At 46.6% G+C, this 144,179-nt stretch overlaps 1 protein-coding gene across 1 annotated transcript; it reads left to right on the top strand.

Annotated features, from left to right (window-relative positions):
• Positions 1-22,968: 22,968 nt before the first annotated feature.
• Positions 22,969-134,336, top strand: Znf831 (zinc finger protein 831). The gene is made up of 6 exons (XM_057781998.1): positions 22,969-23,169; positions 64,478-68,140; positions 70,075-70,214; positions 79,847-79,983; positions 128,505-128,656; positions 129,517-134,336. Exons 2-6 carry the CDS (start codon positions 64,514-64,516, stop codon positions 130,324-130,326), a joined length of 4,866 nt encoding a protein of 1,621 aa, XP_057637981.1. The 5' UTR covers positions 22,969-23,169; positions 64,478-64,513; the 3' UTR covers positions 130,327-134,336.
• Positions 134,337-144,179: the final 9,843 nt, after the last annotated feature.

Below are 144,179 nucleotides of genomic sequence, written 5' to 3'. Positions count from 1 at the left end.
AATTGACAGAGACATCTCCCTATCTGGAAAGCCACCAAAAGTTCTTCTGTAATATTGGAGGATCTATATTCAGCCTACGGGCCCATAATATTCAGCAGACTTCTCCATGAAGCAGGAAATTTCAAAGACAGTTCTGCCTGTATTGGCAGTTTCAGTCACTTTCTTCTATGTTCTGAAAAATGTCTCGCAGACTCTTTTAGGAAGCAGGGACCCCGAAGGGCCTTTCTCACCTTTAGGTAAGTTCAGCAGTTATTTCTCTGTGGCTCCTGCATATCCAGTTTATATAGCATAACATCAAGCATTCCAGGCAAGAACAGTTTTTTGCCCAAATGGCTAACCAACTCCATAAGGAGCTTCTTCAATGCCCATATTCCTCTTGAAGTAAAATGGTGCTACCAGAAGCAGATGTCTGTCATGAAAAGTCCTAAATTCTTAAACATTTTAAATGTCATATTCTGAATGTCTCTGAAAGATTTTGAGAAGACCTATCTAACTGAAATGTATCTCTGTACATCTAGAAAACCTAACTAACATGACTACAAGCTTGACTACTATAGATGATTATCTATTAACCTATATTTCTTAATCATACATTACATTTTTAAATGAACTGTACAAACATAATACTTTAATCAAGAGCAGAATACACATATAAAAAATTGACCTTAAATTTGTGTCAATAAACCAAGATCTATACTAATGCAAATCTCTATAGCATATCCCCTTTTAAATGTAAACAAACATTTAGAGATAATATTTGGGAATATTGGCATAGTTCTCTCCATACTGCCTCCTACTTTTTGTTGGGTGAAGTAATTTTTGGGGGGTGTTCACAGTGACCTTTTGGTGACCTTGGTTCATCAAACCACATTAGTCTGGAAGCAATCCACAGGTTCTCATCCTCTGTGAAAACAGTAGAAGCTCTCTTCCAAAGCAACATATCTTTAGGCCCAAATTTTGACATCAAGATACTTTTAAAGTATATATGTTGGTTTAGCTTAGCAGCCCATACAATTAAATGTCTCTCTGTATTTAGCTCTCCACAGTCAAAAAATTAAAAAAAAAAACAATAATATACATAATCCAGATACTCTGTGTATATTCCATCTTTACGTAGCTTATTTGCTTTTTACTCTATTAGTTTTTAATATTTATTTTATTATCTTTACTCCTTTAATCTATGACTGTCTGTAATTCTTTTTATAACAGTCAATATTCTTTTTCTTCTCTCTACCAAGCCTACCTACATTTTTTAAACACACTGTGTCTCATTTAGAGGTCCTTTTTATCTGAATCTGTCTTTATTGTGTATCTGTAATTATTTTCTGACCAGAAGTGCTTCTTAAAATTCTAAGCCCTTCTTATGAACTAAAGTGGTTCCATTGCTAGGGGAAATACAGCAGTGCCTGCTTGCTCTGCCCAGCTGGACATGGCGGGGAAGTCTGCTCACTGACTCTGCAAGCCATGCATATTGCCCCAGTTCCAGGTATACAGTGGGTCTAGGCCATGCCATTAAGCAGGTTGAAACACTCTGCTCACAAAACTCCATTTAAATGCTCTATAGCCAGACCTCCAGAAAGAGTCAGAGTTTGTGCTGGCAGCACAGCCCAGATAGCCTGTATTTCCAAACCATGGCTTTTTAACTGCTACCACTGAATCACAAAAACCTCTCTTAAAGGAGCCACAGTGTGACGCCAGCAAGCAAATCCCATTTGGGAAAATAAATGCAGCTAAACTTTGTTTTTTAGTGTCTAGAATTTCTTTCCAAACCCTCTCAGGTTTTAAGTGGATTTTAGTTAGGCACATTGGCACTAATTTGTTGTAACGAGGCTGCTTGTTTGTTTCTCAGCCACCTGGCAGCTCAGACCTGAAATAACCACACAGGAACTCTATTAATTAAATCACTGCTTGGCCTATTAGCTCTAGCTTCTTATTGGTTAGCTCTTACCTATTAATTTAAACCATTTCTAGTAATCTGTATATTTCCACATGACTGTGGCTTACCGGGTAAAGTTCTGGCGTCTGTCTCTGGTGGAGCTACATGGCTTCTCCCCACTCCACCTCCTTTCTCCCATCATTCAGTTTCGTTTCCCCCACCTATCTAAGATCTGCACTAACAGTTTCTTTATTCACCAATGATATTCACAACAGACAGAGGCGAATTCCACATCGGGGCTTTCTATGCTCTGTGTCTTGCTTCCTATTTTTTTCCATTCTGGGCATTACACCAGCCTCAGGAGATAACTGTAGGCAAAGACTGCTCATTTATTTCCCAGCCATCCAGACTGGGAAATAATTACACAGAAATAATATTAATTACAACACTGCTTGGCCAATCACTTAGATGTATTGCTAGCTAGCTCTTATATTTTAAATGAACCCAGTTTTATTATTTTATGTTTTACTATGAGGCTCTTAGTTTACTGGTAAGATTCCTGGGCATCTGCCTCCTTTAGCGGCTACATGGCATTTCCCCGGCTCTGCCTACCTTCTCCTCTGTCTCTGCCTAGAATTTTTGCCTCACTCTAGTCTGTCCTGCTACAGAACCAGATCAGCTTTATTCATTGACAAAACACATTCACAGCATACAGAGAAAAATCCCACATCAGACAACCCAGAGTTTCCCTATCTTAGAGTTCCTATTAAAGGGGCCATCGCAAGACCCCTTTGCAGTAGCATGTAGACTAAACATAGGGTAGAAATATTTAGGGGACATCTTAAGAACTCTGACCTTCACATTCACCCCTCCTCAGTAAATGATGGGCAGGACCTAGCTCTGTCCCGTGCCCCTGGAGCCTGGGTGATATTTGGCTTCAGCTTCACACTGAGCTCTTGAGTAGATATTGAAAGTATACTCCACTATGGTAGACAGCTAGCTCGTCCCTTGGTTCCCATCTCTGAAGTCCGACCCTCTGGACTTACAGGTGAGATGTTGAATTGAGCAGTATGCTGTTCTTTCCCACCAGGTTCCAGCCTCCTAGAGGGTAACATAGTGCAGGCTGTTCATTGTTCCCAATGTCTCTTCTGACTACCATAACCACTAATCCCCAGATTAGCTGGACCTCTGATCATACAGAACAGAAATAAAACTTCCAGGGGCAGGAAAGGCTACACCACAAAGAGCACCTGCTTCTATTGCAGAGGACCTGAGTTGAGTTCCCATAACCTACATGGTGACTCACAACCATCTATAAATGCAGTACCAGGGAACTCAACACCTTCTTCTGGCCTCTGAGGGCTCTGCACACACAGACCACACATTCACAGGTGCAGGTAAACATATACGTAAAATAAAAATAAATATTTAAAAGACATTCCCTACCTTTCTTGTAGCCAGTTACAACCAGATGTCTAGATTCTGAGCAAAGAGCTACATGTTGGGGAAAGGCTGCTAGTTCATTTTCCAGCTGCCCTGACTCAAAATAATCACACAGAAATCTGTATTAATTGCAATGCAGTTTGGTCAATAGCTTAAGCATATTTCTGGCTAACTCTAATACCTTAAATTGACCCATTTCTATTATTCTGTGTATTGTCATGTGGCTGTGACTTACTGGCAAGGTTCTGGTGGGCACCGGTGGAGGCATCTGTCTCCTGTGGGCAGCTACATGGCTTCTCCCTGTTAAGCCATAGGCCAAAAGCAGCTTCTTTATTGACCATAAAAGCAACACATACACAGAAAGACTTCCCACACCAGCTACACACATACATGATTATGCCATTTCTTTCTCTAGCCTTTAAGGAGTCATAAAGACAACATTGCCACATTGAGCGTATGAGGCATATGAGGACCACATCAGCTGAATATGTGGATCAAGTGGACCCACTCAGTCCACGTGAGTCATGATGTCATCTCAGTCCACGTGAGCTGTGGTGATGTCATCTCAGTCCACGTGAGCCGTGGTGATGTTATCTCAGTCCACGTGAGCCATGGTGATGCCAGCTCAGTCCACGTGAGCCGTGGTGATGTTATCTCAGTCCACGTGAGCCATGGTGATGCCAGCTCAGTCCACGTGAGCCATGGTGATGCCAGCTCAGTCCATGTGAGCCGTGGTGATATGCCAGCTCAGTCCATGTGAGCTGGACCATTTGATAAGAAGGGAACAGACCAATGAGAAGCAGTCCAGGTCTGCGATCAGACTGCTGTGAGGTGTGTGTGTGAGAGTGTGAGTTCATGTGTGTGTTCATGTGTGGTATGTGAGAGAGTATGTGTGTGTGTGGTAATGTGTGTATGTGAGCGAGTATGTGTGTTTGTGTGTGTGTGTGAGAGTGTGTGGTAATGTGTGTATGTGTGAGAGTATGTATGTTGTGTGTGTGTGTGAGTGTGTGGTAATGTGTGTATGTGAGTGAGTATGTGTGTTTGTGTGTGTGTGTGAGAGAGAGAGAGAGTGTGTGGTAATGTGTGTATGTGAGCGAGTATGTGTGTTTGTGTGTGTGTGTAAGAGAGTGTGTGGTGATGTGTGTATGTGAGCGAGTATGTGTGTTTGTGTGTGTGTGTAAGAGAGTGTGTGGTGATGTGTGTATGTGTGAGAGTATGTGTGTTGTGTGTGTGTGAGTTTGAGTGCTGGTGCATACGTTTGGCGGTCAGAAGACAACCTCACCTTCTGCCTAGCTTGAGGCAGGGTTTCTTGTTATTTGACGCTGCATACCCCATACTAGTTGGTCCTGAAGCTTCCAGAGACTCCGTTGCCTCCCATCTCTGTCCAGGAACACTGTGATTACGGATGCATCTGGCTTCATGTGGGGCCTGGGCATCTGGGTCGGGTCCTGAGAGGTACACAGCAAGCACTGGCCCATTGAGTCGTCTCCCCAGTCCCTATATTGTACTTTTATACAGAAGAAGAAGGAAAAGAAGGAGTGGGGGATAGAGGGAGGAGAGGAGGAGGAGGATGGCAAGAGGAGGGGCAGCGCTGGTAGCAACCCTAGCATCTTGACTAATTCACTGTTAGGTTGTGTGTCTATTACAAACATCCAAACTGTTCCCAGACAGCAGTCCCCAGACGGCTCCAGGCCACTCACTCTATTATGCCTTCAGTACCCTCCCAGTGTGCCTTTGAGCGCGTTTCGGAGCGCATCATCAAAGTGCTGCCTGCAGACAACATGCCCCGTGTTTCTCACTGGGTCCACATAGACACCCGTCACTGCTAGAGTCCGGTGGAAAACTCAGCATGTTTGACGTGTCTTGATGTTTGTAGGTCCCCCAAAGTGACCAGCCTCAAATGCCAGCTTTTTCAGCTTCTCTCAGTGGTTCAGGCTTCCATGGATATGAAGAGTGGCAGAAATCAATGGGGAGGAAGGCTGGGGAAGTCAGGGCAGTCTGTCGTCTCCAACCATGTTTGAGCAGCACGTGGGGTCAGAAGACGGCACTAAGTAGAGGGTGTGGTGGGGCTCACTTGTGTGGTTCTAAGTTAGTGTCTGTGGGAGCTTGAATGGGAACGGCCCTACAGGCTCATGTATTTGAATGCTTGGTCCCTAGTTGGTTGGCCTGTTTGGGAAGGGTTAGAAGGTGTGGCCTTATTGGAGGACTTATGTCACTGGGGAGGGCTTTGAGGTCTCAAAACCTCATGTCTGGCCCGGGTTCTCTCTGTCTTCAACTTCTGATAAGATGCGAGCTCTCAGCAATACTCCAGCACCAAGCCAGCCTGCCCGCTGCCATGCTCCTGTCATGATGACTGTGAATTAGCCCTCTGAAACTATAAACAAGTCCCCAATGACATGCTTCCTTTCATAGGTTGTCTTGGTCGTGGTGTCTCTTCATAGCAATAGAAAAATAATTAGGACATCTTTCTCTGGCCTTGCAATCAGACCCCTAGTCCTCCATTTTAATGCCTGTGTCACTTTTGCCTCAGGGTCAAGATCCCTGTTCCCCTCCCTGGCCATCCAGGGAGAGCTCTGAAGGCCCTTTGAATGTCACTCCCAGGCGACCTGCTCTCAGGAACATTACTTTCCATCTCCAGCCGTCAGGTACCAAATGTCATCAATTACTTGATTATTTAATTACAGGATTAATGCTGAGTCCCACTGATGGCTTAAGGACACACTAAATGTATTATTTTGAAATTATTATACTAAATATATTAATACCGATTTGGCGACATTTTGGAAAGACTAATTAAATGATTGAGAACCAGGTTCTAGTGTTGCAGTGTTTGCTCAGCAAAAGCACATGTGGCAATTAGGTGTAACCAAACTATCTCATTACACAATTAGTTCTTTAATTCTGTCCGCAGGCATTGGAGCTTCTGGCTGGGATGAAGTTGTAGCTTCCAGAGCAAACTCAGACTGCAGGCCAGGCCTCCTCCAGTCTGCTGGCCTTAGCTTGTCCACCCTCTGCTCGTCAGAACTGCACTGCCTTTGTGCTTGCTTCTCCCCTCCCCTCCTGCTCCGACTGCTCTCCCTCTTCTCCTTCCTCCTCTCCTGCTTCCACTCCTCCCCCTCTTCTCCCTCCTCTCCTGCTCCCATTCCTCCCTCTCTTCTCCCTCCTCCTCTCCTGCTCCCACTCCTCCCCCTCTTCTTCCTCCTCCTCTCCTGCTCCCACTCCTCCCTCTCTTCTCCCTCCTCTCCTGCTCCCACTCCTCCCCCTCTTCTCCCTCCTCCTCTCCTGCTTCCATTCATCCTTCTTCTCCCTCCTCTCCCGCTCTCATTCCTCCCTCTCTTTTTCCTCCTCCTCTCCTGCTTCCACTCCTCCCTCTTCTCCCTCCTCCTCCATTGCATCCTACCTGCTCCTCTTCATATATTTTTGGTTCTTCTCCCAAGCACATGGTGGACGACACTCCCCTCCCTCATCCTCTTAAAACTGGGTATCCCTAGTAACTAAGGCATCGTGGGCAGAAGGGACATGTGCCATTTCTGGGCAGAAGCTTCACCACCCCATGGAATCTACCCCATCGTTTCTCCTTTGCCATGACAACTGGAGATTTCCCAGACAGGAGCGCCTCATCCCCTTGGTCTTGACACCAGGATGTTGAAGTCTGTTTGTGATAGGGAGTACATGGTTTAAGTGAACCTCTTTTATTTTAAGAGATGGAGAACTGTGGGTTGTTTTATGTCACCACGTGATCTAATATGATCTGATAAATGCAGTCAGGTATACCTTTCTTCTATCTGCCTCCCCTGAGCCACACCTGACTATGTTTTTACTTTTCTTCCTTCATGGCACTTTTTGCCATCTGAAATGATTTAATTTGACCATTGTGTGTGCATTTCATTTGTTCAAAGATGATCATGGTTTTCCCTATTTGTCCTTCCCAGTGAGGCTGGCTCTCGTAGTCCCTGGCTTGTTATTAACATCATGATGTAGTGGCTGGGGAGATAGCATGATTGTCGGCTCTGACTTTGATCCCCAGAATCTGTGCAGAATAAATAAATAAATAAATAAATGAATAAATACATAAATACATAAATACATAAAGGTAGGCTTGGTGGCTCACATTTGTAATCCCTGTGCTGGGATGGAGGAGAAAGGTGGACACCTGGGCCTCACTGACCAGCCAGCCGAGCCTACTTGGCAAACTCCAAGGTAGTGAGAAACCCTGTCTAAAATCAAACAAAACCAAACAGAGCTGAATTGTAGTTGAGGAATGACATGAGGTTGACCTCTGCCCTCCTTGTGTGCATTGCCTTCCAGCACAGGAACAGGCACACACAGACCATAGCATAGTTAAATTGTAGTGTGTGTGTGTGTGAACATCCAAGTGCCCACACACAGTCCTGAAGCTTCATTCTGCACTTGACATGAGCCATTCACACGCCACACATACCAGAGAACAGCATTGGAACATGGTATGCGCATGCAGAGTCTGACCGCAGGGCACTCCTCTCATCTCTATGAGCATCTTGGTTGTGGGAGCACAGAAGTGGATATGTTTGGGCAGCTTAGGAGCCACAAAGCAGAAGCACAGACAAAAATTTATTTCAGAGCCCAGGAGCCATTATTCTTAATCTTGTTTATTTGTTTATGATATTGAGTGCCTTCATCTATTACCCTCCATCTTATTTTTTGGGACAGAGTCTCTCCCTGGGTCTGGAACTCAGGGTTTAGGCTAGGACATTTGGCCAATGAAGTCCCATGACCCTTGTGTCTTCCAGCACCTTCCCTTCCCACCAGATTATTTTCTTACGTGGGTCCTGGGGATCTGAACCAGGCCCTCATGCTGTATGTACTGAGCCACCTCGCCTGTCCCTCTCTGAAGTCGTTGAAGGATACTTTGAAGGATTGTTGCCTCAGATGTACTGGCAGATGGAAGCAGATAAGAGAGCATGGGCAACCCTGCTAGGATGGGTCTGAGCTGAGAGTCACTGCCAGTTGAGTTCAGTTTAGAGCGATCTGAGGACTGATGATCAATGATTCTGCATGTATCTGGGTTTTTATGTCTGCCCAATGGTAATAAGCGATAAAAAGTTGTCTAATTAAGTCTCAAAGAGCTCTTTCAATAAGTAAAATTAAAAACTTCCCAGTGATAAGGAAGCATGTGGCACGGTTAATTGGCAGCATATTCTTTCAGAGCAAACAAAGCCTGATGAGGCTGTGCAGTTGCAGGACAGAGGCAATGCGGCATTCCCTCGAGGCTTGCCCCACCACCAAGGCGAATGCTGAGTCATCCCATGCAAGTGCAGCTAGGTTGAAAGAAGGCCTGTGGAAGACTGGAAAGTTGGCTTCATTGACTCCGAGCTTCCTGAGGCTTCAGACTCAGTGCAGTGGAGGAGGATGTGACTGGGCTCCTGGGTCATGGCTGTTGGGAGACCCTGCCCTGGCTGGGAGACCCGTCACAGACTACACTCATGTGGGTGCCTCCACCAGAGATCCCACCTGTCCTTTCCTCCCCTCTCTTCCTCTTGTCTCTCCTCTGCTTTCCCCTTTGCTCCTTTCTCTTCTCTTCTTCCATTGCCCTCCCTTTCCCTGTCTTCAATTCCCTTTTTCCTTCCTTCCTTCCATCTTTTCTTTCTTCTATGAGACAGAGCCTTACATATCCCAAGTTAGTCTCAAACTTCATATGTATCCAAGCACATCCTTGAATTTACATTCCTCCTGCTCCCACCTCCCAAGTGATGGGATTACAAGTATGTCTCCTTATGGTGGAGCCCAGGGCTTCACGCATAGGTTGTAAGCATGCTATCAACTGGACTATACCCCAACCCTACAGCTTTTATTTTTTATATTCATGAATTATCTGAAGCATATTCATTGAATAGCTTTTTTTTGTGAAGCTTCTTATTTCTAATAGGACCACTGAGAATTCTAAAGAGTCTAGAGAGATTCCACGACCATTCACCCAGCTTCCCCAAAGTCAACAGTATGTTTTTTTAAGACAGGGTATCATTATGTAGCCTTAGCAGGCCTGGAACTCTATGTAGACCAGGATAACCTTGACCTCAAAGAGATCTACCCGCCTCTGCCTCCTAAGTGTTGGGACCAAAGGATTGCACCCATGCCTGATTAATGGCAAAGCTTTATGATACTGAAGTACACTATGAAAAGTAGGAAAAGGATCCACACAAAGAACTGTTCCTAAAGGCTGCAGTCAGCGTTCAGGTGTTCATGTTCTCACGTGTCTGCTTGTGTCTGGTTCTATGCCATATTGCCACCCATTCAGGGTCGTGTGATGCTGGGTTCTATCCATCACCAGAGCTGTCCTTTTGGGTGAAGATGGTCCTGGCCTGCAACCCCTTGCTTATACCTGACTCGCCTTGCTTCTCAGTCTTCTTAGCTGTGTCATTCTGAGGACACGATTACACTGGACAGTCTATGAGAGTGCTTTTCTCTACTCATAATTTATCTATTAATTTATTAAATTAATTAATTTATCTAACATTATGTGTTGCTCTGAAGGTATCAGATCCCCTGGTAGTGGAGTTACATGCAGTTGTGAGCTGCATGTGGGTGTTTGAAATTAAATTCAAGTCCTCTAGAAGAACAACCAGTGCTCATAACCACTGAGCCACCTCTCCAGCCCTCCACTCATTCTTGAGATTTCATCATTTGCTTGGGTATGTCCTGGGTGTTCCTTTTGTTTTGAACAGTTTCCCAATCAAAGTCCAGCATAACCCAACTTAATCCCTTACCTGTTGAAAGTAAGTTTATAATTAAAAAAAAAAAAAAAACCTCTAAATGGTTTACAGTGTGTTTAAAAATATACGTAGACTTGGGAGGGAAAAAAAGAGGATAGAGAAAGTCCTTTAAAACAGAAATAGGTTAGCCAGTTGTGGTGGCACATGCTTTTAAACCCAGCACTTGGGGGGCAGAAGAAGTCAAGTCTCTGTGAATTTGAGGCCAGCCTGGTCTACAGAGTGAGATCCAGGACAGCCTAAGATACACAGAGAAGCTCTATCTCAAAAAAACAAAACCAAAAATAAATAAATAAATTAAATTAAATAAAAGAAATAGAGTAAAAACAAAAGAAGCCATGTAAAGATGGAAAATACAGAGTCTGGATACTGTATGTTATTGTATTGTCTTTAAATGGTTTGACTGCTGAGGAAGGAGCAACAGCTGCTAAAAGACATTTGATTATAAATGCTGCTGGATTAATCCAACCTATGTATTTTGAAGATGCCTTCACTTCAAAATTTAAGTCAAACGGTATGTTACTTCTGGGAAGAGGTTTTGCTTTTGTTTTCACGGGAAATGAGAGGCTATGGATTTACTCTTGGTTAAGAAAAATAAGGTTTGGTATAGGAAGACCCCCTGAAAAATCTCCAATAGGAGCAGATAGCCCAGATGATCCAATATTTCAGAACATTTCTGTTGCAGTTTCCTCTGAGTTCTTCATCCAGAATGGCCTCAAGACTGCTGACTGAGATGTTGATCCAACCTCAAAAAATACTCCTATCAGGACTTGACCATAATCCTAAATTTTCTTTGTGTCCCCATAAGATTATTAGTGCCCCCAACCAGCAGGAAGTATCCTAGAAAACAATGCCCACATTCCCAAAACATGGATTATGGATGTTTGTTTTTGTTTAGAGTGGTGGTTACAAGTTGTTATGGATAATGGTCAGGAAAAAAGCTAAACAAAGGAGATTCGATTCAGAGTTTCTGCTTTGAAAAGAAAAAAAGGAAAGTGCTGTGGGATAATGCTCTTATACCCTGTAAAGATTTGTCACTTGTGCTGGTTTAATAACACACTGATTGGCCAGTAGCCAGCAGGAGGTATAGGTGAGGTGGCTAGACCAAGAGAATTCTGGGAAGAAGAAAGGCTCAGTGTGCAGTTGCCACACTGACACAGAGGAAGGAAGATGAGAATGCCTCACTGATAAGAGGTGCAAGTCACGTGGCTAAATATAGATAAGAATTATGGGTTAATTTAAGTTAGTTAATAAAGTTAGTTAATAATAAGCCTGAGCTAATAGATCAAACAGTTTATAATTAATATAAGTCTCTGTGTGTTTCTTTGGGACTGAACGACTATGGGACCAGGTGGGACAGAATCTTCTGTCTACAATATTTGAGTTGTTTTAGGTCTTGACTATTGAAATCAAAGCACTCATAAATGTTCAGATGCAACTTTCCTTGTATTCTGTTTATGATTTTGGACACACACATACAAACACGTACACACACAGAGCACTCTCTTGCAGGAGAAAGTAAGACTTGTAAGAGTCAGTTCTTTCCACTGCCGCTGGGGCCCAGGGATCAAGCTCATCATTAGGGTTGTCTTCCACCCACTGAACCATCTCACTGGCTCTAAACAGTTTTGAATGTGAAACACAGATTCATTTTGCTGAGCTGTCTGGTAAGGTATATCTGCTGGCTAGTTTTATGTCAACTTGATATAAGCTAGAATCATCTCAGACGAGAAATCTTTCATTATCAAAATTCCTCCAGCCAGGTGTAAGGGCACATTTTTAATCCCAGAACTCAGGAGGCAGAGGCAGGTGGATCTGAGTTTGAGGCCACCCTGGTCTACAGAGTGAGTTTCAGGACACCTAGGGTTACACAGAGTAACCCTGTCTCGAAAAACCAAAAACCAAATAAACAAAAAACCAAACAACAACAACAACAACAAAAGCCTCCATAAGGTTGGGCTGTAAGCCAACCTGGAGGGCATTTTCTAATTAGTGATTAGGGAAGGCCCAGCCCTCTGGGCTTGGGGCCACCCCTGGGCTGGCATCTGGGGTTTTGTAAGAAAGTGGACTGCACCCTCCATGGTCTCTGCAATAGCTCCTGCTTCCAGGCTACCCACTGAGGTCCCGCCGGCACTGGTTTTGATGGTGAACTGTGAAAGTGTGAGTGAAACAAACCCTTTCCTCCTCAAGGTGATTTTGGTCACAGCATTTCATCAAAGCAATGGAAACCCTGAGACAAACTGATACCGGGAGTGGGACAGGGCCACCATACGCCATGTTATTTTGGAGAGGATTGTGGGAGGACTTTGGAATTTGGGGCTCGAAAAGCCACTGAGTGTTGAAAGCTTGGTGATCCATTCTGTAGGAGCTTGGATAATAAGAATTTTGAGAGCAATGCAGACAATGGAGGCCTGGTTCGTGAAGTCTCAGAGGGAAGCAAAGACCACTGGGTCATTTGTGTGAAGAATGTGTGGTATCTGGTCAACTGGGACTGAAGAATTGGCTGTGGTTAACAAGCGACCAGGACCACTGAAGTGAAACCATTGCTTTGATGGGATAATGGATGCTGGTCAGCTGGAGCTGAAGGATCAGCTGTGGTCAAGAAGAGACCAGCATCACTGAGGTGAAGTCTCATGGGAAATGTTTCCTCAGGAACAGCACACAGAAGCTGTGTTCCAGTAGTGGCCGAGGTTGTACCTCCTGTTGGCAGCCACACTTGGTAGTATGAATCACCTAGATGGTACTTATTCTGAAGGCAGGAAAGGGTTGCAGCGATCAGCTGAGGCTTGGCATTGAGTGACAGGGCTGGAGTCCCTGAAGAGAACTCAGGAGAGGCTATTGGTGAAGGTACAGCCCAATTGCTGCAGAGATCCCAGCATTTTGGAGATGCTTGTACCATAGAATGAGCACCAGGAACAGCAGCATCTGTAGAGTAGAACCTGGCAGAGCCTGGGAGACAAGCTGTGTGTGCTGCAGAGGGCAGAGCCAGAGAAGTGCCCCAAAACATTTGGAGGAGACCGGGAGGTTGCGAGTGGATCCCAGATATTGGACATTGTATTGTTTACATTGTTGGAGTTTTGCTTTGATCTGATTGTGACTGTGTTCTGGTTCTTCTCTCTTAAATTAAGAGTATTTGACAGTCAGGTAGTGGTGGCGTATGCCTTCAGTTTTAGCACTCAGGAGGCAGAGGCAGGTGGATCTCTATGAGTTGGAGGCCAGCCTGGTCTACAGAATGAGTTCCAGAACAGTCAGAGCTACATACAGAGAAACTCTGTCTCAAAAACCAAACCAAAACAAAACAAAACAAAAAAACAAAAAAAACAAAAACAAAAAAAAAACAAACCAAACCAACCAAACAACCCCCCCACAAAAAAAAAGAAAGAAAGTCTTTAATTAAATGTTGGTATTTTACAGGACCCTACAGTTGAAAGACTTTTAGCTTTTAAAAGAGATTTTGGATTCTTTAAAGAGACCGGACATTTTAAAGAGATTGATCTTTAATGTATTTGAATTTGTAAAAATTGTGGGACCTTTAAAATTATGTTTAATATTGTGGTATTAATAGGCATCTTGGAGATAAATGAGAAATGAAAAGTTCTAACTTACTAGAACTAAAGGTTCTAAAAGTGAGATGTTTATGTGTCAAGATAACAAAGGGTTAGTTTTGCTGGTTAGTTTTTTTTTTTTTTTTCAACTTGACACAAGCTAGAGTCATCAGAGAGGAAGGAGCCTCAGCTGAGGAAATGCCTCTTAAGATCTAGCTGTAAGACTTTTTTTTTTCTCAATTAGTGATTGATGGGGGAGGGCCCAACTCATTGTGGGTGGTGTCATCCCTGGGCTGTTTGGTGGTCCTGGGTTCTATGAGAAAGCAGGCTGAGAAATTCATGGGAAGCAAATCAGTAAGCAGCCCCCTCTATGGTCTCTGTACAAGGTCCTGCCTAGGTCCTGCCCTGTTTGAGTTTCTGTTATGATTTCCTTCAGCGATGAACAGCATTGTTGAAGTGTAAGCCAAATAAACCCTTTCTCCCCAACTCGTTTTTTGGTTATGGTGTTTCGTTGCAGCAATAGAAACCCTAACTAAGCCAAGTTGGTACTAGTGCAGTAGAGTGTTGCTGTGACAGACCTGACCTTGTTTTGGGGAGGATTGTGAACAGCTTTGGAACTTTGGGCTAGAAGAGCCATTGAGTGTTATGAGGTCTGTGGGGTTTTCTGAGAATTTAGAGAGCAGTGCAGAGGATGGAGGCCTGATTTGTGAAGATTTAGAAGGAAGTTTCGAGATTCTATAGGGACCATTTGTTATTTTGATTTGGAATTCTGTAGTCTAGTCAGCTCATACTGAAGAATCAGCTGTGGTCAACATGAACTACTGAATTGAAACAAGTGAAACCTTACTTTGCTGAGTACTCGATGCCAGTCGGCTGGAGCTAAGAAATTAGCAGTGATTAAGAAGAGACCAGTAATGCCAGGTGGTGGTGGCATACGCCTTTAATCCCGGCACTTGGGAGGCAGAGGATCTCTATGAGTTCAAGGCCAGCCTGGTCTACAAGAGCTAGTTCCAGTACAGGTTCCAAATCTACAGAGAAACCCTGTTTTGAAAAAAAAAAATGAGAGAGAGAGAGAGAGAGAGAGAGAGAGAGAGAGAGAGAGAGAGAGAGAGAGAAGAGAGAGAGAGCAGCCCAGCATTACTGAAGTGAAATCTTCTGGGAAGTGTTTCCTGAGAGCACAGAGAAGCTATGTTCCATGGGTGGCTGCAGTTCTAATTCATGCTGGCAACTGAACTTGGTAATGTATAGGAGTTGCCCAGGTACTGGTTTTGAAGGCATAAAGGGGTCATGGAGAGAAGCTGAGGCTTGGCACTGAGAGAGGCCAGGAGAGGCCATTAGTGAAGATGCAGCCCCAGTGACAGTTGAAGCCCAAGACTGAAGGGGCCATGCAAAGAAGCTGAAGTTTAGCACCATGAGGAGAGCCTATGAGAGCCTATTGGTGAGAGCTCGGCCCAGTTGCAGCGTGTGACCCCAGCAGTTTGGAGATGTTGGTACCATGGATGACCGCCACCAACAGCAGCAGTGGAGTGAAGACAGCTGGAGCCCAGAAGACAAGCTGTGTGTGCTGCAGAGGGTGGAGCTGGAGAAGTGACCCAAGCCCCTTGGAGGAGTCCAGAAGATAGTGAGCAAATCTCAGATTGTTGAACATTGAGTTCTTTATGCTGCTGTAGTTTGGTTCTGCTTGGTTCATATTGTGACAGTGTCCTGGTTCTTCCCTGTTGAAGAAAGTATTTAATTTAATTTTTGATTTTTAAAGAAATCCACAGATGAAAGCCTTGATCTTTTAAAACATATTGGATATTTTAAAGATAGAAATTTTAATGTGTTTGAATTTGAAAAGACCGTGGAACTTTTAGGATTATGATTTTAATGTGAGATCTTGGGAATAAGAAAAGAAGGGCTATGGCTTAATAGTGATATGTTTGTGTTCATTTCCACACCCTTTATTCTGTGCTATTGAGCTTCGTGTCTGTCAGTCAGCACCACGCTGACTTGGTTGCTGTTGCAATAAAGCAAGTCTTAAAATTAGGTGGAGATCCTTCCAATTCTTTTAACACCATTTTTAAAAATACATTTTGGGTCTTTTGACTGTCCATGTGAGCTTTAGTGTAACAACACACACATGCACACACACACACACACACACACACACACAAAAGAAAATAAAACTCTGATGGTTAATGCTTGGGGACACACTCCAGTTTTATATGTCAGATCTGTACCGTCAAAGCTACATTAAGCATGCGCATCACTATTACAGTTCTGAGACGTCATCTTTGAGCCATGTGTGATAACCACAGGAACTGCTAGGGTAGCCAGGATCCCACCTCCCAGCCCCTTGTTAGAAAACCTGTGGGAACTGGTTTCTCTGGGGAAGTTCTCTTTGTGTGGCTCTGTGTGTGTCTTGTGCTCACTTGGTATAGCTGTTGGTTCTATGTAGGCAAGGGAGGATGGCTCCTGGTGATGGAACCCAGAGGGAGAGCTCTGCTCAGCCAAGGGCATCCATGAGGCCAAGTGAGCTCTGAAGGGTCTCTCAGCAAAACCCAGCATCAGATGGAAGAGGTGATAGCTGGAAATGAGAATCTGGTGAGAACCATTAAGAATCAGGGCTTAGAGGATCCAGTCCATGCTGAAAGCAGCCCCCTCCTATGGAAAGTACAGAGGACATCTAGGGTGGCAAACTGGTGCTTGCCAGATCCTGGCAGAAGCTTTGGTGCTGTCCTGGGTCCTGAGTAATCTCCAAAGTCCCTGATGTATACAGAAGTTTCTGTCCTGGTTCCCACAACCATCCAGTCCCAACAAAACATATAGAAGCTTATATTAATTACAAACTAATTAGTCTATTAGCTCAGACTTATTATTAACTAGCTCTTACAACTTAAATTAACCCATAATTCTTATTTATGTTAGCCACTTGGCTTGATACCTTTTCTCAGTGACTTGTTTCCTCTGTGACTGGGTGGCAACTACACACTGAGCCTTTCCTCTTCCCAGAATTCTCCTAGTGTGGACACACAACCAATACTTCCTGCCTGGCTACTGGCCAATCCGTGTGTTATTAAACCAATACAAATGACAAATCTGTACAGGGTACAAGAGCATTATCCCACAGCATTTCCCTTTTTTTCTTTTCAAAACAAGAATTCTGAATCGAATCTCCTTTGTTCAGCTTTTTTCCTGAACATTATCCATAACAACTTGTAACCAACACTCTAAACAAAGACAAACATCCATAACCCACTTTTTGGGAATGTGGGCATTGTTTTCTAGGATACTTCCTGCTGATTGGGGACACTGATAATCTTATGGCGACACAAAGAAAATTTAGGATTATGGTCAAGTTCTGATAGGAGTATTCTTTGAGGTTGGATCACTTCAGACAGCAGTTTTGAGGTGGTTCTGGATGTAGAACTCAGAGGAAACTGCAACAGAGGTGCTCTGAAATGTTGGATCACCTGGGTCATCTGTCCTTACTGGAGATTGTTCAGGGGGTCTTCTTATATCAAACCTTATTTTTCTTAACCAAGAATGAATCCATAGCCTCTCATTTCCTGAGGAAACAAAAGCAAAACTTCTTTCCCAAAGTAACATACCTTTTGACTTAAACTTTGAAGTCAAGGCATTTTCTTTTTTTCTTTTTTTTCATTTTTTTATTAATTTATTTATTAAAGATTTCTGTCTCTTCCCCGCCACCGCCTCCCATATACCTCCCCGTCCCCCAATCAACTCCCCCTCTCTCATCAGCCCTAAGAGCAGTCAGGGTTCCCTGCCCTGTGGGGAGTCCAAGGACCTCCCACCTCCTTCCAGGTCTATTAAGGTGAACATCCAAACAGCCTAGGCTCCCACAAAGCCAGTATGTGCAGTAGGATCAAAACCCAGTGCCATTGTTCTTGGCTTCTCAGCAGTCCTCAATGTCCGCTATGTTCAGTGAGTCCGGTATTATCCCATAAGGCATTTTCAAAATATATAAATTCCATTAATCCAGCAGCATTTATAATCAAATGTCTTTTAGCAGCTGTTGCTCCTTCCTCAGCCATCAAACAATTCAAAGACAATACAATAACATACAGTATCCAGACTCTCTGTATTTTCCATCTTTATATGGCTTCTTTTGTTTTTACTCTATTTCCTTTACTTTTATTTTTAAATTTTGGTTATTTTTGAGAGATTATTTCTCAGTGTATCTCTGGCTATCCTAGATCTTATTCTGTAGGCTAGACTGGCCTCTGGCTCACAGAGATCTGCCTGCTTCTACCTCCCAAGTGCTGGTCTTAAAGGCATGTACCACCACACCCAACTATATTTCTTTTTTAAAAGACTTTATTCTTTTTCCTTTCACTCTCAAGCCAATGTATATTTTAAAACACGCTGTAAACCATTTAGAGATTTTTTTCCCCTCTGAATCTATCTTTATTGTCTATCTCTGTCTTTTTTTTTTTAAACTACATGACTCTTTAAGCGACATGACTAGGATTAAAGTTGCAGCTTAGGTAGCTGGATCCGCCCCACTCCTTGACTTCCTGAGAGTCTAGCTTCATGATAGAGGTACTGGCGGGAGCCACTTTTTTTTTTAACTACAACTCTGTGGAGTTTTTAGATTCATGCCACTATCAAGAAGCCTGATGCTGGCCACTCATAAACAGCATTAAATGTTTTGTGGCAGGGTCTCTCAAAAGGGTTGCAAGGTTTTTGCCACTAACGCTGAGTCAGGAAGCCTCTCTTAAGGGAGTTGTGCCTTTGCTTTCTTCTAGAAACAGAGTCCACTAAGAAAGTTGTGCTTAATTCTGTTCTTTTATGTCTAGAATCCCTTCTCGAGCTCCCTCAGGTTTTATGTGGATGCAGTTGCCCCATGTTGGCACTATATAAAGCACAATTAATAGAAACTCAGAGAAAGAGAAATTGGGTTCAACCTGAAGATCTGAAAATCAAAACAGCCAGCCACCAGTTCTTACTTCAACCTCAGTCCAAAAATGGTGATCCTGCCTCCAGGAATTTCAGAATGAGACTGTGAGTGAGAGCTGTCTCTCCCAGTTTTCTAATCCTCTCTAGGGCTGGGATTAAAGACATGTACCACTTGGTTTCTATGGCAACTGGTGTGGCTACTGGGATTAAAGGTGTGTGTTACCATTTCCTGGCCTGTAAGGCTGGCCAGTGGAGCTGTTTTATTCTCTGATCCTCAGGCAAGCTTTATTTATTAAAATGCAATTGAAATGACACCACTGCCTGAGAACTGGCTGTGTCCTTGTCCTTCCCCATAACCACCCCCCCACACACACACACACACTCCTTAGCTTAGGATCCACAGAGAGCTAGGGGTAAGATGATCTTAGGGTGCACAGAACCTGGCACTAAGGAGTGGGACATCACATAATGGAAAAGTTATTCTGTTCAATGATTTTGACCAAAAGCAGTGGAATGAGGCCAACACCTGGTCCTTCCTCATGCCCTTCCACACAGGCAGGAAGGTTCCCGGATGCTGAGGGATAATGCACTTATACACTGTAAAAATTTATCACTCATCTTGGTTTAATGAAATGCTGGTTGGCCAATAACCAGGCAGGAAGTAGAAGTGGGCAACCAGACTAGAAGAATTCTGGGAAGAGAAAAGGCAGAGATGCAGTCACCAGCCAGACCCAGAGGAAGCAAGATGAGAATGCCTCACTAAGAAAAGATACCAAGCCACATGGCTAAACATAGACAAGAATTGTGGGTTAATTTAAGTTGTAAGATTTAGTTAATAATAAGCCTGAGCTAATAAGTCAAACAGTTTATAATTAATATAAGCCTCTGTATGTTTTGTTGGAACTGAACAGCTACAGTACCAGGTAGGACAGAAACCTCTGTCTACACCAGGGTCAGAGCATGAGAGTGGGACCCTCAAAGCCAGACTTTAGCAAGACTGTTCTGTTGTCATGGTTTTTAAGATCCATTTATGTGTTTGTTCACGTTTGTACACGTAAGTGCACATGTTGCCTGCGTGGGAAGATCAGAGGTCAACATCTGATGTTTTTGGGCACTGTCCACTTCCTTTGGGTCAGGGTCTCTCATTGGCCTGTCACTCAGGGATTGAGCCGGACTGCTGTCTATTGAAGCAGGGATCTGTTTGATCTTTCTGTCTTCTCACCCAGGCTGGAGTTACAGCCATACATAGCTTTCTGTTTTTATGTGGGGATCCAACTTGGATGTTCTTGCTTCCTGGACAGGCAGTTTGCTACCTAAATACCCCTGAGCTTTCATAGTTTCCATAGTAATTCAGCAGCCCATGTTCCCTTCCTTAGGTATTATGTGGTACAGGGTGGAGGTTGCAATTGTCAGCCAACCAATAATTGATTTGGATCTCTTTTGGATTCCTCTTTAATTTTGTTCACACCAGCCCCCCTTTGAATTATGCTCCTAGGGTATAGCAGAGCACAAGTCCAGAAGACCAAGAGCTTAACCACCACTTTCCCAGTGTTCCATACGGGCGCACACATGTGCTGGAGGAAGGGGCATGGCAGTCACGTTTCCAGCCTTGTTCGGGCCCCAACAGCATCTGAAGGCTAAATAGCTCTGTTCTGAGCCACCTTGGGAACTTGGCTGCCTACTCTTCCTCCATAGTCACTTTTTGGGGGATCCCTCATGCGGTCTCTCTTCCTTGTGCCCAAGTGGGCTTTTCTGTGCCTCACTGGCATGAGCCTACCTAACTCTACAGGGTGTAGACGACTTGCTTTTTCTCTACTCAAAAAGAAAACCCTTTCTTGGGCCTGGACCCTGAGTTGGCGTTCCTGTGGAAGTGGGAGGCCAGAGTGTGGCATAGTCTTCTCTAAGGGCGTGCAGTCTCCAGAGCATCAATCTGTGCCGTGGCCTCCCGTGATTGGCTGGTAATAACTGCCATGTGCCAAGCACCCCTGCAATTCCTGCTAATGCTCCACTTAGAAGAAAATCCATCCAGGCCTAGCACATTTAAGTGTTGTCGGCATGGCCACTCGCCTCCTTCAGAGTGGAGGTCAACAAGTAATTTTCAGCTTTGTTTAAAGCCTTTTTAATGGAGTCTAGAAAATGCTCTAATTATGAGCGATTATCTGCTGAAGTGCTCCCAAGCTTTTTAAAGCTTTTCTTCGCTTCTCTGTACCATTCCACTCTAGTCACAGAGTTCAAGTTGTTGGAGGGATTTATGAAAGATGAGGCAGTTTTTTTCTTTCCCTTTCTTTCTTTCCTTTTTTTAAGTCACATAATTTGGACTGTTTACAAGGAAAGGTTAGCGCTCTCCCCTTTGGGCATGAAATAGAGATTTTATTTTCCACCCATTTCCATCCTGTCCCCCACATGAGTGAAAACTGTCAGAATGACCTGGAAGTTTCTTTCTTAGCTAAAGTGTGGCTTTCTTCCGAGATGCCTGAGGTTCCTCACCTGCACCGCACAAAGGGACCAACTCAGCCCTGGTGTTATTGGGGACTGGATGCTCTTTGTGGGGCTGTCGTATGCCCCGAAGGACATTCAGCAGCAGGCCTAGTTTGTACTCTTGGCCCTTTGCTCTAAGAAACAAAAGGTTTCTGTGTCCCCTGAGGAACAAAATTACCCACAATTGCTAACAGTTGACTCAAACCACTCTGTGCTAAGGAGAGGCATCCATGTGATGGGAGTGGCCCTGAGGGTTGAGGGAGTTACCTCTTACCTTACATGGTTAGGTTTTGTCAACTCAACACAAACTGGAGTCGCCCAGGGAGAGAGGACTTCAACTAAGGAATTGCCTCTATCAGATTGTTCTGTAAGCAAGACCATGGGACATTTTCTTGATTGATAATTGATGTGTGATGTGGGAGGTCCCAGACCACTGTGGATTGGGTCATCCCTGGGCTGCTGGTCCTGGGTTCTATAAGAAATCAGGCTGAGCAAGCCATAGGGAACAAGCCATTAAGCAGCACTCCTCCATGGCCTCTGCTTCAGTTCCTGCCTCCAGGTTCCTGTCTTGAGTTCCTGCCCTGATGTCCCTTGATGGTGGGCTATAATTGTAAAGAGAAATCATCCTTCCTCACATTGCTTTTGGGCATGGCATTTATCACAGCAATAGGAAGCAACTAACTAGAGTTCCTTGTGTGTGCTGATGACCTTCAGCCATCCTCCAGCTCATGGGAGGCTGTGTCCTGTCCCCTTTTGTCCTGCTGTACCGACATCCCCATCTTCTTTCTTCTGTCATTGTCACCACAGTATGGCCCCTTCAGTCACCCAGAGTCGCCTCTCCAGGATCTGTGCTCCAGGGTTCTGATCTTCCCATCCCTGGAGACAGTCTCTGAAATCCCATCTCCCAGCTTTGGTACAGTCTATGGCTGGGAGACCCTGGCAGGTGGTATTACAGAGACCCGAGAACACGCTTCTTCCTCCCATGGGCTCTGAACTGTAGAAACGAAGCCAGGACCCACCTGGAAAGGAGGTCCTAGCAGCTACTCACAGTTGTGAGAAATCAGAGTCATCCACATTTTGCTCTTGTTCATGACAGAGCCATGGTCTCAAGTTCATTGATAACTGTGGCCAATCAGAGAAAGTCCTGAACTGGTGGACCCTGACCTGTTCATTTGCACTAAGAGCTCTCTCATCTGGAGTCTTACACATTCTAGAAATACCTAAGCAAAGTGAAGCAAGCCTTGATTGCAGAACTTTTCAGACCCTTTCCCTGCCAAGAACTGTGATTATTCCTGGGCACAACTTTGAGGCTTCTTAAAGTAGTTTGAACTAGGAAGTGGTTTCCTTTTCGAGCAGAATCCCCTACCACTGTTCTCAGGATGTCCTTTGGGAAAAAAAGTCACCGAGCAACGGCAGTGTTCTCACCTGACTTCTTGCTGACTTGTTCTAAGGTAGCTTCAAAACCAAGAAAGACGCCGCACCTTCCAGTATAAAAGTCAAAGACACTTTTCAGTCGTATGGCTTCGAGTGGGACCCTGGAGGAGAGAGTGTGGTTTAAGTGAATGGATCCCAAGGCTTGGTGAAGGACCTTGCACCCTGGCTCCTGTCTACACACACAGTGGTGGTGGCGGTCATGGGTGCGGAATGGTGGAGGAGAAGTGGTCAGGGGAGGTCTGAGGGGTCAGCAACCACCCTGACCTTCCTCTTGGGAAACCCTGGAGCAGAGGAGAAGGGGAAAGTGTGGAGTGAAGGAAAGCAGAAGTTTCCTTTTGTGCCCAACGGGTTTGTTTTTTTATCTGTTTGCAAATGTTCAGTGTAATGGTTTGAAACCCAGCCGTGAGCTGCAGCCGCCCACACAAAGCTGCCGTGGTGCAGAGCTCCGGCAGGCAAGCCATCTCCCCTGTGTCGGCCATTACCCCGAACCCACACCAGGGCAGCCTCCTCACCACCCCCCAGTGTCCTTCTGCCACCCCCCACTGCCTCGGCACCCCCGACTCCCACCACCTTCCACACACACCATCCTTCTTTTTTTAAATCTCCAGCTCTCGGTTTTCTCTAGAGGAGGCACAGAGAGAAAGCAGAGATGGGACGAACAGGGAGAATGCTCCTGCCTCTTCGGAGCCACCAGCTTTCAGAAGAGCGCGGCAGCCCCCCCTGCCTGTGGACTGACCACTGAAAGGTGAGAGAAGACTTTGTGCTTTCTTTGTGCACCTGGAGGTCTGGGGCGCAAGGCCAGGTGCGGGGCTCCGATTCTTACGCCTGGGTTCTCGCCTCCGAGCGACTGTGAGGCGAGCATGATGGGTGCCTCCTTCCAACACACACAGTTGTTTCCGACACAATCCCCCACTCAGGGGCACACAGGAGCTCGGAACCCAGGGGTTCCCTCCTCCACCTCCAGCACAGCCTCCAAACCCTGAGGTGTGGAGCAATGTGTGAGCCTGCCTTCACCTTGACCTGTTGGTTTCCGACTGAGGCTGCTGGCCCTTCCTCCCTCGAGTGAGCAGTGACCCACACTTTGGGGGCCATATGGAATGGTCCTCCATCCAAGGGGCTTTGGGAAACCTCTTTTCCCTAGTGGCCCCGAGCCCGGTAATCAGAAGCAATCAGACCCAGCTGTCCAGCTAATCTGTATGAAAGAGGCTTCCTTCCTTGCAGAAATCAACAAAGTTTAAAATAGATGGGACTGTAATCGGAAGCGAAGCTATAGAGTTCTATGTGATGTAACAGGCAGGGGCATCCGCATGGAAAATATTAAGTACAAATGACACGGTTTCGGACCCTGGGAGCCAGGAAAAGCAATTATTTCCTTGCTTATTAAGCATGTTTGTGGGTCAGAGGGTAGCTGAGTGGGACCATCACTTCCGGAAGTGAAACCTCCCAGTGCAAAGAAGAGAAGGACAACAAAGATGGAGAGGAAGAGGAGAGAGGGATGGGGAAAGAGGGAGGAGAGAGACAGACAGAGACAGAGACACAGAGAGAAAAACGCACATGTAGAACAGAAGCTGGGAGAAAGGCTCCGAATTCTGTGCAGTCAGAGATGAGTCAGTCGGCAAAGCTCTATTTTTAGTGTTCAGACTCTGCTGGTACAGTTTGCCCGGCATTAATTAATGTCACAGGCGTGTTCCGCACTTGGTTCTGAAGGGCCTTGGCATGCCGTTCAGACTAGAGGTGTTGATCTTAAGCACAGACTCTCCACAAGGCCTTTCGGGCTGGTCTCTGACAAAAACGTGTCCAGTATGTCCTGCCCTCTGCCCTTGGCCTCTCCGGGTGTATCCGTTCGTCTCTTGGCTCCAGCCCTTAGCTGTCTGGCCATTGGCCAAAGGAGAACTACAATTGTTATGCCTTGTTTTTCCAAAAGGAAAGGTTGTACAAGCTGAAATTAGTGCGTGTTGCGGGGAGATGTTGGGTCAGGGCTTGGCATAAGAAAGGGAGGCCCTGGGGCATTTCTGCCACCACTAGGAAGAAGGATGCTGACTTTGATAAAATCAGTTTTATTACCACTCCCAAAGCTTGCTTCTGTTTCAAGAGGTACATCTGTTCTTATAAAGACCCATATTTGAGCAGGAGAGGCTACTGGCATGGAGCCATGCTTCGTGAGATGATGCAGGCAATGGACAAGTTGAGCATAAGGCAGAGGGAGAATTGGAAGGCCAAGAGGTAGCCAGTGTCTGTGATAGGTGGTGTGTTAGCATCACCACAGCCAACTAAAACACAGAGTCCCTCTCCCATAGTCCTGTCTGAGGAGATCACCCATATGCTCTCCTCAGTGATCCAGAACACTTTCCTTCAACCCAAGAGTGAGCCTGAACCATCCACGGAGGCCAGCACACAGGTTTCATTAGTGAATAAACACTCTCTGGTTGGCCAATCCAAGGCCGGGCCACTGATGAACTCTTCAGAGTGGAATGGGAGAAGTCCCCATGTGCCTGGTAGCATGTGAGAGGCCCCACTGTTGAGTGAAGAAATCTGGAGTGTGAAGAAATTCTGATAATCCTGGACAGTTTTATTTCCTGGCTCTGGAGAAGAGTCGCCTTCCCTCAATCTCGGAAGCCTTTGAGAATAATGGCCAGACCTGAGGGTATGTGCCATCAGGCCGCTGGCTTTGGTCTTGAGTCCTGACGTCTACTCTAGCCTGGCATTCACATGGCGGCATCAAGGACCCTGAACTGTCTCACCCCAGATTCACGGGCCCGAGTATGTTCTATCCCCCTAGACAACACCAGGATCTCTGATCACTTTCCCACAGTCCCCTTCTGAAGCACCTTCAACCTAGGAGAAGTTTCCAGATGGAAGCTGTAGGCCAGGAATACTGTCCATGAGGGCAGAGACAGAAGATGGGTCTCTATTGGTCATGAAAAAGTCCCTAGTCCTTTCTAGGCTGGCCATACTTGTAACTACAGATCTGTGGTTACATCTTGCCAGTCCGAACAGGAAAGTGACTTGCAGACCCCTGGCCTCTCTCTGTTGAAGGTGTGACTGCAGCAATATCATGCTATTAGCAACTCTGCTGAGAGCCTGGTGGCTGCTTCAATGCTCTATCTGCCTTTGCTGCTTAGGGTTTAACCATCCACAGGGAAGCAGACCCCACTGGCTCCCATTCAGTGGAAACCTAAGTTCCCAGAAGGAAGGTCTCATCAAGGCTGGTGGTGTCAGGGAAAGGTGGTGCTTTGTGTTGCGTCATCCTTGCAACTTGCCTGAAGGATGGGGTTTTCCCAACACCTCTTTATGGGGACCATGTAAAGCTTCTGTTTTAAATTTGGGATTTTATATGGTACTACGCTCCATAACATACCCACTGGTCTTACCATACAGGTTCTCTTCTCTATAAATCTCGAAGGAAAACGGTCACTCTTGGGTGAGGTACAGGTTTACCAATAGTGTCCCTGCTCCCCGGTGTGCAAAGCCCGGCCCGGCAAAGCCTCCAGGCACAGAGCTGACGCCCTAGTCACCACACATGGCTCTTGCAAGCTTGATGTGTGTTCTCTTCTTTTTCCCCTCTGTCTCGGGTCTCAGGTAGCCTAAGATGGATGGCCTGGAACTTTCTTCCAGGCTCCATTTTCCAATGCTGGGGTGACAGGTGTGTCACGCAGTGTTGCAGATCACACGCTCAGGGCCCCTGTGCACATTCGATAAGCAGTCTTTCTCCCGAGCCACACATGGCCCCTAACTCCCTTCCTGGTGGGTCTCAAGTAACTAATGGAGCTGGACTTGAACTCAGGTACTGATTTCTGTCCCACACCACACAGTGCCCAGCTTAAAGACTGTAATCAAGTAAATCTAGTATTGCTTCAAACTCTCTGAAGGGCCGATGGAGGGATCTGTAGGTTGGACTCCTGCTCCAGCTCCTGGACTGAAGCAGCCTAGCTCACGTGCCCCCCCAACCAAGCTCCAACCCCCGCCATGGCTCGCCCTCTTCCTCTGTGACCTGCCACGGGCCTCACATCCTGTGAGGAGGCCCTAGAAACGGGCTCTGTTGATGAAAACACGCGTGCTCTTCACCACAGGAAGCGTGGCCTCACGTTCGCAGTAATAACTGCCAGGTTCCTCACACAGAATGGAGGGGAGCACCCTTTAGTTCTGTACCTAGGTTAGGAAGTGCACGTTCTTTCCCCTTCCCCTCAGCAATTCTCAATGTGCCTCCCATGAAGCCTCCTGCCCCCCTTCCTATCCCAGAGTAGGAAGCAGGACATTTAGGAAATGGGGACCATGTACCCTTGATCTCTGGGAGAGCAGCGAGAAAACAGGATATTAGTAATAACTGGAGCCCTGGGGCCTGGGCCCCAGGTATGCTGTTTTTATAAAATCTAGGTCACCCGGCTAACTTTTGAATTTCAGTTAAGCAGTGACAATTGTCTTGCTAGAGGATTGTATAGAAGTTGCTCTTTCTAAGACATTACTCACCATCCCCTTGAAATAGAAATTTAACCAAGAGTCCTGTACTTTTGGGTCCATGGCAACAGGGCCCTGAGGCCTAGGGGACCCGTTTCTTCGCCTAGTGCAACTCTTGGCCCTCTGATACAAACAAGAGCTCTCTACACCTTAGCAGTACTTCCCTCTGGAACACCTTGTGTTAGGAGTTTTTATGCGCAGCTGTCTCAGTGTCCATTTCCCAGAGGAGAAACTGAGGCAGGGAGGCTGGTGTGAACCACTGATCTGCAGCTCCCAGCCAGTCTCCCTGGCAGTGGGTGGGTTAAGTGGCTCCAACTTCAGAGAGGCGGTAATAACAGGTTAGCTTGGGAAAGCTCTGTGTGGAGATGGGGAGGGCTGTGTCAACACATGCAAATTATATGCAAATACTCTTGGCCCTCCTGGCAGGCTTACCTAGGTGGGAGACCCAAGAGCACAGTCTCAGTTGTCCATGGAGTTCTAGTACTGGCAAGCCTTAGCAAGCTGATAGCCACCGGGTCCCTGGGAGGCCTGAGTTCCCTGCGCACGTGGGCCGGGGTAAATGCACACACGTGCTCCCGTGTTCTCTAGGCGTGGATGCGGATGTGAGGGGGCTGGTGTGGAGGTGGATGCTTGAGGTTGTGGGGCGTGGTGATGTGTGCGTGACCTGCCACCTTGATTTGTGTGTTCCCAGCAAGCCACGTGGCTCCTGTCTCCTGGGATGACCTCCCCCAGAGCTCTGGTTTGCTTTATGGAGAGAAGAAAGCAGTCTTTCCTGGAGTTCCTCTATTGAGATACCCTTGGAGACCAATCCTAACACGACAACACTGCCATTGGCATCGGCAGGGACTGATGCCACACCTGGCCCTGGGGTGCGCGCCTTGTGCTTAGTTCTACAGGCCCCGGGGTTTGTGCTGCCCTAACCGTATACCCAATAGCTGGCATTTGATACTTAGATACAGTGACAGTGGGGAAGGTACAGCCAATTGCTCACAGTTAATGGCATGGTAAGCCAAGATTCAGCTGCTCTGTAGTTTGGCCATGCATCTTAGCATGGAGGAGCAGGAGAGGGTGGCATGCTGCATCCTGGCATGGACTTACCACAGAAAGAAGGTTCCGTGGTAGTTTGTATTAGTCATGACAAAGGTTTTTTGGGGATTTGTACTTTTAGAGTTAGTAGGTTGGTCTTCAATGTTCATTCTCAGTGACATTATATGTTGAAAGATACTCTCCTGGACAGGAGGACACCCAGGAGAGGACCCTCCCTGGATTTTCCATCTGGCAGTATGAGGGAAAGGTATCCATCACCCAAGGTCAGCCTTACTTTTCTGTAAGTTAGAAAACGGGTCATGAAGCCTGGACCCGTAATTGTCCTTACTGATCCCTTGCTGGCTGGTTTAGGGTAAGTTAGTTCACTGCTGTGGGCTTCCTGTCTCCACTTGTGGCACAGTGTGTCTGGTGAGGTATTTCTGTCCCATGTAGCATGGAGGTCTCACAGGCATCTCATTAGCTGGTCACACCTCTCTCTCTACACTAGAGAGAGAAAAAGGAGTGTTTCTCACCTTTGAAGATCTCAGAGGTCTATGAAGAAAGCTGAGCCCACTGCAACACAAGACAGGCAAAGATTCACCCAAGAAACTCATAGAGATGGTGTTGGCAGTGTTCAGGATATGGAAAGATCATTTCTAGTTAGGGAGAGACTCCTTAAGGCCTTGCTTGAGGAGGTAACCCCTGGGATCCACCATGTAGTTTAGGATAGACTTTGGGCATGTGAATTCAGGACAGGACGGTCGTTCCAGGTGAAAGGGGCAGCATCTAACAACTGTGGAGGAGAATTCAGAAGAGGAGAAACTGTAGCTGGCATTAAAGTTGCCAGTGAACTAACTTATCATCTACTTATCCATCTACCCATTCACTTACCCACCCACCCATCCACTCATCATCCAGCTGTCCATCATTTGCATATCCATTGATCACTCGTTCATCCATCCAGTCCCCTATCCATCCGTGACTCTCCAACATGCGTCTCCCCACCAACACATCCATCTCTGGCCGTGAGTGTGGAACAGTAAGAGAATATGTTGCCCTGTGGAAACCAGAGACAATAAGTACATTCAGTAATAATCACTGTGCTAATGTGTGCATGAGAATCTGAAATAGTTGTAGTAGCATCCAGGACAATAGTTCTCAACCTATGGGTCACGGCCCCTTTGGGGTCACGTATCAGATACCCTGCGTATCAGATACTTAATTAAAATTCATAAGAGTAGCAAAATTAAAGTTATGAAGTATCAATAAAATAATTTTATGGTTGGGGTCACCACACCATGAGAAATTATATTAAAGCGTCACAGCCCTTGGAAGACTGAGAACCACTGAGGCAGGGCTCCCCTGAGGATGTGAAAGGTCAGTGGGAAGTAAGGAGGGATGGAAAGAACATCCCAGGCCACGAGTGCAGCTCTCCAGGGATACAGGCAGGAACTCAAGAACCTGGAGGCCAATGTGTGGCTTTGATATAGGTGACAAGAAATGGGAATGGGAGGTAAGCAGAGGCAGCAAGTGTGGGACCGTCTGGACCAGGGAACATCACTATCTCATGGGATGGAGGTGTAACTTCATTTGCACAGGCTTTCTCCTTGCCTCTGAGGGGAGAGGCATGTTCCCTGAACACCTTGACTGAAATCTCCCTTGGCTTCTTGCTCTCAGCCCGGAGTCCTCAGAGACTCGCCAGACAGTGTCTTGGACAAACTCTGTTCCTAAGCTCTGTGCCCCACTCGGCTCCCAGCACCGGAGCTCCAGAGAACATGTGTATTGGCTCTAGCCATCTACCTCTGAGTTCCTTCTAATTAAGCCAAATCTCAAGGAACTTCACCCCAAGAGAACAGGAAGTCCACAAAATATTAAACATGCTTAAGACCTGGTCCCTAGCTTTCACAAAGGTCAGAGAGTGATTTCTGTCTGGCCCTTCTTGCTGGGCTGGGTGTATTCTCACAGAGTGGTTCCCTGAGGAGCAAGAGGCTTGGCAGAAGCTGTGATTGCTTCATGCAGCATGGACTCTAAGACATCCAAGGTGAAATGCTTACTTGTGCCACTCTATCTGGCCTGTCTAGGTCTCTCACAGCCAAGATTTCTGATCATGAGGCCAGAAGATTGAGTTTGCTTCTCCCTAGGGCTACCAGCATGTCTTAGAAAGTGCCCGGCCATGAGGTGTATGTTCCCCTGATCTCTAGAAGGTCAAGGACAGGGCAGAAGAGGACTTTGGTCACTGTGGTCTTGGAGAGCAAATGACTTCCATGTTCCTTGTGTCGTAGTGAACAAACTCTTTCTTAGATAAAGTCCCAGGCAATCTTCACTTCCATGTGGCATAGCTTCCCTGGGCAGTTGCTTACCAATTGCCCACTTGGAATTAACTAAAGCAAGCAAGTTTGGTTTTCCTCCACATTTTCAAGGAGTGCATGGTTTTGTGGAGAAGCTTGACCTAAGGTTTCAAAGCGTTGAGAATGTGCCAGGGACAATGAGACCCTAGAGGCAGGCGTGACTCCCCGTGCCTTTTGACTGTGTCAGGCCTTATAGAGAGGAACATTTGGGGCCTGGATCTGTTTTTCTCACTTCACGGGGAGGAAACAGATGCATCCAGAAGCTGGCCCTTCTCCAAAGATACCTGATATACATTTCCACACACGGCAGTGAACTCTATAGAATACACATGTAACCCCACAGGAAATGGAGCTCCAGTCTCCGAGTTGGTCTCTGAACAACAGACTTGAAGGTACAAACAGAGACTTGATGACTCTAGTTATTCCCGGTGTCTCTTGTGAAGAAACAGGTCCATGTCTCTCCAGAACATCTGCTTTCATCACCCTGTCCGCCATCCCAAGAAAACTCCAACTTCTATGTTTTCCTCCTTCTGTCCTGACCCAGAAGTTTCTCTCAATCATCCCCTCTCCCCACTCCATGCCGAGTCCTTACTACTTGGCAGATCATTCACCCTGGAGACTCTGTGTCACTTGTCCCCTGCATGCCCTCTGGCTTCTCCCAACACTGTCCTCACTAGCCTCTGGTTGGCTTTTGTGACTCGTAAGCAATGGGCCATTTCAAGGTCTTTGCGTTTGCCATCTTCTCTGCCCGTGTCCTCAGATACCCATGGTTGGGCCTCCTTTCGTACGAACCTATTTCGTAGGTTCACTGTAATGACCTCACTGTGCCAGCTGTTCCATTTCACTCAATTCCCCTTTCCCTTGTATTAAGTAAACAAGGAGTTTACTTAATTTGATATATTTTCTTATATGGACATCTCTACGGGACAGTCAGTCTATGTAAAGAGGCACCCAACCCATCTTCTTCCCAACTGGTCCTCCAGCTTCCAGGAAGCCTAGGAATAATTTGGCTTTCTACCTGTATTCGTTGAGCAAATGCCTGACGGTTGAATGTGGCTTGCCTGGCACCTGGGAGAGTCTGTGTATTCTTCCCTTCTGGATTTTTGGGGTTAGAAGCTACCTGTTTAGGTTTTTGTCATCTGTTGTTCTCTCTAATTATCCTGATTATCCACCACTCAAAAGATGGCAGGAGAGTTGAGCAAAGATGACAGGAGAGTTGAGCAAAGACAAAAGTGTCCTTGGCAGGAGGGAAGAATTGGAACAAATTGGGAAAAGTCAGGGCTCCTTTTGGCCACAAGGAAGTGGATAATGCTGGACACAAAACACACTGATGTTTTTATCTGCACACACCTGTGTGTATGTCTGTGTTTGCACGTGCGCTCAGAACACACTGGTCTGAACAGGAATGATGGTGGTGTGGGCAACGGTTGAGGGTCTGGTGAAAGGCGGGGCTTCTGCCATGTGCTCACTAGCTGGTCAACTTTCTTCTCTGCTTCGTGACCTTTAAGATAAGAAGGTGACAAATTGGTTTTAGCTCAGATGCTAACTCTGACTGGGAAGTGATGGGAGAATCATGTTGCTCAGCAACACCTGCCTTAAGTGTCTGAGAAAGGAGGGATGCTGGGCTGGACTTGACCTTGCTTGATTAGATGATCTCCAAGGAACCGTTGGCGCTCAGATCTCCAAGGCACTGCTGGTGCTCAACTCTAGACTCCCCGCATGTTCTGGGAACAAGAGTTGAGTTGGAGACTCTGAGAGCAGGGAGGGGTCTCTTTCTCCAGGACTTGGCTTTGGAGGACATAGGAGGAAGACCCTTGGGGACAGTAGGAGGTGACCGTCCCTTGGATGATGAAGGCATGAATTTCACCATTTCTCTGAATTTTCAGCACTGAAAAGTGAATCCCTAGAAAAACTGTATGCATTGGATAATTTGGGGGATAAACACACACACACACACCAATGAAACATTTACACCATTAAGATGACTGGTGACTAGAACATCTGCCACCTTCTATAGTTTCCTCTCTCATTGAGACATTGGTCGTAGGAAAGCATTCCTTGGTTCCACTCCTTTAGAAGGTCCCTGTGGGCCCCGCAAGGGCTCTTAGCTGCAGTGGACAGCTTGTGTAGATCTCTAGAAGGCATTTGTCATAGCTGGCATTGAACATCAAATCACCTACAAGACAAGCCTCTGGGCATGCCCGTGGGTGATTAACAGGATTAGGGTAATTGCACGGGAAGATGGGCGCGTGAACTGGGATCTGGGGTCGGCAAAGCGAGCTGAGGACAAGAGCACATTGTTCTCTGCTGCCCAACTGTGAATGCAATGGGAACCAATCAGCTGCTTCCAGCTGCTGCCAGTGTGACTTCCCCACCATGAGGGACTGGATCCTTGAGCTCTGGGTTGAAATCAACTCCCCTCCCAGTTGCTTTGGTCAGGCCATCTTGCAGGGAAACAGGAGAAGTAACTGATAACTAATTAGCTAATAGAACATCCGTCCCTCTGACAGCTACTGCCACCATCTCCTGCTCATCGTCATTTAACTCCGGCCTGTGGGACAGGATGCGGAACTTGTGGTCTTCATGCCTGGCTTGTTTCCCTTAGTGCAGTGTCGTCAATGTCTCCGTCCTGCTGCGAAGGCCAGGGTGCCTTCTGTTTTTTAAAGTGCTTTTAATGAAGAATAAAAATATATAAAAATAAAAACAAAGTCCTAGTGGGAACCAGCTGGTGAGCCCTGTGCTTAGGGAAGAGATGAAGTCACACCAGCGCCCCCCTCTCCCCCTTGGGTGATGTGCTTCTGAGCTTTTACTTAGGAGTCAAATTGAGTGAGTGCCTTTTGATCTGAGTTCTGACTCTTTGCAACAAAAGGATTTGGAGGGACTTAGAGTGAGAACACAACCAGAGGACAGTGGGAAATAAGCCACAGGGAGAGCTCAAGAGGCCACAAATCAAAGCCCCAAGGAGGGTCAAGGCCTCCCAGAGCGGCCTTTGGATTCGGGGACCTGTTGTCAATAGGTTTCACAAGGACAAAAGGCTTCTTGTCTTGTAGAGATGGCTGGCTGCGGCCAACACACAAATCTGTGTTTTAATCTGTTTATTGGAACGTTTAAACAAACTGCTTTTATAAATACACTCAACAGGCAGTGATTTAACCAGCTTCCCCACCCCACCATGGTGGCATGTCAGGGTCTCAACCAGCCATATTGGTCCCCATCTGGACTGATGAACCCATCTCTTAAAAATAAAAAGGAAACAACTCCTTCCTCAGGGAACTTTGCAAACATGAGGAGAAGAGGGAGCAAGATTTGGTTGTTTGTTTGATTTCACTGAAATTTCAAGATTTTTTTTTCTTTCTTTCTTTCTGGCCTCAAAAATTTAATTTACCAAACAGTGGGTGATGCCAGCAAAATCACTTCCGGTGCCGAAAAAACAATTTCGTTTTTACACTCTGTAATTCGAAGTGGGAGAGAGCCAAGTGCTCAAGCGCCACATCACAGCTTCCTGAACAGGGACGCAGTCTTAGGGACATAAATGCTCTGCTTTCCCCTGATTTTTCGGCTGCCACTCAGCCACCTTCATTACACGTAGCGCCGCGTGAGCTCAGCCCGCAGCGATAGTTTGGGCAATTACCTGCGAAAGAACATTGGTGTGCCAGCCCTAGGAGGTGCGCCATTGTACCTTTCCCCCAGAGCACCAGGCACAGCCTCCCTCTTGATGGAGTCAGCTCTGCCAACGTGAGGGGAACGGTTCCAAAATGAGCCCTAGGGCATTTATTTCCCAAACAGCCTTGGCTGGCCAGGGATAGGATGGGGCCGCGGGTCAGAGGAGGTGAGCAGGTACATTGTGGAGTAAAGTTGACTGTTTGGGGGCGTCAGAAGGATCTTATCTTTTGAGAATTGGCCCATTCTGAGCCCACTGGGTCTGTGTGATGGCAGTGTGGAGTGTCCACCTCTCTGTTATCTGTCACCACTGTCCCTACAGAGTTTTGGGCCAAAGAGACCAACCCCAGTGCAACCTACCTGATTATTGGATGTATGGGGGTTCTCATATGTACAGTCTGGTCTAGCATTCCCCCAAGGTTGCTCTGTAAAGCTCTCTGGGTACTAGGTGAATTTTTCTTTTTTGTTTTTGTTTTTATAATTTCTCTTTTTAACTTTAGAAGAGACATCTATTAATAATGATAATTATTATTAATAATAAACACATTACTAAATGACTATTAAATATGTATTATTAAATATAAAATTATTGTAGCCTTTGAACTTTTCATTTGGAATTATTTTAGATTTGTAGACAGTTTGCAAACTTACCACAAGTGTCCTTTTTCTCTTGGACACTGTGACCCTCATGTGCCATTGGCCATAGCTAGGAGACGCAAAGATTGAGGCCGAGCCATCTCCCATATACTACCAGTCTCCTGGATACTACCCTCCAGCTCTCTCTTCAAGCTGTGCTTGACAGTGCCTTTTATAGCACAACTCTTTTTTTTTAAATATGTATTTTATTTCATTTGAATTGGTGTTTTATTTGCTTTCTAATGTCTGTATTGAGGGCATCAGATCCCCTGAAAATGAAGTTACAGACAGTTGTGAGCTGTCAAGCAGGTGCTGGGAATCAGAGCTGGGTCCTTTGGAAGAACAACCGGTGCTCTTAAACACTGAGTCATCTCTTAGGCCCAAACAACACGACACTTTAAAAGAAGTGTACTACATAGGGCTGGGGAGAGATGGCTCGGTGGATTAAGAGATTCACTTCTAAGTGCAAAGGCCTGCGTTCAGATCCCCAGCACCCATGCAAACGCCAGGCATAGTGGCATGTGTCTGTGTCCCAGCGAGACAGGTCCCCAGAGCTTGTTGGCCAGTCAGATTAGCTGCTTCAGTGACCTCCAGGTCCAGTGAGAGACCCTGTCTCTGAAAACAAGGTTGAGAGCTATTGAGGAAGACACACAGTGTCAACTTTTGTCATCTGCGTGTGCAGGTGAGTGTGTGTGCTTCTACACACACACACACACACACGGCCGTGATTATGGAATATTTCAATGGATATTACTAAAATGCATTATTATGAAGTACAGCTTGGACAAATTAAATGATAAAAGCAAGTTGGCAGGAATAAAGGTTTCACGCACACAACTAAGAAGTCACAGAGAGTGAGCTTTCAGAATGGGACATTTATTTCTTTCACAGATCCACTAGGAGGTTGGGCTGCTTCCTTGTCATTCTGCAAGGTCAGAGCCCTGTCCTGGCTGAGCTGGGACTGGATTTGAGGCACCTTGTCCCTTTGATCTCTCTTCAGTGCTGCTTTGAGTGCTCCATGAGGATCCGTACCCCAGCTGGGGAGCCATGGGAGGAAGGGGGGAGGGAACAGAGAGAAACTTCCAGGCAGAATAAAGGTTCTGTTCCAATGATCCAGCTGACCCTTGACCCCCATTACCACGGGTAATCAAAAACTGGCTGCATGCATCACGCTTTAAATAAAAACACCATTTACCTGGCCAGAGGACGTGCAGACAGGTAATTGCATGGGGTGCTGGTCCAATTACACTCGGGAGAGGCACTTTTCCGTGTGTGCTGGCAGAACTACAGCCCTCGGCACGCTGCCGCACATCTGTGAGGGCTCCTCTGAAAAGAGACTCCACGGGCATGGCCTGTTTCTCTCAGGACACAAGGGTGGTGATTAGTCCCTGCTTTTGACACTGGAAGGAACCCCGCAGAGGCTGTCAGGGGGACTGGACCCCCAGAGGGCTCCAGTTCAATGTGAAGCCTTGGTATATGTGTTTACAAAGCAGGGTGTTGTTAAACCCCACAGAGAAGCCTAATATGGGGTGTGACAGCTCTTGCCTTTGTTTCCTGGCTGCATTTTTTTTTTTTTTTTTGAGCCTTTGAGGTCTCCTACTATGCAGAGTTTCCACCTGGCGTGTGATTTAAGTGTCTCCTAGTCGCATCAGGGAAAGGAGCTTTTCCCCAGTATCGTTCAGCAGCGGATGTCGCCTGAGATGGGGTACTAGGGACCCCAGAGCTAAATGGGTAACCCTCTGTGAGAGGTGGATGCTCAAATCTCTGAAGGCACGTGGGGTTAATAAGCCAGAGAAGGGGTGGGAACACAAACCCAGAGTCAGCTGCTGGCCATCCTGAAGACAATGAACAGCTGTTTCTCACAGCTGGGTGTGGAGTATCAGCTCTTCTCAAATTGTGTCCTGTGGTATAAACATCAGCACTGAAACAAGGGAGAATATTGCCCGACTCCACTCATCTGGTCAGCACATACTTTGAGAGTCATGAATTTGGTCCTTCAAAGAGCACAGAGAGATATGCATGGTGACAGGGCCCTGGCTCCTGCACAGAGCACAGGGGATGTGTCTTACGGTCACCACGGATTCTACTCACGGCAACACCAGAAGCCTTGCACGTCACTCTGGTTTGTGATTCCATCTTGAATACCCACGCTCAGCGTCTGTATGTGGGATTAGGGACGCCCTGCAATTGAACCCCGAGCTCCCAGAGACAACGTAGCTCATTGTTGCTCCCAACACAGCTACCTACAGGGATGATAGAGCCATAGCAAGGGAACAGCAATGCCAGGACCCTGACCGTGCCCTTCCACCTGTGAACCTTGAGCATGGGCTCCTGGGTTCCCCTCGCAGTCTGTGTCCTGTTCACTTGGCTGTATTAGAGTGTTTTACCTTTAAAGGCAGGCTATATGAACTGCAATTTGCCCAAAGAGTATGGAGCAATTTATCTTTCTTGTTGATTTCTTATTTGAGAAAATAAGAATCCTTCTTTCTTATTTGAGCTGGGGAAATGGCCTCAGAAAGCAGGTTAGCTCTGAAATGTTCTGGCTGGTTTTCTTTGATGACTACGGCCATCAAAGCTGCATGTTGTGGATAAGCCCTGTTGTGATCTTCGAAGAATTTCTTAGTGTTCTGATAGGATTCACATACCGCGCAGCTCACCCTTTCATTTTTATTGTTTTATCAGGGTTTTTTTTTTTTTTTTTTTGATGGCATCTCACGTGTTTCAAGTTGACTTCAAAGTCCCACTGTAGCCGAGAATGACCCTGATGTCATCTCCTGCCTCCCTCCTTGAGTGCTGGGGCTACAGATGCACAATACCTCATACAAGCATTTGCACCTTGTACACACACATACACACCAGGAACACACTCAAACACACTTGGACACACACATACGTTATAGTGAGTCCCAATAAATCAGAGGGGATGCTGACGCAAGAGACTGGTAGCTTCCTCACGTGCTGCAGAAGAGGCGCTGGAGGCCCTTGTGAGACATGGCTACAGCAAGGCCCTGTATTTGCTGGGTACTAAACCTGGCCCTGCGGCATCGTTCCTACCCCAACTTCACAATCCCGGGGCTTCTTATACCTGTGGTGACTTGCATGGCTCAAGCAAGAGGTCATGGGAATTTGCTCTGTCTGATCCTTCCAAAGTCCAGAGGAAACATCCCCCTCCTAATCTAGCTGAGAACCAGGCTGAAGCTTCCAACCACCTGGAAACAACTGGTGTCAAAATGGAGTGAATCTGTGGCCGTCGTTGAGTTTCCAAGTCATGATCAATCTGCCTGCAGGAGCCCACAGCCAGTAGGGCTTCTGGCCGGCCATGTCTTAGGACCTTTTCTTTTGACTGGACCCTTCTCTGCGTCTCAGATTGCACCTAGAGAAACTGCTGTTTGGAGGCCAGTAGAGCAAACACTGTTCTACCACTGCCATGGTCAGAGAGGAGGGAGGGAGAAACTCCTCTGGAGGGAGATCATTCTGGTGCAATATTCTAAGATAAAAATGATTGCAAACATAACCATACTGAGCAACTTCACAGCAGTTTATCTGAAAATGGCACTCCAGGGATGGCGGGATGCTCCCCGTTCCTGCTCCCTGCCACGGCCATCGACAACGGAAGTACTCACACTGAGCCTTGAGGATGCTCGTGTCGGGCCCATCTCCAGGAAGACCAACACCCTGGCTCTCGCTCAGCCCCAGAACAGACTCATCTACAGACTCGAATGTTGCACTGGCACTTTCAGGACCTCTTCGGTTTCCAGATCAATAGTTATGGTCCCCGGAGAGGAGGCGTTTGAAGTCTCTGCTTCCTGTTTTCTAAGTGTTGCCACTGCCGTGTTAAGTAAAGCACAGAAAACAATTTACTTCCTTTTTCTGAGGCAGCCCGAGCCTCATCTCCACTGGAGTGTCCTCCAGGCTTCTCAAGATGCTTTATTTGCTTTCTTCAGAGAAACATGGAGTTGACTCAGCCGCCAGCTTCTGGGGCACCGTCTTGTTCTCTTTCCTCCTCTTTGTTGAGGTGTGTGGGGTGTGGGTGCAGGGCGTCTTTCTGTGCTGAGACTGCTTGTGCATCAGGCACCAATCGAGAGTGACAAGATACCTCCCTGGCAGAGTAGCAACTTCCCCAGAAGATGAGGGGGGAGGGGGAAGAGAGCGAGCAAGCAAGTGAGCCAGCTTCTAGGCTCCCCTCACCTCCATGGACCTGTGGCTGTATCTCTCAGGACTGGCCTGGGCCACCCGGCTTTAGAGCAGAGATTCACTGGCTGAGAACTCACCATCCTTCGTAAAGGTACGTGGGTGTTAAAGGGCACCAACACATAGAAGCTGCTCGCGGTGTTTTTAAACAGCAATCTCCTTTGCCTCCGGTTTGCTTACCTCCACGGTTGCATCTCTCAACATGTTTACTGCAACTCATAATGGTTGTCAGAAGCCAGTCCCACAAAAAAGACAAATAAGGGGGCCAGAGAGATCTCTCTGCAGTTAAGAGCACTGTTACTCCTGCAGAAGACCTGTGTTGGATTCCCAGGACCAAGAGGGAGGATACTAGCCACCAGTGACTCCGGTTCCAAGTGATTCAATGCCTTCTTTATCCTCCTTGGAAATAGGCACATACATGGCACACATATGTACATACAGGCAAAATACTCATATGCATGAAGTAAAGTGATCTACAGTTTTAAAGATTAATAAACAAACACATTGTTTTATTAGCTGGTCTTTGCCAAAAGTGGTCTAATTAAACCAAAGATATGAATTGGTTAGAAACATATTAGCCCAAGAGTTTGTAAAGTACACCCATCTACACACACCTCACACCCCCACATCCACCCCTAAGTATCCAAGTATTTGATAGTAACAGTATTACAGGTATTCCCATCAGCCACCCAGCAGAATCATTTTTCAGTGAGTTTTCAAGGGTTAACAAACCATAAATTTATACACAGGCCTGGCTTTCCAGACTTCCAGATGGCTAAGAGTTGGAGGGAATCTCAGATAAGCCTGGGAAGCAGGTCTGAGGATAACAAACCTCTCCTCTCCTTAGAGAAAGTGCATCGTTTAAGGCCAAGATGCTAACTCTAGCTGCTGACCAAGCAAAGGACAGGATATGACTGAGAGAGGTGCAGTGAGCTCCCAGACAGGCCGAGTAAATGTTTGGACTGATTTAAAATAGTGCTGTGGTCCCTAGCCACCCTACCCATTATCCCTGCATAGAACAAGTTTGAGATCACAGGCGAATGCCAATCAGAGCGGGACCTTGAGTTCTGGAGCCATCTCAGGTTCTGCAAGGAGACTCCAAGACCAGGGTGTGAATTTGGTTTCCTTTGGCACTTGGCTGAGCAGCCAGGGGAGGGATGGCCACAAAGGAGGAGCCCCATGCTCACAGGGTTACCCAAAAGGGCCCCAGTGTCTGCTGCACAGCTGCCTGGGGGAAATGAGCTCACGGTGAGGGGCCAGGGGTCACCAGCCAGAAACACCTTTCCCCTGGCAGAGGCCACAAACATTGTGTACACAGATCCAGGCCTGGAAAAGGAAGGTGAGAAGGCCTTGGCTTGATGCAGGGGCAAGCCAAGGGGGAGTGAGCTTGGGTGGTCAGTCACAGATGCTTTTGAACAAAGGCCCGAGAGCCTATTGTGAGACAAGGCAAACACCCCAGAGAACAGAAGCCTGAGGTCCATAGGTAGGAAAGATGCAAGGACAGGGATTATCTCTGGGGTCTCAGGACTCTGTCACCCTGGAGCATGGCGGTGGCATACAGCTGGTCTTGGGACAGAAGTGTCTATATTTCTCTGCAGGTCTACAGTGCAGGCCAGGCTATGGGTGACTACCCCAAGCAGGGCCTTGAGTGTCTCCTTCACACCGGAAGACGTTTGTGATGGTCTCCAGCTCACAGTCACACTGAAGCACGTCCATGTGTGGCAGTAAGGCAGATTCCCTTCCAATATAAGGAAACTCAGAAGAAAGTGGAGTGAGCTAGAATTAAGAAAACTATTAGTGGGATATGAATTTTGCCAGTCGTTCTGGTTTGGGAGCTTCAGGCAGGAGCGTCACTGGAAGTTCCAGGCAGTCTGGTCTACAAACCAGCCTATGGTACAGAAAACAGTTGGTCAGAGCCAGCCAGTGAGACACACGACTGACGGTGCACAGTCAATACTCTGTGCTCATTCGACTACACAGCATGGGCTTTTAATTTTGACTCTATTTATTAACTTGCTTTTATTTTAACGAATTAGTCTTTTATGGAACTAATTGCAGACTTGTGAGAAATGAGCGGACTCCCTTCGTGTGCTTCATCCAGTTTCCCCGCTGGCCTTGGTAGAGACTGTCCTAGCGTGTCAAGGACCTGCTGATGGCCAACTGACTCTACTCTGCCGTTCCATCCTCTGCCCTTCTCCCCACCTCAGTAACCATTCTTCTGTCCTCTTGCCCCACAGTTTACCACTTTAGGAATATTTTATACCAGGGTTTTGGGATGACCCAGCAGGTAAAGGTACTTGCTGCCAAACTTGATAATATGATTTTGGTACCTGGGACCCCCATGAAAGAAGGAGATTTTCCTCTGGCCTCCACATTTATGATGTGGCCTGCTCATACCCACAGACCTGTACATATGCACACAAGATAAACAAGTGCACAGCAAATGAATGCATTTAACTTCCAATTCTACTTCATAAAAATTTTAAAAGAATATTTTATAAAGAAGATTGCATAGTGAGTAGCTTAATCCTCTGGAGATTCACCCAACTTATTATTTCATCCCCTTGTTTTTTATTTCTGCTTTAGATTTGTTTTGGTGTGTGCGCTCCTCGTGTGCAGGTGTTGGAACTGTGGGAAGTGCCGTGTTCATGCTTAGAACTTGCCAAGTAGATTAGCATAGTTGATCAGTGAGCCTCAGGGACATCTTGCCTTTGTCTCTCTGGTGATAGGGTTGTAAGTGCATATCACCATGCCCATCTTTCTTCAGCTGGGGTCTGGAATCCTCATGCTTGCCTGCCAGGTACTTAACCAACTGTGATACCTCCCAGTTTCCAGTCTGTGTCTTCTTATTGCTGAGTAAGATTCTGTGACACAGATATGCACAGTTAGCTTAGACATGTGTCTGAGGAAGATCAAATGGGCTACAGTCTCGGGCTATGCAGAATGGAACTGGGATGAACGTGTGTGGGTCAGGCTTTGGTGAGAGCCTGCTTTCTTCTCTTTGGGAAGCAGTAGTGTTGTGTAAGACAAGGTAGCTGACTGCATGTTTGTAACAACCACACAGTTTTCTAGAACGCTCATGAGCTGGCTGCCACGAGTACATCTTTAGAGACCTATCTGCTATGCCTTTCACTAATTTTCTACCTGGATTAATAATTGATTTTTTTCACAGTTAAGTTTTTTTGGCTCTTTACATATTCTAGACATGAGTCCTTTGGTAGCTCTGTTAATTGCAGCTATTTTCCCCATGTATGTGGCTCTGCTTTTCTTCTCCTTTTATAAGCAGAAGCATTTACAGAACAAAGAATTTTCATTTTGTTGAGGTCTAACCTAGCAAAGGTCTAACCTTGTCTCATAGTTCCTGCTTGTGTGAGTGACTCCCATCTTAGACCTGCAGGGTTTCCCCTGGTCCCTTTCCCTCCAGTCTTTAAAAGTTTCACAATGTGTGCTTGAGCTCACTTTCCAGTTTGAGTTCATTTTTGTCCAGCTAAGAAAGCTCAGACTGTAATTTCTCTTTCTGCTTTTGTGCACAAGAATTGATTCCCCATTCCAAAGAGCTGATACCTCAGTGCCATGCGTGGCAAAGCTAGGCTTTCTGCACCGGATTGCCTTGAACCTTCGTCAAAAATCACCTGGGTGTGGGGGCACACACCTTTAACCCTGTACCAGGGAGACAGAGGCAGGTGGATGGCTGTGACTTGAAGCCAGTCTTTTCTACACGCTGAGACTTTGCCTTAGCTGTTTCTACTTTGTGTTAGGATGACATGTCATTGACCAATGTATCTCTTCTCCTGAAAGCACAGCCTTGGTTGCCATGGCTCTGTAATGAGTTTTCAAACCATGTCAGTCAGTGTTTTCCTCTTTTATTGTCCTTTTAGATGTTAAGAAATTCTTACTTGAATTATATAATACCTGATCTACATCTTTATACCAATTAGGGGGATACCTGAAATTTTTACTAGGTTGAATCTTCTAATCCAGGGACCCAATAAGTCTTTTTATTATTTATATTTTCTTTGAGTTATTTTGTCAATGTTCTGTAAGATGCAATCTCTAAGGCCTTGGCATGCTTTGTTAGAGTTTAATGAGAGTAGTTTTGAGTATAAATGACATTGTAATTTGAATTTTGATGGAATTCACAGGTAGCATGGAAATATAATTAATGTTTGTATGTTGATCTTGTGCCTGTGGAACTTCTTATTCTGAGGGTTTTTGTTGTTGTTTAATTTTTTAGGAATTTATACCTAAACAGTTGTGCTAGCTTCCAATGGGTGCACTTTTATTTCTTCCTTTGCTGTCTGTGTGTCTTTCTGTTGCCTGTATTTTGTATTATTTTTTCCCCACTTTAGTTCACTGGCTAAAGCTTGGGAAGTATTGGTTCAGAGCAATGGACACCTCCTTCTCCCTTGGTAGTTCATCTTGCTGGCTAATGTTTGCTTTGTAGCGTTATGAATGGCACTTGTCACACTGGGATGAGGAGATCTTTTCTTTCAGTAATGGATCTTGGCTATAACTATGTGGCCTCCTCCTTTACTCTGTTAATGTGGTAGAGCACATTGAATATATCACAAACCCTTGGTCATGGTGTGTGTGTTTTTAATGTCTTAGTATTTGATTAATAATGCATTGTCAAGGGTTTGTGTCTAGACTTACGAAGGGTGTTGTTTTCTGCTTGACTCTCTTCATACTATAGATGGCAGGATGGTATCTGGGTACATAAAACACTCTCTTTTGTTCAGTTTTCAGATAGGGCTGGTATTAATTTCACTGTGAAATTAATTCTCTACACCAGCACCTAGAGACTTCTTATTTGTGAGTTTTGAAATTACAAATTCAATTTGATGATAGTTAGAGCGCTGTTCATAGTATTGATTTCAGATGAGGTGGATTGTGGCAGTTTATGCCTTTTGGAGAACTGGTTCATTTCATGCACATTATTGAGTGTGTGGGGGTTGAATGATTCCCTTGTGAGCCTTTTGAAGTCTGTGGGGTCTGTAGTGATAGCCCCTGGTTTATTTCTGATATTGATAGTTTGTGTCTTGTCTGATTTTTTTTCCTTTGTCTGTCTTTGAAGAAATTCTAAATCAATTTTATTAAACTTGTCTAAGAACAAGCTTTCTGTTTCATCGATTTTTTCCCTCTGTTATTTTTGCTTCAGTTTTATTGATTTCTTCCTCAACCATTATTATTTTCTTCCTTCTGCTTTAGGATTATTATTGTGTGTGTATGCGCGCGCGCTTGTGTGGTGTGTGTGTTTCGTGTGGTGTGGTGTGTGTGTGGTGCTAGATTGCAGAAGGAATGTGACACTTCCCCCTCAAGCCCTCTTTCTAATGTTAACATTCCACATTGCAAGCTTCCCCTCAGTGTTCTCTAAGGTGTGCTCCACTGCCTTTTGCTTTTTCTCAGCAATGTGCTTTTGACTGCCTCTGAGACAGCTTCTTTGGCCCATAGGTTGCATTTAGTTTCCAAGCATTTGGAGTTTTTCCAGTTTCCTTTCTCTTATTGATTTCTAGTGTTATTTGATATTGTTTAAGAACACACTTGGTCTTATTTTAATTCTTTAAATCTGCTTAGGCTGCTTCATGACTTAGAATGCAGCCTCTTTTTGGGTACCTGTTTAGATCTATTGAAGATGCAGAGGCCACACAGTAGATAGCACAGAAAACATTTAGTAGAAGAATAGCTAGCTCTTCAAGAGTCACTGTGAGACACAGTAGTATCCCCACAGATGATGAAGAGAGTACCAAGAAAGAAGAAATGTGGGGGTGAAACTGGACACTGGGGTAGCGGATCTGGATACCGGGGTAGTGGAGCTAGACATTGGGGCAGCAGAGCTCTTGGCTCCTGTCACCTGACCGTGACTTGTAGGGAGTTGCCAGGCACACAGTGAGTAACCTTCCAGCATGTAAGCTGGAGACAGTCCACTCCCAGCTAGAGACAGAGGTGTGTGCTGAGAGCCTGGGTGTGGGGCATACGGGTCTTCTGAGCTCACAGGTCACAGGTGAGAACAGGGCTGTGTTCCATGGATGTGCTAGTCAGAGACAGACTGCCCAGATGGCAGATGTTTCTGAGATGCTAGACCTCAGAAGGCTGCTGAGGCTGAGCTCCGGATTTGTGCTGTGGGTATTGTGGACAGGTTGCTTCTCGGACGAGACTGTCCTGGGGCTAAGGAAGTATGTTTAGAGGCCTGTGGCTAGGATAGTTCCATGGCCTACCCTGCGCCCACACCCAAGGCCCTCAACTTGGAATGTTCAGGAAACTTCTTCTCTTGAAGTACCCCTCCAACATGCCCCACTGGGTGGAACTGTGGTTTCCCAGACAGCGCACAGCAAAGGCTGTGTGGGGTGCTGAGTGACGATACGTTTGTAATTGACATAATTATAATAGGCGTGCAGCAGCATCTGCTCTTCTATATGGTGAACTTCCTTCCAACAGCACAGGTCTCTGCTTCTGCCTCACAAGAAGTGAGCATCTGTCTTGCTGAGGAAGCTCTTACCTATCTTCGGGGTGAGAAGACAGAGGTGCTGTCTGCTGCCAAGACCCTGCCCATCACTCTACTAACTCAGCGAGGGTCTCACTGAATATTTTCCTCACTGAAGACAAAGTTGTAAAGTTAAGCGCCAGCATCTCATGTATGAAACTCAAAAATTAGACGCAAAGCCAAGAAGTGCAGCCTAGTCAAACAGAGATAAAGATATTTGTGCATAGCATTCAAAGTCATCCCAGTGGCTTCCCAAGTGAGTAGCTGCCAGTGAGCTACAGTTTGGAGATTCGGCTTTGTTCTTCACTGGCCATTCCACAGCTTCCTCTCCATTGCTCTTTGCTTCTTGGAGCCTCTGCTAATCCTGAAGACTCTGAGGAGTCCCTCTTCTGATGCTGCAGACAGCCTTTGTGTAGTAGGGGCTGCGGGCCTGCTTTTTGTCCTGCCCGGCTCCTGCATGGTTAGCTTTATACCCGAAATAACAACACACGCATGGTATTCTTTTAAACACTGCTTGGCCCATTAGCTCTAGCCCTTACTGGCTAATTCTCATATCCCAATCAACCCATCTCTAATAATCTGTGTAGCATCAGTCTTACCAGGAAAGATTCAGCATGTCTGACCTGGCGGCTTGCTTCATCGCTTCTGGCCCTGAGAGGAGCTGCCCTGCATCTGAGCTCACTTTCTCTTCCTCCCAGCATTCTATTCTGTTTACTCCACCCACCTAAAGGCTGGCCAATCAAATGGGCCAAGCAGTTTCTTTATTAGCCAATGACCTTCCTCCATCACCTTTGTGAGGAGGGAGGAGCACAAAAGCTGTGACTCCCCACCTGGGCACTGGAGTCAGGCCCCTTGCTTTTGTGCTAGCAATTTTCTCATACAGAGGTACCAATATTTAGCAGGCTGATAATTCTTCAACTGCTAGGGACACCATGGCTTGGCAGTTGCTGTCACAAGTCTCCATGTGCCAGAGAGCTCACCTTGTGGGGATGTTACCATTCCCTGTAGTTGTCAAGCCAATTTTGCCTTTGACAACCAAGTGCTACCACATCCGGCCCTTGCTCTACTATTCTGAGATCACCTCTGCCTTGTGATGGCAGAATTACTCTTCCTAAGGACATCACCCACAGTTCTCCCTGTCCACACAGTTTTGGGAAGATGTGGGTGCTCCCCTGGACATCTCAGTGCTCCACCCAGGAGCACTTATGAATCTTCATGAGAAGTGTAGTTGACCTAGGCCTTTGAATTCCCTTATCCTTGTCATGGGAGGTAAGCCCTGATGCTCTAACTTCATGAGCTGGAGGCCACTGTCACATCCAGATCTCTGCCTCCCAGCCTTGGACACAGCAATTTAGGCACATTAAACCCAAGAATCTCAGGGACAATCATCTGTGTCAATGAACTCTTGGGATCACTGCTGGTGGTCCCTGCCCTCTCTCATGGAAACCCTCAGGCCCATTTGCATATGGTGCTTGGTGTTTGCTGGTAGGTGATACAAGCATGGGTTCCATGGTTGTCCACCTATTTCTTCCTGGGTTATACTGGGTGTTTGATCCCAGCCACCCTGCTCATGAGTCTTGGCGCATGAAGGATGGTCATGGTGAGTTCTAGGAAGGCTCAGCTATCTCTTACAAGGTTTCTGCCGCAGGTGAGGGTCTCACAGGGATCCTTAGCTGAGGACAGTAACTCTGCTAAGAGAGGGGGACACAGGAGGATTCAGAGCAGCTGACTCCATCCAGTTCTTTCTTGTGAGTCTGAGATGTCCCCATTCCAAGTTCCAGGATTCCCACTAACACTCCCCACCCCTGCCAATGCTCACATGAAAAGTTTGGCAAGACTTTGAACTCATCAACTTGCACCAGTAAATTCTGTTTGATTTTCAGCTATGTCAGCCCCACAGCTCCAAGAATCAAGAAATTCTTCAGGGCTGTCACGGAAGCTGTGTGACTTTCGGAGCATGACTTGAGCTAGAGTTAACGGAGCTGAGATTGTCATTTTCTCTGTGTAAGCACTCAGGGCCTCTTAGGAAAGTCCATTAATACCGCAGTCCTTACATGTGCCTCCACTGCCGTGTGCACGGCCATGCCACTCCAGCTCCCAGGCCACCTGCTCTGCTTGTCACTTTATCTCAATTGACCCCAGCTGACAGCTTGATTGATTTTGATGCCGTGGCATGCCAGGGGTTGCAAGACTCAAATTTCTCATTGGAAAGGAACTTAGCCATCATAAAGTCCATCCCAATATCCCATAGGAATCTGTCCTTGGGTCCGTGTATCCATGATCAAGTCTGGACATTCTGTAACTAATCAGAAGATTACAACCACCCTGGAAGTCATCTTGGGAAGTGTGACATAATGATGTGACAATCAGAGAACAGCTCTTAGTTGTCAAGGGGCTCTAGGCAGTACCCTGAAAGGGCACATGTGGGTGGTGGGCTTCTGACCTCTGGAGAAGCTGTGGTTTAGACTATCAGAGAGGGGTGCAGTTCCCCAATTTAAACAGATAGGGTTAGTCTGGGAGCTGGAGGAATGGTGATCAATGCATCTGGAAAGCAATCACAGCAAGTAGGTTTCACAACTACATCAGTGTTGTGGTTGTTGTAGGTATCATGTCAGGTACAGTTAGGTACAGCACTGTGTGGATTCAAAAACTATGGATAGAACATATTTGAAAAGGAGGTAACTCAGGAAAAAGAGGAAGTCCTTTGGGCACAGTGCCTAATAGTCAAGCACTAAGACATGACTTGGGATCCCCAGCTATAATTGGACATTTCCTGTCTCGACTGCCTGCTCCCAAATAACCAACACAGAGGCTTAATATTAACTACAAATGCTTGGCCAATAGCTCAGGCTTGTTACCAGCTAACTCTTACAGCAAGATTAATCCATATTTCTATTTATGTTCTATTTATGTTCTGCCACGTGGTGGTACCTTTATTAGCATGGCATGTTCATCTCCTGCTCCTTGTATCTGCCTAGTGACTCCTCTACTCTACCTTTCTTCCTACATCCTTAGTTTGGTTTCCCCACCTATACTTCCTGCCTGGCTACTGCAAATCATCATTTTATTGAACCAATTCAAGTGACAGATCTTTACAGTATACAAGAGGATTAATCCCACAGCACCCTTTGTATAAAGTCTGACACAGCAGCTTGTGCCTATAATTCCAGCCCTGGGGAAGCAGGGACAGACAGCTCTCTGGAGTTCACTGGCCAGCCAGCCTAGCAAATTGGTGAGCTCCAGGTCCAATGAAAGACCTGGCTTCAAAAAACAAGATGGAGAGTGACTTGGAGTGATGACAGCCAACTTCAGCCTATGGACTCCACATTTGCTCACATATGTATGTGCACATACACCAGGCATGCATGAAGAAAGTAAGAACTGGATCAGCAAAGACTTCTTCCTTCATGTCACCCTCAAACAAGACAGTGCAACATCCATTTACATAGTGACTACTTATGCTAAATACTGTAGGTCTTTTAGCTATGACCTAAAGGTAGCAATGGATGTGCATGGCTTTTATGCAAAGTGATACGTAGTCTACATGAGGGACCTGAGCATCCAATCCCTGTGCACACTGGGGATGACTTGGTCTGCATGTGTTAAACTTGCCACAGTGAGTGAGCATCACTGATTCTTTGTCAAAGTGTGGAAACCTCTATTTTTAATTTTTGTGCATGTGTGTGGTGCCTCATGCATGTGCATGCACATGTATATGTGTGAATGCATGTGCACATGCTATCATGTGGACGTGGAGGCCTGTGGTGGACATTAGGTGTCTATCTTTGGTTGCTCTCTGCTTTTATATTTTGAGACAATCTCTCACTGAACTGGAGTCTCATCACTTTTGGTAGACCAGTTGGCCAATGACCTTCAGGGATCTACTACTTATCCCAACCACCCTGATCCTTAAAGTTGGGGTTACAGGAACACCTTGCCATGCTCAATTTTAATATGTGATTTTGGGGAACTCAGCTCAGGTTTTCATGTTTGTACAGCATGCTTGACCCACTGAGTCAGGTCCACAGCCTGCCCCCTCTCTATGTCACTGTGTTTATTTTCTGCACATAGACTTAAAACTGTATCAAATCATATTCTGATGTCTTTACCATCAAATAGAATTCAAAAACTCAAAAGTAAATGTTTTACCCATACTTTTACTTCTTCTATTGTTTATTTCTGCAATTCTAAGGTGTTTCCCCCTTTCCTTTATTACTCATTCCCACTCCTTTTGAAGAGCTAGCCCAGTGGTTCTCAACCTTCCTAATGCTGTGTCTCTTTAACACAGTTCCTCATGTTGTGGTGACCCCTCAGCCATAAAATTATTTTTTTTGCTGCTTCATAACTGTAATTTTTCTACTGTTATGATATTCAGGATATCTGATATGCAATCCAACAGGTCAGTTGTAAGCCACAGGTTGAGAACCACTGCTTTAGCTCATTCCTTTATTTGAGGCCATCTTGATTTTTTCTTTGTGTGTGGAAGAATCACTGGATATAGGGATAGAGTTGGTTGTTTCTTCCTTTCACCCTGTGGAAAATGTCTCACAACTCCTGCTGGCCTCTGAAGTCTGAGGAATCACTCGCTGGCTAGCCCTGTCCCCTCCCCTGCTATCCATGGTAAAGGTGCTTCAGTTTGGTCAAATTTCTTCATCTTTAGTGGCAGAAGTTTGATGCTGGCATTCTTTGGGTTAGGGTTAGAGTAGGGCTAGGGTTTGGATTATGGGCTAGTTGTTATTTTTAGGCTTAGGTTTAGATTTGGGCTAATGTTTGTATAAAATGTTAGGTTAGTGTTCACTTTACTTTTTGTAGATATAGATTTAGGCCTTTGCTGTATTGGAGTTTCCATTATTCTTTCTTGAAAACTTTTTTTTTAATTTTTGTATTTTGAGAGATGATCTTGCCCTATAGCCCAGGCTAACGTTGAACCTGCAATCTTCCTGCCTCAACCTCCTACATGCTAGGATTACTGGAATTCACTAACAAGCCATTCGTCATTTTATAAGTGCATCTTTTTATGTGTGTGATGTTTATGTGTCTGCACATGTTTATATGCATGACTACAGATGCTCACATGCCAAGGAGTGCCTGTGGAGGTCAGAGGGCAACCTTGTTTAAGGTGGTGTCTGTTCTGTTCTTTGTTGCACTGGCCAGACAAACAGGCTCTCAACCTTGCAGCAATTCTCTTGTCTCTGCTCCCACCTTGTCATGAAGGTGCTAAGATGGCAGATGTGTGGCCACACCCAGCTTCACACGAGTTCTTTGGTGTCAAAATCAGGTCCTGATTGCATGGCAAGGACGTTCATCCACTCAGCCCCTTCAGACATCTTCGTATTTTGTAAGTCCCACTTTCCTTTTCCTGTTTTTCCAGAATTCTGATGTCACAAATGTCAGATCTTTTTAGTCTCCCGGGCTCCTGGCCCTCCTGTCTCTACTTCCTTATGTGTTTCTTTATGTTGTCCAAAGAGCTTTGCCTTGATTATCTTGTTTCCAGATCTCTAGTTCTTCTTATTACTTGGTCTCTTTTGTTTGCTGCTGAGCTCTAAAACTTTTGGTTATAGTGTTTTTTTTTTTCTGTTTTTCTAAAGATGACTGTTTTAAAAATCTTTGATTTCTTTGCCTGTCTTCCCATTTCCATGTGCTCAGGATTTATTCCCAAGTGTTCCTCAAAGAAGTGCAGTTAGACCAGATAATCGATGGTCAGATAGCTAATGTCACTGAAACAGTGCAGTTAGACCAGATAACCAATGACTGGATAGCTGATGTCACTGAAGCAATGCAGTTAGACCAGATAATCGATGGCCAGATAGCTGATGTCTCTCATCTTTGGCATTGTCTCTCTAGCTCTCTGTTCCCATTCACTTTGAGGTACTCCTGGGTCTTGATATGACTTGTGATCTGGGGGAGGGGGTAAATTCTATTGTTAAGAGCCTGAGCCCATTGAGCCCTCTGCTACAGCTGGTGTGACTGTCGCTTTCCATTATTGGCTTGATCAGGTCATGAAACACCTGAGCTCTTAGGAGAGGTCCTCTGGGCACACCTGTGGGTGCATTTCTAGAGCAGACATGGGAAACTCTGTCCTGTGAGCTGTAGGCCCAGACAGAAGTGAAAAGGAGGGAGTGTACAATACAGCTTCTGTATTGGTGGAGATGTAGGATCTCAGCCACACAGTCCCAGTGTCCTAACTCCCACTCCCTCATGCCCCCCCCCCCCACCGTGATGGACAATACTGTGGATCTCAGCCATAGAGTCGCAGTGCCATGACTCCCTTGTGCTCCCCCTGCCATGATGGATAGTACTGTATTTCACCTAGCCACATCAAACCTTTCTCTCAATATGTTGCTTTCAGTGGGGACCTTAGTCACAGCAATAAGGACAATGATAACTCCTGTCTTCCTTTGACCTGCAGGGGGAAGGGGTGGCAGAGATGCAGGCTCCTTGATCAGCTTCTCTATCCTCCTGCTGTGCCTTCATCCCTGCCTCCCTGTCTGAGACAGAAAGCCCTGTCTCGTCCCTGTCCCGTGCGACCTGCCCTCACAGTGCGAACACAGTGCAGTTACTCCCCAGTGGAGTTACCCTTGACAGTGGAAAGGAGTGGGCTCCTGAAGCACACGACAGTGTGGGCGAGTCCTCAGAGCATCGTGTCAGACAGCAGAGGCTGGGCTGAGCAAGCTCTGTCACCCGCGCCTCCATTTGCATGATAGTCTAGAAAAGGCACACTTTAGGCCTAGAAACAGATCTTTGGTCAGGGTTTGAGGGTTGGTCCATCATGGCAGGTAAGGCAGGGCAGCAGGAGAGAGCCACGGCTTGCTCACCTCTAGCTGAATCAAGAACAGAGAGAGATGAATGCTAATGTTCATCCAGCTTCCTCCTCTTTTCACCTGTGCTCAATCTGGACTGGCACTTTCTGCGTTCAGGGTATGTGTTTCCTCCGCAGTTAGTTCCCTGGAAAAACCCTCAGAGGTGCACCCAGAGATGCATCTCCCCTAGGCAGTTCTGAATCCAGCCAAACTGACAGCCACCCGTGCAGCTAAGAGCACTCTATGCTGGGAGTGTCCAGCCCCAGCCTTAACTGTGAATGCAGCCCCAGACCAAACCTTTAACATCATTCTAAGTGAGACTTGTTTGTTGTTTTAACTTGATTGCCCAGTTTCCAAGCATAGCCTCTGTAGGTGACAACATGGCCCAGAGTGGCCAAATATTTTTCTTCATCCAATCAAGGTGACAGTGGAATTAACCACAAGGGGTTAAGGCTTCTGGAACTCTGACTCACGCAGGCTTCAGGGACTTGTTCCTATCTCCCTTTGAACTCAGCATGTTATATGTTTGCTGGTTTCCTGGCAAATTATTGTAATTATATGAAACAATAACCATCCCCAATACAGCGCTCTGAATTACATTAGCTCCCAACTCTGCTTATAGCCCACGGCAACCGGGAGCAGCATCTTTTTATCTGACATGTTCTAGGCTTCAGGGACGTGTGGACAGCCTCCAGCTGGCCATGGGGTCTGGGAGGAAGGAGAGCAGCCTGGGTGGCAGCTTTGGTCTCAGCACCCTCTCCCAGCAAGTAGAAAAGCTTAAGACCTGCGTTTCCCACTTACCACTCAGAAAAAAACATCCAGGTCTGAGACCTGCCCGCTCCTTTGTCATTGAACACAGCACAGTCTCAAGCTTCTCTCACTTCAGGCCATTTTGTACATGGATTGGTTCTTCCTTCTTTCCTTCCTTTCCTCCCTCCCTCCCTCCCTCCCTCCTATCTTCCTTCTTCCTCTCTCTCTCTCTCTCTGTATCTTTTTTTCCTTTTCCTCCAAAGCCCCAGAGAATAGACTTGCCCAGAAAGAATTGCAAAATATATCATCTAGCATCTACAAATGTAGTTCCTTTAACTTAGAGGGCTAAGCCTTAGGTCCAAGAATGTGGTTCAGTGGAAGAGTACTTGCTTAGCATGTGTGAGGGCCTGAAATCCCCAGGACATGATATATTACATGCCTCAAACATGTGCAGCATGCTCCTGGCTTGGGGTCATTGCATTGCTGTCATCTGCATTTGGTTTCGGTCTTCCGTTTGTGTCTTCCCCCGAGGACTCATGTGTGTTCCTTTGTCAGATTTCCAGCAGGGTTATTTAGCTTTCTCAGTGAGACTCACCCAGTCCATTCCATGTAAAACTGCCGCCTTCAAGTCCTTCCTTCCCCGCTCACATTTCTATGTGAGACCTCATTCACCCCTTTCCCATGATGTCTTATTTTCCAACACGTTATATAATTACTTTTAAAAAGCAATGTCTTGCTGCTTCACTAAACACAAGTCCCGCAGTAGGAGGTTCTTTCATTTAGCAGTGTCCTGTAGTGTCAAGCCCCTCATCCTTAGCGCACCCTCTGCCCAGCAGAAACGGGATCCGCGACTGCCAATGCACAGGGCGGCGCTTTGCTCTCAGCCAGCATTCAGAGAACACCGCCGCAGAATGGACAGGTTTTTTGCAGGTGGAGGCTGCATTGGAAGAGTTGCCTGGTTTTTGTAAGTCACAGGCCTATTCGGTGTCCTTCTGAGTGTCACTATATTGCCACTACATCAACTCACTGATCTGAGAAGGCAGGAGTCCTAAGTGGTGCCAACTGATGAGCCACGGCGCGGCAGGCTCGGTGTGCCATAGGACCTAAGCCGTCTCCGTGCCACCAGCTCTACTGGCCCGTTTGGTGTCATGTGGCCTTGCTGTCCCTCTCTCTTGCTTTCTTCAATTCTAGCAAAATGTTTGGACCGAAATGGTGTCCAAAAGTATCTAAATAGGACTGGAGAGATGCTCAGTGGTTAAGAGCACTGGCTGCTCTTCCAAAGGACCAGGATTGAATTCCCAGCACCCACATGGCAGTTTGCACCTGTCTGTAACCCTAGTTCCAGGGGATCTGATTCCCTCAGATAGACAGACATGCAGGTAAAGCCACAATCTGTATTAAATAGATAAATATTTTTTTAAAAAAAATTTATCCAAGCATTGGGCAGGGAGATGCTTGCCATACTAGCAGGAGGGCCTGAGTTTGATCTCCACCCACATGTAAAAGCCAGGTGTGGTTACATGTGCTAGTAACCCCAGTGCTTGGGAGAGACATGTGTGTCTCTGGGGCACTCTAGTCAAACAACCTAGTCTGATGGATATGTTTCAGGAGAGACCTCAGCTGGTTCAGATAAAATGGGCAGCACCTGAGGAGCTATTTCCAAGCTTGACTTCCGGCCTCCATGTGTGTGTCCTTACACTTGCACACACATGAGCACACACATGAGCACACACACACACCACCACCACCACCCAAAAAGGAAAAAAGGATACAAGTGATTGAGTTGGATGGAGACAAAAAACCAAGGCAGGGAGCTCTCCTGATGTTAGTGCTATCAGCAGAGCATCCAAGGCCCTTGAGGAAGCAGGTGGGAAATCGCAGGCTGCCACACTGGCCTTGAGTTCCCACAGGCTGAAGGAACTCTGGCCAGGTTCATGCTGTGCAGAGACCTTGGGTAGCCAAAAAAGATGCACACTGTTATCTGCATGGTCCAGCTGGGGGCTCTCAGACCTGAGGTGCCTTCTAACATCCATTAGTTCGAGACCTGTTCTACCTGTTCTAGCAATGCATCCTGGGAAAGTGGATGTCAGCTGGTAGTAAGGCCAAGAACCCTTGGTCTGAATGACCCTTAATGCTCTTCAGGAGGCTGTCCTCTTGCAAATCATCTGGATATTTCTGTCTAGCAAACAGCCCCAAACATATCAGAGTAGATTGCCCATTTCTATTTGACCTGTGAATCTGTGGGGAAGGCCAGAGAGGCTTCCCCAGAGAGCTTTATTTTGTGTCACGGGACTTGTGGGTATGTCTGCTATGATTTCATGTGGCCACTTACCACCCAGTGCACTGGCCTGGGCCGGTTCTTCTGACTAAGGCAGGGCAGAATGCTTTCAGCATCTTCAGTCCCAGGCACAGCATCATGGCGTTCGTGGCCCACGTAGCACTGAGGAGTGGTAAAGAAGCCACCGTGTGTCTATGCCAGGAACAGCCAACCTATGAGGTGGGGATGGAGAAGTGGAGGTTGAGGCTGTTTGGGGCTGGCTACGAATAGTATATTTTTAATACTTTGCTTCCACCTGTTGAGTTTCTCCAGGATCCTTAAAACATTTTTTCATTGTATTTATTTGTTTGAGTGTGTGTTTGAGAGGGGCAGTCTCTTGTGTCAAGCTCAGAGGACGGTCATGTCTCTTTTTCTATCAAATAGATCCTTGGAATCAAAATCAGGTCATCAGGCTTGGTTGACAACAGGCGCCTTAATCCACTGAGCTGTCTCTTTGTCAATTCAACAGATGCAGTGAAGGCTTGTGTTTGATGCACACTGTGGCCTGAATACTTACGTACACTGGAGCAGCATTCAATGCGTGGGGTGGAAGTGGGGACCCCACTTAGGGAGCCTGGGACGACATCTCCTCCTTTCCTTTGGCTCAGTGCTCACTGGCTGCTAACTCGGGCAGTGCCCGGTGGAAGTGGCCGTCCCCTTTTTGTGTGTAACCCATGGATGAACTCCAGGGAGCTCAGTTTGCACTGTTGTTGTGCAGAGTTTGGGAGTTCAGGGGACTCAGAGCTAAGAACTGTGTGGCTCCTTGCAAACAAAGGAGTACCAGCCTCGAGGTGGCCGTGGTAAAACCGAGTGTCCTGGCAACCGCTAAGTGCAAGACAGGACCTCTGGGAGGCACCAATTTAACTCTCACTGGTCCCTAAGCCTCCAGAGACTTTCTGAGCTATGCAAGTCCATAGGGGCTGTACCAGTTACTTGTCTCTTTGAAGCAACAAAATGTCTGTCAAAAGAAACTTCAGGAAAGAAAGTTGTTTTGGCTCAACTTCCCTGTACTTGAGGGTATACAGTCCATCCCGGCAGAAAAGTCACAACGGCGAGAGCGTGAGACATTTGGTCACATGACATCCACAGCCCGGAAGCAACAAGAGAAGAACGCTGGTGCTCAAGTCTTTTGATTCAGTCTGGCACCCCATCCCTGGAGAATAGAGCCTCTCACCTTCAGGGGTGGGTCTTCCCACCGCAATCTGCCCAGTGTAGATACTCTCCTACAGAGGTGCCCAGAGGTTCATCTTCTAGGAAATTCTGGATCTTGTCAAGTTGATGAGCAATCTGAATGAACACAGGCCAAAGCTGGAATCTGAGCTTAGATTTTCTTTCTCAACTGAGCCCAGGACCCAGACCCTGTCTGCCTGCGGCAAAGCCTGCTGGACATCAGGGTTTCTCCTCCAAACATCTGCAACCCATTGTCCATCTTCACATGAGCCACGCCATTTGCACATGAGAACGAGGGAGTTGCTTTGTGCTTGGACTCACTCTCTTTCTGCGCATTGTGCCTTTGTAAACTCTCTCTTGGCCTGCCCAGTTATCTTAATTTGTTTAAGCAAAACATAATTTCATCACCAAACAGAATTAATTTAGGTGAAGCTGTAGTCTGACTCACAAGCAATTGAGCCTGACAGGTCCTGGGCATCCTTGGTTCTCATGTTCAGGGAATGGCATACAGAACCAGGAAGCCCCACCGTTAGACAGATTCTTCTAGGTTCTTCTTGACCATGAGAAAAGTTTCAAAGGTCCTTTTTCTGTGGGAAAATTCACACATACACGTAATTTAAGTTCCAAATTCACTGTGGGCCCTGGAAGGTCAAACACATGCAGAGGGAGAGTAAGAGAGAGGGGAGAAAGAGAGAGAGAGAGAGAGAGAGAGAAGGGATGGAGAAGAGACTTGCTCGCATACATGGCTCAGAGCATGGTGGGGGCGCTGTTTGTACAGAGTGGGCCTCCTTCAGGGCTGTGGACTTTTAGACGGCAGCAGAGCTGTGGAGGAAGGGTGTTGTCACCTCGGAGCCATGATCAGGATGGGAGGGGCCTCCTGGAAGAAGTGTAGCCAGCGGCCATCAGAGTGAATCCCTTTTAATCTGCAGCGTCTCCCACGGAGCAAACCAGCTCAGTGCCAGACATACAAAACCATTGCTACTACTGTGGGTGCTCAGAGAAGAGAAGAACTGAGGGTGTCACAGGTTAGGGTTCAAATTAGAGAAGAAGTCACAACCACATCCAGCAGCTCCTGACACACACTTAGAGCAGTCTAGCTGGCTGTTTATTTTAGTGGCCCCTCTACTGACAAAGTCCTGCAGTGTGCATGCTGTTGCAGTAAGGATGGATGCCAGTTCATGCCTTGCTTTCCTAAACATTGCCTGGATTTAAAAAAGACTTAGATGATAACATTTTGAGACCAGTTTTAGGCCAATTAAAAAGTGACTGGGGAAACGGCTGAGGCTGGGGAAAGGCTCCATCAGTGATATACTTATCGCAAAGGCCAGGGAGCTTGACTTTTGAATCCCTAGAACCTACATCTAAAACCGGGTGTGATGGTACATGTTGGAAAATGAGATCCCACTTCACAAAAGCAAAAACAATTGAAAACTGAGAAGGGAAGCCTAGGGAGTTCGGAGCTGCTGTGCTGAAGTCTGTCCTTCATGCAGTTCCTCCTGCTACTAGTGTCCTGTGTTAGTGCGGTACGTATGTGACAGCTGGTAAGGCCAGGCTATGTGGCAGAGGTCCATGCTTACCTGAGAGCCCACTCTTCCCATGGTGTATATGGCTTTGTTTGTGTTTGCACATGTGGAGGCCAGGGGTTGATGTCAGGTGTATTTCTTGGTTTACTGCCCACCTTAAATTTTGAGGCAAAATCTCTCACCAAACCTACGTCTCACTGATTTGGTGACAGCCTGTCCAGTGAGCTCCAGGGATCCTCCGGTCTCCACCCCCAGCCCTGGTGTTGGGATTACAGGTGGGCTCTGCCATGCCTTATTTTTAAGTGGTTTCTGGGAATCCAAACTCTTTACGCTTTACGCTTGCAACAGCAAATGCCTTATCCACGGGGCCACCTCCACACTCTGGGTTTTGAGAGTGGTCGGCCTGGTACCCCTTGACAGTATCACACAGATGGTTTCACTGCTGCAAATGTCCTTTAGGCCATGTCTGTTCATTCTTTCCTCCCCTCCAACTGTGGCAAGCACAGATCCTATTTCCTACAGTTCTGTTTGTCCTAGAGTGTCTGCAGCAGGAAGCGGCCTGTTGAGCGTGGCTTCTTTCACTTAGCAGCACACACCGTTGCTTGTGTCTCTTCGTAGCCCGATGGCTCATTTCTTCTTATGGATGAATAATGCTCTATTGTCTGGCTGTGACAATGTCTGTTTATTCTTTCCCACACTGAAGGACATCTCAGGTGCTCCCCACTTTTCACAGTGATGAATAACCAACGTTAATTATCTGGGTGCCAGTTTTTGTGTGAATATCAAGTTTCCAGCCCATTGTGGAAGGATGAGTTTTTGTCCCTGAAAGTCATGGTAGATGCTATGTAACATAAAAGGGGTGCATCCTGTTCACGCTCTTGGGTGTGCCATTCCTTCTTACAAGGGGTCTTCTGGCAAAAGTGGGCTTTAAGCAGGAAGGAAAAGATATCAAAGCCGAGTGTGCTGACCCAGTGGCCGAGCCGGTGACTGGGGCACACATATGGGCTGGAATTAGCTAGTGTTGTTTCAGAAGCTACTACCTCTGCATCCAGTCCCTTCCAACATGCTTCCATCAGTGGGTTTCTCTGCTGCCTCTCTTGCATCTCACCTTGACTATGGATTCTGCAAATCCATCTGGGGTTTCATTGAGTTTCCTCTCTGCCCTGGCCCACTGAGGGGGCTGCTTTTGCTACTGAAGGCTTTGGAAATCCTCATTCCTTTCTTCTACATGCCTTCTCTTGGAACACCTCTCCTCCATAAAGCCAAGTGTTTCTACTGGAGAACATGATCCTCGGTGGGCAGGACAAGGGTGTGAGTCCTGTTTTCTGTGTGACAGCCCTCAACATGACAACGGGGTGAACACTTGACCCTGGGCCAGTTGGGATGACAAGGGACTCTGGATCCTGCTCCTGCTTCCTCTCAGTCACTGTCAGTCCAACAGCAGCAGCACCACTGGTCCCTCCTTGGTTAAAATCAGCTGTGTCCCGTGTAACTTTGCCTGGGACAGGAGCGCCTGTCTCCCAAGAGGAGGGTATCATTTACTCGATCACAGCAGGGACCGGCTATAATTACAGATCAGGCTTGAGAGAAGAGAGCTGTAAGGGTGGCAGGTGGGTCTGCAGCATTTCAAAGAACTGAGCCTCCTACCCACGACAGGCAGTTCTGGCTGCGATTTTTGTTCTCCCTGGTAATGGGCTTGTGTTTGCTGGAGCCACCTGTCACTGGGCTTCAGCTCCCCGGGTACCTGCTGAGAGCCCGCCCTTCAGCAGCAGGGATACAGCTCTGTGGGAGGATACGGGGTCTGCGGGTTATTCCCTAGCAGAGCACTCTGTGGGCTGCCTTCCTCTTCCCATCAGGACACTTGCTGCTCTGTGCAAACTGCCTGGCATGGGGTCCCACTTACCTCTCTCTCAACTCCCCATGAGGCAGGCTGAGGTGGGAAGCTCTCCTCCCTTCCTTCTGGCTCTCCTCCCTTCCACTTCCTCCCCACCCACCCACTGAAACTATCAGAGAAGCATTAGTTAGTCCCTCGGTCTCTGCTTCCTTCCTTAGGATTAGGACTCAGAACTCCAAGTCCGCCACAAGGACTCCAATAGGAGCCTCACACATTATCTGGGTGCCAGTTTTTGTGTGATGTCCCTTGGGCATCATTTCAGAACCAACCAGGCCAGCCTTGCCTGCTAGGCAGGAGGGACTCCAGAGCCTGCTACAGGACCCATGTGCCAGGTGACAGTGTCAGCCCAGGGCAGTCCGAGGCAGCCAGCCCCAGATTTGTGGGTGTCTGCCTTGGTTGTCCACAGTAGGACCTGTGGGGTGACGTACACTTGGCAGCCTCCTCCGCTTCAGCCTTCCTGCTCCTCTTGAGGGTATCATGGAATTACCTTCCCTTGGGAACTACACTAGAGACGCATCCCAGGAATGAGTGGGGACTGCTTGGCTGAGGGATAGAGGAAGAGACAAGGGTGGGAAGAACCATTGGGTAATAGTTCAAAATATTATGCTTTGTTACTGAAAACACAAATGAATCAAACTCTTATCCGTGGTAGGCACAGATAGCATTCTGTGTTTTTATGTAGATTGTCTCATCCACCAGTCCTGGAGGCACACATCTGTAATCCCAATATCCAGAGTGCTGAGACAGGAGGATAGTAGATTCCAGGTCAGCCTGGACTATGCAGCAAGACCTTAACTCAATATTAACAAAGGAAGGAAGGAAGAAAATGAATTAAGTTGGGCATGGTGGCACATGCCTGTCATCCCATGAGACCAAGGCAGGGTGGGGTGGGGAGTTGATATATATGTATATGTATATGTATATGTATATGTATATGTATATGTATATGTATATATATATATATATTCAAAGTCAGACTGAAGACCTTATCTCAAAACAAAACAGGACAAAATGAAAGAAAACTTAATGAGCCAGTGAGCTTATTAGGGTTATAGAAGCATAGTGAGTTAAAGGCAGCCATACCATCAAAAGCCCAACCCAGCATGGGTGACACATGGGGGAGAGCCACCTCCCTAGAGCTCACGCACAAGTTACAGGCCACTCCACCAAAGAGTCTCCTCTCCCAGCACCTGTTACTGTGTGCATAGCTTCAGAGTAGGCCCTGGTGACTTCACCAGTGTTGGGCGAATTCTAATTGGTCTTAAGAATAAAAACCCAGAGTCAGATATCGGGTTAAATGCTGAAAGATCAGAGAAGTAAAGCAGCCAGCCTCTAGAGAGACTTTCTACCTCTCCCGAATCCTCAGACCAAAGGGGGCAAGACCCTGTCTCCACGAATCCTCAGACTGAATGCCCTGAGCTCCTGTCTCCTCTGCCTTATATTCCTCTCTCCATCCAGCCATATCCCTCCCTGTCTCCACCTTTCTAGTGCTGGGATTAAAGGTGTGTGACTCCCAAGTGTTGGGATTAAAGGTGTGAGCCACCACAGCCTGGATCCATTTCTCTTTTAGACTGGAACAATCTAGTATAGCCCAGGGTAGCCTTGAACTCACAGAGATCCGTCTGCCTCTTTCCAAATGCTGGGATTAAAGGTGTGCACCACCGCTGCCTAACCTTTATGGATAACTAGGGGCTTGCTCCACTCTGATCTTCAGGCAAGCTTTATTTGTTAGATTACAAACAAAATATCACCACACACAAGCCTTGAATCCAAGGAGCCTACTTCCTTCCTGCAGAAGAGAGTGTTTGAATTCAGAGAAATGAAGCCACATGGGGTCACTCCTGCTGGCCACGGTGTGTGAGGATTTCCCATCCTCCAAACCCTTGCAAAGTTCTGTTATTTTCAGTGTATTGCCCTTACTGTGCCGTGCTAGTGAGTTCGGGAAGTCATTTGACCAGTTTTTTTCCTTCCAAACTTGTTTTGAGACAAGGTTATCCTGGGTAGCGTAGACTAGCCTTAACGTTGGGGTCCTCTCATCTCAGCCTGGCCAATGCCTTTGTTCATATAGTTAATTTATTTATCTGCATGTGTGTGGGCATGTATTGTGACATGGTGCATGTATGGAGGTAATCGGTTCTCTCCTTCCACACGTGTGTCTCAGGAATGAAATTCACGCCGTCAACCTTGGCAGCAAGGGCCCTTCCCTGCTGAGCCATCTTGCAAGTCTTGCTCTTTTTAAAATGGAGTCCATTTGTCATTGAGTTATGAAATTCTGTACATGTAAGTGTGCGTACATGCCTGTGATCACATGTGTGCGTCTGTGTGAAGGTCAGAGGTTAACCCTGGGCATCTTCCTCAACCTCTTACCGCTTTATTTTTATTATTTTGAAGACTTTTTGCTTTTTATTTACCATTATTATGAGAGTGTGTGTATGATAAGGTACAGTGTACATGTGCCAGAGAGTATATGTGGAGACCAGAAGACAATCACGTGGAGTCAATTCTTTCTTTCTACCTTTGTGAGCGTTCTGGGGACCGAACTTGGGTCGTCAAGCTTGTGCAGCAAGCACCTTTGCCTTCTGAATGGTATTGCTGGCCCCTCCACCGTCTTATTATTTGCAACAGAGCCTCTCACTGAATGTGGAGCTCACTGATTTGGCTAGAATGGGCATCGAGCTCGAGGGATCTGCCAGTCTCTGCCTTCCCAGCTCTGGCATGGCAGGTGTACCATGCACCTGGCTTTCGCACAGGTTCTGGGTATCCAAGCTCAGGTCCTGGTGCCTACATGGCAGACACTTCCCTAACTGAGCCATCGCCTCAGCCTGAATCTCTCCATTGCACAGCCTTCCATTTTCTTGATAGTGTTTCTGATTCACAGATGTTTTAATGAGTCGATTTTTTCCCCTGCTTTTCCTTTTGCTGCCTGTGCTTCTGGCATCGTATCTTGGAGCTCTTGCCAAATGCAAAGTCCAGATTTCACTCCATATCTTCTAAGAGACTTACAGCTTTTGATCTTTCATTTATGCCTCTGATCTGTTTCTGAATTATTCTTTTTCAGATGGCATGAAGCAGAGGCCAGCTTCAGTTATATATCTAGCACGCACACACACACACACACACACACACACACACACGGCCTAAGGTTGTAATACTTGGCAGGTAACGGGGTTTGCTGTGAAAGCCCAGCATCAGTTCAATCCTGGGACTCACATGAAGGTAGAAGGACAGAACTGATCCCTCAGAGTCACCTCTGACCTCTCCACTCCTGCACACAGTATACACATGCACACACAGTAATGCCAGCTTTAAAAAACTGTATGTAGTTATAGTATCTTTTCTTTCAATATGATTTATTTCATAGCATATTTATATAATTTCTTTTCCCCCCATTTTTAAAATCAGGGCTTTGTTATTTAGCCCAGGTTGACCCAGAATTCCTGATCCTCCCGCTTCGGTCTCCCAGATGCCGGGCTCACAGGCATATAGCACCCTATCTGGCACGATTTGATTTTAAGTAAAGCTAGCTTGCAAGCTTCCTGAAGCTCTCACGTGGGTTTTCTGAAGTCAGTGCTGGCTCAGGCTGGCCCTGCCACCCCAGCACTTTAACCTCCTGGGGCATCGGCAACGTTCAGAAGACTGAGGTTGTGGGTGTCCAGAGGAACTCTCAGGAGGGTGGTACAATGCTCACAGAAACTCAGGTAAGGGGTGGCTGTCGCCAGCCCACCTAACATTTCCCTCCAGTCTCTGACTTGCCCTTCGTGACTTGAAGAACAGAACGTGACCTGGTGTTAGTTTATCTCCTCCTGGCCTAGTGACAATTCACTTAATCTCAACTGTTCATAGCAGGTCTTTGAGTAGAGACCTAAACTTCATCCGGAGGTTGGATGAGAGCTCCTTATAGCTTCATGAGAGAACCTGACAAGATCATCATGTTTTCGCATGCACAGACCCATCGTGTTTGGGGAGAAGCTTATACCGTGAGATTCATCATGCACTCTTTGGGCCATACTTCTGTGGGTCGAAAGAATGATACACAATTTTTCTGATATTCAAGTTTGTCTTAGAGTCCTGCATTTTTAGCTTCCTAATCTAGGAAACCCCCCACCAAGGTCAGTTCTGGTTCCTACTGTCGTCCTCTTGACTGATGGCTCAAAACCGCAGGGGGGGAAGGGTCTGGATCTGGACATTTCACAGATCTAGAAACATCCTCATAGGCAAGGAAGGGATTTGCTGCTGGAGTAGCCACTGTGGATCACTGTGGGTGTGTGTGACTTCTTTGTGTGTATGTGTGTGTATATGTGTATGTATGTATATATATATAGGGTGTGTATATATATGTGTATGTATGTGTATATATAGGGTGTGTATATATGTATATGTATGTGTATATATAGGGTGTGTGTATGTATATATATAGGGTGTGTGTACATATGTAGGGTTATTGTGGTGTGTGTGTGTGAAAGAAAAGAGAGAGAGAGAGAGAGAGAGAGAGAGAGAGAGAGAGAGACTGGGGATTCAGCTGAGAATCTTGTTACATGTGCTCTATCACTGAGCTACACACCCAACCCTTTCTGTATGTTTTATTTGGAGACAGGGTCTCACTCTGTCATCCAAACAGGGCTAGAATTTGTAATCCTCCTGCCTCGGTCTTTTGGGTAACTAGGTTTACTTTTTGGCAACACCTTTCTTAACTTGGGGACAAGAGTGCTACAGGCTTGTTGTTGGGGCTTATAGGGGTACTATAACACCTTCTGGGAGGGAGAAGAAAGACACCCGTGGTAAAGCGTGGGTTTCGTTCACAGGCTGACACCAATCCTGGCCCACAGAGGTGATGAGGAATGGAGGCTTCAGAACCTACCCACCCCACCCCGCCTGCCAGCGACCAGTCAGCTCCTGCTCCTGGTGTTCCGGGGGTCTCAGGTGGGCAGGCCTCACCTCGCCTGACCCTGGGTCCAGTCATCCTGCCGCCAGAACAGAGCCTGCCCCCAACTGTGTTCCTAAAGGCCTTGCCTGTCCCACTGTACCACACGGTACCTCCTGGGAGCCTCCAACCACGTGCGCCCCTGGTGACAGGCAGCCTGGAGGGGGCCAGTGTGCCCTTCATCCTCAGCCCCTTGCTGCAGCCTGAAGGGCCCAGTCCCACCCAGATGGGCAAGCCAGCCACCTCGGCCCTGACCGTGAACATCGTGGGCACACTGCCTGTACTCTCCCCGGGTGTAGGGTCCACACTGGTCAGCATGAGCAGGCTGAAGAATGCTGGGAAGTACCTGTGCCCGCACTGTGGCCGGGACTGCTTGAAGCCCAGTGTGCTAGAGAAACACATCCGGTCCCACACGGGGGAGAGACCTTTCCCATGCACCACCTGTGGCATCGCCTTTAAGACCCAGAGCAACCTTTATAAACACAGACGAACACAGACACATCTCAACAACTCTCGACTGTCTTTAGAGTCTGAGGGAATTGGGAGCAGCCTTCTGGGGGATGGAGATAGGACTGGAGAGACTGCCTCACTGGAGAGCAGGGGGGACGAAGGCGCGCCAGAGAGCACTCTTTCCCCTGGTGCCCACCCCACCCTCGCTACTAGGAACAGGGAAAGGATGGTAGAAGCGGCTTCCTCTCTAGGGGCCAACCTTGCCCACAAGGAGGCTCCTGTGGACCAGCCCCAGATGGTATCACCCGAGTTTGCACTAGTCAGCCCGCAGCCTAGGCGGAAGTTGCCAGAATCAAAGCCATCCTCCCTGCAGAGACAGCAGGAGACATGCTCAGAGAAGCCCTGGGACTCCAAGGCTGTGGAGGGCCAGCTGAGGAAGTGTGAGAGCACAGACTCGGGCTACCTGTCACGCTCAGACAGCGTGGAGCAGCCTCCGGTTGCCTCCAGCCCTTTGCACAGTCTGTCGGAGCACAGTGCAGAGTCTGAGGGGGAAGGAGGGCCTGGGGGCGGGTCTGCAGGCAACAGGGCAGAGCAGGGAACACAGGGATCCAGCCTGGAGCTAGAGAAGAAGAGACTGGAGGAGCGCATTGCCCAGCTCATCTCCCACAACCAGGCGGTGGTAGACGACCCGCAGCTGGACCACGTGCGGCCCCGCAAGACTGTGCTATCCAAGCAGGGCAGCATTGATCTGCCCATGCCTTATACCTACAAGGATTCCTTCCACTTTGACATCCGGGCACTGGAGCCCAACCGCAGGAGGGCTGCCCTCAGCCCAGCTCGCTCTACCTTCACGCCCCTGGAGAAGACCAGACCCCTTTTCTTCCACTCTGTTCCCACCCAGCTCTCCACCACGGTGGAGTGTGTCCCTGTCACCAGAAGCAACTCTCTGCCTTTCATTGAGGGTTCTAAGTTGTGGCCAGAGTCACGGGACCCGCAGGATGCCTTCCCTTTGATGCAGAAGTCCCTGAGCCCCAGGCTCACCCCAGCCCGGCTGGGGGACCGCCCAGGACTGACCTTGACAGGCATCCCCAGTGGTCACCCTCGGGCCCTGGTGAGGCAGGCTGCCGTGGAGGATCTGCCCTGCACCCCTACTAGAGACCCCTCAGCTGTTGCCGAAGACCCAGATGGAAAGAGATCTGTGGTAAAGGAGGGGATAGCGTGCAGGGGCAGGGCCAATAGGAAGTACGGCCAGAAGAAACAAAAGATGTTCTCTCAGGAGAAATGGCAGGTGTACGGGAATGAGACGTTCAAGAGAATATACCAGAAAATGAAGACCAGCCACCAGGGAGGACAGAAACACAGGGACGTGAAGCAGGGCCAGGCGTCGGAACTGGACCTACCCTCCCAGGAAGAAGTGGTAGGGGCTGAGGATGCAGGCCTGACTCAGGACAATAGGGTCCCTGTCCTTGGGGACGCTACAGTAGGGACAAAGCCAGGACCTCTGGGAAGTTGGCCGTCCCTGGAAGGCTCATTGGAGACCGAGTTTCCTAAGCAACTGAAGGCAGTGGCCAGAGCCAAGTCGTCTCCCACCCTTGGCAGCACAGACGCCCTTTGTCTGAACAGTAAGAGTCCTCTGCTCTCTCCGCATGGGAAATCAGACCTGGGAAGCCAGTTGCCTCCAGAGCCTGTGCGTCTCCAAGGAAGAGACTTAAAAGCCCCTGGGGTGGCTTTGCCAGACTGCATTGGGGAAGTTACAAAAGAAACCTGCCCTGGAGACCAAACTCTCCTCAGACAGCCCAGTGGTGGGTCTGTGGGCCTCCAACTTGTAGAAGACAAGTTACCCTCAGAGAGAAAGAGACTGAAGGTGGAGGGGCTGGACCACCAGGAGCAACCAGGGCCTCTGGAAGCTGAGCCCTTGGGTAGCTCTGTTTGGGCTGACTCCCAGCCACCCCAGAAACAGGACAGTACCTCTGAGGAGGTCCTGAATAGCTCAAATGAGGGTATCCAGCATGTGACAATGGCCCTGGAGTCTTCTAATGCCTCCTCAGCTGTTGCTGCTGTCGCCCTGAGGTGGCCAGGGCTAGGGGACAAGGATTCCACATTGCCTTCTGTACCTAGGACTCCTGGGCTCCACTCCCTGCTCCCTGCCCAGCTCCAGGATCCTGGCGTCCCTGCTGCTGTGTCAAGTGGCTCCTTTGCTCCTAAGTACCTGCTCAGGTTACCTCAGGGAGAGAAGCCCTCACCACAGGTTGCTCCAGGGCCTGGGAAAGGTTCAGACTCTCTGTGTACAAGTGCACAGCCTGAAGAACAGGCCCTTCTTGCTGAATCAGAATTGGGAGTGAATGAGCCACCTAGAGCATCCTCAGGCCCAGCTGAGGCAGGTGGCAGCCCAGAGGACCCTAGCTGGTCCAGGTCAATGGATGGAAGAGAAGAAACACAGACAGGAAGAGAGAAAAGAGACAGGACCAATAGCAACATCCCCACAGCTGAACTCTCCTCTGACCCCAACACCGGCACCACCCAGGAGACAGCTTCCGTCCTGCCTGCTCACACATGTGACACTCATGTGACCAAGGGTGTAGTGAATGAGACCGATGCCATCTATTGCCTTTGCATAGACAGCACACCAGCAAAAGCTAGAATATACGACAATCTTTTGAACCCTTGGACATCGTCCCAGAAACTGGGGTCACCTAAGAATGCCCTAGAAGGTCCTTCTTCAGAGACCAAGGAACGGCTGCCCGCCTGTTTTCCCTCGCAAACGCATTATTTCTTCACGTCTTTCACAAGGCCCCCGGGTTTACCCCTGGGCCAGCAGAAACTGGACTTGTCACACCATGTAGGGACCCCCAAAAGCTGTGAAGCCCCAAGCTCCTTCCCCTCACTTAAGGCAGAGCCCCAACTCACCTGGTGTTGCTTGAATAGCAGCCTGGCCCTGCCTGCAGAACAGCAGAGAGCAGCTCCCAGGGACTTGGCTTCATGCTCACCTGATGGGAGCCTCCAGGGTAAGAGCTGCAGAGTGCTGCCTCCCAAGAGCAGTGGAGGAAGGACCAAGACAAGCCAAGGAGGAGGAGGGACCACGCAGGCACCTGAGGTAACACTGGGGAAGGCTGGGGACTTGGACAGTGTGAGAATGAGACATGGAGAGGGGGAGGGAGAGAAGGGGTAAGTAGCAAGGGAGAGAGAGGGCTAATGGATCTATCCCTGTGGATAGTACCACCATTGTGATATTTTCTGTCCCCAAAGGAGACTAGGGCTGCCATATGTGGAGCGGGAAGAAGTAACGGTCCTAGATAGGAACAAAACTAAATAAATTCACAAAAATAAAATGGTAAAGAGCTGTTGTACTAGGGTCTGGGTCATGGCTGAATCAAAGTGCTTGCTTTACAAGTTTGAGGACCCGAGGACCTACATTTAAAAAGCCAGGCATGATGGTAGGCATCTCCAATCCCAGCACTGGAAAGTAGAGACAAGAGATCACTGAGGCTGGCTTAGATTAGCCTCAGTTGTGAGTTCAGGCCAGCAAGAGACCCAAAACACAAGCTGATTGACTCCTGAGAGAAAACACCCAAGACTGTTGTTCTCTGGACTCTACATGCACACACACACACACACTCACACACAGCATCCAGATAAGATATTTGCAATTAGACATAAAATTTCATCTTTTCTATTCCTGGTAACAGGCAAAAATAAAAAATAAAAATAAATCACACTGCCTGCACAAAACTCTCTAGGTCATCTAAGAATCAAAACTATTGATAGAGGAGTTAATTTCATTGGTTAAATAAAGAAACTGCCTTAGCCCTTTAATAGGACAAAAAATTAGGTAGGCAGAGTAGACAGAACAAAATGCTGGGAAAAAGAAGCCGAGTCAGTGAGTCGCCATGATTCTCCCACTCCAGACAGACGCAGGTTAAGATCTTTCCTGGTAAGCCAGCTCGTGGTGCTACACAGAATATTAGAAATGGGTTAGATCAATATGTAAGAGCTAGCCAATAAGAGGCTGGAACTAATGGGCTAGGCAGTGTTCAAAAGAATACAGTTTCCGTATAATTATTTCAGGGCTTAAGTTAGCCATGCGGGCGGCTGGGTGCCGGGGATGCAGCCCTGCCGCTCCACCAACAAACTATATTTTAAAAAGAAATTTTATTTTCAGTTATGTATGTGGGGTAGGTGATTCAAAGGTCATCAGTTTCTCTGAGCTAGAGTTGCCAGCAGTTGTGAGCTCCTTGATGTTGGTGCTGGGACTCAAATCTGGGTTCTTTACAGGAGCAGCAAGGGCTCTTAACCACTGAACCATCGCTCCAGGAACTGAAAACTCATGTTGACAGGACACTCCAGACAGAACCAAAACGGAACAAAATGAGTAAAACTCTTAAATGGAGAAGCTCATTATCTCAGGTGTGCTGGAGAAATGGCTCCACTATAATCACAGGAACCAGACTCAGACCTAACTGAGGTTTTTAGGAACAATGATAAAAGGAGAAAGTGATAAAAGTTCGAGAACAGTCTTACCAGGGAATTAAGCCATGAGTTTATGGCCCCATCTGACAGCACCAAAGTTTTATCCTGTTAGGTTAGGTTGGGAGATGACAGAAGCATTGAGGCCTCAGTCCTAACCAGACTTTATGGAACAAAGACAAGGATGGGACCCAAGACTTGCAAGTAATCTCCAGGGGCTGGAGGTGGGGATTCAAGGTCTGGTTTAAATCTCCTCTCTCCAAATTGTGGGGATTGCTGAGGTGGATGATGCCAACTATGGCACTAGGTAACTTTCCACTCACATCAAAGGTCCAGTATTTCCACTGGAGGTCCAGTCTAGCCATGGTTCTGGAAGGTTCCATTGTGGCATATGACTAGTTGCCTGGTAAGAATGTCTTACAGGTTCAGGCCATTTGGTACTATAACATTTTGGTGCCTTAATTTCCATAGATAAGCATCTTGTCTCTAGAGAGAGAACTCATCATGGTGTCCCCAAAACAAGGGCTTTGAATGGCACAATGACAACATGCCTGGTATTTTCAGCTTTCCTACTCAACAGTCTCAGGAACGAGGGCCCAGGACCAGGTGTCCAGTCCACAGTGGAAGAAAGGACTATACCATAGGAGGGTAAAGATATCTCATGAGATCAACAAGAAGAAGAAACTGAGGCTTCATTCCAAGAGGTAAGATATGTGGCTTCCTCTTCCCCTTCCATGCTGGCATGATGTCAGGAACCCAGGAACTGAATGTGGCATTCAAATGGCAGCTCACCCCCAGAGGGAGGCTCCTATTCCATTGGTCTGGAGTTCTGTGGCTTCAGATCTGCCTCTATTACCCATAGCCTACCCAGCATGATCCCACTGATCATTTAATTATTTACTGCTGTCTTTCTAAGACAGGAACATAGTAAATATTTGAGATAACCAGGTTGAAAAACATGTCTATCTAATTTTAGTCCTGAGAAAGAATGTGCTAATTATTGCTTTTAACACATTTTTAATATTTGCAAACAGATGTGTCTTTTGAGAAAAAAATTAAAAATCCAGGGAAGCAAAGAGAATCTCTCAACAATATCAAGACTTGGGGATAATCCTCTGAACATTCAGAACATTCACTGTCTTCTAGACAAGATGGAGGACATCTTTTAGGAGGCCTTAAGAGCTCAGCAGCAGCTCTTAGGACAACAGAGGACTACATTAAATTACAGACACATCATAAAAGTCAGATTTCACACTGTATCTCTCATTCCTCCCAAGTTATTAGAAGTTCCGAGTTCATGCGACTTGCCTTCTTGAGTGGCCATAGGTGGCCAGAGAGGAGGAGTAGACATTCTGGTAGGGTGAGAGCTGTGCATTGTGAATGTCTCAGTTCCCGTCTTTCTCCAGCATTGGATTTTCATCTATGTTTCTCAGCTGTGTTATATGCCTACTCCCACAGACACTTGTATTTTGAAGACCTTAATAGTTGACCTTGTGGGAGTCAAAAGAGGGCATCTCTATCAGGGAACTACTCTATAAGCACCTTAAAGATGAACATGTAGAGTTGGGGCAAAGAGGAACAAGGAAGTTCTGAGAAAGGGCCTTGTTTTAGCTACTTTTCAATTGTTTGATAAACATCATGACTAAGGCAGCTTATAAGAGAAAATGCTTAATTTGGGGATGATGGCTCCAGAGAGTTAGGGTCAATGACTATCTTGGTGGGGAGTATGATAACAAGCAGCAGACATGCACTGGAACAGTAGTTCATCTGTTCATTCATCTATCTATCTACTTATCTACCCATGTGTATATCAATCATCATCCATCTGTCCGTCCATCCATTCGTCCATCCATGCACCCATCCATCCATATAGTGTCAGGCTTTTTATCTCATCTATTTATCCATTCAGCCATTTATCTATCAACCATCTATCTCATCTATATATCATCTTCCTTTCTTCCTTCCTTCCTTGTTTTCATCCTAACTACAAACCTACCTACTTACCTACCATTTTCTGACATTTGCTATGAGATGTTACATTCTGTGAGTGAATCTGGCCTTTGTTACGCTTGTTTTTAATGCTTGTTAATGTTGGTTGTTTTTAATTGTTTAAATGATGAATATAATTTATAGGAGCCTATGAGAGTGTATATATATATATATATATATATATATATATATATATATATATATTATAGATTCTTACATGTTAAAAGTCATGAATGCACTCTTCTGTCTAGCATTTAATTTTTAAAGCCCATTTATTTATTTAGCCTATGGAATTGCCCCATACCACCTTTTCATCCCTTGATTCATTTTGAACCATTCTTCTGGTATTTTCTTCTTCCCAAAGCACATTGTTCAGAATTCCAGGAGAAAAGAAGCCTACCCTTGTTGTTATTAGTTTGAAATAGCTGCATTTCAGGCTGGAGAGATGGCTCAGCAGTTAAGAGCACTGGCTGCTCTTCCAGAGGACCCAGGTTCAATTCCCACCATCCACATGGCAGCTCACAGCTGTCTGCAACTCCAGTTCCAGGGGATCTGATTTTGTCACACAGTCATACATGCAGCTAAAACACGAATGCACATAAAATAAGAAAAAAAATCATTTAAAAATGTTTGCCAGGCTGTGGTGGCGCACGCCTTTAATCCCAGCACTCAGGAGGCAGAGGCAGATGGATCTTTGTGAGTTCTAGAACATCCTGATCTACAGAGTGAGTTCCAGGACAGCTAGGGCTGTTACACAGAGAAACCCTGTCTCAAAAAATAAAAAAACAAACAAAAATAAACAACAAACAAACAAAAAGAAATAGGTGCATTTCATCCGGGTGATGGGAGAGATTTCTTCTGCCCACAGGGTCCTAGATAAACACGACTTTTCTCTCAGGACGTCCATCTGACATCTTTAGTTTCCACTTTGGATTGAGAAGTCCACTGCTAGCTGCTCCTTTGTCCATGGAATGTCTGGCCACTGTCAAAACGCTTCCTTTAGTATTTGTGTTCCATCATTTTATTGTGATGCTTGCAGTTAGATGCTGCGTTCTGCATACCCCATCAGAAACCCACTGGACTTCGGCGATCTTCCTAGACCCTCCGCCATCATTTTTCAAGCACAGTTTTCATTCCACTCTCCCCTCTTCCTGACAACATGAAAGTAATGTATCTTAGACTTTCTCTTCCACTTTTGTGCGTGCACATACACACGTGTGGGCATGTTCTTGTGTATGGTGATGTGTGTGTGTAGATATGAAGGCTGGGGAGTAATCTCAGGTTTGTTCACTGGTTCACTTTTTTGTTTGTTTGTTTTTGAGGCCGAGCCTCTCATTGGTCTATACCTTGCCCTGGAATCTTCTTGCGTCTGCTTCCTCAGTGCTGGGATTACAAGTGCATGCCACCAAGCCTATTTAGTTTTTGTTCCTGTATATATGGCTCAAGTCTTCATGCTAATGCAGCAAGCACTTTGCCAACTGAACCATCTCTCCAACATTTCCCCTTTTTTTGAAACAGGGTCACACTGTGTAGCCCAGGCTGGCCTACACTGGTCATCCTCCTGCCTCAGCTTCCTGAGTGTGGGCTTACAGCGGGTACCACCAGGCCCATCTTGCATATCTTCTACTTTTAATAACTTTGGCCTGTCTGTGCCAAACATGGATGCACTGTTCAGGGGTATCACTAAAATTTGCTAATTTTCTTAATTCATTAAAGAACTTCTTTGTTGAAACTTTACTGAAATATAATTGAGTTTAATTAATTGCACATCTTTAGGACATATAATTTAAATAATTTTGACATATATACTTGTGGCACCCATAGTAGAGCTAAGATCACAGACATATAGTCACACCTGATATTTCCACCATCTCTTGGCAATCTTTCTCTTCTGTGCACTCTGTCCCTCCTGCTCCCAGTGAACCTTGAGTGTGCTTTCTGTCCTTGTGTATTATCTTGTTCTAGACGGTGAGAGAAACAAGCTCACACTCTCAGTATGCCTGCTGCTCTTCTCTGAGGTTGGTTTTCCCAGTCACTTCAGTTGCTCTGGGAGTTATTTACTCACTGGGTTTCACTTATGTTGCTAGACTCAAACAGGATAAAAAAAAAAAAGCGACAGAAATCAGCACAGGGGAGAAAGTTTATCTCACCTCACAAACCCAGAGTACAGTCCCTCACAGCAGGGGAACCAGGGCTGCAGCAGCTTGAAGCAGCGGTCATGTCCTATCCACAGTCAAGAGCAGAAAGAGATGCATGCATGCACACTCGCATGCCCACATGCACACTCACTCGCTCGCTTGCTGGCTCGTGCTTACCTTGACTTCTCCACTCTTACACAGTTCAGGATCCCGTGCCTGGGGAATGGTGCTGCCCGCGGTGGGCTGGGTCTTCTCCCATCACTGAACACAACCAAGACAAGCCCCTAGGGACACATTTCTGGGGCAACCTGGTCTAGAGAATTCCTCATCACGACTCTATTCCGAGGTTGTTTTAGGTAGTGTTGAGTTGCCAGTTAAAACTAACAATCACGTCCATATAGTGGTGTATTATTTGTTTTTTAATAAATAAAGCTTGCTGAAGATGAGTGCAAAGCAGCCAGACTGGTCAGCCATGCAGGCCAGACAGTGGTGGTGCGTGCCTTTAATCCCAGCACTAGAGAGGAATAGAAGACAGGGGAGATTGTTCTCAGGTACAGTCCCATTCTGAGAGTCAGTGGAGACAGGATCATCATTTCAAGACTGAGTTAGTGGTAAGAGCCAGTGACTTCTGCTAAGTACCTGTCAGATTCTGGGATAAGTGAAGAACTGGACTGAAGGTTTTCCTGGTCTCAGTCCCTAGGGGTCAAGGAAGGTGTCTTCTCTTTATGAAACTGATGAGGGATTTCTCCCTGCACCTGTGGGAACACTCACTTCTCAGTCATCCGTGGTGGTTACGTGGCCTGCTGTGGCCTCAGGTCTCCACAGCGACAGAAACCGCCCCATGACTTCCACTAGAATCCTGTCCCACCTGAGACAGGGGATATAGAATTCACCTGGTCTGGCAAAACCACCAAGAAGAAAACAATCTTTCCTGCCCAGGTTTTCTTTCTTGTGAATGTTAGCTATTTTGCGGCTTCAATCAGACTATCAGTACATTTAAGTATATTTAACTTTTAAGAACAACTTAATTGAGGCTGGAGAGATGGATCAGTGGTTATGAGTACTGACTACTCTTCCAGACGGACCTGGGTTCAATTCCCAGCACCCACGTGGCAGCTCACAACTGTCTGTAACTCCAGGTACAGGGGATCCGACACCCTCATGCAGACATGTGCGCAGATGACACACCAGAGCAATAAAATACAAAATAAATCATTAAAAAAAGAACAACTGAGTTGTATTTTCAGTATAAGGAGGGCTGTGATGGAATCAGAGGGTTAGGTCAGGAGTTCTCATTTAATTTGCTGTGCCTTATCAGGAAGAAGTTGTTTTTGCCGGCGTTGCGGCACACACCTTTAATCCCAGCACTTGGAAGGCAGGTGGATCTCTTGTGAGTTTGAGGCCAGCCTGGCCTACAGAGAGAGTTCCAGGACAGCCATGGTGTTGCACAGAGAAACCCTGTCTTGAGAAAACAAACAGAAAGAGTTTGTTTTTGTTCTTATTATTTTTTTTTTATTTTTATTTTTTGGTTTTTCGAGACAAGGTTTCTCTGTGGTTTTGGAGCCTGTCCTGGAACTAGCTCTTGTAGACCAGGCTGGTCTTGAACTCACAGAGATCCACCTGCCTCTGCCTCCCAAGTGCTGGGATTAAAGGCGTGCGCCACCACCGCCCGGCTCTGTTCTTATTATTTTTTAAGCTGTGATTTCGGTAACGTGACCAAGCAGCTCTCAAACCTTTGATCCTCTTGCCTGAGCTCCTGAGACCTGGGATGGTGTGTTAGAAGTTACACATTTTCATAGACCCACAGGCCGCCTTTTCTTCAGCAACGTGTTAAAAAGTCTTCCGTCACTCTCAGTCTTCTAATGTCGGGAGCATATGAAGATTTCCTCTGATATTTTTTAAATATATACATATAATAATATATGCATATATAAATAAATATATGCACTCATATCCATGGAAGGATTTGTTTTGTGACCTAGCCAACCAGGGAGCATGGATCAAATATGATTTTTTATTTGTTGTAGCAACTGGGTATGACTTCATTTTTTTTTTTTTTTTTTTTGGTTTTTCGAGACAGGGTTTCTCTGTGGTTTTGGAGCCTGTCCCGGAACTAGCTCTTGTAGACCAGGCTGGTCTCGAACTCACAGAGATCCACCTGCCTCTGCCTCCCAAGTGCTGGGATTAAGGGCGTGCGCCACCACCGCCCGGCTATGACTTCATATTTTTGAAACTACATATCTGCTTATAGATTGCTCACATATATCACAGATAGAGACTTTATTTGATTGGAAAACTCTAAAGCATTATGTGGGATTTACATAGAAACCTCTCAGACCTGTCTATCAGTCCAGGGTCCCACATCTGTTTGCCGATTTTAGCTCCCTGTTTATAATTGAAGTTCATCTCAGGGCTTTCCATTCTGTTTCCTCTCTCTCTCTCTCTCTCTCTCTCTCTCTCTCTCTCTCTCTCTCAACACTATAATGAAAATTACTGTTTCATTAATAAAGCTACACATTAGCTACCCCACGTGTCTAAAACACCGGGGTCCATCTTGAGAGAAGCAGTGAAAACACGTAGAAACTTCATGCTTGCATGCCTAATTACTCTTGTGTTAACCTGAGGCCTAGAGACTCACAAAGTTCTCAGAATCCATCTGTGCCAGGCCCACAACAATCACTGAACCATGGAATTGGGTTTTATTGATTAATTCGTGGCTGTGTATAAGCTTGAAGTGCTGAGAGGCTTGGCTGAGGAAGCTTCCGGCAAATGCAGCTTAGATAGCCCCAAGTGAGGCCATGCAGGAGAAGGGCAGTCCTACCAGGCACACACTCCCCTGAAAGAGTGGGGCTCACCTCAGGCCCCTAGGACAGGATTTTATTCATCGTGAGGGTCTTCCTTATTTACGGTCCCTGTGTAGGGCTGTGGGGCTGTTCTGTCATTATGCGATTTTTTCAGTTAGAGGAATCTGTGAGGATAAGGATGGAGGCAGGTTGGTCAGTGGTGGTCCTGAGCTCATATGACCTCGGCTGCACGCGTGTCTGAGAGCTTGTGACAGGTCACCCACAGGAGCAGAGCTTTGATTCTGCTCTCTCTCTCTGCTTCTCCTCTTTGCTTCTGTGTCCTCGGGGCTGTGAGAGGAGCTGGGAGGCACAAAAGATGGGCTGGAGCGTGGTCTTTGAGTGGGTGAACTCATGTGTCGCTGGTCTCTACAGCCAGCTCCCAGTTGTCACACACAGCAGTGTTTAGAGCAACAAGGGGTTAATACACTTCAACCACTGCCAAGATTCACGACAATAATCTCAATCCTCCTCTTTCCAGTCCACACAGAAGCCCCTAGCTCAATACCTTAACCTAGCAGTCTTCAGAAGTTCCTACTGGACTGACCTGGGCGAGAAATGCTTACAATGACTGGTCTCCATGAGACCAGGAATAAATATATCATGAAATCCATAAAGAGAACCCAAAAGATAGAGAAGCTTGCATGGAGCCCAAGAGCCCAGTTCAAAACCCGACTCTCCAGGGGCTTCCTTTTAAAAGTATAAACGAGAAAATGGATCAGCCCAGTGTGGTAAATTAGACATGACCTTGGAAAATGGAGGTGATCTTAAACTCAGCCGTGAGAAACAGAAATGAGAAGGGACAGGTCTAGCGTCTCGTACGAAGTTGACATGTACTTAGTAGCGGTCACGGGCATGCTCGAAGTCCTTCAGACCAAAGCAAGCATTTTGAGAAGGAGGCCACTCACACCCAACCCCTGAGTGTTTCTTAGAAAGTGGAGCCGGAGGTGAGGGTTTGAGGGTAAGCGACTGGGGAGGGTGAGCTCTTAGGAGGGCAGGAAGGCTGTGAAGCAGGTGAGGGCAGGGAGAAGGGAGTGCAGCTGTGTTGTAATGGAATGGGGGCCTCAACCTGGGCCCCCAGGCCCTCTAGAGAGGAAACTGAACCATATCAATTGTCCTAGAGGTGGGTATGTAACTGGACTGCCTCATCCAACATGACCAGGTCCCTGCTGCAAAGGAATAAAGGTGAGATGGGAGGTTTCCCAGGCATCCATAAGAAAGTGAGTCCCCACTAACCCCAGGATATGCATGTCCCCACTCCAATGGGGGGGCAGGCAGAGATGTGTAGCCTTAGGGAGAACAGTTGGATGTTGCCTCAAAGCGCCTACATGCCTTGAGGGTCCCTGAAGAACTGCCCCACCAGGCTCATTTTCTGAATGCAGCTGCTTGGGGGAGAGGACTGCACACAAAGACCCCTCTGAGAGGATCACAGAGAGATAGGAACACCCCAGCCCACAGCAGCCGCAGAGTCCACGTGGGCGCTCCTTAACCTCAGGGACCAGGAACTCTCCTGACAGACCCCCTAACAACTTTGATGGAATGACATCCCCAAGGTTCAGGTCATGTGTCATTCTTCACGCCTGCAAGCCCGCAGCGGTTACCGTGGTCTTGAGGGCAAAGGTGACCCTGCACACTCGCTGGCAGACATTCCCACAAGTCCCACTTTCCTTCCTTCTTTTGTCTGTGCGCTTTGAAATCACGCTGCGGGAGCTCCAGTGGGTGGGGTGGGGGCCGTTTATGATGAGTGAGATAGCAGCCTGTCCTCCCTCCCCTGATGGCTCTTTAAGGAGCTTGTGGCCTGGACAAATGAGGCAGAGGCTTCAGGGAAGGAGCCAGGTACCCCCACCCCAACCCCAGGGGCCACAGTTCCTGTTCCAGGTACCCTGACTCCAACCCTTGGGAGTCACAACTCCTGATCCAAACAGGAAAAGCAAGTTTTTTTTCCCCCTCAAATGTAGACACCTGGAAAGATAAACAGAAAGCCACTTTCTTATTGTTGGTGCCAGAAAAAGGCAACATCTGGGAGGATGCCATGCTCTTCAGCCCGTATTGAAATCCTGCAGGCAGCCCCTGTGACTCGCTCAGGTGCCTGGGTCTTTGCAGAAGCAGTCGAGGCAGAAGAGTGGCTATGCATGTTGCTTCCTCTCCAGAAGGTCTGTGGAGCTCCACGGGAGTCAAGTGCTTGGCAACTGCAGCCCGCACAGGGAGGGGGCTCCCATAAATGTCTGCAAACAGGGCGAAGAGCTTTCAAAGGAGCTTAAGGCATGTGGCTGTAAGCCTTCATCTCAGTTTGCTTACCTGCGAACTATGAGTGCTAGACCAGATGGCGTAACCATTTAGGGCTGTACCTGCTCGTCGGTAGAACACGGTGAACCTGCATTCGAAGAAAGGGCCACAAGGTCATTAGCAGATTGCTCACTGGACACACGATGTGCATGTTACAAAGGGCATGCACCAGCACCAAGAGGGGTGGGAAATCTCCATGACAATCAGTGCAAGTGAACTCCCAGTCTTTTCTCTTTCTCCATCCTTATGATGTCTTCCCTCTGGGTTGTGAGTGACATTTTGTTTTGGGGACCATTAGATCAGATGTTCTGGCTGGGGCTCACTGATGGGGAATCTGTGTAGACCCCAAGATGCAGGCTGCCAACACCGCCTATGGTGGCATCAGTGACCGTGTGCCACTCTTGACATAACTGTCGCTGACACACTCAGTAGCCCCAGGAAGACGGCAGCTAACATGCGGGTCTATAGTGATTGCAAAGCACTTACAGCTTTGTACAAAGTTCTCTGCAGCAAAGTGTTTAGTGAGTAGTGAAGGACCAGAATCTAACATCCGTATCAATCCGTATCGACCTGCAGAGCCATTTCTCCAAGCTGTTCCTAGGCAGCGCGGCATGTGAACATGATCTCAGGCTGGGGATGTGCCTCCCTGGGTAGAGTGCCTTCCTCATGCACACAAAGTCCTGGGCTTTGGCCTCGGCATTGCATGCTAATGCTCACCTGTGATCCCAGGACTCAGAAGGCTGAGGCAGGAGGATCTGAAGTGCAAGACCATCCTCGGCTATGATGCAGAAAGTTCAAGGTCAGGTTGGGCTCCATTTGAGCTTGTTGAAAAATAAAACATCAGCCCCATCTCACATAGGCTCGTGAGTTGTGCTATTTCTATCCTCATATTCTGGGGTTAGAAGGTGAGTTGGGAGAGGGGTGAGGAGAGATGAGTGGGGGTGGCTGGTGAGAAGGTGCTCAGGGCTGATCGACTACTTCAGGTCCAGCCCCGAGATTCTCGGCCACCCTCAGAGCCTCTCTGATTTTCCTGGCACACAGTGTTCTACCTGATGGCTATGTATGCATTGCTCTGCTCCACAGATATGAAGGAAGTTTCTGGCAGAGAGCCAAACGACTGTGCAAGCCACCCTGGTTGCCAAGAAGAAGCTGTCTCCCCCACCGACTTGAGGGATTGGAGCCACGAGGGACCCTTGGGAAGGCTTCATCAGAAGCGGCAGGTACGCTTGCCTTGGCAGCAAATCCAGATGCAGAGAACAAATGCACCACACCCTGGCATTTATGCCAGAATAGCAGTAAACGGGCCAGTTCCAGGCCAGATCCAGAGGGGCCACTTATATGAAGGGCCATGATGAAGTTTTTATCTGTGAGACAATCAGACTTGATCTATGAAGATGTCAGTTCTGGGCAGTACAAACAATGGGCCTGGTGACAGCAGGTTCTGTCCAGGTACAGATTCCCCTGGGATCCGGGGACGATCTGGGGATGTGTTCACTCGGAGTCCTTGGTGCTTTCCCCATCTGTAGACAAGAAGTGAGCTCAGTGCTTTGCACAATGCTATCATTGTAAGGCTCTGGGGAGGGGGCATAGAGGCTGTGGTTGGTGTCAGAGCCATGGACAGGTATGACGGTTCCATGTGTAATGCTTACTTGGGCAGCGGTGAGGACCAGGCCCAGAGAGAAATGCAGCCCGAACTCAAAGAGGCTGCTTTCTCGAAAAGAGATGTGATGTGCGAGGGTCTTCTGTTTTGTGTTGATTTCATTGGTTAGTAAAGAAACTGCCTTGGCCATTTGATAGGCCAGCCCTTAGGTGGGTGGAGTAGACAGAACAGAATGCTGGGAAGAAGGGAAGTTAGGCAATCGTCATGCCTCTCCTCTCTGAGTCAGACACAATGGAGCCAGCTGCCAGGTCAGACATGCTGAACCTTTCCCGGTAAGCCACCACTTTGTGGTGCTACACAGATTATTAGAAATGGGTTAAAGCAAGATATGAGAGTTAGTCAAGAAGAGGCGAGAGATAATGGGCCAAGCAGTGTTTAAATGAATACAATTTGTATGTTGTTATTTTGGGTGTAAAGCTAGCCGTGCGGGAGCTGGGCAGACTGAAAAGCAGGCCTGCTCGCCTCATCACTACAGAGATGGTTCAAGCTTCCGTCCCTGAGCAGCTAGGACAAGTCAGGGAGTTTTTCTGGGTCACCATGTCCCTTTCACCTGACAGCAGTGACTCCAGCCTTGCTCTTGCTTGCACAGGCTTTGACTGGAAAGAATGGAGCCACCCGTGAGAGGCTGTGGGGCCATCTGTCCAGTAGCGTCTGAGTTTGTGGCTGATTGTTGACTGGTTGGTTTGAGAGCTGACCCTAAGCTTTGTCCTTAGGATCCATGGTGGGTACATTGACTTCTCCACCTCTGTGTAGCTCCCAGCACCCGCTACAGGCAAATGGCACTTGCTCCACCCCTCTTCCCCCTTATCCTGTCCCCAAAGTCTTCTCTTCACGGAGAGAGGAACATGAGACCTAATGCTTTGCTACTTGGAACCAACTCATTGTAGTTATTCACTCTTACTGTTGGATGCCCAGCTGCAGATGGCAAAATTCTCTTCTTGTGGAAGAATTTCAAGGGGGAAGGCTGGGGTACAGAAGGACGAGGGAACTGAACCCTGCTCTTTCTCCATTGTCCATGGCGTTCACCTTCGTCTACATCCCTTTGTTCCTTACTCAGTGAAACCAGCTTCTATGCTGTGATACCCTCTCTGGAGGACATCTCGGAACTACTCATGGGCTTGACTATAGATCAGAACAAGAGAACAGTCTTCCATACAAGGGCCACAGGATACTGTGTGACTGTGCTTTCTCAGTGGGCCTTCATACGACAGTATTGATGGCCTCTGTGCTTTCTAGACTCTCAGAGTATGGGTTCTTCCCGTTCCTAGAGTGGTTCTTCAGCTTGCATCCCATTGTTGGGAACCCAGATCTCAGAGCACTGGAAGGTGAGGAGCTGTAGGCAGAGCAGTCCCACCTTGAAAGGACTCCGTGTTGGAACCATGGCCCCAGCTCTTCATTCCTGGTTAGCATGACCCCATCCTCTCATGTTCTCAGAGAGTTTGGTTCTAGGGTTTTCCTTGATGTGGCCTGGAGCTCCAGTAACTATCATCCCTGATGGGACACTGTGAATGAGCTGTCTATGGCTGTCTATGGGCAAGAGGTTGCCAACAGCCTCAGGTGGCACAACCGGAACCAACCGAACTCTGCCCGTTGTTCTTCAGAAGGGAGGTCTCCAGCTCTCTTCCCGAACAGCTTTGAAATGGTGAATCCAGCTGTGCTGGGCGCTTACACCAGCCTAGCCATGGCACCACACAGAGCAGCTGGGAGGGACAGAGAGAATTCCTGCTTTTGGTAACAGGCCTCCTGGCTCCTTGTCCGTCTTTGACCACATTGGGAATGTCATCGGTCACCTGCTTACTTCCCCATGGAGGATTTTGATGGTAAGGCTAAGATACATAAGCTCTGGCCTATAGACCCAGATGCTCAGTACGAGGTGGCAGGAGCTTCTTGATGCGGCCTTCCTTCGCAGCATCCGAAGAAGCCGATGATGTTGGTTGTTAGCATGCACAGATGTGTGACAGTGGTGTGTGCCGGATGCCGAGTGAAAGAGAGACCCATGGCGACAAGAGGACTGTGAAGCCATTCTCCTGAGTCTTGGTAGGAGGTGGGTACAGTGTTCTGGCTGACTATTGGCACAGGGAGGAGACTCCTCCGGAAGGAGGAGTGTGGGGGAAAGTGCAGGAGTGGCCATGTGGGGTGGTCCAGTTAAAGGTGTGGCATCATCCAGTACGCCTGTGGAATGCAGGAAGCTCGTCCTGGTTTCCCATATAACGCCATCATAAACCTGGCACTTCCTGTCCCCTCACGGTTCTCCCAGGCAGCCCCAGAGCCTCATGTTCCCCAAAGGTTCAGGGACAGGTTTCTCCCTGTTCTTCCATACCCATGATCCTAGTTTCTTTGGCCTACAGCCTCACCCTTCAGTAGCTAGCTCCATTTTCACATGGCCCCCAGCCTTTTTCTTACAAGGACACCTGTCACTGGGTTCATGATCCTCACTAAACCTAGGGTCCCCTCATCTTAAGAACACTGAATTAGCGAGTTCTGCAGACCTAGCAACATCGTTTTCACAGATCCCCAGGCGTGTTCTGCCTTTGTAATTTGCTCTCATCCAATCCCGCATCAGTGATTGCAAATGTCTTCTTAGATGACGAAAGGCCATGGTGCATGCGGGGGCATCAGTGTGGACATGTCACCTGGGATCGCTGTGACAGTAAACACATTTGGCAGAATATTCCAGTTAGCCTAAGCCATAAAAACAGAACCATGGGACTGGGGAAATGGCTCACTAGATAAAGTACTTGCTGGGTAAGGGTGTAGGCCTGAGTTCAGTCCCTGATACCCAAATGAAAAGCCAACCATGTAATGTTAGCACTGAAAAGGTGGATACAGGAGAATCTCTGGGGTTCACTGAGAAGCCAATTTGGCCAAATTGATGAGCTACAGGTTCATTGAGAAACTCTCTCTCAAAAGATAAGGTGGCAAGTAATTGCAGGAGACTCTTGATGTTGACTTCAGACTTCTACCGACATCAACAACAATAACATACACACACACACACACATACACAGTCCCCACCTCCACCGACCCTTAGCATCAGACTCTGTAACACTTGGGGACACAGAATTCTCGGACTTCAGGTAGCATCCCTGTCAGTAGCCATGGGAGACATCCGTGTCCTTTAAAGAGAATTTTGGGGGACTGGCTGAGAGTCATAGGCAGGGCCTTCACATGTGACTTTGTGGGCTGTGTAAAATTCAGCTCAACATTCCCCTAGAGTGTGCCTAGCCTCACCCTCCGGCCCCAGCCATGGGAATTATGCAAGTCAAAGAAAAGAGCATCTACTCTCATTTGAGCCCTGCTCATAGGACATGCACTGGCTTGATCACTGAGATTCAGGGCTCTCATAACCAGAATGGCCCCTTTCATCTCCTTAAAAGCCCCTCTTGACTTCAAGGGAGGATCTTTATCTACCCTGCAGGGTGTCTGAGAGGCTCCAGACATCCCCCCACATCCCTACATTTGGGGGTAATCTACTCTGTGTAGTCCAAACTCAACAGTAGTCTTCCATGACTTTGGCACAGTTCAAGAACAAAGTTGAGCGCCAATGAATAAGACCAGGTCTCAGCAGAAACAGAACCCAAGGATAGAGAAAGCTAAGTTAATTCTCCCAGCAGGGACCCAGCTCCCGGCTCACACTCCGTATGCATACTAGTACCCTGACCAGCCTGCCTGGTTCTCAGGTGTCTAATTCTTCTGTCTGGTATTTGAGCAGCAGACTGAGCCTGGGAATGGAGTCCCTAGTACCCATTTTCAAAGGCCTCCTGCCCCTTCGATTAGGGAGAACTGGAAACCATTGCAGGACAGGTGTAAGCCTGCCTAGCCGGGTCTGCAGGCTTACAGAATTAATCACTGTGTGTCTTTATTGAAGTGCCAGAGGAGACTTCAGAAAGGGTGACAGGGCAGCCCTGCAAGCTGGGGTTGACAGAGTGTGATGGACACCTGAGCTGGGGATGGGAAAGCATGTCAAAGTAAACACTGCTTGGAAACCTAAGGGCTAAAGGGCTTCATTCCCACTGCTAGCCAGTGTGACCATGGAGAGAAGTGAAGGGCTCAGGGGGCGAGGTGTGAGACTCAACTTGCTCTAACTTCAAAGGATGCTGTGCTGGGCCATGGTGGTCCTCCATTTATAAACGACTGTGTGTGCCTGACTGTGTACCTGTGACTTTGTATGCCTGTGACTACGTGTCTGTTACTGTGTGTACCTGTGACTGTGTGTGTCTGTGACTGTGTATGCTTATAGCTGTGTCTGCCTGTTACTGTGTGTCTGTGACTGTGTGTGTCTGTGACTGTGTGTACCTGTGACTGTGTATGCCTCTGACTGTGTGTACCTGTGACTGTGTATGCCTGTGACTGTGTATGCCTGTGACTGTGTATGCCTGTGACTGTGTGTACCTGTGACTGTGTGTACCTGTGACTGTGTGGGCCTGTGACTGTGTGTGCCTGTGACTGTGTGTGTCTGTGACTGTGTGTACCTGTGACTGTGTATGCCTGTGACTGTGTGTACCTGTGACTGTGTATGCCTGTGACTGTGTGTACCTGTGACTGTGTGTACCTGTGACTGTGTATGCCTGTGACTGTGTGTACCTGTGACTGTGTATGCCTGTGACTGTGTATGCCTGTGACTGTGTGTACCTGTGACTGTGTGTACCTGTGACTGTGTATGCCTGTGACTGTGTGTACCTGTGACTGTGTGTACCTGTGACTGTGTGTGCCTGTGACTGTGTGTGTATATGGTTGTGTGTACCTGTGATTTTGTGTACCTGTGACTGTGTATGCCTGTGACTAAATGAACAGGTGATCATGTGTCTGTACGGGGGAGAGAGGAGGAGCTGCATCCCAGCGCAGGGCGGTGAGTGGAGATTTGTTGTGAGCCATCCAAGAGGCTTTGATTGGAGAAAATTGATGGAGTCAAGGGAAGAAACTGAGAAACCCATTACTTTGGGATAAGGAATTTGCCGGTTTGAAGGTGGGAAAACTGGGTTTTCTCCCTGGAGGCTCCCAAGAAATGGACATCTTCAAATATTGGTCAAGAGCACACATATCCAAAAACAAGTTAGATTTAACATTTTTTCTTTCTTTTTTTTTTTTTAATTCTCTTCCTGTCAATAATTTAGGATGAGACAGAGTGAGAGGATGGTTTTTTAAAAATATTTTTAAAGATGTTTGATTTCTGTCTAAACCATTTCAATAGCTTGGAGCTAATCAGTCAGATTAACAGATGGTGTGGGATGAAGCCATCCGTAAGCAGAAGGCCAGGGAACTTAAGGCACACAACTCTATACTGACTCCAGGCTGCGAGATACTCCCGAGAGCAGAGCCTTTTTAAAATTCCTTAAACCTAAATCCAACATTACCTCAGCCAACTTTCAACAAGGCAAGGAGGGATCTACAACTTTCTTGGTAGATATAAGACTTACTAGGCCTCCCAGTACAGTAAGTGTGAACATGTGTGTGTGTGTGTGTCTATGTGTGTGTCTGTGTCTATTTGTCTGTGTGTGTATGTCTTTGTCTATGTGTCTGTGTGTGTATGTCTGTATGTCTATGTGTCTGTGTCTATGTGTCTGTGTGTGTATGTCTGTGTGTGTATGTCTTGTGTGTGTGTGTCTTTGTGTGTGTGTGTCTATGTGTCTGTGTGTGTGTCTATGTGTGTGTGTCTATGTGTCTGTGTGTGTATGTCTCTGTGTGTATGTCTTGTGTGTGTGTGTCTTTGCCTATGTGTCTGTGTGTGTCTATGTGTCTGTGTCTATGTGTCTGTATGTGTATGTCTGTGTGTGTATGTCTTGTGTGTGTGTGTCTATGTGTCTGTGTATGTGTCTATGTGTCTGTGTCTATGTGTCTGTGTGTGTATGTCTTGTGTGTGTGTGTCTTTGTCTATGTGTCTGTGTCTATGTGTCTGTGTGTATCTATGTGTCTGTGTCTGTGTCTGTGTGTGTATGTCTGTGTGTGTATGTCTTGTGTGTGTGTCTTTGTCTATGTGTCTGTATCTATGTGTCTGTGTGTGTCTATGTGTCTGTGTGTGTGTCTATGTGTCTGTATGTCTGTATGTGTGTCTGTATCTATGTGTCTGTGTGTGCATCCAATCACAGGAAGCAGTTTTGTAGATTTAATCTAGTAGGCTTGAACTACCTCATTCAAAAGACTGGTTTTTTAAATAACAAGTCAAGTCACTGAATATCCCAAGAAAGCACCTTAGAATCCAGATGGTTGGGGTACCAGCAGATGGTTGGGGTGCCCCAACCATGAGGGTGGCTGCTTAGCTGGGAACAGGGGAACCTCCCCAACTCCCTCTAATAAGATGAATGCGGGCAAATCTAGGCTCGTGGCTCTCCTTCCTCTATCCCTCCTTCCCCCTCCCCTCCATACCTCTCCTCCTCCCTCCCTGTGATTTCCTCCTTCTTCCTTGTCTCTGCCTCTTCTTTCTGTCCTCAGCCTGCTCTCACACATGCCCTTCAGAATAATTTTCATATAAATGCTCCTTCTCCACAGCGGTACCTTCTGCCATTTGGCTTACCCGTCACCTAGAGTAGTGGTGAAAGCATTAAGTGGAAAGTTCTAGAAATAAACAGTTTGCAAGTTCTCGGCCACTTTCATAACAGTATATTGCTATAAATATTCAACTTTATTTCTAGTTAATCTCTTCATGGGCCTAATTTATAAACTGCACACAATTGTAGGCAATGGTGTCCAGATAAACAGAGAGTCTGTTTGGGGCTTGGTACTGGCTGAAGTCCTGGTCACCCATGGTGGGTCTTTATACATGTTCCTTGTGTGTAAGGGGATGGCTGTGTAATGATTGTTAAGTGAAAATTAGAGCTAGGATGCTGAGGGTCGTGGGGGTGATGAGAGAGGGTGTGAATGAAGCCCACTTCAATCCACTTCATTCACACTCATGGCGGGAGTCAGACAAGGTGAGAGCAAACAGGAGAAACCCAACAAGGATGGCAGCGGGGAGAGATGCTAGGGTCTCAGCTCAGAGAAGCACCTCAAATAAGTTGATGAAATCCTATAAGGTGTTTATGAAGGGAAAGAAAAAATGCATCCTTCTGGGGGTACTTGCTATGGAAGTCAATTAGAAGTGAAGGAAGCCCCTTGACGCCTCTTAGTTAGGTGTCACAGCGGACTCCACGTTCATCAATACCTAATTGGCTTTTATTGATATTCCTAGTTAATGCAGAGCTTGCTATTATAACTTCTATTAGTGGGTTTACTTTGATTTTATCTTTGTGGGCTCTTCATCTTAGTTTTCTGTTGTTTCTTTTTTCTTTTTCCTCCCCAACTTTAGACTACATTGTTTTTCAGGACAATGAGAGTTGTGAGTTCTTCTCTGTGTACAGTGAGGTCTTGGCCCCACTGTTCATCTCAGTCACTTTCTCAGTAGCCGTGGCCTCAGACTGGCCATGTTGGTGGCCTCTGTGCCTACTTCCGCGGTGAGCTCATGCCCACCGAGCACACACCTGAACCAAGTGTCTGCTCCGGCAGCTGAACGTCATCAGACAGAACAGTCACGACCCAATTCCCAGATCTTCAAGACTGCGCAGGAAGGACTGGGCTGTAAGCCAATGGTCAAGCCTTTGCTAGCATGTATGAGACCCTGGATTAGATCCCTAGCACATCAATAATAAATTAATAGATAAATATAAGTAAATACATAAATGAAGTCAAACCATACATAGTGGCATGTGCCAGCAATGCAGCACTCGGGGGTTAAGGCAGTAGGATCAGGGGTTCAAGACTTTTCTTGGCTATATAGCCAGTTTGAGACTAGCCTGGGATCCAGAAGAGCCTACCTCTAATCAATAATGATAATTTCTTATTATTATTTATAATAATAATAACAAATAATTAGTATGTAAGTAAGATTGAACAAGACCACGTATAGACTTGGACATTTGGTTTCTGACTGTGCTTCCAAGTTGTGTCAATTATGGAAGAACCCAGACAGCAGGTGTCTAGTGTGGCTGGCAGTAGGCAGACCAGCATAATTCAGTTTCACAGAATCATAATCTTCAATCTTAGGGCGCATGGGCTGTCACCTCATTTTTACAGATGAAAATTCTGGAGGGGTGGAGGTAGCTAGGGCCAGCCTGTGAATGCAGTTTTCATCCTCTTTGGTCCCCTCCTACACTGTACTGGGACTAAAGTCTTGAAGGGTGGCCTTACTCTTTCCAATGCCAGCCCCTATGGGAAAAAAAATCACCCATAATGAAAATTATTTTTGAAAATCCTGAAAAATCCATTCTCGGGTATGAATTGTGTGCACAAGCAGAAGCAGAAATGTTCACGGTGTGTTGGCGGATAAGCTAAAAGGAGGCTAAGAAAGGCCATGTGGCCAATCACCCACCTGGGCCCCTCTGCAGCTAAGCAGTAAATCCAGCCACAGAAGACAGGGGCGTGAAGAAGTCTCAAGTGTCCCCACTTCTGTTAGTGGCATGGGCCTCTTGGTTTTAGCACTAAGCCTCAGAAAGGCCTGTGACATCTTCAGGGAGTGGTTTGTTGTGGTGGGGATTAGGAAACTAATAAAGTTGCAGTCTTCCTGGGTCAGGGGAGGGTGAGTGGCAGGTGTCCCGACGTCATTTGCATGCGTATGTGATGGGGTCCAGCCTTTGCCCTGAGTCTTTTCTTACCAGCTTGGAGGCAGGGGGGCAATTTTCCACCAAGTGCCAGCTGGAGCCAGCTGGAGCCAGCTAGCTCAGGACTGACCTTTCAAAGCCATGGGGGAAGTTCACAAATACACAGTGTTCTGAAAATGATTTTTCCACTGTGTTGCCCAAGGCGGGGTCTCACTTGAGAAGCCCTGAGAGTCCAGCATGTGCATGTGCATGGCCGTTCAATCGCAGGCTCTGGGGTCTTGTTCCCACTAGGAAAATCAGTTAAGGGGCTGGGAGATGACTCAGCCAGTAAAGTCACACAAGAGAGAAGGCCTGAGTTCAATGCCCAGCTAGGGCCTGGGCTGAAGAGAGGGCTCAGCACTTAAGACCATGGGCTGCTCTTGCAGAGGACCTGAGCTGGTTTCCCAGCATACACAGCAGGCAACTCGCTATTATCTATAACTCCAGCTTGGGGATCTGAAACCCTCCTCTGGCCTCTCCAGGTACCTGCACTGACATGCACACACAGTACACACACAAACATAGCACTTTTTCGTGTTTTAAAAGCTGAGTGTGATGGGGTGCACCTATCCCAGCGTTGGGGAGCTAGAGACAGGAAGATCTCTGGGGTTCAATGGTCAGTCAGTCTAATCAGAGTCCAACCTTGTCTCAAAAAAGAGAATGAACCACACACCCCAGGTTAGCCTCTGGCCTTCACACGCATGCACATGCATGCCCACATCTGTACCCGCACACATGTACACACAAAGGAAGAAAAGAAAAGAAAAAAGCAACTGAAAGCCCCATTAGTCTGTGCAGAAAAAGGGCTGGCCCCACTTGAGCGAGGCTGTTGAGGCATTCTTGTTGTGTGACACAGTACCTGTGTGCCTCTTGTTGTGTGACACAGCACACGTGTGCCTCTTGTTGTGTGACACAGTACATGTGTGCCTCTTGTTGTGTGACACCGTACATGTGTGCCTCTTGTGTGACACAGCACATGTGTGCCTCTTGTGTGACACAGCACATGTGCTCCTTGGGTGTGCAGCACCCTGGCTCTCAGAGCATAACTGGGGGAGGTGGAGGTGGGTGCCACATCTCTGCGACTTGTTTGCGTTTCCAGTGGGACAGTTTCTTCCCGGTGAGCTGGAAGCGACGCACTCCCTGCCTCATTATCATTCGCCTGATATCACAGTTATTGACCCAGGGCTGTAATTAGCTTGGCCCGTCGTTGTGTTCCTATGCACATCTCTCTTGAATGGACGGCATATCCGCTTTGATTATTATTATTATTGAGATTTCTTGCAGTAAAAAGGCCTTTTCCATTAAGTGAGCCCTGTCCTGTTTACTCTGGAGCTGGGGGCTGGGGTACATTAGAACATTCTGTGGGAGAATGATTACTCTTATATATTTCCTTAGAAACAGATTTTGCAGAAGCGGAGAGAGAACATTGATGTAATGGAGGTTAATTATTTGGGTTTTTATTTTTCTGGGTGGATTGGAAGGCTTGCCACTCTTCTCATTACACAGACTAAAATTGGAACACCGAAGAGGAACTGAGTGTGGCCTTGTGCCTGATGACACATCTGAAGTCACACTGATTGAAGGAGCTGTTTTATGGAATGAGAAGAAGTACATTGGGTTTATGGTCTGCAGCTTCCGGCATTCAGCATGGCTTTCAGCAGTAAACACGGCCATGTTCTTGCTGCGTCTCTAAAGGGAGTCTTTAGAAAATGCTCTCAAATTTAAGCTTAGGAAGCAGTTTCTGCAATCTAGAAGACTCATCTATGTCTATACCTCTGGGCAGACTTAGGAGGAATGACTCTTGTTCTCATTGAGCAAAAAGGGAGACTGAGGCTTGGCGACGTGTGTCTAGCAAGCTGTGTAGAATCACTCAGATGAGAAATCTGGTGGACAGCACAGCAGTGGGCTTTACTCAGTTCAAGCCATTCATGTGGACCCTCAGAAATGGTGCTGAACTGGAGTGGGTGATCACACACACACACACACACACGCACGCACGCACGCACACACAATTCTCCCAGACGCAGGAGGATTATTGTGAGGTTGAGAACAGCCTGGACTATGGAGTAAGATGCTGCTCAAAAAGCGTCAAAACCCAACAACAACAAAGCCAAAAACAAACAAACCAAACAAAGAGAAAGGGACAAAACAAAACAGGGTGGCAGCCACATGACCCCTCAGTAATCATTTTCTTGTGTTCTCTTTCAAGATCACTCAAACAACAACCAAATAAAACAACAACAACAACAACAACAAAAAACACCCCCCCACACACACACCTTACATTTATTTTCAACAGGGACTGCTTACCATTTCAGCAAGCAGAAAACTGATATGGTACGCCCTAAAGCACTGTAACAGAGATAAACAACACAGTAAGCAAGGTTGGTGAGTCCTGTGAACTGAGGCCCCAGCTGAAGTTGCTTTCTGCCCCTGAAGGACTTTGCTAGTGTGGGGAGTGTCAGAGACTGGCTGGGACCTTTCTGTAGAAGGTAAATGTTGGGAGGAAATAGGTCGGTGCAGCAGGAGAGGAGGGTACAAATTAGTATAGGGAAGCCTTCCTGTAGGCAGAGAAATGCTGCCCCGCCAAGGCTCTCAGGAACAGAAATGAGCAGAAGTAGGTACCATGTAGATAAATCCAAAGCGGGTCCCTGTCTCTTCGACAGCACATGCCATGGAGCCCCAGATGTGTCACCTTTATCAAAGCTTCCCTGCTACTCTCCATGTGTCCCTCCCTGTCCAGTTCTCCTTGTTCTGGACACACGGATCTGGAAGTGATAGTGTGTGTCCCCTGCGCCCTAATTCCTGCCTGTAACACTGGTGATATCCACCGGGAGGAAGCTAGCATTGAGACTTTGTCTTCTAATTTAGAGAGAGAGAGAAAGAGAGAGAGAGAGAGAGAAGAGAAGAGGTGAAGAGAAGAGAAAAGAGAGGGAGAGAAGAGAGAGCAGAAAGAAGGGGAAAGAGAGAGAAGAGAGGGGGAGAAAAAGAAGGAAGAGAGAAGATAAAGAAGAGAGAAGAGAGAAAAGACAGATAAAAGAGAGGAAAGAGGGAAAGAGGGAAGAGAGAAGATAGAGAAAAGAGAGAGGAGAGAGAAGGAAGAGAAGAGAGGGGGAGAGAAAGAAGGAAGAGAAGATAGAGAAAAGAGAGAGGAGAGAGAAGAAAGAGAAGAGAGAGGAGAGAAAGAAGATAGAGAAAAGAGAGAGAGTAGAGAGAGAGAGGGAGAGAGAGAGAGAGAAGAAAGACAGAGAAGAGAGAGGAGAGAGAAGAAAGAAGAGAAAGAGATGATTTCTCTTTGATGACTTCCATAGTCATGGACATACCATTTCTAAAATGTTGCGATACAGTAAGAAATGAGGCTAAGACTTGGGCAGCCCAGCCCCCATCCAGCACCTCTGCTGGTGACATTGGAGCTTGGAGAATCTGTGTGTTCCTGAGGGGTCATGTGGTATTGGTATGGAGGATAGAAATTGATGTTGGGTATCTTTCCCAGTTGTTTGCCACCTTACTTTTAAGGCAGGGCTGATCACTGAACCTGAAGCTTGAAGATACTTCTAGGTTGGCTGGCCAATAAGCCGCCAGAGCGTTGCTTGTCTCTACCTCCCCAGAGCTGGGGCTGACTGTAGATGCGGGATGCTATGCTTGGCTTCTCCTTGTGTACAGGGATAAACTCTGGTCCTGTGGTTGTGTGGTAACCACCAAGCCATCCCCTTAGCCTCCTGCTGCACAGTTTCAGCAGAGACTCCCAAATTGCTTGCTAATTAATCTCTGCCAGTAGCATATTAGAAGATCCTTCTGCCCCTTCCTCTCAGCCAGCTGTAGCCTCTCATCCCCATTATGTGGGCATGCTTCCCTGGGAACCCATAAAGCCCAGGCCTCTGGGCTTGCTTCTCTCGGGGTCTCCTCCTCATGTCTCAGAGTTGTGAGCATCATCGCAGGCTCCTAGGAACCCAAGAGTTCTGCTCACAATCTTTTTCTGTTTGGAGCTCAGAGAAGTTTCTCCTGAGCAAACTTGAAGTCCACTGGGCACAATTTGATGTTCCTTCCAAATATTAATTGATTTGTTCTCCGGCAGAGGCATGATGTCTCAGCCCTGCTCAGGGACAGTCTTGTCACTGCTAAGGACACAGAGCCACACAGGACTTCCTCTGTGCCTGGCCAATTCATTAGACCCGGTTAGCAATTTGCAAAAGAGATTAATTGATTTGCAGGCTGCTGAGCCCTGAGTGTTAGTCAGCTCCCTCCTGGCAGCAAGCTCAGAGAAGCACTGCCTGCCCTGGGAACCCAAGAGAGCCAACAGCACTGTGGAAGGCTGTGGGCAAGAAGGACGGGCAGGAGGGGGGGGGGTTCATTTTTCATCATAAATAGGAGCCTAGACATGGCTATCTCTGTCCTTTCTGGGTCAGGGTTGTATGCAGGCCCACAGTAGGGACTTCTGGGATAAAGTGAGAAGTCTGGCTATAGAAAATGTGAATTTCTCAATTCTTTATGGTGTGTGTGTGTGAACCAGTGTGTGTATATGTGTGTGTACCTGTGTGTGTACATACTAGTGTGTAAGTGTGTGTGCAAATGCACATATGCTCCATCTTTTTTTCTTCTTTTCTTTTCCTTTCTTTTTTCTTCCTTTTTTTTTGTTTTTTTTTGTTGTTTTGTTTTGTTTTTTGTTGTTGTTTCTGAGACAAGGTCTCACTATGTAGTTCTGGCTGTCCTTGAACTCACTGTGTATACCAGTCTGGGCTGCCTCTGCCTCTTCAGTGAGCTGGGATTAAAAGTGTATAACACCATGTCCAGTTGAGCCATTTCCTTCCTTCCTTCCTTCCTTCCTTCCTTCCTTCCTTCCTTCCTTCCTTCCTTCCTTCCTTCCTCCATCCTTCCCTTCCTCCTTTCTTTTATCTTTCTCTCTCTTATTTTAAAATTATTACTTATTTGTGTGTGTGTGTGTGTGTGTGTGCATGCACAAATGTAGGAGAAGGAGAAGAAGGAGGGAGGTGAGGGGGCTCTCAGATCCCTTGGAGCTGGAGTTACAGGCCTGGGAATCAAATTCCGGTCATCTGCAAGAACAGTATGTCCTAACCACTGAGAAATCCTTCCAGCCCTCTCCACCTTAATTTTGAGTCAGGGTCACTAGGCTGACTAACCAGAAATTTCCCTCTTATTCTCATCTAACTTAGCATAGACAGTTCTATGGGGGTGCTGGAAGTGAAATTCAGGGCCCCATGTTTGAGGGATAAACCATCGCCCAAGGTCTTTAGAGCTTTTATTGTTGCCCAACTGGTTTGAGCACTGAACATTGTATACCTAGGTTAGAAAGATTCTGTTGTGAAGAAAGGAGGTTTGATTCCAGTTTGTCTACACACACACACACACACGAGGGTGGCAAGAGGAGGAAGGAGTCATTATCTCATGTAGAAGGAAAATTAAAAAAAAAATGGTTTTAGGTTTATCTGGGTCCAGGTTCACTAATGTCCGCTGGACTTGGGTCCCTAGACATCAGGAACCTCCACAGCCTCCCAGAGCTTCTGCGATCTCAGCTGCTTGTTCCAGCCCAAAACTAAATCTTTCCTGCCTAGTCTGGGTTTCTGCCTGCCTTTAATCCAGCCGCCGAGATACTGTACACCAGCCCTGGGGATTTAATCACCTCCGTGGAGCTGTTGAGAGCAAAGGAGAAATGGCTGCCTCAAAGAGGAGGGGGCCAAGCAAGTGACAAAAGATGTTGTTCATCCATACAAACTTGGGGATGACATCTCACCCTTAGGCTAATGCAAGGAAGCATGTTCTTATGAGCAGGTACGTGCCTTGACACCCGTGAGAGAGGAGGGAGGCAGAAGATGCTGTGGGCATCTTCTCAAGGTGCTAGGGACTAGGGAGAGGGCCATGATGCCTTTCCCAAGGAGATGAGTCCTGAGGTTTGCATGCAATTACCGGCTCTGCTGTGTGCCAGGCAGTGTGTGGGAGCAGAAGACAAGCAAATGAGAACACGACATGGCTCTTGTCCTTTGGGAGAGCTGGGTCTGGCAAGGGGAGCCGACAGAGACTGGTAAACAAGTCATTACAGATGCAGCGCCATGAGCTTGCTGATGTGATTAAGCTTCTGAATGAGGGGTCTTGACAAGGCCGGCTGGGGGAGGAGAGCAGCGCCATGGCACAAACAGGAACTGGAGGGGGGGCTGCAGCGTCCGCACCTGTCCCCAAGGCCTCTCCATCCAGCCCCCACTGCAGATGGAGGGCTGGGGCCTGAGGGCTGGCTGCTATCTCCATCCTCCTTGCTTCCCTCCCCGAACCATAAAAGATTTCTTTTAAAAAAACTGTACGTACATGCTAAAACAGCAGTAGAGGCAAACAGCACTTCACCGCTATTTACTTGTTTATCTAAAACTGTTTCCTTAGCAATCATTGACAGAGTCTTGTTTACTGGAGTAACTAGCTCTCTCTCTCTCTCCCTCTCTCTCTTTTCCTCTCTCATCCCTCCCTCACTCTGTTTTTTGTTTGTTTGTTTGTTTGTTTTTGTTTTGTTTTTGAGTCAGGGTCTCACAGTAACCCAGGCTGGCCTTGAACTCCCTACATCGTCCAAGATGACCTTGAACTTCTGATCTTTCTGCCTCCACCCCCAGTACTGGGTTGACAGCTATGCACCATCAAGCCTGGTCTATGCAGTGCTGGGGATTGAACCCAGGGAGTTGTGTATGCTAGGCAAACACTCTTCTGACTGAACCACATCCCCAGCCTTCAGAAGCTTGATGCCCCCCCCCCCCCACACACACACAGAGAAAGTGGGAAGGCAAAAATGCCTCTAGGTACTAATGACTGGATCAGCTAGGAGGTGGGAAGGGAAGGGAGGCTTAGGAGAGTCCCTTCCCAAAGGTCCTACAAATGTTGTCTGAATTTTGTTCTAGAATTTTCTCATGTGAAATGTTAGCACAAGCAACCAAATGAAAGCAGAAGATGGGGTAGAATGAAGAGCATCCTTATCCCTGTTGGGTCCTCCACTCTCATCCGCCACCCCTCCCATTCTTAAGCAGCCTTCTTGGTTAGACCCTTTGGGACTAATCCTAACTGAGGTGCTAGCAGGAAGGTGAGACAGAGCAGGTCCTCAACAGTGTTGTCCTGGAGGAGACATGTTAGGTGATATGCCACCAACCTTAGGTGACAGAATCACAAGGAAAAGGGGATTTGCTGTTCAGTCCTTTAAGCCCCCTTGATGACGTCACGGGGAACGTTTGATTTTGATGCTAATAGCGCTTCCCACCTGCCTGACCTTTTCCTAATCCCTTTGCATCAAGAGGGGTTAGGTGTCCACATCTGGCTGGGAGATGAGAACAAGGTTGTTTTGATGAAACTTCTTTTTGTCAGAGCATCTGCTGCCCCAGTGTTTTGCCTTGAAATCCCTCAACTTGTACCCAGCTCACCTGGGAAACCGTTGTCCTCGCCTCTCAGCTTCCTGTGAAGCCCGGGCGGGGGCGGGAGGGGGGCACACAAAGACCGGTAATTTCATTTGTTTCTAAGTCAAGGGACATCTGTCTCTTTTTGCCTGAGGCCCCTCTGTAAAATGGTGTATAGCTGCTGCCTATGATTCATCTAATCTGGCTCTTGTCTACAAGTCCTGCCTCACGCCAAAGGGGCGCGCGGGGGGTGGTGGTGGTGGTGCTGTCAGGACTGCTGTGGGAGGCCCACCTTACAGGGGTCCTCAAGGTCCAAAGGTCTTCTTGCTGTTACAGAATGTACTCAATAGCATAGTGACGGTGACGATGGTGGCAGACAGTAGGAGGCGCACTACCGTTTTCACCCCAGAGACAACGTCTTAAGGCCAGGGGGTGAGCCCTGAGCTGTGAAATCCTGTTCTACTGTCAGGAGTGAGTGGGTATCTAGGGAGACGCTGGGAAGGCTAGGGGTTACGCTTCATGAACACCTCCGATGGCTGTCCCAGACGGAGTCCAAAGAGTCCCTGGCACTCTGCTCAAGGTCCCTAGCGCCCCTACTCCTGCTGGCTTTCACCCTAACCTTGGATGCTGGCAGGGAGGTCAGAGAATCAGCTCCAACAATAAGCAGCTTCCTGCTTCCTCGTTTGAGGGTTTTCATCAAATGTTTCCCCTCATCTGATTTTCAATATGGCCCTTGGGGTCTGAGGGGTTCTGTCAAGGCCACCCCCTCCCCATGCTCACTGGCAGGGAGTCTTGCCCAAATACATATGTGGAGGGAAAGATAGGTTCCCTAGATACCCCCCCCCCCGGCTAAAACTCTAAAAATGTTGGTTTATTTCTTTAACTTTCAGAAGATTTTTTTTTTGTTCCAGCCTCAATTAGCATTTGATGGCTACAAGGCACCTGGCATGCCGGAGACGGACAAAAGCCACTTCTAAGCACAAACGTTCAAAATTATTAAGTGTTCATTAAAGCACCCCCGGGTGCACAGCACTCTCAGGGATGTTTGCTTCTCAATTTTCTATAATTTCCTCTTTTTTTCTTTTAGCTAAAGGCAGATGAAAAACGAACTCCCCTTATTTGAGTCTCTGAATCATAGTTAATTTGTGACGCCCCCTCCCTTAACTGCGCTGTTTCCCTCTGCCTCCTCCTGTCGCCTTTCTTATCAATCGGATAAACTTATTCCTTTTTAACCCTTACTCCGACTTCCACTTGGAAAATGCATGCAGAAGCCGCTAACAGCTCTCTACACCCCCCCCCCCCACACACACACACTCTTTGGGCAGGGGGCTGCGGGCTGGACGCCGTAGAAACATCGAGAAGGCTGCTGCGTCACAGCCGCCTGGGAGCGGGCAGAGACAGGGGGCAGCTGTCTGGCAGGTGGCTGCAGGCAGGCTGGGTGCAGAGCACACCCTGGGCAGCCGCCCACGGTCCCCGACCCCCCCGGACTGACTTCCGGGGGGACTGGGGAGCTGCTGCTGAGTGTGGACTGTTCTGGAAAAACACAAAGCTCCAAGCCCCCTCCCATCCGCTCTCCTGTGACTCTGGTCTTACATGAGCAGAGACGGAACAACAACTAAAAGATGTTTTTCTCTTTTCCCTTTTCTTTCTTTTTTTTTTTTTTTGACAAAAACCTCACATAACCTCAAAAAGTTACCCATGAATTTACCAAAAACTTTTTATGAAACTATTTTAACCTCTGGTGGGGGTTAAAAACAAGCTCTGTGGATTTATTATCCGGGAAGAGAAAAAAAAAAAAAGAAGCATGACTCTGTATTTGCTGGAAAATCGTCTTCCAAGTTTCAACGGCTCCCCCTACCGCCGCCTGCGAGGAATGGCGGGAGCCAACTGCAGCAGGAGCTGAGGGCTACAGGCTGCCGGGGACCTGGTCCCCAACAGTTGTCTGGACCCCCATCACTGCATCCCGGGTCTGCTCCGAACCCAAACCTGGACCCCTTGTCGGGCCTTAGCTTATATTCTTCAGAGCTCACGTGGCTAAACCAGCAGGCGGATAGCCAGCTGGGCTTGTGCTGCAGGCTTGAGCTGGACCCCTGCAGAACAGGCGATGCTCACAGTCTGAGCACGCAGGCGACCCTTGCTTGTTTATTCCTTTTCGCTGCTTTCACGTAAATGCCACCCAGATGTACTGAGGGAAGAATGATGACCCCCCGCCCCCCTTCCGCAAAGGAAGAAAGGACAGGAGTGCAGGCCGGGGGCCTCGTAGGAAACGGGGACCCAGAGAAGTTGAATATTGCAGAGAGCAGGGTGAGAGGTGGGCAAAGAGGAAGGACCAACCGGACTAGGAAGGACCTGGCGATTGGGTGAGGGTCCCTGTGATTAGGTTGCTGGATGTGGTCACACACCCCCAACCCCCCAGCTTTGAAACACCGGCTTTCGTTCAAAACTAAACGTGCTTTTACGAAGCACACGGGAAAAAAAAAAAAGAAAAGAAAACCACTGTTCAGAAAGCAAATGTAAACAGAGGAGCCGGCTCTGCCGCCTGCCCAGCAGAGACAGCAGCAATCAGCGGCTCGCTCTGGGCCCCTGGGGCCTCACACCTGGAGTCCTGTTGGTGAGGACCCAGCTAGCTTCTGTGCCTCAGTGTCCCGCCTGAAAAAAAAAAAATAACGATAGTGCTGAAAATAAACAAAAATAAACAAGAAAAAAAAAAACCCTTATTATGAGAAACAGCTCGTAGCGTCCTGGTAACCTCAGCTCCTATACATGGAGAAAGTCTGCTCTGATCTCTATGGGGAAATCTAGAATTTGACACTAAAGAGATAGTCCAATGTTTACATGATGTGCGCGTGCACACACACCTGTCTTTGTTATTGAGGTCGTGGTTGGTGGGGGACTCACTGCCATTTCTCCCTGTCACCTGACACCGACACACCCAGCATGCAGCCCAGGAAAGCCAAATGCCAAACCCACTGTGGCTGTAGCTCTTCTGGGGTCCATGGGTTGGTTTTGGGGGGGGGGGGGAACTGTTCCTTTTCCTTCTGTCCCCCGGCCTGGGAGACTGTAGGGCGAAACAGCTGTTCCACACAGGCAACTCTAGAGGTTCCTTGGGGGTGTGGTTGCACTTGGGGAGGGGCGCTTTCTCCCCTCCTGGTGGGTACGCTTCCTTCCCAACTTTTCGTTGCACCAGGTCCATTTCAGGTTTGGCACGTGGCTCCAAAGGTTCATTTGTGGTTTGGGGGCGTGTTTTCCATGACAGACTTCCTGGGTATACTGAAGGTTCCTGCGCTAGTGCACCTGAGAGCAGGGCTCTGACCCAGCCTAGGCGCCTTCTGCCGCGCCTGATGGTAGGACCTGGTGTTCTGATGCCTCTGGTGGTGGACTCCAGAATAGCACCCTGTTGCTTTAACACCGCAGACAGGCATTCCTGTCCAGCAGCCATTTCCTAGGGAACTGCTTGGGTTCTAATTGTTCCTTCCCCTTTTTCCCTCTCGACATAAGATCTGGCTAGATAGTCCGTGCCGCCTCAAACTTGTGATAATCCTCCTGCCTCATAGTTGCCACCCCACCAGGCTTTTCACATTGCTTCTTACAAAGGGCAACCTACCATCTTACTGTCTCTCCCCATTGCATCCTAAAGCACTGAGCATTGCAATGGAGACCTCAAAAACCATCAAGAAAGGACACGTGCGCACCTGCCTCTGCCCAAGTGAGTTCAGTAGAGTGTGACGTTGACTTTCACAAACCCACAGGTTAGTGGCTCAGAGGAAACTGCTGGTATATGTTTTAATCTTAAAGCAATTATTTTTCCTTTTCCAGTTGCTTCTGGGTCCGGCAGAGATTTCCTTTCTGTAATTTTTGCTTCTCCCTTTTTGCGCTGTGAGTGAGGTAGTGCTGAGTGGCAGAGGAAGCTCTTCATTTTCAGCTATTACTTTCTATCTTTGTCTTCTGCTGTGTTTAATTTCAATTAATTGAAGTGACATTTCATTATAAATGTGACGCATAATTTAGAAAAGTTGGGGGAAAAATGAGAAATCTTTTTAGTCCAGCCTAAGTAACTGCATTTTGAAGTTCAGAATGAACAGGGATCTGGCGTGTTCTGGAAGCTTCTCTGAAGGGCAGGATCTGGCTTCTCATTTTGTTTGGTTTTGTGCTTACTTTGTCTGTCTGAGTTTCATCCGCTTGAGTTTCCAGATCCGGAGGACATGGGGCATGCTTCTCCTTCACTCCTCATCTGGACTCTCCATAAATTTGAGGCTCTGCCATGTGGTCATCTGAGGAGTGAGATAAGGAAGGAATTGATGGTTTCTCTCAGTGTGCAGGGCAGACTGGGAAGCCATAGGAATCGATGTCGGCTGGAATTGGCTATTTCTAGAAAAGACCCTTGGTCTGTGATTTGTTTCTCAGGTGCAGTTCCATTAGCTACATCCTGAGGGCAGATGACCAAGCCTTGCATTTTGTGCCTGCCATTAGGTAATGTTAGGTAAATCTTTCATCCCCCTTTTGGTGTGAGCAGAAGGTGTTCGGGGTCACCTGACTTGCAGGGTAAACACCTACTTCATCCTCTGGGGTCTAAGGAGATGTCAGTGTCCTTGTGGGTTGGGAGAATGATTGAACATCCATCACTACTCCTTGTACCAAGGGCCTAAAATCCAACTCAAAAAGACTTAGGTAGTAGGTACAAAGCAAATCTGTTTGTTTTGAGGGTATTTAGCTGGACTGGGGACCAAAGCCATTTCCCTACATATCTTCCTAAAATCAGAGTTAGTATCCTTCTTGGATACCTCTGGCCATCTCTGATGACTTCCAGTGGCTTCTAGTGGCCCCACAGAATCCTCCCCACTTAGCAATTAGATAGGGAGATTCTTAGCCAAAGTCCCAACATGGAGTCTAATCTAGGGAGATCTGGCTGTAAGTAGCCCTGGAGCCTCTCCTTGGCCAGGTGGGAGGTGAGAACACTCTGTTGAACAAAAGGCAACAGATGTTGGGGGTACTTCCACCTCCAGAGAGGAAGAGGAGAGCAAGAGTTTTCACAGCCAGTGAACTTTATTCTGCACTCTATGGGCCACACGTGGGGTCTCAGTAGATGCTGGGCACGAACACAGATGGCTCTTATTCCTACTCCCTGTCTACAGCCCTCACCTCTCTGAAGGATAGCTCTTCATCCCTCTCCAGCTTCTTCCTGTATGGACTTCTCCCAGGAGCATGTGGAAAATCATCTCCAGGAGAACTGGACACCAGTTCTATAAGTTCCAAGATGGAGCCCTGTACCATACAGGCTCCATACTTTTTTTTTTTCTCAACACAAGGCAGAGTCTGGGGGACAACCTAAAACATAACGGAGATTAGACGAAACAGGCCAACTTCTACTTCCAACACTTAATTGATTACTCTGGTGGCCTGGGTCCCCTGAAGTCCCTGTTACATAAAGTGTTAGTTGGTGACATGTGTTCTGCTCACATTTCACGAGGCGGCTGGGCTGAACTTGCAATGTGCGTCTTTAATAACGTCTTTGTCATCGCCGGCGCCGCTGGCTTGAGTCACCTAATGTAGCTTTCAGAGCACAGCTCTCTGCTTTCATCCCAGCTCTTTGAGATTTAGTACCTTTAGAACCCGAGGACAATGCCATCATAGAGATTTATCCTCAGCCCTAAGAGCCCATTTTCACTCGACATTAGGACAGTCACTTTCATTTTTCCAGTAGATGCCTGTTCGCAATTTTCACAAAATATGTTCTATTTTGCTTTTCTACGGCGGCCTTCAAGAGATTTGTTTGGAGCAACATGTAGGGCTTATAATTGTATCCCAAATGTCTGGGACTAATGACTGTATTTGTGTTAAAATCACCCCCCATTACCTTTTCCAAAACTAATTTTCTCAGATAATGTCTCTGAATAAACCAAACCAGCATCCATTGGCGTCATACCAGGCTAATGTGTTTTTCTGAGTAGCATTTTTGTAATTCAAAGTGAAGGACTCATGTTCCTCGGCCCAGGATGGGCTGTGTCCTGATATGCCCATGGCTAAATTGAGAACACCTAAAGCCTGAATTCCTACCTTACCCACCATGTATCCGTCCTTGACACGGGATGCTGTGGGGTGTCAGTTGTTGTCCTTCATGGTGGTGGGGCTGACTAGTGGTTGCTGTCACCTTTATGAGACCGTAGGACCCCACAGATTCAGGACCAAAATGGGTGATGCTCAGGGACGACAGAATGCACGTTACATGTTCACTGTGTGAAGTTGTAGTCACCAAGGCAACCTATTGTAAGATGCGAACCGTTTGGTAACTGAGAGCACTTCCTGTAAGTGGGAGACTATATGGATTTGGCCATGGCCTCTGTTCTGAGGGTAACTTTAGGGAGTGAAACTTCCATTCTGTGGATAGTCTTTAGCACAGTATGTTCTTGGAGAGGTCCGAAGGAACTGGAATGGGCTAGAGTCTTGCTAGACTAGAGCGCCATGTCTGAAGGTCAGATGAGATTCGACGGATGTGGGGCAGAAATGTTTGCTTTATTCTAATATTAACTGAAATCCTACCACCTAAACAGTACCCTGCACATGGCTGCTTAGAATCAGTTCTACTTCTGCGTGTTATTTTAAATAGTCATCCATTTTAACCTTCCATAAGCACGTCAACCAGGCTACACATAAACTCATGGGGACTGTGGCAGCATACACAGGGCCTACATGGGTCTGTACCAGATGGGGTCCTGGAGCTAAGAGGAGAGGTAGGCCTTTTCTCTAGCCTGGAAACTATATCCAGTTGATCGCCACTTGGAAATAAAAACTAACGTTCTCCAAGGGTGTCTTACTGGGGACACACAAACCACTATTAACGGTAGGCCTTAGGCCCAGCAGCGATGGCCAACACAAAATGGACTCAATGTCATTTTTGGAGATTTCTTTGTTTCATAATTTTATAATCAGAGCATTTTCTTTTAAACCTTATCCATCCTTTGTATATACATTATGGCTTCTGATTTTGTGTTTTTATTTGTTTGTTTGTTTGTTTGCTTATTTTGTTTTTTCAAGACAGGGTTTCTCTGTAGCTTTGGAGCCTGTCCTTGAACTTGCTTTGTAGACCATGCTGCCCTTGAACTCACAAAGATCTGCCTGCCTCTGCTTCCTGAGTGCTGGGATTAAGGGCGTGTGCTACCACCACTTGGCTGATTTTGTGTTTTATGGCATTCCTGTATATGGGAACTTGTATGCCTCTCTATCTATCTGTGTTTCTTGTGCTTTTTCTTTGGATCTTTTTCTTGTTTGATTGTTCTGTCCTTTCTGATTTCTTTGTTTTTGTTTTTATCTTATCTTATTTTTTTATTATTCTTTACTTGCCTGTTTGTTTTCTAATGCGAGACAGATCTACAAGAGGAGGAGGTTGGGAGGACCTAGGAAGAGTAGGAGAGGTGAACCCATAAGCAGAATACAAGGCATGAAAACAATTGATTTCCAGTAAAAGAAAAGAATGTGCGTGAGTGCACACAGAGGCCAGAGGCTGACTTCAGGTGTCTCCCCCACAGGCTCCACCTTAGGACACGGTCTCTCACGGAGCCTCGAACTTGCTCATCAGTGAGCCTTGGGGCATGCCTCTGACTCCCTAGTGCTTGTTCATGGGTTCTGGAGATTAAACCTAAATCCTCATGCCTGTATGGTAAGAACTTGACCAACAGCCATCTCCCCACCCCATTATGAAGGTCTTTGTTTTAGCAGTTCAGGGTTGGTCACTGCTCAGTGTGACGTCATCCATCTCTGCTGTCTTGTGTGCTCTAACAAGGGTCAAGTCAAGGGTCCTCTTATCGAATGCCCACGGAGCACTTACTCTAGAGTAATTACAGCAATGAGCTCTATCAGCATTACAGGTGGTTGGGAGCTCCTTCATCTGGGTCCTGGGACCTGAACTCAGGTCTTCTGGAAGAGCAGCAAGTACTCTTAACCACTCAGCTGTCATTTCTAGCTGCATTTTTAAGCGTTTCCCCCCCTTTCCTTCTCCCTCCCTCCCTTCCTTTTGGCAAGAACACAGGTGTGTTTAAACACTCCTTCTAATACGAGAAAATGGCCAGTAAGGCTAACTGACGACCTCACCAGTGCCCCACATCTGCTGGCTCACCTGTGCACGGTGCACTTCCTGTGGGTAGCAGGGTCACCGCGGCACCTTGAGGCTCCCATGTTTGTGTGAGATGGAGAAAGGACATGAACTCAAGAAGGGTTCCTTGGCTACAAGGAAATCTGGGAAATGGCAGTTTAGCTCCATAGTGGTGCGCTGCTGCTGGGGGATGGCTTTCTGTAGGACTTCCAGCCATCCCTACCTTGGCTGCTGTCTGGATCTGGTCAAGAGGTCACCTGGCTGCAGAATCCAAAATAGTGTTCTAGGATGTTCCCAACAGCACGGGGTTTTGTTGGTAAGAAGAGGGAGGATAGGAGTTTGAAGGTAGCTGCCGGGTTTGCAAGTCTTTCAGTTCAGATGGTGAAGGATGCAAAGCTTGGTTGTCAATGATATCATTTAGGGACTAGAGTTGACTCAGTTGGTGAAGTGTTTGTGATCCTCAGAAGCCATGGAAAAAAGCTGGCTGTGTGGCAAGAGATTGTAACCCCAGCAGTGGGGAGACAGAGGCAGGTGGATGCCTGGGGCTCCCCAGCCAGGCAGTCTAGCCTACACCGTGAGTTCTAGACCAGGAAGAGATCCTGTATGTATGATCAACACTAAGTGGGCTCAGTAGTTTATCTATATCAATAGATATTTCTATACATGGATATATAACTATAGGAGAAGTCATGCTTTTGAGAAGGAGTGCATGGGAAGAGGGCGAGGGGAAGGAGGAGCAGAAATGACGTAAACACGATGCTAGTATATGACGTTCCCAAAAGTTAATTTATGAGGGTGTATAGTTTCTGAGAAAGGACACCCCAGGCTGACCTCTGGTGCATGTCTCACATACATACATGCGTGTGTATCTGCACACACAATGTGTACACACATGCTCTATTTAAATGAAAAGGAGACTTTATTAAACTTTTGCATGCAGTTATCTAGACCACGAGCTGGCAAACTTCTGCTGTGAAAATCAAGTCATGATGATTTCTGACGGGAAGCCCCACTGTCCCTATGGCAAGCACTCAACCACACTGCTGGAGAAAGCATCTAGCAGTGAACGGGTGTGAACAGGTGTGAACGTGTGCCAAACTTTGTTTACAAAGACAAGCAGCTCAGGTTTGCTCTTCAGACCGTTATTTGCTGGTTGCTGTTGTAGAGAAGCTATGGATATGATGGAATGGTAAATGCTTCCTATTTGGGGATCCGCAGACAGGGCATATTCGCCAAGGACATAGGCAGATTGTGGTATTGGGGAGCAGGCAAAGGGCGGGGCTTTCACGATGCTTTATGTTGCTGTAGAATTAAATGTGACCAAGTCTGGACTTCTATCCTAAAATCCAAAAACCACAATGGGTTTAGGAAGTTCTGTTTCTCTCATCAATAACCACTGGGGTGGAAAGGTGGAGGTCTCGTACAGGGCATCGTGGTGTGTTGTGTGCCATCTGCTCTCTCCACCATAGGTTTCCTTTTTCACATCCTAGCATGGCTGCAGCAGCTGCTGCTGTCGGGTCTGTGTTCTAGTGACTGGTGAGAGAAAGGGGAGGGCAGCGTCACTCCCGAGAGAGGCCTACCTTGTCAATTGTGTGCCTGCCTCTCTCACGGCGCCCAGGTCAGAGCGAAATGGGAGCAAACAGGTTTCAGATCCAGCAGGAAGTGGCACCCTACAATGGCAAGGCCAGAGGCCAGGAGGAAGCCACGCAGAGCTCTGCCGCAGAAGCTGAGATAGAGTCAGGAGGTCTCAACAGTCTCCACGTTTCTAGTGTTCGGGCTGGCAATGCTGTCTTGTTGGAGTTGACTCCCTAACTCCAGAGGTCTCCTTACATCTTCTTGACTTCCCATCTCTTTGACTCAAACTGGTAAGGCCTGGGCCTTGTGTCTTTCCAAGCACAGCAAACATTCATTAGTGTAGTCCTGGGACAAGGAACGTCAAACTGGGGAGAGAGAAAGGGCTTTGAAGCTCTGCTCAGCAGCATGGCTCTGTGGCTTTGACACCTCTCTCTCGTTCTATATATATATATGTCTCAATATATTGTATATATTGAGACAGGGTTTCTCTGTGTAACCCTGGCTGGCTGTCCTGGAACTTGCTCTGTAGACCAGGCTGGCCTCGAACTTATAGAGATCCACCTGCTTCTGCCTCCCAAACACTGGGATTAAAGGTGTGTGCCACAACCTCCCGTCTTTCTTTGACACCTCTTTAAAAGTTCTGTTATCAAATGCGCCACACTGTTCATAAGCTTGGGGACCCTTCCTCTTCTACCTCCTGTTTCCTCTCCTGTACCCTGAAGAGTGACGTTTCTCCCTCGTCTCCACACTGCAGTGGTTGGCCCTGTGTCTTTTTCCACACTGTTGCTGTTGCTTCCCACTGTCAACCACAGCAGAAGCCTCAAATTATATGGTGAGCCTCAGTAATAACAGCAGAGAAGCACCTTGCTATTGTTTATACAGAACAAGGCGTGAGATTCCGTCAAAACTTCAGGAAACTGTTCTATTATTTCTTCGTGTTCATTCTCCTTCCCAGCCCCCCCCACACACACACACCTGTCACTCAGGGAGAGCCACTGAGAAGTCTACACTGTGAGGGAGAGAGACCCTCCCCACCACCGTCAGCCAGGGTGCAACAGGCCTGAATAGGCTGGTACTTTGTGTGCCAGCAGGTGCCTGCTATCCTAAGGCTGGTAATCAGAGACGCTTTTCAAACACCTTCGGTTACCTTTAAACTTCGTAGCCTTTAAATAAAACTACTTCTTTAAAAGAAGGAAGAAAAACAACAACAACCCTTGATGAATGCACACCCGACATTAAATGGAGTTTGAAAAAAAAATGATCAGGGCTTACAATATCATTATAATCAGCGAGAAGAGAGGGACCTAGTCCATCATTATCACTCTCGCTCGCGGATGGGAGGGGAGAGCGGCTCCAGAGTAATCAGAAGAAGAACATTTTCTCTAATGCTGGTCTGACTATGTCATCTTCCTGGAGCCCACCTCAGCCCTGGGCTCCCTCAGATGCTGTCCCTTAGTCTGCCCTGGGACAAGCCTCCTTCAGAATCTTGATAAACGTGGGGGAGGGGTTGTGCTTCATGAAGAGCCTGGGTCTGGGATTCTGGAACTAACAGACAGGCTGGTTTTCACCCATGAAATCCATTTTATTGCTTGTCAGGAGTCAGGAGACAACTATCAGGACTTGGCTTTCTCCTTGCACCAAGAGGGTCCAAGGATAAAACGCCAGCCAGCAGTTAGTGGCAAGCCCCTTTACCCTCTGAGCCATCCCTCCAAAGCCCGAACTGCTTTGGAATTAGTACCCATGTTAGGAACTATGTTGACTGAGCCCAAGCACTTGAGTAGCTGTCGATGAGCTAGAAGGAAAGAACTTAAGATTGCTGGTGGTGAGGGTCACCCTTGAGGAATGAGCAAGAGTCACAGCATCAGATCTGTGCTCTCCTCCTGGGGTTTGGGTGTGAGGGTTACCATCAGTCACCAATGGGCAGGACCTGGAACCCACCGAGGAGACAAATCCCCAGGCATGTTTCCAGAGTGAGATGGGAAGGCCTACCCTAAACATGGATGGCACCAGATGCACAGAGACAGATTACATAAGAAGGTGACAGCGAGCAGAGGACTAGCGTTCACCTCTTTCTGCTTCCTGTCATGCACTCGGTTTTCCCTGTTGTAAATATCTTCTGGGAGCAGGGTGGTTGTGGGATAGCTACTGAAATTCTATTAACCCATGATCATTAAGAAGTTTCACAACCCTTTCCTTAATATAGAATCCCATCTTAAACACCACATGACATATAGCTGTATCTCTGGGCTCCTCTTGGCTTGAGCCATTTTTCTGAACATCTCTGTGATGATGGTTGCAGGAATGCTGGTGATCTTGTAGGCTGACCCTCTGTCCAAGTTTGCCTGATGTTTTCTCATGTATGGACCAGGCCTGTGGTGCTAAGAAAGAGGCCTCAGAAAGGAAAGTCATCTTACCAACTCTGTGGTGCTTGTCCCTGACCCCCTGGCCAAGGTCACACTTGGGGTCTCCATGGTCAGGCTCTCTTGTCTCCTAGAAACCTACAATGCCAGTGTCATTCTCCCCTCCTTCCACAGCATTCCCCCGAAGGCACACTCTGCCCTCCAGCCTTGGGGTCTCCTCTGCACCCCACTCCTGTTTCCTCTGACATGAGACTTAGTATTCCTACACCGATGTCAATGCCTGCTTTTTCAGAGCTAGAGTGTGAAGCTGAGGCCACCACAGTCTTTACCAAACCAAACTGTGACTGGAGAAGTAAATTACTTATATTTTCCTTCAAAGTATTTGATAAGAACCACATTAAAATCCTCACCGAGAAAATACACCCCAAACCTATAATCAGAGAGAAGATGATGTCTATAAAACATAAAGAACCACGGGGTACATTCCTGTGCAAAAACCGACTTTAAAGTTTTATTATTTACCCCGCACTATTTCATCAGCTCCTGGCTCCTTGCTCCCTATTTATCAGAAGGTGGGTACAGCTTTCTCCCTCAAATAGGCACCCTAATAGCAGCTCCTGAGCGGATTTTCTCTCAGCAAGCAGGAGCCGGTGATGTTTACTGTAGAAAGATGGATAAGCCCTAGGCCTTCATAAGGCGGGAGACATATTTTGGAAGCAAATAGACTAATACTCTTTAAGATAGGGCTTTTGAAGGTTGAATTTGTATACAAAAGTTTCAAACGACTCAGAGATGGCCGCGTGAGGTTACTGCAGAAACTGACTTTTCCCATCCTGGCCATTGCTCAGCCCTTACCTCTCTCTCATCGACTGTCAACCCTATGGTGTCTTCCTGAGTCTGTTTGGTCCTTACAGATGTGTCCCTCCTCCTGGATCTACCCAAAGCCTCTCTTCCACAGCTAGGTTGTACCCTTATCTAGATATATGCAGCCACAAGATGCATACATCCGGGTCTATATGCCCTTCGTTCAGTCAATACTCCACGTCAGATTACATCTTTCTTCTCCGTCTCCTCTCTAGGTGTGGAGGAAGAAACGACGTTGATGGGTCTCGGCTTGTGCTGAGACGCCATCTTATTCAGAGCCCTGGCTGGCTTGGAACTCAGTTTTCTGACCAGGTCGGCCTGGAACTCACAGCAATGTTCGTGCCCCAGCCTCCTGGGTGCTGGGACGATAGATGTGAGCCACCAGGTCCAGCTGGCAGAGAGATCTTGACTTAACCCTTCAAAGAGCTTTCCTCTTGAGTACCAATCCTTTTTCCTGTGAGCGTGGGGGTTTTCTTACAAGCCCCTTGACTTCAGAAGTTGAGCAAAGATGTTTCTGGCGGGGAAAGTTTGCATTGGCCTGTCTCAAACTGTGTGCTGGGGACAAGTTCTACCACAAAAGCCAAAGTCTGTGGGTTTTTCCTTTTTCTTTTCGGTTGTTGTTCCATCCTCGTTTAAGAGAAGGCCCTTTGCTTCTTTTTCTTTCTTTCTTTTTTTTTTTTCTCCTCCATTTTAAAGATCTTGAGGGGAAGTTAGGAGCATAACAAAACTCTCATGTAGAAAATGTCCTCGAACCTGCAATTACTGGAGCTTGGCCGACCTGTTTGGAACCCACAGGCTTGTTTCTCTCTAATGTGCTTTTTAAAGGTTATTATTCCCATCCGGCCACTGCGGCTCTCTCCCTGGAGTTTAGGGGAGGCTGGTTCGGGCTCTTCACCCTGACAGAATCTTCAGAGAAATAGACTGTATTTACTAGTCTCTCCTAGTGGTTAGGGGGCCACTGGGAAGAAAATGGATAGCCTTAGGTTCTCCAATAATGGCCAGAACAGAACTGTTTTTTTGAGATCAGATGCACTAATCATTTTTCAAATGGACTTTTTGAAGGTTATTTTTCATGCTGGGCTTAAACACACAGATGCACATCCACCACAGAGAAAGGGCGTGAGGACTCTGCTGGCCATACATGGCTTCATCTTGACTTTTCCCTGGCAACAAGGTGCCTTGAGTTTTTCAATGCCCTCTCCAAAAGCTGTTTTCTTCTGAGGCCCATCAAGAATTCTCCCACTTAGACGATTTTGTTAAGTGCCCGCTTCAATAAAGGCATATTTATTGATAATTACTGCTCATTCCAAGTTAACTGGCCATAGCCAACCCCAGGGCAGCAGTCTCTTAATGATACAGAGCTTTGGGCAAGGGTAGTACAGTGGTTGGCTCTCCTACTCAGTCCTCAAACAAATTGCTTTTTGACTCATGTCTCCACCCTCCATCCTGAGGTAGGTAGTTAGATTCAGCAAATAAAAATACCAGATACCAGTTAAAGTTGAATTCTAGATGTTAAATTTGAATTCTAAATGGACAACAGGCATGTATATGTCTCTTTAATTTTTGTTTTAGATTTAATTGTTTCATATGTGTGAGTGTTTTGCCTGCATGTGTGTGTGTTCCACATTCATGCCTGCTGCCCATGGAGGTCAGGAGAGAGCATAGGGTTAGGAGGTGGAGCTAAAGATGGTAGTGAGCTACCACATGGGTGCTGGCAACCAAGTCCATTTCCTCAGCCAAAGCAGCTAGTGCTCTTAACCACAGGGCCAACTCTCCACCCTGGCATGTATATTTTTAAGCATAAATATGTCCCAAATATTGCATAACGTGTGTGTGTTCACAATGAACTGTTATATGCCTGGGTTTCATATGGACCAGACACCCATACTTTCTTGGCAACTCTCCTCTATAGCAACACAGAGGGATTAGCATCGCCCATGCTCTGGCCTAGCTCTCCCTGTGGGGCATTTCAAATCTGATTTCTCTTCTCCATCCAGATCAGTTGGAGACTTCTTGCTCATGTCTGCCCAGGCTGCCTGGGGTTTTTCTTCCAGCAAGGTTGATTTCTAGGTTGTTACTCCTATACTTAGCTGATTACCTCTAAGGAGACAGGAAACTGCTTCGCACCTGCTGGGCATCCTGCCTCCCTGGGGTCTCTGAAATCAGTGCTTTTGATTTGTCTGTCTTTTCTGTCCACTTGGTTGTCTGGGCTCTGATGAGCTTATTGCCTGCTCAGGATGAGTCCACCTCAGCTGGGCACTGTGGCTGGCTGAGGGCTGGAAGATGTCCGCCCTGAGAAGTCACATCCCTCTTCTCCCTTTCTGAAAAAGCTAGCATGCAGAAGGGAAAGGGTTAATGGCCCGTGCTCTTTGAAATGGATGAGGAGGACATCAAAGGTGGGACTGAGGGTTGAGAAAGACTCAGGGCAATCAGGAACTCTGATCACACAGGAAGGGTGTATCTCCGCAGGAGAACCCACTCCACGCTTTATTATCCACCTCACGCTATTTCATCTCCTCGTATCCTCTCCACCTTGTATTTATTAGAGCTTGCGGATGGGTTTCTTTCCCGGATGGAACTTCTGCCATAATGAAGTATGCTTGAAAGTCCTTTGCAGCACACATAGGACTAGAGGGTGCCCTTGTGAGAAATCACTTAGCCCTGTTTTCCTCTGGAGGGGCAAGGAGCTGAGGTAGCCTAGGCTAACCTTCTTGAAGTGATAAGCAGGCATGTAGGGAGAGTGTCGATTTTTTCTACACTCTTCCCCAGAAGGCCTTGGGGTGTCAGCCCCACGGTCCGATCCTTACCTCACTTTCCCAACTGCCTCCTGGCCCATTCTGATGTTCATTAGGGGCCCAAGAGAGGAAGCTCAACGTAGCCCACTTCCCGTGTTTCCAACCCTCATTCCTTGACGGTCACTCATGAATTTTCTCATTATACTTCTGTCAGCATCCATGCTAACCGTGTGAGCGGCTTTGTTTCCAGACCATTGTGCTAGTTTATGAGCCCCTGAGCTGCGTATGCCTTTTCTGGGTTGAATTTATGACTTCCGTGTTTTACAAACCAGGATGAGTCCCTCTGTAAAATCTCAGCAGCCACGTCTGACTTTCAGGTCTCCTTTCTCTGCCTCTATGGGGTCCAAGTCTGTCAGTGTTCTCTGTGGGCGTGGTCAGAAGGCCTTTGACTCCCATCAGGGGACAGTTGGAGGGGGGTCTCCTTGTATACATGACTGTCTCTACTTTGGGGAAACATTCAAGTACACAGGTATACATGGGTGCAGGCAAGCCATGGTGCCTCAGCTCTGCCCAAGACCATCCCAGGAGAGGAGCCTGGGAGCAGCCTAAAGTTTCTACCCATTGCCTTCTCTTTCTCTAGGAAGGCCTGAGTATTTTTTGTTCTTTTTTTTTTTTTTTAACCATAGGTCTTCACTTTCTCTATATAGACTCCAAGATTCACCTTCTAACACGTACCAGCCCCAAGGAATAGTCAGGGCACCTGTGTAGTTTACACTCCTCCCCCAAGGGAAAGGCCCCTTCCACATTCTTTCCTGCAAGCCTCTCCAGTCATAGAACAAACTCCACTGGTGAGTGTTGGAGCAAAATCTTTTGGGAAAAGACCAGGCTTCTTTTTTATCACATTTATTCACTTGCACGTGGGAACTGGGGTGCTTCTCATGCCACAGCGTGGATGTGTGGAGGTCAGAGGACAACGGCGAGAGCGGGTTCGCTCCCCCTGCTCAAGCCCCAGGGACCGAATGCGGGTTACCCAGCTTGGTGGCCAGTTCCTTCACCAGATGAACCTTTCTGCTTTCCTGACTTGGTTTGCTACTTGCCTTTTATACACCATTGTGTATGTGGTTCTTGGATGCCAGCTGCTGCTCTTTAAAGAGAGGGAAAGGAAAGCTCAGCAATATGTTGATGATTTTGCTTGTTAGGTGTGGTACACTGTGTGTGTGTGTGTGTGTGTGTGTTTGCACGCACACGCGCGTGCAGGTCAGAGGTAGGTCAATCCAGGGTGTTATCCCTCAGTTCTTTTTATTCCCCGGTCCCTGCCTCAACTTTCTTTTTTTGAGACAGAGTCTCCCTATGTAGCCCAGGTTGTTCTGGAACTCACTCTGTACACCAGGCTGGCCTCGAACTCGGAGATCCCTCTGCCTCTGCCTCTTGAGTGCTAGAGTTAAAAGCATGGCCCACAATTGCCTGGCTCACTTTGATTTTTGAGACAGGGTGTCTCATTGGCCTGGAACTGGCCAGTGAGCACCAAAGACCAGACCTGCCTGTCCCCGCCTCCCTAGATCTGGGATTACAAGCAGATACTGCCATATCAAGTTTGTTTTGTCTTGTCTCTCCTCTCCTCTCCTCTCCTCTCCTCTCCTCTCCTCTCCTCTCCTCTCCTCTCCTCTCCTCTCCTCTCCTCTCCTCTCCTCTCCTTCCTTTCTTAATATGGGGGTCATTTTGTTTGTGGGGTCAGCACCTTATCAACCCAGCTGTCTCCCAGCCTGGTGGGAAGACTCTTTCTGAGGCTGTACTGTACTGTTGGTCCTCTCTCAGAATTTCGCAGTGTGTCTCTCTGCCCACCTGTGTTTCTGGGTTCACTCGCAAGCTTGTGAGCTACTGAGGCTTTGGATTGCAAGTGCAGCTTTACCCAGACTGATTGCTTTAGCGTGAGCCTACCAAGTGCTCCACCTCCACTTTCCTGTCACAAAAGAGGGAATTTCTAAAGCCCGTGTGAGTTTGTAAAGTGACTTTGTAGGATTCTCCAGGAGTCAGGGCCCATCTGTCCCATTATTGTGAGCTCCGCCTGGGCTTTTAAGCCTCGGGTCCTACCTCCAAGTTCGAGACCACGTGATCCACTTCTGATCCAGCTCAGCTGACTCTTGAGTTTTCATTCTCCACTTTAGTCTGAAAGAACTCATGACTGCCCCCTTTATTTTGTAAAGGGGATCCATAGAAACCAGCCCATGCCTCTGCTGAGAAAACAGTACTCCAGTGGGGTTGCTGCGCAGCCGGATTGCAAGCTGGAGCCAGGCTGAAAACACTCCAGCAGCCCTTTTGTCCACCTGGTTAATTTCTTTTACACACTCATAAATCAGAAAGAGTTCTCGAGCGAGTTTCGGCATGAACATTTCTCCTTTCTAAATAAGAGTTTGGTTAACTTTTATTCTTCTCCCTTTTCTCAGTTCCCTCGCTCTGAAGGGGATTTCAGGCCTTCACCCTTCCACTAATACTGTTTAGAAGTTTCTGGGTGCCGGCTTTCCCAAGGCCTCCCTCCTACTACAGCCCAGAAAGAGGGGATGGCAAGGGCCGGTGCCATAGTGGGGAAGAGCCACCAAGCTCTACGCTCAGAATGAGTCAGAACAACAGCACTCCCACCCTCTCTGCGTTTCTGAAATTTGGGATTGATCAAAGACCATGATCCTCTCTGAACATTTATCTTTCCACAGAGACTGCACTTAATTTTGTCTCTCCCTAAGGTGATTGGAAAACCAAAATTGATGGGGCCAGCTCCCAAATCTTCTTTTTTGCTTCTGCTCTTCCTTTGACGTAAGCCTGTCCCCCCTCCCCAGCCCACACCCTCAGGATTAATGGGGAACCGAGGGAAGCTTTTTCTCCCTGGCTGGGCTATTATCATTGAAATGGATCAATTTCTCCTTTTTAAGGATGCAAGGAAAAATGAGCGCTCCCAAATAACTCAGTTATGTTTTGAGAAATGGGCCTGCCTTTCACAGGCTCATTCGATTGCAAGAAGCATTAAAAATGATTCAGATTGAGTGTGTGTGAGGTGTGTGTATATGTGTGTGTGCACAGGGCATAGGAGCATGTAGTGGAGAGGTCATCTTCAGGTGTCATTTCTCAGTAGCTGTCCACCTTGCGTTTTGAGACAGGATCTCTCCCTGGGACCTGGGGCCAGGTCGCCGGTGTCCACCTCCCCAGCGCCGAGACTACAGGTGCACAGGGTCACACACGGTGCAGGAATTGTGCCCAGGGCCACACACGGTGCAGGAATTGCAATTCAGGTTGTCACGTTTGCAGAGCAAGTGCCTTCCTCCTGAGCTGCCCCTTCAGCCTGGAGATCACTGGAACTTGGCTCTGGCAATCCAGATCTCAAAGAGGGTTTCAATAACGGCATTTCTACGTCCTCCTCTTCCTGCTCCTCCTCTGATCATCCTCCCTAGCACCTCCTTCTCCACCTTCTTCTTGTATTTTTAGGGGTAGGCTATGATTTGGGCAAGAGCTTTAACGTGAGGGCTGATTGTGAACATGACTGTACATACATTGATACGTATTTTAGAAAGAGGGAAAAATAACCTTCAAAAGAGAAATGTTAAATTAATTGGCTAAATTAAATGTTAAATAACAAGGAACTGAGCCATACTAAGAAAGGCAGTCTCTGCAGTAAAATGTATGATTACTTCAGAGACCAACTTTCCAAACCTCACCTGATAGAAGAGGGAATGCTGGGATACAGAGCGAGAATTTGGAAACTGCTTTTCTGTTCCTCTGACCCCATCTCTCTGGGGAGCTGGAGCTGAGGCTCCATGGCCATGGTGTCCCTTCTAGAGTGGTTTTGGGAGGTGACATTTCTGTGATTCCGTAGGCTGTCCATCTCCGACACCTGAACCAGATGAGGAGCTCTTATGGGCTTGATTTGCAGCCCATCTCATTCTGGCATTTGCCATGCAGCAAAAGAATTATAATTAGGTTTAATTTTTTTCTCTTCAGTCACGTGAACACTACATCAATTGCAGAATTTCATCCCTTCAATTATTAGCAATGAACCTGTATTTAACTCCAGGCCAGGGCAGGGGGAGGGAAGTCTCCTGTTCTTACTCCTTGTCGCATGTGCTTCATGGAATTGTCACATAACCAACTGAAGTTCTTAACTGAGTGCACACACAAGTGCACACACACAAACATATGAACACACTTGTGCATACGCACACAAACACATGCACAAACATACAAACACCTGCACACAGACACACAAACATGGATGCATTCACACAAACACATGCACACACAACATGCATTCATGTACACACACACACACATCCCCTTATGTAGTTGCTTTTCTGCTCTGACTGGGGCATTCAGAGATGAAAACGTTTACCTATTATGCATACGAGGCAGAAGAACCAAGTGTTCAGTGTGTGTCTGTTACAACCTTTGTGTACCGTGAAGAGAGTGGGGTTGTTCGCAGAGGCCTGCACACTGTCATGCCCCATCCCAGGATGTTTTCTCTAGCAGAATCAAGATGGCAGCCTGAACTACAGGGCTCCCTCACCCACGGACTCCCTCCTCTTCTCTGATGAGAGCTAATGGGTCTGCAACATTATTTTTCCTGTCAGAATTAATAGGAGATATTCTTTCCCAAAGCCATTATTTCAGCACTATTGCTTGCAGAGTTGCTGAAGCAGGATAACCCCTCCTTCTGCAGGCTGTAAATCTTCAGGAACGATGAAGCAATGGCTTAAACACATCAATTATCTTCCCAAGCCTGAACTTTTCTCTCTCCCATTTCATTTAGAGTTAAGAAAGTTTGAAATTAGTGACCCATAAAGTGGATTCTCTTGAATTAATTTTGACACTAAAGAATTCAAATGACATTAGCAGTCCTCCCCCGCCCCCGCTTCACTTGGTTTCCTTTCTTCTCCATAATTTGTCCTTTCGTTATTTTGGAGTATTCTCTTCTTGTCTGGGCATGGTTAAAGTTTTGACTTAGCATAAGATTTTAAGTATATTTCCCCACTCTGATATGGTGATTTTTTTGGTTGAGTGAGGGAAGGATAATAAGTAAGTTTCCTCAGATGGATTAACTGTCATCAAAGAAAAGAAGAAAAATAAGAGAGAATCAAAAGATGGTTTGGAAGAGGCAAGGCTGAAAAAAGTCAGTAAGAAAAAATCATGGATTTGGTTAGAGATGAAACAAAAACACTTTCTTTCTCTTTTTTTCATGAGCCTCTCAACTGTGCTAGAGAACCCATGCCTTAGTTACTGACCTATGAAGGTCTAACTCACTCTCAGCCCGTTCTGACCTGTGAGGGTCTAACTCACTCTCAGCCCGTTCTGACCTGTGAGGGTCTATCTCACTCTCAGCAGTCTGTTCTGACCTGTGAGGGTCTATCTCACTCTCAGCAGCCTGTTCTGACCTGTGAGGGTCTAGCTCACTCTCAGCCCGTTCTGACCTGTGAGGGTCTAGCTCACTCTCAGCCTGTTCTGACCTGTGAGGGTCTAGCTCACTCTCAGCCTGTTCTGACCTGTGAGGGTCTATCTCACTCTCAGCAGTCTGTTCTGACCTGTGAGGGTCTATCTTACTCTCAGCAGTCTGTTCTGACCTGTGAGGGTCTAGCTCACTCTCAGCCTGTTCTGACATGTGAGCGTCTATCTCACTCTCAGCAGCCTGTTCTGACATGTGAGGGTCTAGCTCACTCTCAGCCCGTTCTGACCTGTGAGGGTCTAGCTCACTCTCAGCATCCTGTTCTGACATGTGAGGGTCTAGCTCACACTCAGCCTGTTCTGACATGTGAGGGTCTAACTCACTCTCAGCAACCCCTTCTGGCCCTCTGACGATGACAGTGCTCACTGACTTTTAAGTGCATCTGAACACATGTGGGCACCTGCCGGGAGGGAGCCTCATGGTTTCCAGTTCCAATTTTAGAGGCAACATCATAATTTACCTTTTAGTTTTTCTTTACAATAAAAAGAAACAGCAAAGAGCAAAGGAAAATGCACCACCTCCTGGCCTCACTCACACTACAGACACACATGCACATACACACACATAGATACACACAGACACACACAGACATATATACACAGACACACACTCTAACACAGACACATATACAGAGACATAAACAGACACACACAAACAAACACACATGCATACACACACACAGAGACACACAGACACACGTATATACACACATACACACAGAGACACATACACATATACAGAGAAACAAATGGACACACACAGATACAAAGAGACACACTCATGCATACACACACAGACACACACATATACACAAATAAACACACAGACATATACACAAAGACACAGACACACACACACACACACAAGCACACATGAAGAAGGCGGTGCTTCAATCTCATTAGCTTAGGTAGGAAGCCCACTGTGCCATTCCCTGGACAGGAGACTGTGGACCATACAGATGGAAACAGTGAGATGATGTTTACTGCTCTCGGCTTCCTGACTGTGTGATGAGATGCTTCAAGCTCCGGCTGCCTACGCTGCTCCCGTGATGGGCTGTGCCTGGAACAGAAGCCAGACTGAATCCTTTCTCCTGTAAGTCGCTTTTGTCAGAACTTTTAGTCACAACAATTAAAGCAACTAAGAAGAGCAGCAGCCAGCAGCTCTTCCCTTCTTCCTACATCTTATGCAAACTTCTCTCTGTCCACATAATATATAGCATATGTTATTTATACAGTGACAGAAAAGTCTTTCCGTGAGGGGCCCTGTCATTTAGTTACCCAACCTTTACTCTGCTGGTAGCTGTTTCTGATTTCAGTTCCTACTGTCCCCTGCCTTTTCCTCTAGCCAGCATTCACTCCAGGAACCATTGTCTCTTGGATGCTGCTGTCAGTATGACCTCACTTTTGGAGGCTACAAATTACTTTCCCAACACAATTTTCACAGTCTGGCAACTATTTTTTAGATATCTTTGTTCTTTTCTTTTCTTTCTTTTTTCTTTCTTTTTTTTGATAACACTTTCTATAGCCCAAGCGGTCCCAAACTCACCATATAGCTGAACATGACACTACCCTTCTGAGCATCTTCCCTCTAATTCATAAGTCCCAGAAGCCCACCATGCCTGGCTACATAATATTTTTGCAAAGGGAAATCCAAGGCTAAGTTTGCCCTCATGGTCCTTGTACTCGATTGTCTAAAATACTAAAGGGGAGAAAGCTGGGTCACAGTGCTGAACTCTAATGACCAAATTCAGGCCACGGAGATGTTTTGGGTAAACACAGCTGATGTTTAGAAAATAACGATGATAAAAGGCACATAAAATACCACTTTCTAGTTTTTTCCTTGCATTCTCTGGGCAAATATGATGAGAGAGAGCCTCTGTCCTCCGCTGTCTCTCTGCTGGATCCGAGCGAGGGTCAGATCTCCAGGAGTTTGCTCATGATGTCCCTGCATCCAGGTAGCGTCTCTGAATGTGCTGTCTGTCGGGTCTTTTCCAGTAAGGACACCTTGGGAGTAGCTCACACTCTTCAGTCCTCTCTGCTTGAGAACCAGCGTTTCACACAGACCACCTGGACTGTGCAGGTGTTTTTCCTCAGGAAAACCCATGACAAAGCATCCAGCAATGGCACCTGGGCAGTTTGTTTCATTCACTGGCAGGGTTGAATTCGATCCCACAACCAGCTTTTTAAAAATTGTTTTTATTGAGCTATACCTATTTCTCAACTCCCCTCCTTTTTTCTTTCTTCCCCTTCTACCCTCTCCTGTGATTCCTAGGCTCCCAATTTACTCAGGAGATCTGGTCTTTTTCACCCTCTTATGTAGATTCATGTATGCCTCTCTAAGCGTCCTCTTTGTTGTCTAAATTGTCTGGGGTTGTGGACTGTAAGGTTGTTTTTTCTTTGATTTATGTCTAAAAGTCTCTTATGGGTTAATACATATTCTATTTGTCTTTCTGGGTCTGGGTTACCTCACTCAATAGGTTGTTTTCTAGATCCATCCATTTGCATGCAAATTTCAAGATGCCATTATTTTTTTTCTGCTGCATGGTACTCCATTGTGTAAATGGACCACATTTTCTTTATCCACTCTTTGGTTGAGGGGCATCTGGGTTGTTTCCAGGTTCTGGCTATGACAAATAATGCCGCAATGAACATAGTTGAGCATATGTCCTTTTGGTATGATTGAGCATCCTTTGGGTATATACCCCAAAGTGGTATTACTGGATCTTGTGGTAGGTTGTTTCCTAATTTTCTGAGAAATCTCCATACTGATTTCCAAAGCAGTTGTACAAGTTTGCACTCCCACCAGCAATGGAGGAGCCTTCCCCTTACCCCACATCCTCTCCAGCATAAGTTGTCATCAGTGTTTCTGATCTTGTCCATTCTGACTAATGTAAGATGGACTCTCAGAGTTGTTTTGATTTGCATTGCTCTGATGGCTAAGGAAGTTGAACATTTCCTTAAGTGTCTTTCAGCCCTTTGAGATTTGTCTGCTGAGAGTTCTCTATTTAGGTTTGTACCCCATTTTTTTTATTGGATTATTTGTTCTTTTGATGTCAAGTTTCTTGAGTTCTTTATATATTTTGGAGATCAGCCCTCTGTTTGATGTGGGGTTGGTGAAGATCTTTTCCCATTCTGTAGGCTGTCGTTTTATCTTGTTGACCATGTCCTTTACTTTACAAAGCTTCTCAGTTTCAGGAGGTCCCATTTATTAATTGTTGCTCTCAGTGTCTGTGCTACTGGGGTTATGTTTAGAAAGTGGTCTCCTGTGCCAATGCGTTCAAGCATACTTCCCACCTTCCCTTCTATGGGGTTCAGCATGGTTGGCTTTATGCTGAGGTCTTTGATCCATTTGGACTTGGGTTTTGTGCTTGGAGACAGATCTATTTTCATTCTTTTACATGTTGATGTCCAGTTATGCCAGCATCATTTGTTGAATATGCTTTCTTTTTTTCCATTTTGTATTTTTTGCTTCTTTGTCAAAAATCAGGTGTCTGTAGGTGTGTGGATCAATTTCCGGGTCTTCTATTCAGTTCCATTGGTCCTCCTGTCTGTTTCTATGCCAATACCAGGCTGTTTTCATTCCTGTAGCTCTGTAGTAGAGTTTGAAGCCAGGGATTATGATTTTTCCAGAAGTTCCTTTATTATACAGGATTGTTTTGGCTATGCTGGGTTTTTTTGTTTTTCCCTATGAAGTTGAGTACTGTTCTTTTGAGGTCTGTGAAGAATTCTGCTGGGATTTTGATGGGCATTGCCTTGAATCTGAAGATTGCTTTTGGTAAAATTGCCATTTTTACTATGTTAATTCTACCTATCCAAGAGCATGGGAAATCTTTCCATTTTCTGATGTCTTCTTCAATTTCTTTCTTCAAGGTTTTAAAGTTCTTGTCATACAGATCTTTCACTTGTTTGGTTAGAGCCACTTGAAATTATTTTATGTTATTTGTGGCTATTGTGAAAGGTGATGTTTCTCTGATTTCTTTCTCAACTCGTTTATCATTTGTATAAAGAAGAACTACTATTTTTTTTTTGAGTTAATCTTGTATCCTACTACATTACTGAAGGTGTTTATGAGTTGTAGAAGTTCCCTGGTAGAATTTTGGGTGTCATTTATTTTATACTATCATATTGTCAGCAAACAGTGAGAGTTTGACTTCTTTTCTGATTCGTATCCCCTTGATCTCCTTTTGTTGTTTTACTTCTCTAGCTAGGACCTCAAGTTCTGTATTGAATAGATATGGAGAGAGTGGACAACCTTGCCTAGTTCCTGATTTCAGTGGGGTTGCTTTGAGTTTCTCTCCATTTAGTTTGATTTTGGATGTTGGTTTGCTGTATATTGCTTTTATTATGTTTAGATACATTCCTTGTATCCCTGTTCTCTCCAAGACTTTTATCATGAAGGGGTTTTGAATTTTGTCAAAGGCTTTTTCAGCATCTAATAAGATGATCATGTAGTTTGTTTGTTTCAGTTGGTTTATATGGTGGATTATGTTGGAGATTTTTGTATGAAAATAAATCTTTTTTGTTTGTTTGTTTGTTTTGTTCTTCGAGACAGGGTTTCTCTATATGACAGCCCTGATTGTCCTGGAACTAACTCTGTAGACCAAGCTGGCCTCGAACTCATGGAGATCTTCCTGCCTCTCCCTCCCGAGTGCTAGGATTAAAGGCGTGCACCACCACACTTTCAAAACATTTCAGACCAGTTCCACTCACAGAATTGAAACAAGCGAGAGGATCGTGTGATACAGACATGCTGAGTCACCCTGGGAACGAGACTTGTGGATGATGACAGTAACAGGTGGTCTAAAGTAAAAGTTTTCTAATAACACACATAACAAGGCTACAATGTCTTAAATACTATACACACATGGCTGCATATGATCCCGGTTTAAAAAAAAAAAAAAACTAGGCCCTGCCTTGGTTGGCTGCTGTGCCCATCTTGGGTATCTTAGCTGCTCCCGGCCTCTGGGCTGGCCTTGGGGTTCTGTCCTCAGAAGGGGTTTCTGGGGTATGGAAGACCCTCCCTCTCTGACAGGCTCTCCTATGTCTCTTCTAATGCCCTCCCTGCAATTTTTTTTTTAAATTATTATTATTAGGATTAATGGAGGAGTTTTAATTCTTTCTCTACAGCTCTTAGTTAAATCACAGTTCTCTGAAATTGCTGAGACAAAGTAATTTCTGCCCGTTCGTGGGTGTGTAAATCTTAAGGAGTGATGACCCTCTGCTGCAGGTGTGTTGATTGCATCCCGGGAAGAGAGCCACACAGAATCTTCACTCGGCAACAATAGACTTTAAAACCCAGAGTGTGCAAAGTACCAGTCTTGGTTCACCTCGGCATTTAACACCTGCAATCTCTCTAATCACCAGCCATTATGATTTCAGAATCCCATCTCCACTCTGTATTGAAGGGTTCACTTTTACAGAATGGACATGTTAAAAACAATTTAAAGAAAAAAAATAAGAGTCCAGGCAAGATTTTAAGTACCGTTTTTGTCCTAAACATAGCCAAGGTACAGGATGTCCATGACGGGAGTCGAGCCTGATTGCCTTTCATCAGAGAAAGCGAGGTGATGAGAACCACTGAGAAAGTGACCCTGAAAGAAAAGGCTCCTGATGGCTCTGAGGAGAACTTTCCAAAGATTGCATTAGAGCAGAAATACCAGAGGCTCCCCTTGCTAAACAGGCTTTTCTGGCCCTCTTTTGGGTCCCTCCTGCTGGTAGAGCTGGAGGCTGATGCTGTTTCTGCCAGCTCTCCAACCGCCCACAGGCTTCTAGGCTTCCCATCACTTCCTGGCTGCCGTCAGCATCCAAAATCGCCCATCTTCTCTGGCTGAGAAGACCCGAAGGCCTTGGCCACCACTTTGCACCATACTGTGTCCTAAAGAGACTACACGAACAGTAAGACGTCAGTAACACATAAAGGTAGCCACTCAAACAACACATCAGGGACTTCAAGAAAATGGTAGGATAGTTACATGGCTGAATACTCAGATTTATTAGTGACACAGCCCCAGGGACATGCACTGCCTGGATGGTTTCAAGTCTTTTTTTTTTTTTTTTGGTTTTTAGAAACAGGGTTTCTCTATAGCTTTGGAGCCTGTCCTGGAACTAGCTCTTGTAGACCAAATTGGCCTCAAACTCACAGAGATCCGCCTGCCTCTGCCCCCTGAGTGCTGGGATTAAAGGTGTGCGCCATCCGGCAGTGGTGGTTTCAGGTCCTTCTGTGGACAGACGTGAGGTTGGAACAACACCTTACTGTCTGAGCATCTACTTGCTGCATCTTTCACGGTGTTGATAACCCCTGCTTGGTGACATTTTTGTGTGTGTGAGGATGGCATTTGTCATCCAACCTAAAGACCTGAGTTCAATCCCAGGACCCACAAGGTGGAAGGAGTGAACTGACCCCTGAAAGTTGTTTCTGACCTCCACATGTGCGCTGTGGTACATGTGCCCCCTGACAATAATAAAAACGTGTGAAGAATAAAAGGAATCTCTGTCCCCTATTAGATTGTAATTTCCATGAGTGGTATCAACCTCCCTTACTGCTCTTGGAGCAGTTTTGTCCACACTCAATGTCCGGTCAATACTGCAGTTCAACAGGAAGGGTTCAAAAATATAGACTTACAATGGATTCAATAAATATTTGAATAAATGAGCAAATAACTATTCCCAGTATGATTAGTTTTAAAGATCTGCCCAGCTCTCTTTTAACTCATTGCTTGTTTTAATTGCCAGCACATTGTGTGTTCCTTAATGGCAGAGACACTTTTGAACAATTTAATCTCAAATCAATTACGAGTTCCAGAGACAAACCCACCTTCCTGTTTATAATTTCCGCTCGCTCAGAAGGGCAGCAGGCTGACACTGGAGGCTGACATTCCTACCTCAGATTTCTGAGTCTGTGGACTCCACATGAATGGAATTTGGGGAGCTATTGGGACAAACCAAAAGAAATTATTCAAATTACGCACATTTTGAGATAATGATATTTGAGGAATACATTTATTAGCATTTTAATAAGGCCTGAAAATGTGGCCGCCCGAAGCAGATCTGACATTAGAGAGGCCGCAATCCCACTGTCGTTCTGTCATGCTGTCTCTGCCTGCGTTTTCTTTTTAATTATTTTACAGTTTCTCATACATCGCCTTTTCAAGAGGGCTAAATTCGCAGTTGCTGTAACTGCTTAAGCAGTCTCTTCCTCCTGACATGCCATGGCAATTATTTCTGAGAGAAATTATTAAGAGTGTGGCCTTTAATCAGGGGAAGATCACGCAGCAGAGAGCCTGGGTGAGAGAATTCTCTAATAAGATTCCTGTAATTGAGTGTGGGCAGTCGGGCCCTGAAGATACATGGAGACGGTAGAATCTGTGATTCTGAAGAAGGGGGTGACTCAGAGTGTGTGGAGATGGAGCCTAAACAGATAGCATTTTGCAGTTTAAAGTCTAACCAGAGCCCAGCTTGCTTTTTGAAAGGGGCCATTCATTTCAAAGCAAGTTAGTGTCCTGCTTCAATAATCCAAATTAGTTTAACACACTTCAGTGACATTTTTTGGACATTTTTCACAATTATTAGAGATAATTCACTTTTCTCTGTAGACTGTAGGGTTGAAAGCAAATTAAATCAATAGATTTTCTTCCTTTGCTCTCTCCAATGAGCCAGAAGCTACTGGTCAAATGTGCCCACGACCTTTTTGCTCAAGCTTAAAGACCCAAACAACCTGTTGGAAAGATGTTTGGCCAATCTGATTATTTTCCCTATACTAATTAGTTTTATTTCTTCATTAAATTGAATGAATTGCCCGGTCATTTTGTCACCGTGGGGATGAAGCGCGATCCACTTAGAGTGAGTGGCTGTCCTTGGCAACCATGGAGCCATAGACACACCTATTGTGACAGCTTCCTGAGGAGGAAAGAAGCAGGTCCTGAGACAAACTCTCTTTCTCCACCCTTTCATCACCCTGGCTAGGACATGGAATCTGGGCCCCCCAGAAGATCCTAGAGGCCTGGGAACTGGCTTCTTATCTCTGATGCTTTTCTCCCTCCAAGCCAATCTTCAGGTGGCATCAACATGTATCTTTGAAAAAAACAAATGTCAATCTGTAACTGGTGGTTCCTCTCCTGCCTGACAGTTCCCAAATAAACACTCAGATGCTTAATATTAATTACAAATGTTTTGACCTGTTGTTCGGGCTTATTATTAACTAGCTCTTACCTCTTAAATTAACCCATTTCCATTAATCACTGTATTGCCACATGGTTGTGGTGTAACCTCACATATGGTTCTCTGGTGGCTGCTGGCATCTCCCTGACTCTGCCTTCTTTTTTTCCTGTACTTTGCTTGGATTTCCCATCTGACTCTATTTTACCTGGCTACAGACCAGATTAGTTTCTTTATTAAACAATTGATAATAGACCATATTCACAGTATATAGAAGGCCATCTTACATCATCAATCCACACTGAAAACATTGGCTTTTCCCAGGAAGACACTTGTACTCTGAGATGAAAATACCTGTTGACAGCCCTGCCTTTGCTTCACTCCCTCTTGCTTCCACCCTCCTCCCACACTGGTGTCATTGGCCCAGCTGCAGTCTCTTAGTCCCTAGGTTCCTTCCTAGCTGCTGTTTGTCCTTCCTCTAGAGTATCCTTTGCATGTGGACAATGCAATCACTCTCAACATCATTTATCATCTCTCTCTAGTATTTCCCCACCTTTGTGGTCAGTTTCTCCCTTACCTTCTGTGTCTTATTCTGTCTACAACAGTTCCTAATTGCCACTCTCTGCCATATCCCTACCCTTTGCCTTGTTGCTTCACGAGCCCCGCACTATCTCAAACTCTTTTCCGTGTCTCTCCCCTGTCCTATATCTCTGTCCCCATTAGCACAGGATCCTGTGAGGACCAGATTCATCTCTGTCGTGTTGTCTCTGAGCTCTCAGGGAATGCAGTGCCTGCTTTGCTGAAGACCAGGGCCACACTTGCTGACCAGAGGAGGAGTGCCAGCAGCTGGTGCCTTCGCCATTGACAGCTCTGTCACATAGGTGCTCGCTGAGGCCGTACTGAAGGAAACCCACCACTTTCTAAACCTTTGTCTTTCTCTCTTCTTTACCAGCGCTGGTTTGCTCAGGATGAGTGTACACAGTAATCCTAGAAACTGACGGTGGAGAGAGACGAGCTTTATCGATGATTTGCTCAACTCTAAGGGGCAGCATATTTCTACAGACTTTGTTCGTTTTTAGAAGCCCAGGAAGATTTAGGCATCTAATTGGTTTGTGATATCCATGCCCATAGGTGACGGTTTGGGGAGGCGATACCATGTGTGACCAGAGGACATCAGGTGCCATTGACTAGGATAGAGATTCCCCTTGGTCTAGGGCTTACTCACTGGGCTAGGCTAGACAACCAGCAAGACCCAGGGACCCTCCTGCCTCTGCTTCCCTGGTGCAGGGATTCTAAGTGCCTAACATTGCACCCAGCATTGGTTGTAGGCCTCTAACTTGACAATGTGGCCAGATGACCCTATAATAGTAAGGCCTACAATGGAAAAACCACTGGTGAAGACCAGCAAATTGTTTGTTATTATCATTATCAATATTATCATTTCTTTCTTTTTGTCTTTTCCCTCTTTCAATTTTCTTATCCTTTCCTCCTTTCTACCTTCTTCCTCTTCCCCCTCCCTCCTCTCCTTCTCTTTTCCCCTCCATTCCTTATTCCCTCCCTCCCGCCATCACTTCCTTCCATTTTTTTTTTTTAATGGGAAAAGAGAACCCACAACATTTACTACAAGCTTAAAGCGTGAGCTTTAGCTTGTCCAGAAAGAAATCAAGTGTAAAACAGTTTTGGAGTCTGGGGTGATTTTAATGTATCTGCAGAAAGGCACACAGAGGACGTGGCACTAACTCTGAGGCAGACAACTTTGCTTATATGAGGCGATGCAGTTTCAGTGTTCCACCAGCCCAGTGGTGACTTAGAACGCCACCTACCCAGGGCGTGGAGTCAGGGCTGTGCGCATGAAGGTCAAGAGGATGGAGCGAGGCAAGTGTGCTGCGTCCTAGCTTGGAAGAATAGCTGCTCTATCCTGGCCTTGAAGGAGGTCTTAGGTCAGCCTGTAAGCATAGCAACAGGAGGGAGAGAGATGAAGCTCTAAGGCTCCAGAATGAAAAAGGATGGCTGGGTGGGCAGCAGGGGTTGCTAGTTTTCCTAACAAGTAGAAAGGTTTTCAAACTTTGGGCTTGTATAACTTTAATCAAAATAAGAGCAGATTTGACAGTGTGCCCAGTGCATCTTCCAGGGAGCCAGGCATTCTAGAAAGGTTTTTTTTTTTTTTTTCTTTTATCAGCTCATCTCATAATGCAGTCTGCCTTTTTGGGAAGGATCACCCTGTGGTTCTTTTGGCCTGATTGTGGGGTCCTGCAAGGAAATGGAGGAGAGAGTAAGGAGGACAAGGGGGAGCAGGTGTGAGAGGCTATTCTGTCTCTTCCCTTCCCACATGATGACATCAGCCACAGCAAATGACAGCATCCCAGGTGCCCACCTCTCCCCCTGCTAACTGGCACTCTGGTGGTAGCCAAAGCATGTCATCACCAAGGTGTTCTAATCCATGGTCTAGCAAGTTCTCTACTCTTGACACCTGATTCCAGGACCAGGTTACTCTAAGGGATCTAAAATTAACCTCAAGAAGCCCAGATGGAGAGTGGCGCTTTAATGAAAGTGGACACCACGCCGAACTCTATGTACAATGTGTATGATGAGAGTGGACACCGTGCCCAACTCTGTGTACAATGTATATGGTTATGAAGTTATCACCTTGGTGTCTTGGCATTACTGTTTCCTTCCTTGGAGGATGTGAAGACAATGCATTTGTCCAAGTGTGAGCTGGAGGTGATCAGAGTCCTGGACACTGTGTGAACGGAGGCTCGCTGTGGAGACTTGGACCACCTCCTCATCGTTCTTGGTCCACTTCATGATTGTATTTATAAAACACGCTCCCTCTTGCAGGTCTACATCTGCAAGGAGAGCCATCCTGTGCCAGCGTAAACCTGCCTGTTGGTCATGGGAGCAAAGAGAAGGAAGCTGACTGCCAACAATCTTCAGAACCCATCTCCCCTGGCACAAAAACTATCTTGGAAAGAGACAGTTTGACTCTAAAGGTGGGAACCACCATTCTGAGGCACCAGTGTCTACCCAGCATCTCGACTTATGCCTTTATTTCCATATCATTGTCTATGTGGTAAAATTACCTGATCTCCTTCTAGGGCTCCCTAGAACCTAAAACCAGACCCCCCCAAAAAAAATTCCTAAGCATTCTACACTGAAAAATTAGCCACCTTTGGAGCTGGGGAAATGGTCTAATAAGTAAAACACTTGTCATTCAAGTGTGAGGACCCGAGTTCAAATCCCCAGCACCCACATCAAGGCTGGATACACATCTTGAGGGTCTAACCTCAGCACTCCTACAGGGGAATGGGAGGTGGAGACAGGAAAACCCCTAAAAAGTTCTGGTGCCAGCCAGCAGTGTATGCAGTGGGAAACAACCAAGAAAGCCTGTTGTGAGCCAGGTAGACAGTTGACCTACACCCGGGGCAATCCTCAGATTTTCCTATGTCACAATGCGACTGGTTGACTTTGGTTGTGAAACTGTTGGCAGGTTTTCTTGAAAACCCCAAATCTGCGTAATTAGTTCCCCCAGAAGAAAGATGCTTAGCATACGTTGGGTGTTACTGCAATGCGAAAGCACCCTAAGTGGACCAGGAGACAAGAAGTGTGGGACCAACTGGGTAATGGGGTTGTTTGGCTTTACACAGAAACCGCTTTTGTATCAGTCAGGAGCTTGGCTGAGGTTAATGGGCTGATCAGTTATTAATGGAAGCTTATTGAGGACATCCTATTGAGGTTCACGCTCAGGGAGGCATTGTCGGGACCTCAAGACCTCGCTTTCATGGCAGACCGTGTTTCAGATCACAGTTTTCTTTGTGCCAATTAACCTTTCCCCCTTTGCTCTTTGTCATAGGATGTTTCTCCATCTGCTGGTGAGCGTAATGACTGTTCTCAGGAGAAGGATCATGCCAATGGGTCAGGACAATCTCTGCCATCCAATGTATGTTTGACAATGTTTCAGGAAGATCCCCTGCCCCAGGGCAAGGGTTCTGATGTGGAACCCCCAGGGACTCCGCTGCCACCTTCCCAGGATCAAGTCTCCGTAGTTGCCAGCCTGTGTATCTCCCCAGATGATTCAAAGCTGCCTCCATCCCTTAGATCAAAAGGAACATTTCCCCACCGTGACATTGCTACCTCTGTGGCAGCCATCTGTGTTCCTGCAGGGACACGAACAGGACACAGAACACTGAGGGGTCACAGTGTGGAGTCCCATATGGAGGAGACACTGGCCCAAAGCTCCCCAGATAGAAGAGCCATTCCAGAAAGCATAGCGCAGGCACTCCTGCCTAGGAGACCTTCACCTAGCCCAATATCACCTGGAAGAACACGTTTAGAAATGCTGCCATCAGGTCCAGGTTCGACTAGTTCACACCAGGAGGAAGTGAGACCCCAGGTAGATTTTCCCTCCTGGACCCAGCATGGGCACAGGGAAGTGAGCGTCCCGTGTGCAGCTTTAGGAAGTGAGAGTAACACATGTCGCACGGAAGGATTCATTACCCCTAAGAGTGTCATGGCTCCTGACCAAGGACAACCCTCAGAGGACTCTGAAGCCCCCTTGAAGTCCATCCGGAAAAGGAGTTTGGAAGGAATGAGAAAACAGACTCCGGTGGAGTTGAGCGATACCAGCAGTGATGATGAAGACAGACTGGTTATAGAGGTATGATGTGCTTCAGGAGAAAGATGGTGGCCATGGCCAAAGACTGGGGATGCTCAGAGATAACATCACCACTCACACAACATCCATAGACTGTGAAAGCCGTCTGAGGGTCCTTCAAGCCAGCTCTAACCAACACGACGCCCAGAGTCAGCCATACTTTTCTTCAGCGTCTCTCAGACAGACTTTGGACTCTTCCACACTGAGCTGGAAGAGCCAAGATGGCCAGAATTACCATCTCAAGAGGCTCAGCACACACAGCTCCAACATGACACAGTGATCCTCACCTGCCTCATGCAGTAAAAGGACACTAACTGGAAGAGCCATATGTGACATCGTTCCTGACCAGGGAGACCCACAGGGTCAAGTTCCTGACGTCTCCATCACTAAGTGAAGAGTGGCAAAAACACTTGGGGTCACTGGGGTGGCTTGAGGAAAAAGGATGGGGTACGAACTGGGCACCAAGATGGTTCTGTGAACTTTGGAGACTAAGTCCAGATGCATTCAAAACTGGTCAGGGCCAGCCAGCCATCCCAGTGGACAATGTAAATACGTCATAATGCCTAAGGCCCTTTTAAGTGTTGCACAAATGGTCAGTACTTGTTTCTGTTCCAGTAACACAAGCACGTATGGCCCTTGTACACGTGCCTTTCCTGTGAGACCCCCCCCCCAGTGCCAAAAAAGCCTTGTGTTTTTGTTTTTTCTTTTTTTAGATCTTGCAAAGGAACATTGCATTAAGTCAGTAAAATAGTCACTGCAATGAGTCATTTTTTTAAAGGGGGGAAAATTCACTTATTTCCCTCTGATTATTTTCGTCATATTGGGCTCTGAGCAATTTCAATTAGAGGGCTACATTTTAGCAATCTGTACAGATTGAACTGATGCCTGTTCCTCATGATGGAGTCTTTTAGGCTTCCTCTAGAAGCTTCCAGGACATAAAACTAATTGGAGTTCTGATGCTGTTTTACATCTTGGTAATTTTATTTTGGGGACTTGGTGTTATTTTGCTGTCAAATTAAATCAGCCTTTGCGTTGGGCATTTCAAAACAGCATGGATCAAATCCCCCAGTATTTCAAACCGGTGCACCCCTGTGCAGAGGCAGATAGGTCTGCGTCAGCCAGCCCTCTACGCAGGCCCCAGGTTCCCAGACTTCCTCTTCGTCCCCTTAAGTGCAAGGGGGGGGAACTTGAAGAAGTTTACACTGTTCATTCCTCTACAATTTTATACTTGCCTTGGTTTGATTTTGTACAGTTTGTGATTTCTGGCTGAATGTTTGGCTTAACTCTAAGGTAATGATGCTCACGTGACATCTTGTGCTCCCAGGCAAAGCAGCCACGAGAAGCATCTCACACATGTGAACCTGGTTTCCTAAGTCCTTACTGGGAGGAAGATTGATCCACTTTTGAGTATTCTCATGGCACCTTCCCAGCATGGCTGTTATTCACCGAGAACTTCAACGCCACAGCAAAAGCAGCTTCCTCTTAGTAGGTCCTTCTGTTTATGGTCATCACATACATGTTTAGATAGCTCAGTGATGGCAAACCCAGCCGACAGGAGTTGAAAAGAACTAGACGTCACCTCTGTATGCTTCTTAAAGCAAATGAGAATGATGCAGTGATCTCTGCCCTTTGGATGGCCTGTGCCAGAGAAGGGCAGCTGAGGAAGAGCTCTAGGGGAGGCACAGTCCTGACCCGGTCTTTGGCTGGGAGACCTTGGGGATGGCTGTCTCTGTGCATGACAGTGAGACCTGGTCAGAGGAGCTCACTTGTGTCTATAGGTCTGAATCCTGGTGGGATTAGCTGATTGAGAGACCATGGCTCACTTTGTAGCTATGTCTTCATGGTCTGGAGATGTCCCCATGGAAGCCATTGCTCCAGAGTAGTCATTTTGGGGAACTGATCCACAGATATTGTTAGGCTACTACTGCTATGTAGTATGTGAACTGAGGGAAGGGTCCTCTAACTCCTCCTGCACTGGAATTCCTGATTTAGGGGAGCATGAGGCTCTTAATCTCAACATCATGGGTTCATGCCCCACATTGGGCACCATTTTACATGAGGAGGCTGCATTTAGTTTCCTGCCTGCCCAGACCCAAATAATCACACAGAAACTACATTAATTACAACACTGATCTATTAGCTCAGGCTTCTTATTAACTAACTCTTACATCTTAAATTAACCCATTTCTACTAATCTGTGTGCTGCTGGTACAAGGCTATGGCTTACTAGTAAGGGTCCCGTGTCTGTCACCTTTGGCAGCTCCATGACATTTCCCTGACTCCACCTGCTCTCTCTCTCTCTCTATCTCTTCCGGTCTGGATATATTTTGCCTTGCCATAGGTCAAAGCAGCTGTATTCATTAGCCAATAAAAGTAACACATATACAGAATGAGATCCCACATCATTGGAGTATAATCACCTACCTTAAAAATCAGAATTTATAAAACAATGAACATAAAACTGAGTGGAAGAGAACATGTATGTAGGTGGAACTGGCTCCTTTGTCTTAGGAGGTACAGAGCAAGGGAAGAAAAATTACCTTTCAGGTCAGTGGTTCTCAACCTGGGGAGTTGAGACCCCCTTGGGGAGGTCAAATGACTCCTTCACAGTGTTATCTAAGACCATCAGAAAACACAGATTTTATATTATGATTCATAACAATAGCAAAATTACAGTTATGAGTTAGCCACGAAAATGATTTTATGGTTGGCGCTCACCATAACATGAGGGACTGTATTAAAGGTCACACTGTCAGGAAGGTAGAGAGCTGCTGTTCTAGACCCTGATTTCCAGGTGACTGCTGAAACCTAAGAGTGTCACCAGGCCCATCTCATAAGCACAGCCCTAAAAAGCACATGATGCCACAGTCACAGTGGGAGCACAGTCTCTTCCGAGTCACCACAGCCAGCTGCCACCCCTAGCCTGTATCCAATGGTGCAAAGTATTGGTTCCGTCTCTTTAAAGCCCTGTGTCTATGACAGAGACAGGCAGCTTGCCAGACCCCCTCCTCCACCTGGTCATTTAGTGAGTGTCAATCTTGCCAGGGGTCCTTTACTTTAAACCAACGTGAATTTATGAACATTGTATTTCGATAGATTTTTTTTTTAATCAGACATTTATTTTGAAAGATCTTGGGAGGAGCTAGCTATTGAAAAATATCCTAAAGTAAGATATTGTTTCGTTTGGTTTTAATGGGGAGTCCTTTATATAATATAAATTATATGTATACATATATATAATATATAATATAACATATGGTCACTGATTTTTATAAATCTAACTTTCTTAAGGCAAAATACAATGATAAAAAAATTATAAGAAAACATTTACCCAAAGAATCCCAAACTCAGCTTGAGTTATTAAACTTCTAGTATTTCCAGTCGGTCCTTGTTGCCGTTTGACAATACCCCAAGTACACATCTCATGGTGGTTCAGGCAAAGCCCATCTATGTTCAGTGCTGAGGATGCAGCTCAGTGGAAGAGCGCTTGCCTAGCAAGCATGAAGCCCTGGGTTCAATGCCCAGCTCCACACAGAAAAATGTTTCACAGCAAGGCCAGTGCATTCTTTGCCAGCACCGCTACTCCATGGACCTTCATATAGGAAGCTGAAGCAATGGGTGCTTCAACTCCCTGCATAAATATCATCCCAGGACTACCAGCAGGGACTGTGAGAAAGACGGCTTCCGGTTCCTTGCCATGCAAATGTCATTGCTCATGGTGCCTGCCACTGGTCATTGACTGTCCCCCTTAACTTCTGTGCCTGGCCACATTTTGAGATGCATGGAGGGACAAGGCATCTCTCTCCACTTGGCCAACTCTTAAAGATTTGTGAGTTTGGGTGGCCAGCCTCATCCTCCTTGTTGTAAGGTGCCATAGGAATCACTCTTTCCTCCTGTTAAGTCTAAACTTGGCATTTTAGAGGAAATGAAGGTTCAAGACCCAAGGCTTAGACCTCACAGTAACCAGGACAGTCTGTGGTGTTGGGAGAGGGAGAGAAACAGAGAAAGAGGGGAGAGAGATGGAGGGAAAGAGACAGAAAGGGACCACAGAGAAGGGGATGGGAAAAGGGGGCAGAGAGGTGCGGGGAGGGAGAGGGGAATGAAAGAGAAAGAGAGAGAGAGGAGAGAGAGAGAGATAAAGACAGAGGGAGACAGAGAGAGGCACAGGGGAAGGGGGAAAGAGAGAGAGAGTCTTCTGGATTCTAATAGAAGCACAGCCAACAACTTGGTGGGTAACTCAGAGCCAACTGGAACTTTCCTGAGTGCTGCCCTTCTAAAGCTGGATCCGAAGGACGCCAGCTTTGCCACAGTGCCAGTGACCGTTGTCCTCCGCGGGGATGACAAACGGTTCCCACTCTCATGCCGAAACGTATTTCCTCAAGCTCACATCCATCACTCACAATGATAGCATCATTCATTTCTTCCCCCAGCACAGAGATTTGCATTTTGCACAAAATCTGCCTGGTACAGCAGATTTTTATAGTCACAGAAACGTGCGACTGTTAGCTCCCTTGATGTCATTTAATAGACGAAGGGGGAACATGGTTCACCTGGCTCTGGGCAGCCGCAGCCCTACAATTGCGCAAGAGAAGCCTGTGTGTTTTTCTTTACTCCAGTCGTCGGTCCCCAGTTAAGGAAGCACCACCTTCTGAAACACTACATTTGTCTGTCTCTTTCGAAACTCACTAAATATAGATGTCTGGACCCTGAACACCCTTGAGTGCGGAATCTCAACCCTTGTGCCGTGTTCTCCATACCTTGCATTGATGTGGTGATATGCATAGTTTGTTCCGAAGGGGTACGCAGACGTCTGAGCAAATTGCATCACCCTGGGGAGAAGGAGCCTGGGAAAGAGTCAGTCCTGGCCACTGGGAGCACTAAAGACTGACTCACCAGCTCACAGAGGCAGACAGCTGGGCTCACAGCTCTACCCCTTGTTCGTGATGGGGAAGTGCTTGGCTTCTTGGTTGATGAATGTTCCCCCTTCTTTATATGGTTAAATTATTTTGTTTTGATAAAAATAAAACTGAAAAATGAAAATGTCTTGTGTGATTTATTAATTTTAACCCAAACCACCCACCATAAACAATAATTTCCTGTAAGGCTTAACTTCGGATTGTTCCCAACTCATTAACCAGACACTCTGTCTGCCATATTGGAATTCCATTCCAGTTAACGAAAGGGTGAGATAATAGCAAATTACCCTATTTTCTTGTGCTGTTACTTGTCCCCCTGTGCCCCATTTGTCATACAACTTGCCTTAATTTATAGTTTTTAACTTAGAAATGCTTTGAAAAAATTCTTAAGTGTAGCTAAACTTTGAAACCACACGAGAGTACTATCCACAGTACAATAATCGAAAACTTTCCCCCTTGGAATTGATGCTTCTTGGAAGCTTAGTGTTACTCATCCACAAAGAAAACACTTGCATATCAAAGCCAGACCTCTTGATGGAGATGGCGTATGTGCTCATCATGCAAGAATGCTTTACAGCCCAGCGCGACATCGTTCCTGCGCACACAGCTTCGTGAGGTCAGTGGGTCTGCTGCTTTGGAAGAAACAGTGTGAGTGGGGCCTTGGAACACATGGACTCATCTGTGCCTCTTATCTGCTTCTTTCCTACCTCCTCAAACTCTGGTTGCAAGAAATTAGTCCATTGATTTTCAAATTCCAGCCACTTGAAAACCATCTCAATGTTTTTTGCTCATACGTTTTAATATTGCACTCATGGGTATATTATTTTTTTAATCTTTTTACTTAAAACAATCTCAGCAATACAGGAGATATTATCGCTCTAAGCAACAATATCTGTGAAACATCTCGTTTCGTATAATAGTTAGGTATCTGTTCTACTATACATTCAAACACAAAATCATTAAAATCTTTCATCCATGTGCCACTTAAACAGCATCTTTATATCACCATTGGTGTGCTTTTTACACTCGGGGAAACACTGAGGTAATCTAAAAGGTGTAGGAGCAATTAAAATCTCCAACTATTCTAGTAAACATAGTTTCTGACCTTACCTTTTTTTTTCCCCTCCAAGATACCGAAATTGATGACCTCATGTAGAACTGTAAGTATACAGGCGAGCTTTCGTCATCAGAATTCACAGCTGAGAATTTAACAGTGCTGTACTGGTTTTGTAGAAGACCTAAGTTCAATTTCCAGCACCCACATTAGACTTCTCACTATTGTCCATAACTCTATCTCCAGGGCAGAAACAGTGACCTCTTCTGGCCTCCTTCGGCACCTGCACTCACATGCACATACACAGCCTCACACCCATGCAAGTGATTAACAATAAATAAATAAATAGGTGTTATAGTGCATGCCTTTGATCTCATCACCCAGGAGGAAGAGGCAGACAGATCCCCATGAGTTTCAGCCACTCAGATAGGGTATACAGTGATACTCTATTGTAAAACAAGTGGATTTTCCCTGTGGCCCATTACTAGCTTTTTTTGGGGGGGTGTGGCTAGGGGATAACCTACTACTATTATTCTGCTAAATGAACAGACCAATAAAATAACTAATAATGACACATTGCTACCCCCATAGACCAATGCATTTCTCAGCCCTCATCAGAGAAGCTTCTTCTTGCAGTAGCTGGATTAATGCAGAGCCACACAAGTGGACATTGTCCAGAGACTGAGAAACTTTGGAGTATTCAGCCCCACATGGGAAGTTTTTATCAAGCCTCTTCCCTTGAGGCTTAGATAGAGGTCTAGGCATCAGGGGAGTTAGGATGGTGGTAAGATACAGAGGTGGAGGATGACTCCGAGGAGACAGGATCTTCCAGACACAAGAGGGCTGATGCACATATAATCCACAGGGGCTGTGACAGCACACACAAGAACCACATGACAAAATGCCAGCATGGATAAGGAGAAGTGGGGGGGATCCCACTTAGAAGTTATTTACAATGGATAGCTCATGGGAGAGGGGGAAAGAGTTTTCTCCAATGGAGTATGTGGTGGTTTGAATAAAAAGGACCCTCATAGAATAATATATTTGAATGCTATTTCAAATGTATGGCACTATTTGAAAGGATTAGAAGGAAGTGTGCCACTGGGGGTGGGCTTTGAGGTTTCAAAAGTCCATGCCAGACCCAGTCATGTGCATGCTTTCTCCCTCCCTCCTTCCCTCCCTCCTTCCCTCCCTCCTTCCCTCTCTCCCTCCCTCTCTCTCTCCCTCCCTCTCTCTCTCCCTCCCTCTCTCTCTCCCTCCCTCTCTATCTTTCTCCCTCTTTCTCTTTCCTTCTCTCTCTCCTTCCCTCCCCTCCTCTCTCTTTTCCTTCCTTCCTCTCCCCTCTCTCTTCTCCCACCATCCCTCTCTTTCCCTCCCTTCCTTTGCCCTTCCCCCTCTCTTCCTTCTCCCCCCTCTCGGTCTACGGATCTAGATGTAGCTCTTAGCTACCTTTCCAAACAACATACATACATACCACCACATTTTCCATCATGATAATTATCAACTAAGCCCCCGAAAGCCGTAAGCAAATCCCCAGTCTTGTTTCCCTTTACAAGACTTGCCATGGTCATGTTGTCTCTTCATCACAACAGAATAGTGAAATTTTCTATATAGTCAGGGTTTCCATTGCTGCGATAAAACACCATGATCAAAGAGCAAGTTGGGGAGGAAAGTGTTTATTTGACTTATACTTCCAGATCATAATCCATCATTGGAGAAGGTCAGGACAGGAACCAGGAGGCAGAAGCTGATGCAGAGGCCATGGAGGAGTGCTGCTTTCTGGCTTGCTCCCCAATGACTTTCTCAGCCTGTTTTCTTATAGAATGCAGAATCACCAGCCCAGGGATGGGATCATCCACAATGTACTAGGCCCTTTCCCATCAATCACTTATTAAGAAAATGCCCTACAGGCCTGCCCACAGCCTGACCTTATGGAGGCATTTTTTTCTTTTCTCCTTCCTTCCTTCCTTCCTTCCTTCCTTCCTTCCTTCCTTCCTTCCTTCCTTCCTTCCTTCTTTTCTGGTTTGTTTGTTTTTAAGTTTTTGAGACAGGGTTTCTCTGTGTAGCCTTGGCTGTCCTGGAACTCGCTCTGTAGACCAGACTGTCCTTGAACTCACAGAACTCTGCCTGCCTCTGCCTCTCAAATGCTGGGATTAAAGGCGTGTGCCACCACTGCCTGGCTGTACATTTTCTTAATTGAGGTTCCTTTCTCTCAGACGACTTTAGCCTGTGTCAAGCTGAGTAAAACCATCCAGCACTGTGATTAAGTCAGAACGTCACTGGGTGTACCAACCACACTCCAGTGCAGCCCCGGCTTGGAGTAGTTTGTCAACACAAAATGCACTGTTGCTTTTATGGGATTTTTGCTTAGTTTTAACATTTATTATTATTATTTTTTTTTGTATTTTGGGGTTTTGAGTTTGATTTTTTGTTTGTTTTGGGCGGGAAGGGCAGTGAGGAGGATCTGGGAGGAGTTGGGAGACAGGAAAGAATATGGTCAAAATATATAACATAAGAGCTTGTTTACAAGGTTAATAAGTGAACTGCAGATCTCCACCTATCCCTCCACTCCTCTGAACCCAGTCCCCCAGTCCCAGCTCCAGCCTGCAGCAGATCACCTGCTGTGGCCTCCTCTCTCTTTGCCCCAATTCCCAGGCCAATACACCTCAAATTATTCCACAAAACAAAAACAAAAGAAAATGAACATTACCCATTTTATTTTATGAGACCACAGTTACCCTGTAACCCAAACCACACAATGTTCTACTATACATTCAAACACAAAATCATTAAAATCTTTCATCCATGTGCCACTTAAACAGCATCTTTATACCACCATTGGTGTGCTTTTTACACTCGGGGAAACACTGAGGTAATCTAAAAGGTGTAGGTGCAATTAAAGTCTCCAACTATTCTAGTAAACATAGTGTCTGCCCTTATCTTTCTTTCCCCCTCCAAGATATCGAAATTGATGATCCAACAAAGAAAGAATTACATATCAATTTCCCTTATGGACATTGATGCAAAAATACTCAGTAAAATACTTGCAACCTGAACCCAAGAGCACATCAAATAGATAATCTATCATGGTCAAGTAGGCTTCAGCCCAGAGGCGCAAGAATGGTACAAAATATGTAAGTCGATAAACATAATCCACCATTCAAACCAACTGAAAGACAAATACCACATGATCATCTCACTAGATATAGAAAAGACCTTTGACAAAATGCAGCACCCCTTCATGATAAAAGCCCCGGAGAGATTAGCAATGCAAGTAACATACTTCAACATAGTAAAGGCAGTTTACAGCAAGCCCATAGTCAACATCAACTTAAATGCCGAGAAATCCAAGGTAATTCCATTAATATCAGGAACAAGGCAAGATTGTCCACTCTCTTCATACTTACTCGATATAGTACTTGAAGTCTTAGCTAGAGCAATAAGATAACCCAAAGAGATAAAAGGGTACAAATTGGAAAGGAAGAAGTCAAAGAGTATTGTGGATGATATGACAGCATACATAAGTAACCCTAAAAATTCCACCAGGGAAATTCCTACAGCCGATAAACACTTCCAGCAAAGTAGCTGGATACAAAATGAACACATGAAAATCAATAGTTCTCCTCTACAGAAAGGACAAACAGACTGAGAAAGAAATCAGGGAAGCAACACCTGTCACAATAGCCTCTGTACTGGCTGGTTTTCTGTTCACCTGACCCAAGCTAGAGTCAGCAGAGAGGAAGGAGCCTCAGTTGAGGAAATGCCTCCTTGAGATCCAGCTGTAAGGCATTTTCTCAATTAGTGATCAGTGGGAAAGAGCTCAGCCCATGGTGGGTGGGGCAGTCTGTTGGCTGGTGGTCCTGGGTTCTATAAGAAAGCAAAATGAGCAAGCCAGAGAAAGCAAGCCAGAAAGCAGTACCCCATCATGGCCTCTGCTTCAGTCCTGCCTCCACACTCCTGCTCTGTTTGAGTTCCTGTCCTGACTTCCTTCAGTGACGTATAGCAATGCTGAAGTATACACCTAAAAACATTTCCCTTCCCAAGTTGCTCTTTGATCATGGTATTTCATCACAGCAATAGAAACCCTAGCTAAGACAGGGAGGAACAATGGGGAATTTATAATATATTCAAATAATATAAAATATCCTGAGGTAACTCTAACCAAACAAGTGAAATACTTGCATGATTAAAAACTTTAACACACTGAAGAAAGAAATTGAAGAAGTTATCAGAAGATGGAAAGATCTCCTATGTTCATGGATCAATGATTGGTAAAATGGCCATCCTAACCAAACCAGTCTACAGATTCAGTGCAGACTCCATCAAAATTCCAAAACAATTCATCAAAGATCTTGAGAAGACAATTCTCAACAATCCTGAATTATAAAAGACCTGCTGGGGGTATGGTGATACCACCAACTGCAAGTTTACTACAGAGTTACGACAATAAAAACAGTATGGTTTAAACGCAAAAACAGACCCAGACATAAATCCACACAACTATGGACACCTGAGTTTTGATAAAGAAGCAAGAAATATACACTGGAAAAAAGAAAATATCTTCAACAAATGGTGCTGGCCAAACCGGATGGCCGCATATAGAATAAGGCAAATAGATCCATACTTACCATCCTGCATAAAACTCAACTTCAAATGAATCAAAGACCTCAACGCAAAGCTACATACACTGAACCTGGTAGAAGAGGAAGTCAGGAATAGCCTTGAACTTATTGGCAAAGGAAAAGACTTTCTGGATAGAATACCATCAGTGCAGGCACAAAGATCAACAATGAATGAATGGGACCTCGTGAGACTGAGAAGATTTTGCACAGCAAAGGCCACTGTCATTCAGGCAAAGCAACAGCCTACAGAATGGGAAGCGATTTTTACCAACTACACATTCGATTAACTACTATCCAAAATGTAAAAAGAACTTTAAAAAATAAATATGAAGAAAGCAAATAGCCCAATTTGGGACACAGATCTAAGTAGAGATGTCTCAAAAGAAGAAACTCAAATAAACAGGAAAAAAGAAATGTTCAACATTTTTAATCATCAGGGGAATATAAACCAAAACGACTTTGAGATTTCATCTTACACCCAGCAGAATGGCTAAGGTAATAAAATAAGTGACAGTTCATTTTGGTGACATGTAGAGTAAGTGGAACACCCCTACCTTGCTGGTGGGAATGCAAACTTAGACAGTCACTGTGGAAATCCGTGTGGCAGTTGCTCAGGAATATGGGGATTATGGAAACTACTGTAGAGACACTTGCTCAACTATGCTTAGTACTGCTCTATTTATAATGGCCAGAAACTGGAAATAGCCTAGATTTCCCTCACAGAAAAGTGAATAAAAATAAGGTATATTTACACAATGGAGTATTATTCAGCCTTGTTTGTTTGTTTGTTTGGGTTTTGTTTTTTTGAGACAGGGTTTCTTTGTGTAACAGCCCTAGCTGTCCTGAAACTTGCTTAATAAATCAGACTGGCATTGAATTCACAGAGATCTGCCTGCCTCTGCTTCCAGAGTGATGGAATTAAAGGTGTGCATCATCACCAACTCAGCCATTAAAAGAAAAAAAGGAAATCATGAAATTCACAGATAAATGGATAGAACGCGAAAAAAAAAAAAATCATCCTGAGTGAGGTAACCCAGACTCAGAAAAAAACAAATATGGTATGCATTTGCTTATATGTGTATATCAATTGTATAGTCAATGGTAAGCAAACTACAATCTGTAGAATCACAGAGGGTAGGTACAGAGTAAGGGGCTAGGTCGGACAGATAGATCTCCCTAGGACAGGAAAATAGAATAGGTATGGAAGGTTGGAGGGTCTGCTCCGGCAGGAGAAGGCAGGAGAAGGCAGGAGAAGGCTTCCCCAACAAAGTTGTTACGTTCAGCTCCATCAGGGACTGTAATAACTCTGCTCTGCTAGCTGAAGGTTTCCCAGCCAAAGTCTCACCGCTCTGCTCAGCTCTGCTCTGGTGAAAAGTTGTTACTTCTCTCCTCTGCTCCATTCCCACAAAAGGTCTTACCAAACCTCACTCAAGACATTTATTGGGAAGGAAGAATCCAGGAGGGTGGCTGCCTTTGCCCGGGGGTGAGGGGCGGGGGAGGACAGCAGCAAGCTGAACAGGTTAATAGGGCTTCTTGGGGGCAAACTTTTTCCAGGGAGACTATCAGGATGGGAATTGGTCAGATTTCAGTCCCTTGAGCTCAGATTGGCTAGATCTCATACTTAGGAATTGATTGGTTTTCTGCTTAGTTGGTCAGGGGAGGCTTTGGCTCTGGTTTCGGGGCCAAAGCCTGTTTCCTTCACTGGCCTTTCTAACCTTTTGGCTCTAATTTTAGGCCCAGAACCTATTTCTTTCACTGGCTCTAATTCTAGGAACAATGTTTTTCTTTGGCACTGGTCTCAGGGTCAGGGTGTGTTTCTTTGGTTCTGGGTTCAGGGCTAACATATTTCTTTCACTGTCTCTGTCTGGTTTTAGGGCCAGGGTGAGTTTCTTTGGGTAGCCATTTTACCCTGCACCAAGGACCTAGGGCAAAACCAAATACTATTGAAAAAAAAAAAAAAAAAAAAAACCAGACCAAACAAACTATAGCAAAAAAACATGCCCCCCCAAATAAACAAACCCAAAAGCCCATATAGCAATAAAATGACTCTTAATGACCTTCTGCTGTACTCACAGATCAGAGCTTTGCTCACCCATCGTCAGAGAAGCTTCCTCCTGCAGCAGATGGGAACAAATGCAAAGACCACAGCCAGACCCTATGTAGAGAGTAGAGGCCTTGGAACATTCAGCCCTAACTGGATGTCTCCATCAAATCCCTTCCCTTTGGGGCTCGGGGAACCCAGAAGACGAGCAGGTGGAAAGAGTGTAAGAGCCAATGGGGATATAGGCCACCAAGAAAGCAAGTCCCTCTAAATCAGCATGACCGATGCACATAAGAACTCAGAGACTGAGGCAGCATGCACAGGCCCTGCACGGGTCTGCACCAGATGGAGTCCTGGAACTAAAAGTAGAACCAGAAATAATCTCTGATTAATAACTACTCACAAATGAAAATTAGTTTCCTCCAAGGGAGTCTTCCTTGGGGAACGAACTATCTTAAGGGTCGGTTGTATAGCCAGCAGTAGACAGCCAACGGAAAAGGAATGTGTTGGCGCCTTTGGAGGCTTCTTGTCTCATAATGTAGTGTCAGGGGTTTTCCTTCTTTTAAAAATTTATTTTAGCATACACACGCATATGTATTGTATATATTCCTTCTCCACCTTCGGGTCCTTTGTGTATATATTCTGGCTTCCAGCTTAGGTTCTTTTAATGGGATTCCTTAGTTTGTGGAGGAGTGGGCTTCTTTCTTATAGCCTCTCTTGGGCTCTTTTCCTTCTGTTTGTTTTGACTAATTCTGTTGTGTTAGTTTTTAATCTTATCATTTTTATCATGTTATATTTTATTACTATCCCTTAGAAGCCTGCGTGTTTTCTAATGAGATACAGAAAACATATCTAGATGGGAGGGAAGGACTGGGAGCAGCAGAGGGAAGGGAAACCATAATCAGAATAAGTTATGTGAGAAAAAAAACTATTTTTAATAAGAGGGGAAAAAGCCAAAAAGGAAAGTAAGTAAATAATACAAACAAACAAATACTTAGAGCTGGATAACTACATTCCGAACCAGAGTTTGGATAGTGTTGGCTAATCTCAAAGGAATTATCATATATAATCTTGTTGCTTGCAAGTAGATTTGTTTCGGTAGTGAGTTCTAGTTGTTTGGTTGGTGAATGGAGAACTTCTTGCTAATGATTATGTAACTAGGTATTCACGCACTCCCTCGGCGCTCAGGCCTGCCTCCCTCCGTCCTTCCTTGGCTTCTAAACGTGAAG

Source organism: Chionomys nivalis, chromosome 9 (genome assembly GCF_950005125.1).
Source record: "Chionomys nivalis chromosome 9, mChiNiv1.1, whole genome shotgun sequence".
NCBI classification, from domain to species: domain Eukaryota; kingdom Metazoa; phylum Chordata; class Mammalia; order Rodentia; family Cricetidae; genus Chionomys; species Chionomys nivalis.
The sequence above is the reverse complement of the archived record's forward strand: the minus strand, read 5'-3'. Positions and strand labels throughout refer to the sequence as shown.

Excerpts from the sequence above, each read along its gene's own strand:
- Znf831 (XM_057781998.1), top strand. The coding sequence starts at position 64,514 with ATGGAGGCTTCAGAACCTACCCACCCCACCCCGCCTGCCAGCGACCAG. Across the intron at positions 70,215-79,846 it reads CTGAGGCTTCATTCCAAGAG|ATATGAAGGAAGTTTCTGGC; the intron begins GTAAGATATGTG and ends TCTGCTCCACAG. Across the intron at positions 79,984-128,504 it reads GGCTTCATCAGAAGCGGCAG|GTCTACATCTGCAAGGAGAG; the intron begins GTACGCTTGCCT and ends TCCCTCTTGCAG.